This window comes from Vicugna pacos, chromosome 27 (genome assembly GCF_048564905.1).
Source record: "Vicugna pacos chromosome 27, VicPac4, whole genome shotgun sequence".
Taxonomy (NCBI): Eukaryota; Metazoa; Chordata; class Mammalia; order Artiodactyla; family Camelidae; genus Vicugna; species Vicugna pacos.
Genome location: NC_133013.1, coordinates 20,061,916 through 20,196,256, shown reverse-complemented (window position 1 = coordinate 20,196,256; position 134,341 = coordinate 20,061,916). Strand labels below are relative to the sequence as shown.

Here is a 134,341-nt window from a genome sequence, read left to right as displayed (position 1 = left end):
CTATTTTAATTTGTTTTTCCACTCATCCATTGCTGAACATTTGGATTTTTTTCCCACTTTTTGGCTATTTTGAATAATACTGCTATGAATATTCATGTACAATTTTTTGTGTAGACGTATGTTTTCAGTTCACTTGGGTATGTACCGAGGAGTGGAATTGTTGGGTCATATGGTAACTACATGTTTAACTTTCTGAGGAACTGCCAGACTGTTTTCTAAAGTCACTGATTCTCAAACATGGCTGCACATTAGAATCACCTGGGCATCTTTTTTTTTTAACGCTATTTTCATCTACTTTTTTATTTTTTATTGAAGTGTAGTTGATTTACAATGCTAGTTTCAGGTGTATAGCAAAGCAATTCAGTTATATATATATACATACATATATACATATATTCAGATTCTTTCCCATTATGGCTTATTACAAGAAATTGAATGTATTTCCCTGTGCTATACAGTAGTCCTTGTTGTTTATCTATTTTACATATAGCAATGTCTATCTAGTAATCCCAAACTCTTAATTTATCCCTATGCCCTTCCTTTCCCCTTTGGTAACCATAGTTTGTTTTCTATACCCATGAGTCTATTTCTGGTTTGTAAATAAAATTTGTACCTTTTTTTTAGATTCCACATATAAGTGATATCATGTGAGCTTTGTCCTCTCTCTGACTTAACTTCATATGATCCATCCATGTTGCTGCAAATGGCATTATTTCATTCTTTTTATGGCTGAGTAGTATTCCATTGTATAAATATACCACATCTTTATTCATCTGTCAATGGACATTGAGGTTGTTTCCATGTCCTGGCTATTGTAAATAGTGCTACTATGAACATTGGGGTGCATTGTCTTTTTGAATGAGAGTTTTCTCCAGATACGTGGGCATCTTTTCAAAGCACCACTTCCCAGGTCCTATCCTCTGAGGTTCTAATGTAATCCATCTGCTTTGTGGCCCTTGCGGGGAGAGTTTCAAAGCTCCCCAGATGATTCTCCTCAGCTGGGGTAGAGAACTTCTGGTATAGACGAAAGGGACTTGGAGATGACTTTGTTAATCAATAACTCCTGAACCTGCCCTCAGAAGTCAGTGTATTCAGACCTGCTTGATCATGAGAATTTTCTGAGGTACTTATTAAAAATACAGATTTATAGTCCCCTCCTCTGGAGATGGTTTCCTTAGTGGGCCTCGGGGAATCTGAAGTTTCAACATACACTTCAGGTCTACCTTATTACCTGGCAAGTTTTGGAAGCAATATCACAGATCCTTGCAATTCAAAGTGTGGGCCCTAGCCAGCCAACCAGCCGTGTCAGCATCACCTGGAGCTTGTAAGAAATGCAAATTCTCGTACCACTAAATCAGAATCTGCATTTTAACAGTTCTGCTGTGAGTGTAAGCACATTTATATCCTAGAAACATCGTCTTAGATGCCTAAATCTCAAGCATTATCGTCCCTGGGCAAGTGGTTCTCAAACTTGACATGCACTAGATCATCTGAAGGGCTCACTGAAGCGCAGGTTGCTCTTGGAGCCTGATTTAGCAGGTCTCAGGGATAGCCTGAGAATCTGCATTTGTAACAAGCCCCCAGGCGATGCTGATGCTCTTGGGCCAGGGACCACACTTTGAGAATCCCTGGTCTAAAGTCTAGACCGGGATTTCTCAATCTTGACACTCTTGGCATTTGGAGCCAGATAATCCTTTCTTATCAGGGGACGGGGAGGCTGCCCTGTGCATTGTAGGATGTTCAGCTGCTTCTCTGGCTCCTACCCTCAAAATTGTGACAGCTAAAAATGTCTCCAGGCATTGCCAAATATCCCCTGGTGGAGGTGGGTGACAAAATAGCCCCCAGTTCAGAACCACTGGTCTAGACCATTTCTAAAAGGGAGGGTCCTGCCACTCATCCCATTCCTGGGGAGAATAGACTTGGCCCCTGGCTCAGACAGCTCCTCTAAGCCTCTCCTCCCACCTCCTCAGATCCTGGAGGGCATCTGCAAAGGAGTCTGAGACGCCCTGGGGCAACACCTTTGAACCAGGACTTAATCATCTGGGGAAATGAACCCCTGGTCCCAGCTCCCTGGCAATGCTGGGGTACAAGAGAAATGTCTCTATCTCTGAACATCAACCGTATAGTCCTAAGCAGGTAGCCCAGCCCCTGTCACCCTCCCTTCTCACACGCAACTCCTTCTTTGCGAGCTATACTTTTGGCTATTTATTAAAACTATATTTTCCAAGAAACTTTAGAAGCGGCTTCAGGCAAACTGTATAAAGAACTGAATGCCTGATTGGTCACCTGAATCTTTTAAATCTACAACCTAGAAATCTGTGATTGATAAGTCTTAATTACTCTGCATTGCTTCATTTTCTTTATGTTCTTTGCAGAGGGCTGCGAATACTAAGCAAAATAAACGTTTTTTAAAGGAGCTTCTTGGCTTTCCAATCTTCTTTGATGGGCGGTTGCTTCTTAGCTTGTTGGTGAATAGTGCCCTCTGCTGGAATTCCTTGGTTACTGCAGTTGGCATTGTGTGCTACCTGAATCCTGATCAGACCTAGGAAATGTTTTTGGAAATTCGCCTCATGACCCATCCATGTCCTCCAATTCCAAGGCCAGCTGAAAAGAAGGCACGTTTCCTGAATGTTCTTAAGCTTGCTTCCTGGAGTTCAGCGCTCCCACCGAGGACACTGGTTCAGGGGAAGATGGCGCAGGCTCCCTCTGTCACTCCCCAGTTTGGCGCTTGCCTTCCTAGGATAGAACATGAAACCAGGGCCCCTCCAACTCTGCAACCAGCCCACACACGGAGGAACTCTGTGGTGGAATTGTAAATAAAATGTGTGTCTTTTTTTAAAATTCCACATATAAGTGATATCATGTGAGATTTTTCTTTCTCTCTCTGACTTACTTCACTTCATGTGGTCCATCCGTGTTGCTGCAAATGGCATTTCATTCTTTTTCCACCTTTGTACATCCCTAGTGGTGGGGCCTTTAACCATCTCTAACTCATTTCTCCATCTATAAAATGGTGGTTTCAGACTGTACTTCAAGTTGTTCTACGGAACTTCACAGGGGCCTCACGGGCCAGAGCAGGTATGAGGAGTAGCCAAGTGGGCCACTTCCACCCCCAGAGGAGTTCATTCCCCTTCTATCTGGTTTCATATATTAGGTTTTAATACTAATAGTATTAGTATTACTGCATGTTTAAAAAAAAAGACTTCAAATCATACAGTAGGTGATCTCTAACATCCTTCCAAATGCTCTGATTCCTGCCCTGAGTGTATTTGTGAGATGCGTCTGCATGTTAAGTCACTCCGTCCTGCCCCACCCTGCCCTGCTACTCAAGCCAGGTTAAGAGAACGGTAAGGGCCCAGGGTATCCTCTTTCTTCACCTCGAATGGCGCCCAGCTCAGAGTAGGTGCTCAGTGCACATGATGACAATCCCTCCAAAGTCAGTTTTATAGAGACAAGCTCAGTAACTCGTTGCAGACTCCAGAGTTACTTTACCTCCTCTAAGAAGACATTGTGTTTGGTCCAGCTCACTGGAATTGGTCGGTAAAGTCTGGTGACCAGAACCTCCTTAGGGAGGCTGGCCCACCCCCTTACACAAATGTTTTCCAAAGTTTCACATTTAAAATTTAAGCCTGACATAAGGGTTGACTCTGAGTATCAGACCCTGTGAAGTTTGGTTTGTACCTTTATATTTTAAGAAATATTTACTTTTGGCAAATAAAAATTATATATATTTAAAGTGCGCAATATGTTTTGATATATGAATACATTGTGAAATGATTAGCACAATCAAACTTAATAATATATCCATCACCTCCCATAATTACCTTTTGTGTGTATGGTGAGAACATACAATATCTACTCTCTTAGCAAATTTCAATTGTATAATACATTATTATTATTATTATTATTATTATTATTATTATTAACTATAGTCATCATGCTATACATTAGATCCCCAGAACTTATAACTGAAAGTTTTGTACCCTTTGATCAATATCTCCCTTTTTCCCCCAACTCCCACCTTCTATAGCCACCATTCTGCTCTTCATTACTATGAGTTCAACTATGAGGCGGAATAATATTTATAAATAATGATAATAATACATGAGTAAAAATATATACATCTTCTTTATCCATTCATCTGTCAACAGACACTTAGGTTATTCCCATATCTTGGCTACTGTGAATAATGCTACAACAAACATGGGAACACAGATATCTCTTTGAGATAGTGGTTGTATTTCTTTTGGACATGCACCCAGAAGAAGGATGTCTAGATCAAATGGTAATTCACTTTTTTATTTTTTTTAAAGCCTTCATACTGGTTTTGAAAGTGGCTGTACTAAGTTACAGTCCCACCAACAGCGCACAGGGTTCCCTTTTCTCCACATTCTTGCCAGCACATTATCTTTTGACTTTTTGATAATAGCCATCCTAACAGGTATGAGGCAATATCTCATTGTGATTTTGATTTGCAGTTCCCTGATAATTACTGATACTGAGCATCTTTTCATGTATCAGTTGGCCACTTGTATATCTTCTTTGGAAAAATATCTATTCAGGTCCTTTGCTCTTCTTTTCATCAGGATTTTTTTGAGGTCTATTTTGTTTTCTTTTCTTTTGTTGCTATTAAGTTGTATGTGTTCCTTATATTATATTTTTAGGGTATTAATCCCTTATCAGATATATGATTTGCAAATATTTTTTCATTCCACAGCTTGCCTTTTAATTTTGTTGATTGTTTCCTCTGCTGTACAGAGAGGTTTTTGTTTTTTTTTTTTACAGAGAGTTTTTAGTTTGATGTAGTCCCAGCTGTTTATTTTTGCTTTTGTCTTCTGTGCTTTTGGTATCAATTCCAAAGAATCATTGTCAAGACTAACAGCAAGGAGCTTCTCCCATATATTTTCTTCTAGGAGTTCAATGGTTTCGAGTCTCACATTTAAGTATTTAATCTGTTTTGATTTGGGGGAGAGGGGTTGTATAGTATAAGGGTCCAATTTTACTCCTCTGCATGTAGCTGTCCAGTTTTCCCATTTATTGAAGAGACTATCCTTTCCCTCATTGTGTATTCTTGGTGCTTTTGTCGAAAGTTAGTTGACTGTATATGTGTAGGCTTATTTCTGGGCTTCCTGTACCACTGGTCTGTGTGTCTGTTTTTAATGCCAGGACCATGTGGTTTTGGTTATTATAGCTTTGTAACATAGATTGAAGTAAAGAAGTGTGAAACCTCTAGTTTTGTTCTTGCTCAAGATTACTTTAGCTATTTGGTGTCTTTTGTGGTTCCATACAAATTTTAGGATTGTTTTTCTATTTCTATGAAAAATGTCCTTGTAATTTTTATAGGGATTATGTTGGATCTGTAGATCACTTTAGGTAGAATGAGCACTTTGACAATATTAATTCTCTCAGTCCTTTAACACAGACATCTGTCTCTCTGTTTCTAAGTCACATGCTCCTACTGCTATTGCTAAACCTTCCATTTTAAACATTATCTATTTTCTTCCTACTATGGAAAAGGAGAATTTAAGTATTTTGTGTTTATAAATAAATTACTTTTTTAAATCATCTCTATGCCTATTGAAATCCTTAACTGAGTCAATAGAAGCTGCTGGGGAAAATCCAATTGTCATAGTCATGAAAGACCCAAACCTCAATGTTAAAACCTGAGAGGCTCCCAGACAAAAAAAAACTCAGAGATAAACCAAGCCAACCCCACCGTTTCATTATTATTAATAAACTGTTTTGATTCATGTGTGTTTGGAAAGCACCGTATAGTTTACAAGAGCACATAACACAGTTTTTTACAATATCCCTACAAGGGCTGCAAGAGCAGCTCCATTTTCCAGGTGGAGAATTGCACAAAACTGTAGGGTCATGAAGGACACCGCTGAGACGATTCTCAGGCCCAGCTATCCCACATGACCTCTGGCCTCAGAGGAAGGACAAGGAGGTGAGAGCTCTCAGCCAACTGCTCCCTTTGCTTCTAGATCTAGTCCCTCCCATCCTCTCCTCCTTGCTCTCAGCTCTCCTTCTTCCTGACTTGAGCCAGTGAGACCAACACATTGAGGCTTGCCTGAGATTCTAGGGCAGCAGACTTCCATGGCCAGTGGTCACGGGAATTCAACCAGGCCAGGTACCCTTGCTCAGATCCACTCCTGTTGCCCACAGGTTAGATCCCCCTTGGCTCTTCCAGAGCATCTCAGGTGAGGGGTCTGCTGGCTGCTGACCAGGATGGCCTGAGGTCAGGATCCCAGGTGGGATGTGCCCACACACCTTCCTGAGGGACAGGGGAAGAAAACTTGTGCAATCCCTGGGTGAAACCCTAAGCACAGGACAGGATGGCTTTTGTTAAAGAAAGATGTAGTCTCTCTGACCTAAAATCCAAACAACCAGAGTAGAGACCTGAGGATATCATAAAGTGGTAGTTTCTCTTAAATAATGCATTTTTTTCCTAAATGCAAAAGTAATACAAACTCATGGAGGGGGCTGGGGGATATGAGTGAAAACACAGAAAAAGACCAAAGAAAAAAACCCCACCCTGCCAACATCTTTCCATCGTTTTTCTTTCTTTTGCTAAAAGAAAAATAGAGTTTGTTTAATCACTTACTTTTCATTTTTATCTAAGAATGCTTATTTTGGCTATTATATTATCTTGGCTTTTACATTTGTACATTTCTAAGAGTTCCTTATTCCAACAGAGTAATTCTTCTTGAGATGTATGGTTTTTAACCGCCTGTATACCTTCCCTCCTTTGCTCTGGCTGTTTCCATGCACATAACCCATGCAACTTTCTTTCTACTGGTTTTTAATCTTTGAATGGGGTGGTTAATTGCTGAAGAATAAAGTGGGGACCTGAGTGAGGCTGAGAGGAGGGAGGAAATGAAGAGAAATGGTCTATAATTTTAGTCTAGAAGGAGGTATCTTATAGCACTTAGGAATGCTTTGAAGCATACCACAGAAAATTCAAAAAACTAGTGTCAAATGGAATTTATTTCAAGTAACAAGAAGTCTAGGTATAAGTAACTGTTCGAATTCGTTTGTTTAGTGGCCCAGCCTGGCCAGGGCCAGCATCTCTGCAGTTCTCTTGACCTCTCCCTCATTGTCAAGAAACAGTGAGGCTGCTATGACTCCAGTCCTGCACTGAAGGTAGGAGAGGGTAGAGGAGTGGCACTGATTATGTTTTTCCGTATTATCAAGAAAAGCAGAAGTTTTCCCGGAAGTCCCCACCAGATCTCTGCTTATGTGTCACTGCAGAACCATATCACATGGCCATATTTAGCAGCAAAAGAAGCAGGGAAAGCAGAGATTATTTGCCTCTATAGTAGAGGTGGCAACAAAGAGTTTGGAACTGTCCATTGAGTTAACCAAATAACAGTGGTTTTCACAACTTTCCTTTGTCCTGGGAGTAAGTCTCGTTTCATATTCCATTTTTCAAGTGGGTGGTTGGCTCAGAGGCTGAGTCCCACATCCCTGTGCTATGGTCTGGAGATTACTGCTCCCTCTCAGGAGCCACGCTTAGCCACACAAACTAAGTCACAAGCAACAAATTTGGCCTTCCAGTCTCACTTTTCCTTCAGCTCCATCTCCCCTGCCTTTCCAATGTCCAACTGGTCTGTACAGGAACAGCCCCACTTCTTTCATGATTGACACCTGCTTCTGGCTCTCACTGCTCCCATCCAGAGTCTCCCAGTTGGAACTCTCACTCCCCAGGAGGTACTCGAGATAATCAAATGGGCTGCAGGAAAGAAATACGGCACTTCGGTTGATCTTATTTTTATCTTAACAAAAGAAAGAAGTCCATCATTACTGATGTTGAATACACAGTCCAACAAGGGCACCCTTGTTTGGCTCCTATGTCAGGTGGACATGCGGTGCATATGCAGAAGACTGGAAGCTACACACATAGAGGAGCTGACAGTGGCTCCCGCCCTCCCTCCTTCCTTCTCAGTGTATTGCAGAGATACACAGCTTACGTGTGCTTAGTTTAAAGGATTAGCCATCACGTTATCTAATTTTAAAACCTAGCCAGTGCAAAGTGAACAAGGAATTTACAGAAATTCCTGCCAAAACAAAAACAAAACAAAGCAAAACAAAAATCAAAAACACTGTGGAGTGAAAACAATGCTAAAGCAAGCACAGATGAAACAATAAGCCAAAAATGGCAGACATAACACCTCTTTTACTACTAGAAATGAACTTTTCATCAGCCATGTTACAAAGTAAAAATTACAACAATCTAATCAGATCTACTGGAGAAAAAAAAGTCATTTTTATCCAAAAAAGTATTTGAAGTATGGATTTTTATACCAGTAAAATAAAAAGTGTTCTGGCTTTACAGAAAAAAGAATAAAATAACACTATTTGCAGCAACATTGATGGACCTGGAGATTGTCATACTAAGCGAAGTAAGCCAGAAAGAGAAAGAAAAATATCATATGATATCATTTATATGTGGAATCTGAAAAAAAAAAAAAGACACACGTGAACTTACTTACAAAACAGAAACAGACTCATAGATATAAAAAACAAACTTATGGTTACTGGAGGGAAGCGGGGGGTGGGGAGTGGTGGAGGGATAAAGTGGGAGTTGAGGATTTGCAGATACAAACTACTTATACATAAAACAGATTTTTAAAAAGGTCCTACTGTATAGCACAGGGAACTAACTATATTCAACACATCAAAATGGCCTATAATGAAAAAGAATATGAAAAGAAATATATATATGTATGTACCTATAACTGAGTCACTGTGCTGTAAATAGTGATTAACACAACATTGTAAACTGACCAAATTTTAATTAAAAAAAAAAGTGATCTGGCTTTAAATATTGTTTAGTCCATTAAAATCTCATCAGTTTAAATGTTCCCCTTTAACCTGTTTTATCATTTATATAATTCTTGAACATACCAATATTTGGATGTAAATTATAGGGTAATAAATATATGCTGGGGTGTATCTATTTCATTCTGATAGTGGTTTGCCATCAAAAATGTTTGGAGAAGATTGTCCCCAGCAATGGATTTTTCAGGACTCTGACCTTCCTCGTATCAGTGAGGATTCTTGGTCATTTTCTACAAAACTCACTCCAGCTGCTATAACCAGAAAAGGAATTTATCAAAAAACATTAAGCGGCTCACAAGACCTTTAGGGGAGCCAGAGAGCAAATCAGTTTGGAGACTACATAGGCAGGAGCAATGTTTGCCTATCCACACAGCATGATTCACCAGGCAAAGACCTCTCTTCCACCACGGCAGACCGTACATCAGCCAGGAAGGGCCTCGGTCACTGGGTCTGGATGCCCTGAAAGTGCCACACTGCACCCAAGGACAGACCCCTCCCCAGCTAACCTTCCAGAAAATGGAATCCACAAAATGCCTGTTTCCTCCTTGTCTCTCTTTCAAATCAAAGGAAGTCATATGTCCAATGCAGAACATAGATCAATTCTTTTCGATGGTTGTTTTTGATGAGCTTTGACAGGAGGGAGTAGGAGGGGGAGAAAAAAAATGCCTTTACTTTGCCAATTTTAATAGTAATTGTCCAATTTGGCTAATTTAAACATGTGTTTTCTTTCTCCTTTCTTGATCAATCTGGACAGAAATCTGTGTTATTTTTTTCCTTCAATTTGTTTATCAATAATACTAGTTCATTCTACGTACTAATGTACTGCTCTTATCCTTATTAATTCCTTACTCCTGCTTTTATTGGGTTTATTTTCTGTTTTCATAAGTTGAATGCTCAATTCATTCATTCTCACTCAAGCGTAAGAATTTGGTGCTAAGAATTTAATTTAAATTAGGTTTTAAAGTATAATGCCATTATTATTATTATTATTTTCTGTGTAGTAAAATTTTAATTTTTATTTCCTCTTTGATCCAAGATATAATAAAATTGTTTTGTTTTCATTTCCAAGTTTTACAAGATTCTTTCTTTGTCTAACCTTGGGTTATTACTTTCCAATTTTATAATATCATGATAAGACGTAGTGTACATTTCAGCTTTGAGGAGTTAATTGAGGTTTTCTGTGTAGCCCAATATACAATCAGTTTTTGTAAGGTGTTCTATAAAGTTTGGAAAAATTAGACCTAATAGGAGATTTTTAAATTTCTAAATGGACCTTTAACAATATTTTGTTATTAATTTCTGTTTTATTCCATGTGATCAGAAAATGTTACTAGTAATTTTCTACTCTATGGGATTTAATAATATTTCCTTTATGACCTTATATATGATCAGTTTTTGCTAATGATCTGTGTGTGCTTGAGAAGGCATATTTCCTATAATCGAACTGTTAAAGTTTATTATTTGCATAAAATTTACATTATTAGTTATACTGTTTAAGTCTTTATTATTCCTACTTATTTGGACCATTTGATCTGTCTTGTCCTTGCAGTGGTATGTTAAGACTCCTACCATTAGTGTGTTTGTATCTGTGTCTCCTTGCATCTCCTGTACAGTTACAGGTGGTTGCTGCATTATTTGGTGCATAGCCATCCGTAATTATTATATCTGAATTGTCATTTGTGGTTTTAGTGTCTTTATTTGTTATGCTTAATGCTTTTTGACTTAAATACTGCTTTGTCTGATATTAGGATCACAACTCCAGCTTTCTGTTTCCATTTCACCTGGTATATTTTGCCTATTTCTTTATTTTTAGCCTTTCTGAATAATTTTTTTCAGTGTCTTTATATACACGTCAGCTTTATGAGCCAACTTGTAAATCCTTTTCTTTTATTAGATGAGTTCAGTGAACTCACTTTTATTGATATGACTTATATGTTTGACCTCAATTCTACCTTATTCTATGTTATAATTACTATATATGTATATTTATCATATTTCTTTCTCTATTTGATGTATTTTCTTTGTTCTAATTTTTAAATTTTCTTTTGGTATTTAGAGAGGTTTGCCAAGTCACAGAAAATTTGTTTAGTTGTTACCCTTTTAGTTAAAGCTTTTACAATAACCTTAGTTACATGTTTTTTATTCATTAGGTCAGTCAGTTATGAAAAGTATCCACTGACTCCCACCTATTGCCTATACAACAATCCATAAACTTATTCCATCATTCCCTTTACATATTAGTCTCCACCCTTGCCACTCCTTTTGTTTTAGTCTTAGAGCTACAATTACATGTCCTAAATGAATTTAAAGTTTATAGTATTCTCCGTCTTCTAGTATGCTAAAGTCACAGGTTAATGGTGGTATCATTTGTTTTTCTTGTTGATCTGTACAGTTTTTGGAGAAAGTATGGAAAAGTACAAATTAAGGTGGCCACCACCATCCAGGGATACTTGGAAGTTCTCTTGAATTTTGAGAACCCAAAACAAAATGCCTCCTGTTGGTGTGTGCTCTTCTGGCTTGTGAGAACTTGACTAGCCTCCTTTCAAGTCACAGAATAGTGCTTCTTTGTATGTGCATGTATTTATTCAGATTTGGCTGCTAAGAGTTCCATCCATGCCTTGTGCTTGCCCCCAACATTCTTCTTTGATCACTTCACGCATGACTCAGGTGCTGGTGGCATTCTCCCTTCATAACGGAAGGTAAAGAACTTGTTGCAGTTCAGCAATAGAGCCTCTCAGAGAGAACAGGGTGGAAGCCAGGGCAGTGGGCCAAGGTCTCTGCAGAGTTTCTTCTCTATGTCTGGTAGAGATTCTGTGCCATGAACCAGACCCTCAAATGTCACTGATATTTATAGACAAGAAGGTAATGAGTTGAGTGTTGCCTATCTGTCCTATAGCCCACTCTCAGTGTTCCCTCCCATTGTAAAAAAACAAAAAAACAAAACCCTAGGAACTCTACAAGAATCCGCAAGTTCAATTGCCTTCTTGGAAGGGGAATTAAAATTTATTCTTGGTATTCTTCTTGATCATGTTCCAGCTCACTGTGACTTCCAGAAATTAACTTTCTGCCATACGATGGTCCTCTTCTATAGAAGCAATAAAACATTTTCCAGTTTTTTTAATTCCCGAGTTCTTTTCTGTTGGGATTGAGATAGGAGTGGGTTGCCTTTACTCAAGTCACCATTTATATGAAGTCTTATATAAAGATATTACACTTCTACAGCACCCTGTAAATCCAATGTTAAGAAAAAGTGCATAGTGTCTTTCTTAACAGATGTTAACAGCTCATTACCTGCCCACCCTATGTGCTGGCCTCCAGAGATAAGACATGGGTCCTTGAGAAACTTGTAGTCTTATGCATCAGGAAAAGGATGAATATGTAAGATAAATAATAGGCAGTCACAAAATGCTGGTACCAAATGCTATAGTCTTTGAAAGGGGCCTACATAGTAGAGGGGGAGTTTTGATGCAGGAGATGAAAAGACTGGGGTCCCACAGGGACAGGGAGCCCTTAACCAAAGGGAAGTTGAGAAAGGGGGAAAATGAACACAGATGGTATCTGAGACATCTGGTGTGGTCTGTATGAGCGATAATGGTGCTTCCTTTTCATCATTAGCTGGTGCAAATTATCTTCTTTCTCTAATAGCTTGGAAGAAATTTTGGTCTTCCCAAAGCTGTGGGGACAGTTATTGATTCACTTCTAATTTTCTTTGACTGAATAAAATGCTGCATACCAGATTAGCCTTTATTAAAGAGTGTAGTCGTTTACCTCAGAAGATTTGGGCTTCTCTAAAGTATGGTTGGCTGATGAAATCCAACTTAACACATCTAATGATAATTTGCCCATTTCTGTTTACCCATTTTTTTCTCAATACCAACCATTCAGAAAATATTGGTATAGTACTATGATAGTTAATTTTGTTTCAACTTAGCTGGGCCACAGTGTCCAGATATTTAGTCAAACATTATTCTGGATGTTCCTGTGAAGGTGTATTTTGGATGACATTAACATTTAAATTGGTGGACTTGGAGTAAAGCAGATTACCACCCATAATGTGGGTGGGCCTCATTCAATCATTTGAAAGTCTTCTAGAACAAAGACTGACCTCCGCTGAGAAAGAGGAAATTCCGCCCACAGTCAGCCTTTGGACTCAAATTGTAACTCTTCCTTGAGTTTCCAGCCTGCCAGCCTACCCCATCAGACACATACACACACAAACACACAAACACACACACACACACTCTATTTGTTCTGCATCTCTGGAGAACCCTAACTACTGCAAGTACCTAGGTAACTTCTTCATGAAGGTGAATTTAAGGATAAGTGTAGTCACATCAATGCCTTTAGAAAGGCATTCACAACGAATAGACTGAGGCTACCAGAGAAATGATGACAGATCTTTAAGCAGGTGAAAAGTCTATTCTGTCAGAGGACGCATCCTAGAAAAAAGAAGGAAATACACAAGGAAATAAGTTATGTTGTGCCTTCAAATTTGGAGAACGTGAAATGTACGAAAGAGAAGATTAAATATGCGAAGACAACACAGTAGACTAAGGAAAATAATAGGGAGATTTCAGAGATAAGGAAAGAAATTGAGAACAAAAAGCAAAAAAGTCTCTATATAACCAATTTGTAAATAAAAATCAAGGAAGATAATGAATTCCACTCCCCCCCAAAAAAAATCTCACAGAAAGGAAAAGACAAAGAAATAAAAGCAATTAGAGATTTAAAAAATGGATATGGAAGACGTACACAGGTAAATGATACTCCTAAATAAAGAATAAACAAATGTAAAAAAGAAAAAGGGCCCAAAATTAGAATGGATGAAAATACCCCTGAAATGAAAAAATAATTACATCTTCAAATTTAGGCAGCTGAAAACAAAGTTGCAGAAGAAAAAATTATATAGCATTATCAAAACTGAGACGTATCCTGAAGTTTCTCAACTCTAAAGATTAAGAATACTGTTGACACATAGACAAGCTACCAATATTGGGGAATAAAATCAGGCAGGAGTCTGATAATGTCTAGAAGGACAATGCCAAAAAACAGGGATGTAAGATAAGAATAACAACTCCACGCTTCCACATAGCAGGATACAACCATCTTTTGTACAACAAAGCCATCACCCTCTGCCCAGACAAACAATATACAAAAACCTAACAGTTCCCATATCCATCTCTGGGTGAGGCTAACTTCTCATCTAGTTCAGTTGTATTCCATGTGAACCATTTGGAACACCAAGACTAACATTAAGCCTCATATAAAATTAACAAGGGAAAAATGGGGAGGAAGAAATAATGTATATACAGATACATATATCAAGCAAGGAAAAAGTTTACATGCTGTTGCATCCTTTTTTTGTAACTGGTACTCAAGCTGCAGCTGCTGTTTCCAGCTTCTTGTCTCACCATACATTTCAGTCCCCTTAACCCTCAGCCTGTATCTTAGCAGATCCAGATTCTTTGGTTGTAACCCAGCCCTTCATTCCTGAATGATCTGATCCCCAGTGGCCTTCATTTAGTTTATCATTAACTTTCTTTCTACTGGACATGGAAGTACTAATAGGTGCCTTAGAGAATCCACTGAGTTCCATTGTGTCTTAGCAACTCAGTTATCCAATATAACTGGCATCACCCCAGCCAATACAGTAACCCCCTTCTTTGCCTGTTAATTGAGTGGCATCTTAGTCCAAAATGGCCAATGATCATCTCAACTTGTAACTCAAGGATGTAAATCAATTATCTTCCCTAGTGGAACATTCCTCCCTTGGAAACCGAGACCTCTACAGAAATCTATCAGATTTGGAAGCAAAAACTTTGTGCGTGGATTATTAAGAACACTCCCAATTCTACCCCTTGATTCCAAGACCTGAGTATTCTGGTTGTGGGAAAAAATAGCACATATATTGATCACTGGTTCAGGAAGAAAAAAATTCATTGGGATATACCCCAACCTTTCAGAGTATTGTCTTCCAACTTATACTGTAACTGTCTTCAGTATATTCCACGATTCTCTCAGACCAGGTATTTCTGGTTGGAGTATGTGGTAAGACCAGCGAAATGACATGAGCATGAGCCCATTGTGATTCTTCTTTTGCTGTTAAATGAGTTGTTTGGTCAGAAGTGATATAGGAAATACTTCTATGGCACATAAAACATTCTGTAAGTCCAGAGAGGGTGGTACTATCAGAAGCATTGCAGACAGATGGAAAATCCATATCCATAATAATCCAAATAATTATTTCAATGAGAACAAATTACTACCCACTTCATACCATGGTATCATCATTGGCCTATGCTGTTGGCAGATTAGACATTCAATTGCATCATCCTTGGTGAGAGAGAAGTCTACGTGTTGAGCCCACCACTGCCATTATGGTCACTTTGAATATGGAACATTCAGCAAGCACTGAGGTGACTGGGAAAAGGGCTGGCTGACCTCCTCAGATCATGTCTTCTTGTCTAGTTAATTATTTTATGGTAGATGCCCTTTGATGAACACTTACATGGGCCACAAATATCCTTACACTCTGTGCTTTTTCAAAGAGTTTCATCTTCACATTTCTTCCCTAGATCTCCTTTTCATTGAGTTCCAATCTTATTCTTTCCAAGTCCCTGGTCAACTGGCCAACTCTTTAACCTCTGCCTATGGTTGAATATAGATTCTCACATCTAATTATTTCACATTGAATGAGTTGTCAACAAAACGGACCACATGAAGTTCTACTAGGTAAGAGAATTTTTCCTTAATAATGTCTTTCTTGAATATTTCTAATTAAGGTTATAGTGCTACAGTGGTTTGCTTCCTGTTGGTGCCACTGTCTTGTGAAGAATCATTAGATCTGAATTTTTCTTCCTCAGCTGATTGATAATAAGGAGTTCACCAACAAAGTATAGGCATAAATAGGAGGAGAAGAAGCAGTGAGGTAGGAATAGGCATCATATGAGTCTGAGCCAACTGCACACATGATTTATTTATGCCTTCAGGATTTGCTTAATTGTGATCTCTATTATACAATTTCTGTTTAATTATGAATTGCTGCTGTGTGTACTCAGCTTTATGGCTTAATGAGCCAGATCATTCCTAGTCTATGATGAGGACTCAGATTATATAGCCACTTGATGTCCCATGGTTAAGCATTCTAGCTCTACCAGAACCTGGGAGGAGCTGGGTCTCAACTGGAGAATGGGGTGTGACTTTGCTCCTAAGTCCTAGAGACATGTCCTGTTCTTCTCCTTTAGGGCTTTCCGGAGGCCCCATTCACTTTGTGCCGTAGACCTTTCAAATACATCTGGGTCATGGGACCCAAGCGCCAAAGCAGCCTGCACTGCAGCTTAGACCTGCCGCAGAGCTTTTTCTCATTGGAGGCCCCCTCAAAACTGACAGGGTACTCTATAAATGAGAGGGAACACACTCAGATGTAGCATGTATTTCCTTCAAGAGGTAAGCATTTTTGCTTCTTTTTTAATGGTAGGCATGCAAGATAGAGTAATGTGTCAATTCCTTTAGAAGGGATATCCCAACAGGGTTTAGATCCATGGAGGTCCAAAAACTTTTGTCTGGTTAACTCTTGAAATTTTGTAGCCATTGTCTCCCACCTTCTAGCACACATGTATCTTAATAAGGCATAGAAGCTACCTGCAACTTCCTGCTCATCAGAACCAGTTATCGTTATATCATCAATGTAGTGGGCTATTTTGATGTTCTGTCGGATGTCAAGACAACCAAGATTTCTGCTGATTAGATCATAGTGGAAAACAGGAGGGCTGACATGGCCCTGGGGCAAGTGAAGTGTACCATTATCTCTGCTAGACAAAAGCAAACTGCTTCAGGAGACCCTGTAAACTGACGTAGAGAAAAAAAATCATTTGCTACGTCTACAGCTGTGTACTAAGATTTGCTCCAGGAAAGACATTACATCTTCAAAAGTAACTGCAGTTGGCACCTTCACCTCATTAAGGATAATCAACTGTCGTTCTCCAGGCTCCAACCACCTTCTGTGCAGGCCAAACAGCAAAGGTAAATGGATATGCAATAGAATCAACATCCTTCACAGATATAGAAAACAGCTTATGGTTACCAGAAGGGAAAGGGGATGGGGAGGAATAAATTGGGATTTGCAGATACTAATTACTATATATAAAATAGATAAACAACAAAGTCCTACTGTATAGCACAGGGAACTATATTCAATATTTTCTAATGGCCTATAGTGAAAAAGAACATGAAAAGGAATATATATATATAAACTGAATCACTATGCTATATACACCAGAAATTAACACAACATTGTAAATCGACTATGCTTCAATGAGAAAAAAAAACAGAATCAACATCTTTGTATCTTTTAAGTCTTTGATGGTGGCACTGACCTCTGAAATTCCTCCAGGTATGCTTTTGGTTTGTATCCTGCTGGGGGAAGAAAGTTCAAAAGTCTTCTACTTGGCTCTTCCTATCGTAATAGTCCTCACTCAGTAGATCAGCGAAACAGTGTAGGGATTCTTGCAATTGCTAAATATGTCTATTTCCATTATACATTCAGGAACTATGGAAATAACCCAGTTTATTTTTCTAATCTCAGAATGTATTAATGAATAAAAACCCAACTCATGGATCTAAAATAAAATGACTCTGAAAGGCTGAAAGACAAACTATGAGCATAGCCATAGCAGGCAAATGAAAACATAAAAAATATAGCCCTTAGTACCTAGGACCTCATAATCCAGAAATACCTTTACCCACTAAAAAGAATCAGGGCTTCTTGGAGTAATGACTGATTCCATATCTGGGGCAAGAAAATTAAAATGTGAAGTTATGAAACAGGTGACTCTGAATGCTGATTATGATATTGGATGATATTAGGGAATTATTGTCAATTTTTAAAAGGATGATAATGGTATTGTAGTTCTTTTCAAAGAGTCTTTAACTTTTAGAAATATACATTGAAATGTTTACAGATAAAATGATAGAATATCAGGATTTGCCTCAAAATAGTCCAGATTTGGCGAAGTATTAAAAATACAAACAAGATTGGCCACTGGTTGATAATTGTTGGAATTGGATAATGGATATGATGGAGGTTCATTATACAATTTTTTTTAATACTTTTCACGTTTGAAAATTTCCATAATCAAAAACTTTGAAGATTTAGCAAAAACAATTATGCAAGGTAATAATTTAAAATTGAGTAAGGCTAAATTAAATGAAAGAGTATTTACAAAACAAAGAGAGAGACTTTATAATGTTAAAGGGAACAATCGACAATGAAGTTACAGCAGTCATGAATCTTCTTGCAATAAATAAAATTCATAAGACAAAAACTTCAGAAAATGATAAGAAGAAATTGGCAAAAATGTAATAGCAGTAAGAGACTATAATTTATTTCTCTGAGCACCTGACAGATACAATAGACAAAAAGTAAGTAGGCCTATAAAGGCTCTGAATTGTATAATCAATAAGGTTGAATTCTATACCTGAGCATAGTGAATACTCTTCTCAAGTACCAAAACAACATTTATAAAAATCAATCTTTTGTAAGGCCATAAAGAAAACCTACATAAATTCCAAAAAGCAGGATAAAAATCAGACCCCATTCTGTTTTAATAATGCAACAAAACTAGAAACTAATAACAAAATAGGATCCAAAACACTCTTGGGCATTGCCAGTGGGAATGTCAAGTAGTACAGTCCCTTTGCAGTATAGTTTGGCAGTTTCTTAATAAGTTAAGGATACATCTATCATATGGCCCAAACATATGACTCTTAGGTACCTACAAAAGAAAAAGAAAGCACATGTCTACATGAAGACTTGTGCACAAATATTCATAGCAGCTTTACTTGTACTAGCCAAGTCCTGGAAACCACCCTAAAGTCCTTCAGCCCCTGAACAGATAGATAAACAAGGTGTGGTCTATTCATATAATGTAGTGGCGCCCAACAATGAAAAAAAAACGAACTATGGGTACATGGAACCACATAGATAACTCTCAAAATAATTATGCTGAGTAAAAGAAGCCAGACCAAAAGAAAAAAAAAAGAGTACAGGTTGCTTGATTCCATTTTTATGAAATTCTAGGAAAAGCGAACTAATCTATAGTGACAGGAAGCAGATGAGTGGTCGCTTGGGGCAGAGATGATTACAAAGAGGCACCAAGTAACTTTGGGGGGGTTATGGATATAATCATCATCTTGACTGCATTGATGCTTTCATGATTATGTACATTTGTCAACACTTATCAAGTTGTACACTATAAAGACGTGCAGTTTATTGTGTATCGATTATACTTCAATTTTTTTTAAATACTAGGAATAAACTTAATAAGAAATATATAGAACCTAATGAAGAAAATCTTCAAAGTCTACCAGAAAACATAAAAAGATGTGAGCCAGTGGAAAGACAGACTTTACTCTTCCATAGGGAAGCTCAGTTTTATAAATTTGGTGCAATAAAAATACCAAGGGTTATTGATTCACTAAATTATTTGAATTTGAAAAATGATCCCAAAAATTATTCTAGAAAAGTGAAAGACAGGAAACTATGCAGGATATCCAGAAATAGAAGAGTAACACTGGCACAGGAGTAGACAAATCAATGGAAGAGGATGGAGAGTCCAGAAATAAACCCCAAAATAGACAGGCGTCTGGGATATGATAAGGATGGTATTTCAGATCAGTGGAGAGGATGATTTAATAACTGAAAGTGTATAATGACCTCACTATTGTGAAGTGGGGTTGTATTTCTCTCACTTTCTCTATCTCCACTGCCCTCCCCTCCCCAAATTCTACAATAATCAAAAGTCTTAATGTAAATGAAACCATCAAAATACTAAAACAAACATAGATAAATGTTTTTATAACTATGGAATGAGAAAAGCTTTTAGTATTTGAAGCAAAATATAAAAGACATAATGGGAAAGACTAGTCAATTAAAACCACAATAAAAATTTTAAACTTCTGTAATAAAAAAAATCAAAAGAGTAAATTATAAACTATGGAAAACATATGCAGTACATATGACCAACAAAGGCTGATTTTCTTGGTCAGCCATGTATATATCAGTAAGATAATGATAAACAACCCAATAAAAATAAATGAATACATGAACAATTCAAAGGAAAAAGAAAATAAGCAGCCATTATGCAGGTAAAAGGGTGCCATATCTTACTACGATTAAAGCAAATGTGAATTAAAGCATTGCTTGAGTTATCTATTGCTGTAGAACAAATCACCCTAAAGCTTATGACTCAAACAACAATCAAGATGAATCATCTCTGTAGTTTTTGTAGATGGGAATTCAGAAGTGACTAAGCTGGGTAGTTTTAGCTTGGGTTCTTTCATGAGGTTGCAGTCAAGATGTTCACTAGGGCAGCAGTCATCTGAAGGCGTGGATGCTGCCGGAGGATCCTTTTCCAAGGCAGCTTATTCACGTGACTGGAAAATTTGCGCTGACTTTTGGTCAAAGGTTGCCCTGGGGCTGTCCCCCCAAGATAGGCGTTTCCACAATGCTGTTTGAGTGTCCTCAAAACATGGTGACTGACTTCCACAAGGCAAGCAATCCAAGAGAGAAAAGCCGAAGTTACAGTGACTGTTAGGACCTGGTCTTGGCAGTCATACATATCACTTCCACCATACTCTGTTGGTCACACAGCGTCAGCTTGAAGGGCATGTAGTCTGTGCAGTCACACAGCACATACATTCAGAGGAGCCATGCACTTGGTTCAAAGCTCTGATGTTGCCATATTGATATTCTTAATAATTTTATTTTTGGACTTTTGTAAGTGAAATCAGTAGGAACCATGGAGTACACACGTGAGCAGGGAAGCTACATGCAGTATGTGTGTCCACAGCTATTCCTTACCACCCCTTCATACGCAGCATTATCAGTGCACAGAAAAGCTTCTCTGCATCACTTTCCCCGCATCCTCAAAACCAAAGGTGACTGTGTTAAAACACAATGAAAGTTTGTGGGTGGCTCTGCTGCCAGTGTGGATTATCAACACCAGCTGGGAGTCTGGAGAAGTTCTGAGTGGGAGAAGTGCTTAGGTAAGAGAAAAGAAAAATTAACATGTCAAATCCTTCTCTGATAGCTTGAGTACAATACATTTTTGCATAACAAAATATCTTCTCCCCCATAGGACTGAGTTTCTTTTTTTCCTTTCTTTGTATTCCAATTCTTCATTCTGGTGTGAATTAGAAAGGTTTCGGCCAACAGTTGAATAGGGTGGCTGAAGAATATGTTGCAATACTAAATTAAAACTAAACTAAAATTAATGCTAAATTAAAACTACATATATATATATATATATATAACACATATTTTTATGCACTATATGGTATTATGTAGCATATGGTATATCTAGATAAATGAGATAAACAATACTGACTCTTTACCTTGGTGTTAAGTGAACATTTTATACTTGAATAGCAAATGCTTTTATTTTCATGAAAAAATTTTGTAAAGTTTAAAGTTAAAATCTTGTAAAGTTAAAGTTAAAATTAAAACATTTTGGTTTTATATAAATTATATACATAATGTCAAAAATTGTCAAGAGCTATTTTTCCAAAGATATACAAATGGCCAACAGATACATGAAAAGTGATCAATATCACTAATCATCAGGGAAATGTATATCAAGTCACAATCAGCTATCACCTCACACCTGTTACAATGGCTATTATTAAAAAGACAAGAGGAAACAAGTACTAGTAACAATGTAGGGAAAAGGAAACCCTGTGCCCTGTTGGTGGGAATATAAATTGGTGCAGCCACTAGGGAAAACAGTATGACGGACCCTCAAAATAGTACTACCATATGATCCAGCAATCCCATTTCTGGGTATTATATCTAAAGGATTTAAAGTCACTCTCTTGAAGAGATATTGCCACTCATGTGTTCACTGTAGCATTATTCACAATACCCAAGATATGGAAACAACCTAAGTTTCTATCCATTAACAGATGAATGAATAAAGAATATGTGGTGTTGGCGGGGGCTGGGGGTGGGTGTGTGGTCGACTGAAAAAAAAATGTGCAATGTAAGTTGTGAGTTAAGTTTGCTGAGGACTATAGCCTGGGAGATCTGAAAAAGTGGGAGGAGGCTAGTTTGTATATGATTTGGGGCGAGGGGTGCTGGGGAATACATGGAGTCAAGTATGCATCTTTAAAAGATTGCCACTAGTCAGAAAGACCAAATTAATGATGATAATTCTTTTCTATGTATGGGAAGATGTGAAAAGCTAGGTTCGTTACAATTCTTCCTAAGATAATCTAACTATCTAAGGGTCCTGCTTGTCCAAAGCACTGAGCAGCCTGCTGTCGTCTTTAATTTCCTCTGTCTGAAGCACAGAGTGCTTCATTCTGTTGTCACCTTAATTTCTTCTGTCTGAAGCACAGAATGCACTGTCAGTTAGCAACTACAGTGGGTTAATCTTTGTAAAATTGGATGGTGGGCAAAACACTCTTTGTTCTTCTTTTGTTTTATATATATAAATATAATTCAGCCATTAAAAAAGAAGGAAATTGTGCCATTTGCAACAATATGGATGAAACTTGAGGGTATTATGCTAAGTGAAATAAGTCAGAGAAAAACAAATACAGTTGACCCTTGAGCAATATGGGTTTGAACTGCATGGGTCCACTTATACACAAGAGTTTTTCCAATAGTAACTATCATAGTACTACACAATTTGAGGTTGGTTTAATCCACAGGTTTGGAACTGTGGATAAGGAGGAACTGCATATGTGGAAGGCCAAATATAAGTTATATGCAGATTTTCAACTTTGGGAGAGTCAGCACCCCTAACTCCTGCTTTGTTCAAGGGTCAGCTGTACTGTATGATCTCATATACAGAAGCTAAAACAAACTGAACTTATAGAAACAGAGAGTAGATTGGTGGTTTCCAGGCATGGGGGGAATGGATGATGGTGGTCAAAGAGTACTAACTTCCAGTTATAATAAGATGGATAAATTCCAGGAATCTAACGCACAGCATGGTGACCATAGTTAATACTTCTGAATTACATACTTGAAAGTTGCCAAGAGAGTAAATCTTAAAAGTTCTTACCTTGCATACACAAAAATGGTGACTACATTAGGTTACAGTTAGGTGATGAATGTGTTAATTAACCTTATTGTGGTAATCTTTTCACTATATATATGTATGTCAAATAATCACATTATGCACCTAAACTTAAGCAATGTTATATCTCAGTAAAGCTGGAAAAAATTGCCAAGGGTACTGAGTTAAAAAGAAAAGGATGTATAAGCCAGAATTTTGGCCCCAGATCTAGAAGTGTTCTTTGTGCCATAGATGGTGTATTGTTTGAATTTGATATTAAAAGATATGGCTTCATCTGTTCTGATAAGAGACATTCTTGGAAACAGTTCAAAGGTTATACATGAAATTGTAGGAGATCAGAAGAGTAGAATATGCCACTTCATAATATGCCTCTTTGGCAAAGGATTATTTTGAGCTGAAGGCAATTAAGAAGCTGCAAATGAGGAAAACAATGTTCTTTCCCTAAAAGCAGAACATAAAGTTCCCTTTATGAAGATGTTCCTTCTCCCCTGTCCCATACCAGGAGGAAAACAATTCTTATTACTGGAGACAGAAAGTCAGCACCGCAACAGTTTCGCACAAACACATCTTACAAGAATAACCATTATCTTCCATTAGTTTCCCCCTACCTCCCCTAGAAGCCCGAACCCCTTTTCCTTTATCTCGTCATTTCTCAATATTGATCCCCCTTTGTTAAAATGGTATACAAGTTCCTAGTTCTAACTGCTTGTTTGAGGTCCTAATTGCTTTTCTATGAAGGCCTCCATGTATGTAAAAACTAAAATATTCCATCACATAAAATTTGTGTGCCTTTCTTCCTGTTAATCTGTCTTAGTTCAATTCTCAGGCTCCAGTCATAGAATTTATAGTTTATAGAATAGCTTTTTTCCCTCCCCTACAATTGTTCTAGGTCTTCCCAAAGATAGAACAGTATTGATGAAAATATATAAAATTTGACCTTATAATCATTCTAGGACACTAATTATAATAGAATTGAATGTTGTTAAGGCAGTTAGATTTAATTTAGACAAGATATGAAATATCCCAAAAGAGTTCAGTGAAACCACAGAAAATCCTCCTATGAAAAATGAATCATGGTATTTGTTAGAAAATTAAAATAATTTTGAATTTGCCTTATCCACAGTGACTTGATATAAACTGTTGCTTGCTACTAAAAATATTAGCAGAAGTCTATTTTTTAAAACTATTTCACTTTTTAAGGAATTAATTTTTGAATTTTAGAGAAAATCTTTTTCTAAATCTAAAGAAACTACATATGAAATATGCAACAAAGGTGATTGTCCAATAAAATATTAAGATATCAGAACATGAAAACAAAAGAATTTGCATGATTCTGAAGAAGATTTACTTACAAATGATCTAATACTGATTCTATGGAGACCACTTTCTGGTCAAATTCTATCAAGAGGTAGTCTCTTTTGAAGAGAAATTTGCACCAATCAAGCAAGATACGGACTGCATTTTTGGTTTTCTCTAGAATATCTCAATATTGAAACACATTTTAAAAGAACTGAAGAAATACTGTATATATCCAGATATTCCTTTAGGAGATGATAAAAACCATGATAAATGTTAACAATATATGATGTAATTAAAATATTTTATAGAATATTCTGTAATAATCATCATTTTATATAGGCAACCCTATTGTTGCATATCACAATGTACATTATACATAAAATGTGTAAATTTCTTGGTTTGTTTCCAAATCTAGGTATTACTTTGAGTATATAGGCAATTATAATTGTTATTGCCTCAGCAGAGGCAACATTTCTCCAAATTGAAATAATTTAAAATTTTTTTTAAATCATCCAAAAACTATTGGTATATTACAGATATTAGTAATGTCTAATTTGACACATTATCAATAAAATGCATGTTATGTAAATCTTGATTTTGCTGAAATGAAGGCTAGGAAGTAAATGTTATGGAATAAATATAAAAATAATTGATTAACTATGTATGCCTTTATTTTATTACTGACACAAACATCACTGGCCCATCAACAGAACAGCCAGACATGCATAGTAATAATTATATTCATCTTTGATTTTTGCCATCTTTCAATCACATAAAGACTATATAGCTTCTTACACATTTTTCAATTTTATCATTTTGAAAATACGTTTGCCAAAGTAAGTGGGCAGAACATATTTTATCTAACGGTATGATAGCTTGATTTATAACTTTTAAGTGTTTTCATATATGTGGCTTCTTCAATTTATACTGTTGACATGGGTCTCACAAATATTAGGAAACCTGAATGTGAATATCCTGAAAAACAGCATTCTGTGAAAACTAGTATTTGTTTGGGAAAAGTTGATGTGTAGACATTGGAGATCATAAGTACTATTTCTGATTCCCTTTCTACTTCACTTTGACTTACTGCCAACATCGTTTACTATTATTTTTCTTTCCGTCAAATCTTACTTCCTCCACAGTAATTAGTTTTACAGATTGATTGTTGACTTTTCTCTCATATCATCCATTATTAGCTTAAAAGCCTTTTGGTCCTATGGTGAGTTCCTGGGCAAACAATGCTCTTAAGTCAATGCTCTGCATCATCAGCCAAGATCCCATGGTCTGGTGTATGTAGTATGTACCACCATTTTGTGATTGGTACCCATGGCAGACACTGCTAGCTGATCGTAGAATCTTTTCCACTGATCCTGAATGCAGTTTCAAATACATTCTCCTACACCGTGTTTCCAGCCAGCCATTATTAATAGTTTGGAGCTGGCACAGTTAGTGAAATCTATTTGCATCCCTGGCCTAAAGCTGGGTCAGATCTTGTGATAGGTGCTGGGCATACAGAAGTGAACGAAATAGCCTCTCCCCTTGAGAAGTTCAAACTTTATTGGTAAGAGGTCTTTAATGATCTGGAAAAGATTCTGTATACCTTCTAAGAATTATCTCCCATTCCTGAAGTCACTTTGAAAGCCAGAAATCCCCTTCATCCTTTAGAGATTTGTTCAAAGAAAGCAAACATTAGACATAAAAGCTCATAAGTGGAGTTGCTTTCAGAATTTTTAAGCCATGGTCCAAAAACCTAACATTCATTTTTATTTTGAAATAAACATTATTCAAGTATAACAATTATAAAGATGTGAAAAAACAGGTACAGAGTAATTATCGTAAAGTGAACAAACCTGTGTAAACACCTCCAGATGGAAAAACAGACCATTACCAGCATCCAAAATTCTCCTGTACCCATTCCCAACTATTATCTCCATCTTCCTTCCTAAAGATAACTGCTATCCTGACTTCTAATACTATAGGTAACTTTTGAATTTTTGTAAATGGAATCTCGTAGTATTTATTCTTCCATATACCTCACTACTTCTGCTCAACATTATAAGATTAATTACATTATTATATATGATAGCAGTTATGGTATTTATGGGTATTGCAGCCCACAAATTTTTCTATTATATGACTATTCCACTATTTATCCATTCTAGTGTTGATGGCCATCTGGATTGATTCCAGGTTTTAACTGTTATGAATAATACTTCGAAGTAAACCCTTGTACATGACTTTTGTTGTATCTATATTCACATTTATATGCCTAAGTACTGAACCGCTTTATCTTAAACTTTAGTAAATATCTTCAGCTTTTAGTAAAATAATGATAAATTATTTTCCATATTGGTTATACCAATTTATACTTCTGCCACCAGTGTTTCAGAGTGTCAGTTACTGCACATTCTTGCCAACACATGGTATCATTAGTACTTTAAAATTTAGCCATTCTGGTAAGAGGGTAGTGTTATTTTATCACTATTCTAATTTGCATTGCCCTGATAGCTAATGATTTGAGAACCTTTTCATTCATTTTTTTCCATATGTCTAACATCTTTTGTGAAGTATCTGTTCAAGTTTCTTAATCATCTTTTTTTGGATTGTTGCTTTTTCTTACTGATTTGTAGGGGTTCTTTGTATTTTCTGAATATAAGCCCCTTGTTGATTACATGTCTGGCAAATATTTTCTCACACTCTGTTGTTTGTGTTTTTACTCACTTCCCTAGTATTGTCTTGGCTATTGTTGCCTCCTTGCATTTCATGTAAGTTTTAGAATTAGTTCATCAATTTCCACACCAAAAAAAAGAAGTTGTTGGGATTTCAATTTGGTTTAATTAGAATCCATACATCAGTTTGGGAAGGAATAACACATTTATGATATTGAGTCTTCCAATCTATGAAAATGGTATATCTCTCCATTTATTTAGTTCTTTAAATTCTCTAAATAATATTTTATAGTTTCTATGGAAAGTGCTAATAAATCTTTCCTAGATTTATTCCTAGGTAGCTAATGTTTTTTGATGCTTTTGCAAATGATAACCTTTCTAAAATTTCATTTTCTAATTGTTTATTGCTGGTGTATAGAAATACAATTGACTGTTTTTCAATATTGACTTTTTGTTTGGTGACACTGCTGAATTCACTTATTAATTCTAATAGTTTACCTATCGATTCTTTTAGACTTAATACACACATAATTATGTCATCTGCAAATAACAGTCTGTTTATTATTTTCCAGTCCTCATACTTTGGGTTTTTTTCTTTACCTTAATTGACAGGCTAAGAATCTAGTACAGTCTTGAATGGAAGAAGTTGTAGGAGATATCTTTGCCTTGTTCACAGTCCTAGGGAAATTCTTCAATATTTTACCATTAACTATGATATTTGTTATAGATTTTCGTATATATCTTTTATTCTATTATGAAAATTCCTATCTATTCCTAGTTTGCTGATTTTTTAAACTATATGCTGAATTTTATCACTTTTCCTGTATCTATGAAAAAGGATTATGTGATTTTTCTCCTTTAATATATTAATGTTTTGAATGACATTAATTTTCAAATATTAATCAACCTACATTCTGTATTAGATTCAAATTTGTCATGATATATTATTCTTTTTATGTATACAGGATTTGGTTGGCTGATATTTTGGCTGAGATTTTTTTATCTGTATTGTGAGAGAGATTGGTATATAGTTTTCCTTTCTTGTGCTACATTTGTCAGGTTTTGATACTGAGATTGTGCTGACCTCATAAAACAAGTTGGAAAGTCTTCTCTCTTCTTCTAGTCCCTGAAGGAGTTTGTGTGAATTGGCACTATTTCTCCCAAAATGTTTGGTATGATACACCAGTGAAGCCATCTGGGCCTGGATTTTCTTTGGGGGAAGATTTCACTCATAGATGAAATTTCTTCCTGTAATAGAATTAGGACTATTCACATTTCTCTGTCTTCTTGTGTGAATTTTGGTAAGATGTGTTTTCCTAGTATGTCATCAGTTTGATCTAAATTTGCAAATGCACAAAGTTGTCCACAATGCCTTTTTAAAATTATTTTAAATATCTGTAGAAGTAGAAATGATGTCCCACTTTCCACTTCTTATTTGTTATTTGTTCTTTTTCTGTTTCTTTTGATCAGTCTTGATAAAAGCTTATCCATTTTATTAGTCCTTTAAAAACCAACTTTATTTATCCTCTCTGTGATTTTTTTTATGGTTTATTAATTTCTGCTTTTTGTTCATTCCTTCCTTCTCCTTTTTTGGGTGTACCTTTATGTTGTTTCTCTAAGTTCTGAGGATAAATGCTTGAGATAATTGCTTTTCATCCCTTTCCCCCTAATATATGCATTTAAGACTCTCTAAACAGCTTTAGCTTCATCTCACACTTTTAGATGCAGTGTGTTTCCGGTATTATTCAGTTCAAAATATATTTTGATTTCCATTGTAATTTCTTGACTCTTGGGTTATTTAAAATTAGACAATAAAAATATTGTTTAATTTCCAAATATTTGGGAATTTCCTCGTTTTTCTTTTTGTTATTGACTTCACAGCTTAATTCCACTGTCATCAGAGAATAGACCATGCCTAATTTTAATCCTTTGGAAGCTGTCAGAATTAACTCTTGGAGCCAGCATATGGTCAATTTTGGTAAACGTTCCATGTATATTTGGAAATAATGTATATTCTATAGATATTTGATACTGTGTTCTAAATATATCAATAAAATTGTGCTTATTACTTATGTTATTTAAATCACCTATATTCTTATTTATTTTTTGCCCACTTAGTCTATCAGTTCCTAAGAGAAATGAGTTGGAATCTCCCACCATAATTGTGGAGTTGTCTCTTCTCCTTATCAACTTTTTGCCTTATATAATTGGGGGTAATGTTATTAGTGTATACAAGCTAAGCATTTGATTCCTTTCTAGTAAATTGACCTTTTTATTTTTATGTAATGTCTGCAGCAGCATTTCTCAACTGTGGTGCTATTGACATATTGGGCAGGATAATTCTTTATTGGGTAGGTGTAGGGGGTGCTGTCTTGTGCACTGTAGGATGTTTAGCAGTACCCTTGTTCCCTACCCACTAGATGCCAGTAGCATCCCCACCCCAGTCATGACAATCAAAAATCTGTCTAGACATTGCCAAATGTCCACTGGGGGGCAAAATTGCTCTTGGTTGAGAGCCACTCATCTATAGTAATGCTTTGGGCTGTAAAGTCTATTTTGTCTAATGTTAGTAAAGCCAGTTTCTATTGGTATTTGCAAGGTTTTCTTTTTGTTGTTGTGAGTCATTTTACTTTCAATCTTTCAATAACCTTACTTAAGTTATTGTAAGCATAAGATTGACTGTCTTTTTAATTCAGTCTGACAATCTATGAGTATTTGTTCCTCTTACCTTTAATGTGATCACTGATGTGTTTGGGTTAAAATCTGCCATATGACTATTTAATCCACTGTTTTATGTCCTTTTTCTCTCCTTTCTTACCTTTTTGGGTTCTGTATTATTTTACTATTTTGTTATTCCACCCATTAGTTGAGAATTCTTTTATTATTCTTTTAGTTCTTATCCTAGAGATCATGACATGAACCCTCAACTTATTAAAATGTAATATATTAGTGCTTTTGTCACTTTCTGTATTATCTTATGACCTAGGCTCCTTTTACTCCGTTTACCTTGTCTCACTTTTTGTGCATTTTAACTTCTCTCTCTCTCCCTATATATATATATATATATATATAACCCAAGTAATTCATCATTTTGGTATCCAAAATACTTTTTAATCCATGGCTTGTTCACTTTAATCAGTTTTAGAAAATTCTTGGCCATGTGGCTTCAAATATTGCTTCTATCCCATTCTCTTTCTTTCCTCAACATTTGAGACTTCATATTAGACTTCCTCAACATATCTTATAAAAAGAAAATACTTTACAAATATTAACTAGTAGAAAGCTAGTGTGACTATACTACATTCTTTTCAGTTTTTTCCCTTCCTTTTATCTCTCTGGGCTTAAGTCTGAATATTTTTCCCCTTGACCTATCTTCCAGATCACTAGCTCTCTTTAGCTGTATCTAATCTGCTATTATTTTTTAATTGAAGCATATTTAATTTACAATACTGTGTTAGTTTCTGGTATACAGAAAAGTGATTCAGTTTATAGATAGACAGATAGATAGATAGATTCTTTTTCAGATTCTTTTCCATTATCGTTTATTACAAGGCATTGAATATAGTTCCCTATGCTATGCAGTAGGACCTTATTGTTTATCTATTTTATATATAGTAGTATGTATCTGCTCATCCCAAATTCCTAATTTATCCCTCCGCCTCTTTCCTCTTTGGTAACCTGAAGTTTGTTTTCTATGTCTGTGAGTCTGTTTCTGTTTTGTAAATAAGTTCATTTGTATCATTTTTTTAGATTCCACATATAAGTGATAGGATGGGATATTTTCCTTTCTCTGTGTGACTTACTTCATCTAGTATGATAATCTCTAGGTCCACCCATGTTGCTGCAAATGGCATTATTTCATTCTTTTCCATGACTGAGTAATATTCATCTGTGTGTGTGTATGTGTGTGTGTGGGCACGCATGGGAATCTTCTTTATCCAGTCATCTGTTGATGGACATTGAGTTTGCTTCCATGTCTTAGCTATTGCAAATAGTGTTGCTATGAACATTTGGATCCATGTATCTTTCTGAATTAGAGTTTTCCCTGAATATATGCCCAGGAGTGGGATTGCTAGATCATATGGTAAGTCTACTTTTAGTTTTTTAAGCAACCTCCATACTATTCTTCACAGTAAATACACCAATTTACATTCCCACCAACAGTGTAGAAGCATTCCCTTTTCTCCACACCCTCTCCAGCATTTAATATTTGTAGACTTTTTAGTGATGATCAGTCTGATTGGTGTGAGGTGATACCTCATTGTAGTTTTGATTTGCATTTCTCTAATAATTAGCAATGTTGTGCATATTTTCATGTGCCTATTGGCCATCTGTGTGTCTTCTTTGGAGAAACGTCTATTTAGGTCTTCTGCCCATTTTTCGATTGGGTTGTTTGGGGGTTTTTTTGTTATTGAGCTGTATGAGCTGTTCGTATATTTTGGAAATTAAGCCCTTGTCGGTTACATCATCTGCAAATATTTTCTCCCAGTCTGTAGGTTATCTTTTCGTCTTGTTTATGGTTTCCTTTGCTGAGCAAAAGTTCATAAGTTTGATTAAATCCTATTTGTTTATTTTTGCTTTTATTTCTATTGCCTTTGGAGACTGAGCTAAGAAAACATTGCTACGATTTGTGTCAGAGAATTCTAATCTGCTATTAAACCCTGCTTCAGGTATCTGTTTCTATGTAACAACCCATCTCAAAATTTTGTGGCTTAAAACAATTGCCACCATTTACTTGCACGTGATTCTGCAATTTGAATGAGGCTCAGTAAGGATAGCTTGTGCCATGTTGGCTAAGGTAGCTTCACTGGGGTTGGAGGACCCAAAGTGACTTCCACATATCTGGCACCTCAACTATGGGGATCAGGAAAGTTGGGGACTGGCTGGGTGTCTCTCTCTCTCTCTGCAGTCTTTCATTCCCCAGGGCCTGTCTCTCTCCATGTGCCCCCTCCCCCTCATACCAGCAGGATATTTATAATTATTTACACAGGTGGGTCAGTACTCCCAGAGGGTGAAAACGGAAGCTGCTACGCCTCTTAATGCCTAGGCCTAGAACTAGCAAAGCATCATTTCTCCCACATCCTTCCCTAAACACAGCAGCCCTTCAGATGGTTGTAGTTTGATACCCTAGTCTCTTGGGACTCCTGCAACACTGCTTCATCTGACATGTTTGTGATTCTCTCACCATCCTCCTTGTTCTCCATGACTCCTAGACCTGGCACAGTGACTGGCACATGGCAGGACTCAACAAATATTTGTTTAATAAATCAATGAAGAAATGAAAGCTAACTGTTTATCCAATGCTCTCTTCAGCAGCATATACACAAATAATGAAACGGTACCAGCAAAACTGGTAGCTAAATTTGCTAATTCTTCAAGCCTTTAATACTTTCTACATCCCATACATAATTTGGGGAGGAGGAATGGATTTTAGGTAATTGAAGCATCATGGAATAGGTGAATTGGGGGACAGGATTTGAAGGAACTGTTAAGAGTTTTATCAGAAAGCTGAGCCAAGTTATAAAAGGGGAAGGTAAAAAAAGGACAGGGTCAACAAAATGTGTGGATGTGTGTGAGAAGAGGAGTGGTAAAAAACAGATTCGGTAGCCAATGGCAGAGAGATGTAGTAGCCCATTGGGATTTGAGGATGGTGAAATCAAAAGTGATCAGAGGAAGCTGATATTACCACCATTTGTGAATGGAGTTCTTTCCAAGTTTCAAGTAAAATTAATGTGTTCTATTTTGACATAGCAAATAGACCAGCTCTTGGAGCCATATTGACTAAAATAAAATACATCTGGCTCTTTTAATGGTCTTAGTGGTATCTCTAAAGAGTTACTTATTATCTGTTGAATATTTGAATAGAGCCTTGTTCTGGAATAGCCACAGAAACAATCCTTTGCTTAAATGCGGAGGAACCAGTCTGAAAACTCTGCCTGCAGTGAAAGCCACAGGGCAATGCTTCATCCTTGGCAAAACTGCGTTGACAAAGTGGTCTGCATTCAACCTGGCTGCAGAGGCAGATGCGCTCTCAGCCAAGTTCGTTAGGAGATTCCCAGTGACCAGTCAGAGGGAGCCTAAAGGAGGATCCCATGTGCATGTGTTATTAAGTCTGACTTGATAGAACATGAGAGGCAGGTAAAAAATATGTGCTGAGCAGTCAGACCAAGGCTCAATTAGAAACCAAAGCCTAGACTGGGAGAAGTCACCACATTATCAATATAACTAAATCCCATCAGTTGTCCCCTCTTTGAACTATGTCTTCAACCACTCTACTGGCTCCTTCTCCTCATAACAAACTCAGTTTTCTCCAATCTATAAAAACCAGCCAAACAATCATAACAGAACAACTCTCCCTCCATGCCTTCGTGCTACTGCTTCTTCACTGCTGGAAATTAGCTGTCTACACTTCCTGCCTCCATACTTTCACCTCTCACTCAGATCCCAAGCCACTGCTCTCTGGTTCCTTCTCATCACCATTTCAGTGACACAGTTCCCAACAAGGTCACCAAATACTTCTCAACCGCCAGATTAAATGGAGCCATCTCCTTCCTCATCTTACTTGACCTCCCAGTGGTGTGCATCTGGACATTTCCCTCCTGCTGGAAATTCTTTAATTCTTTGGTTCCAACAGGACCACACTCCTCGTTCTGCATGACCATTAAATGTTGGTGTTACCTGGCTCCATCCTTGCCACTGTTTTTCTTTCTACACAGTCTCCTAGGAATCTCCCTAGTGGTTTCAATCACCACTTAACTATTGATATCACTCAAATCTGTATGTTCTATCTCGACCACTTTCTTTAAGCTGTATATTCAGCTCTCCACTAAACCATCACCCTCTAGCTGTCCTATGAAGTCTCAACACACAAAACCACTCATGATCTCATCCCCAAACTGCTCATTCTTCATGGATTTCCTCATCTCAGTGAATGTCAAAACTAATCACCCCGTTGCTTGAGCCAGAAACCAGGGAATAGTTTCTGACTCCTCCATCTTCCTAGCTACTTACAACCTAATGAGTCAGCGAGCCCTATCTCAGCGCTTATCTTCTCTCTGTCGGTGAGAGCCACCCCTTCCTCAACTGAACTCCTCCCTCTGGACTCTCGCCCTCAAATCCACCTCCCACTGGCCACCAGAGTAATCTGTCTAAACCAAATTATGATCATGTCCCTGTTTAAAATCCTCCCATGGCTTCCAACTGACTGTCTTCTCACTCTCGTTTCTCTCCTCTCCCCTATTTCTAATCTATGCCCAAAGGGAAGCAGGACTCATATGGAAAGAGCAGTGAAACAGGTAGGGCTTTGGCAGCTGATCAGAGGGATCTGGGTTTGACATAAGATGATATAGGAACCACTCACAAGCAGGTTCATAAGCAGGACATGATGGCATGATGACAGGTACACATGGCAGTCCTAGAAGTGGGTGACACATTAGCATGCTGCTGTAGACTGAATGTTTGTGTCCTCCCAAATTTCATGTTAAATCCTAATGCCCAATGTATTTGGAAGTGGGATGGAGCCCTCATGAATGGAATTAGTGCCCTTATAAAAGAGATCTCAGAGTTCCCTCAATATCCTCCCCTTTACTCCATGTAAGAACACAACAAAAAGACTGTTTCTGTGAACCAAGAAGCAGGCCCTCACCAGAAAACTAAATTGCCTATGCCTTGATCTTGGAGCTCCCAGCCTCCAGAACTGTGAGAAATAAATTTCTGTTGTTCTACAGTATTCTGTTATAGCAGCCCAAAGGGACTCAGACATAGGCTATTGCAAAAGAGGCGAAAGAACCTAGACTAGCCTTCCACAGTGAGAAAAGAGGAGGTGAACCTGTAGTTCTGGTGAGGAAGAGTAAATATCTAAAAAGGCAAATTATCAGATTCAAGTCGTAAGGAAATGTATTAGTAGACAACGTCAAGCACAATTAAAGTAAACAATCCCCAGTAAGTCTAGAGAATTTAAAGCCCCATTATCAGAAGCCCAGCATAAAGGAACAAGAGCAGGGGTTAAACAAGCACAGTTCTACCGAGCAAGAGAGGGAGGCAGAGGATGGGACACACTGTAGCTTCTATAAAAGGGGGAGAGGGCAGGAAAGCCCAGAAGAGGGGATAGACACAAACAAGGAGACCAGATAAGGGCCAGAGAAAGTCCTGCACTCAAGAGCTGCTGACCTCTTAAAGGTGAGCTTCAGGATGATGAAAGAGGCCGCATTTATTCATTCATTGGGCCATTCAAAAAACTTTGTCCAAAATGTTGCCAGGATTGTAAACAAGTGACCTACCAGAGTAAGTCCCTTTCACAAACTACAGGCCTGTAAGACCCCAAACATGGAAAAGCATAACGGCTTGGACTTCGGAGTCGTGGAGATCTGTGTTCAAATCCCGACTGTGAGGCTTGGCAAATTAGAAAACATCTGGTGACTCCGGTTAAATAGCTTGCCCTGGGTGGGTCACACTGAATTGTCAAGGGCAGACCTGGGGTGAGACCCCAACAAGGTCACTGACTCCAGAGAGCTGGGTGCTCTTTCCAGCAGCCTGATGCTCTGAGCAGCGGGTCCCTGGCCTGGAGCGCCTTTGTGCCCCTCTCACCCGACAGCATCTGTAGAAGTGCCCCAGGGTGGGGAACCAGGCGGGAGCCCAGTCAGCGGGAGATGGGCGTGGGACTGGGGGCGCTGGTGGGAGCACCTCCAGTGTGGCGCGGACTGGAGGGGAGGGGGCGGCCAGGTGGTGATTGGCTGGGCTGCGGCTGGCAGCTCCGGGCCAAGAACAAAAGAGAGCGGGCGGCGGGCGGCCTCCGGAGTAGGCGCTCCCGCCCGCCCGGCTCGGGCTTCGGTGCTGGGGGAGGACGCACCCACCGCCCGCCCGCCCGCCGAGCAGCCGGGCTAGCGCGCTCGATTTCTCCGCGAAAGCCGGCCGTGTACCTAGGAATTAACCGGCCGGCGCGGAAGGGGAGGGGAGGGGAGCGGGAAGCGGGGCGGGGGGGATGCTGAGCGCGCGCGAGAACAATAATAAGATCGTGTTTGCGGTCGCTGCCCGAGGACGAATTCGGAGGAGGCGCGAGGCCCGGCGCTCGCGCCGCGCCCGGGAGCCCGGGAAGGAGGCCGGCGGCGGCGGCATGAGGCAGGCGACGCGGCGCCTGTGAGCAGCGCGCGCGGCGGCGGCGGGGACCTCGGCGCGGGCGAGAGCCGAGCGGCCGGGGACTCCCCTCCCCCGCTGCCGGGCGGTGATTTGCCGGGCCTGCTGCGCCCCCCGCCCACCCCTCGCCTCTGCCGCCGCCTCGCCGCTTCCCCTCGTCGGAGCGGCCGCTCGTCTGCCCGCTAGCCCGGCTCGAGGCCCGCGGGGAGCGCGGCGCAGTCCGTCGGCCCGCGGGGGGGCGGCCTCCCGGCATCTTCGCGGCGCCCAAGGACGACCAGGAAGGGGAGCGGCCGGGATGGCGCGTCCGCGGCCCCGCGAGTACAAGGCGGGCGACCTGGTCTTCGCCAAGATGAAGGGCTACCCGCACTGGCCGGCCCGGGTGAGTACGGCGGCCGCGCGCGGGCCCGCCCGCCCACCATTTTCCCCTTCATGATGGCGCGCCCGCCCCCTTTCCCCATCGCCTCAGCCCGGAGCTCGGAGCCCGCCGCGAGCGGCCGACCGAGGCCGGGGCTAAGGGCGCAGGCGGCGCTGAGCAGAGAGGACCGGGCCGCGCTGGAGGCGAGGGTTCCGGGCCGCACCCGCACTCCGCGAGGGCGGCCATCCTTCCGCCCACTTTCGAAGGCGGCTCTGGCCCCGGCAGGCCCGCCGCTGCCTTCCTCCCGGAAAGCGGGTGGTGACCCGGAGCCCGCGCCGCCGGGAAGCGGGCCTGGGGTGGAGGCACCGCTCTGGGCAGGGTCGTTGGTAGGCACCGCGGGTCCCGGGCGAACGTCGGGGCACGTAGGGGAGCGTAGTGCAAATGGCTGTCCGCGAGCCGGCGGGTGCCCGCGGCGGCAAATCCTGGAAAGGGGTAGTGGTCATTCGGAGCCAGCAGGAGCCTCTTGGCAGTCATTCATCCCTCTCTCGGTGCATCCTTCGCCATCCAGACTTGTTGAGTTTTCCCTGAGCGCGATTCTGGGTACTCTGCCTGCCCTATCATTGTCCTGGGGTACGTACATCCCTGGTGCCCTTGGTTCTTTTAAACCAGCACCAGATAAGCCGGGAGCTTGCAGCCTGGCACTGGCTGGTGGGTCCAGGAAGCTCCTCGTGCCTTTTCACCTCCATATTTGTTTTAGGTCGGATCCCAGACCTTATCCTTGGCCTCCCACAACAGTCCACAATAGCTCTCTTCTTCCTATGTAGCAAGGTTGTCGCTGGGTTCTTTCTCTAGAAAGCATCTGCGTGTAATACATAACATTTAAAATTTTTATTAGGCCCTTTGCTAGCATGTGTGCTTTGTGTTTTAGAATAAATTCCTTTTAATTTTGTAATAGTTGGCAGGTAATTGTTTGAAATAAAAAATACAGTGAAAAGGAGGGTCAGAGCATCTTGAAGACTATATTGGTATCCCTAAGAAATAGAACATGGGAAACAGTGGCATAAATATGAGTGCAAGCTCTAAAATGTTGTATTATGTGCAAGTGAAGATACCAAGACCCCCCTTCTCCCCACCTCAGAATACACCTATTCACAAAAGGAAGTGACATCATGGGTGGCCAGACTGAAATTTAGTGAAGTTGAAGTAATGGGTGGACATAATCACTTTTTTTTAGTTTGTCATGACTGTAAAATGGAAAGAACGCTGGGTCAGGAATTGGGGGACCTGGCATCTGGTCTGGGCTCTGTTATGGGCTAATCATCTCAGCTGCCTGAATACCCATTTCTGCAACTATGAAATGATCATTTCCCGATTCCTTCCAACACTAACAACCAACGATTTCAAGGGGTACAAGTCTTATTCAGATTCTATGAGGCTGTGCAAATAACTTTTCTCCACATCTGAACTGTAGGATGTTCTTAAATAAGGCAAAGTTTTCATGGTAGAATAACGGGTTATTTTTCATACTGTAGTGCCATACTGCTTAAAGGGACAAGATTTGTGACTTTAGGAGTCCTTTAGGGAATCCCTTGAATATACTTGTCAAGTAGGAAGTAAACAGCTATAGGGCACATATGTTTATACATAGTGGAAAGTGGTAACACAATGGCTTTCTTTAATCTTACCTTTGAAAAAATATCTCCTGAGAGTCAAAGAAAATAGACTTAAAATTTCATTACTGTGTTGCTTTCGTAGGTTGGCCACCTGTAGTAATTTTAAAACAAAAAAGTCCTTCAGGGGTGGGAAGGGATAAATTGGGAGTTCCGAGATTTGCAGATTCCAACTACTGTGTATAATAAAATAAACAGGCTTCTACTGTATAGCACAGGGAACTACATTCAATCTTATAGTAACTACATTCAATCTTATAGATCTTATAGTAATCTTACAGTAATGAAAAAGAATATATGTATCTATATGTATGACTGAAACATTATGCTGTACACCAGAAATTGACACAACATTGTAAACTGACTATATTTTAATTAAACATAAAAATAAATAAATAAATAAATTTGAGTTATTTTTTTTAAAAAGAGCTCAGAAGGGGTTCTACTTGTGCTTTTAATTGTATATAAAATTCCTAGAGATCATATTTCCAAACCAAGGCAAAATGGGGAAAAAATGAGGAAATAAAACCAGTTAGGTTGTTAGATAAGATACCATAAACTCAGGAAAGAAAATTCTATGTTCACATTTAACATGAGCTCCTCAAGGCAAGAACCTACATCTCTTAATTTTTTTTAAATATTTTACAGTGAGTCTCATGTTGCAATTTCCAAATAAAGATACAGGTTAGAAAAGGAAGGAAAAGATATTTCAGTCCCTACTCTTAGTTACAGTTGTATGCTTTAATGTTCTTGTTTTAGTTTTATCCCAATTCTATGAAACATCCCCATTTTATATCTAGCTATAAGTTTGTAGATGATGATGTTATAAAATACTTACTGGGAAAAAAATCCTACTTAACTCACCTTTCAAATACTGTTGCTTGATGTGAAGGGTGATCATGTTGGAATTCTACACAGCCACAAGGAATCAAACATAAGAGGAAAAACATGGGGGAGACAGATTTCTTCAGACTGTGGGGAGGAGCTTTCTACCAGTCAGAGCTGGTCCATGTGGAATGGAGAAGTGAATTCTCTGCTATAGAGGAGACATTTGTTTGTTCTTAGAAATCCCCTTGTGAGGAATGTGAGCCAAGAGGATTCAGACAGCTGGTAAATTTGGTCGGGTTGGTTTCAGTTTGGGGCTGGGCTTCACACTCTGTAACTTTGGGGATGTTCTGTAATCTTAAATTTCAGCTTACTAGTCTGCAAAATAGGGACAGTTCTCACTTCACAGATTTAGTGTATGTAAAAGCACTATGCAGTGATACTTGAATGTTCCTACCTTTTTTCCTTTTTGAATTTCTAACTTTTCTTCTGTATCACTACACTATTTAAAATTTTCAACTCTTCAGTAGATTTGTTATTTGTCCAATATTTTATCATGAAAAATTTCAAACATATAGAAAAATTAAAAGAATTGTACAGTGAACACTCATATCCATCTATCTACCACCTAGATTCTACACTTAACATTGAACTCTACTTGCTTTATCACCTGTTTGTTCATATATCCATCCCTCTGTCCATACAGCAGTCCATCTTAATTTAATGCATTTCAAAGTAAGTTGCAACCATCATAATTTACTCCTAGACACTTCAGCATGCGTATCATTAGCTAGAGGTCAACATTTTTTATAGATCTTTTTTTTCCCTTTTGAGGTAGAATTTACATAGACTGAAACACATCTTAATGTACCATTCAGTGAGTTTAACAAAAGTATACACTGGTATAATGCAAGCCCCTCCTGACTTACAGAAAAGTACCAATACCCAAGAAATTCCTTTATGCCTCTTCCCAGTTGATTCTTGTCCTCCTCCCTGTTCAGATATATTATTTTAACATTAAATAGCAGCTGGCCGTTTCTAATGGAGTATACTTGTTGTATAGACTTTAAAAATTAGAAGTTCATTTATACCTAAGGATTAACTAGCTTAGTACTAAAAAGTATTTATGCTAAAACAAGAGTCTCCTAAAGCCTTTTGATTGTGTACTCTGTTGGTAAAAAAAATTTGAGCATGCATCTCTAATATGTGTAAATTTACTTTTATATATACATGTACTTTGTGCTATTGTATACACTATAAACTAAATATAAAAAATTAAAAGGGAGGACAGATGATATAAATAATACTTTGTTATAAAAATCTAATTGGCAAAATATCATTAATAGTATTAAATTAAGTCTGTACTTTTAAAAGTACTAATTTTTGGAAATGTTTTTTGCCTCCTTCTTGTGAGATCTGACTAGATGGTCATAGTTTTTACCTTCTAAAGAGATTTTATAGAACTATCAGCTCGGCCATATCCTTGTTTGCTTATGTGCTTCTTTCATTATTAGTGTTACCTTGGTAGGATTCCATTAGCTACTTGTCCATTTATTGAGAGTTCATTTAGAAGTAGATGTTCCATAATTCTCAACCATGTAAACACAAGTGGCAGAAAATCAAAATATGCCTAAAGTGAATAAATACAACCATCTAAATAAGCACGTTAGTGTTAATTTATATATTAAATATTAGTAAAATTTACCCTTTAGGTGAAAGAATATGAAACTAGAATAGGTTGTACTGTTTTCTTCTCACACCCCGTGAAATCATCTTGTGTATCCCCTGAGGTTTGAACACTCTGCTTATGTTACCCCTGCTCTAAAAGATAGAAAGAGAAAAAGCAATACAAAAAAAACTCCCAGAAGTCTTAAAACTGTTGTGTTTCAGCTTAAGAGCTTTTTTACATTTTAAAAACTTTATAGAGGAGCTCTCAAACATTGTTAATAGGAGAGTAAATTGATACAGTTGCTTTAGAAAACTGGCCTGATCTACTGTAGTTAAACACATGCCTACCTTGTGACTTAGCAGTCTGTCTAGGCATATACCCAAGAGAAATGAGTGTTTATGTCCACCAAAGACTTGTACAGTAATGCTCATACATAGCAGCTTTACCCATAACAGCAGAAGACTGAATACCCAGATGTCCATCAACACGACACTGGATAAGCAGATTTGTAGTATATTTGTACAATGGAGTACTACTCATCAATAAAAAGAATCAGACTACTGATGCCCACAAAAATGTGGATGAATGTCAGAAATACAGGGTTGAGTGAAAAAAAGCCAGACACAAGAGAATACATTCTGTATGATTCCGTAATGTTCAAAAACAGGCAAACTGATCACTGATGATCAGTTTGTGATAGGTGGAGGTGGTGGTATGGTTACAGTCGGGGAGGAGGCACTGGAAATGTTCTGTATCTTGATCTGGGTTTGAACATATGTAAAAATTTGTCAAGCTGCACATGTAGGATTTGTGCACTATACTGTGTCTAATGCCTCAATTTAAAAAACACATGCTTTATATGAGGTGGGGAAAAAGAAGACTGATACTCCAAGCTTCTTCATGGTTTGAATTTCACCATTCTTAGCTTTCAGTGAGAAATTTTTTTCCTTTAAGACTTAATGTATTACAATTATAACTACTTCCTATTATAGGACATTTACCTTATTTCCAGTTTTATACTATAAAAGAATACTTTGAGAAACATTTTTTTGCCTAAATCATTAGTTATTTTCCTAGGACAAGTCTCTGGAAATTATATTTCTGAGTCAAGGGGCATGTGCATGTTTTAAAGCTTTGGATTTAGATATTGTTACATTATCCTTCAGAAAAGTTTTTACTATCTTACCCACTACCGGAATAAGAGAATACTTGTTTTCTCACATACTCACTAAAAGCAGATGATTCATATATTTAAAAAATCTTTGTCAATAAACAAATATTTAATTGAATTAATTTATTTGGTTACAGGTTAGGCAGAATGTATGTATCATATGTGACATATATCAAATCATATATCATATCTGTATCTTGATTACAAGTTAGGATAAATATATATGATAACACTACTGTGGGGTAGGTATCCCCATAAGAGAACCAAGACTTAGCTGAAAAATTCACCTAAAGTCACACATTTATTAAGTGTCTTAATCCTAGACTATGAAGAATGCCACAAGAACATAAGAAATGTGATATCAGATTAGATGAAGGACTGAAGAAGTTTTTGGCAGTATGTAAGAAGACTGTATATATGTATATGTGTAGAGCTCACAAGTCGCCGAGAAGCTGGCAATCTTAAGTCAGAGGACATTTATTATTATAACATTTATTATCTTTCTCTAGTCTGTATCTGTTTGAAAGCCCTTTGACACAAAGCAGTATAAAAATAAATAAGATAGTGTGCGTTTAGAGGAAGCAGAGATCCATTAAAATAAACAGTGAATGGGTAGCATTGTGTTGACTTCTCACAGGTTCCAGAGCCTTTATGTGTAAGGGAGCACATCTGCTTTGAACATCAGGTAGGGTAATGAGAGTTACTGGTTCAGTAGAGCCTAGAAGCTAAATCATAAGCACTACTACTAGCCAGTATAACTTCTTGCCAGTTTACTGCATTCCCAACCCCTAAAACAGCATTTTCCTGTGTACAGTTTTTCACTGCCATTTGTATATGTAATCTTTCAGCTGATTAAAACAGAGGTAGTAATTGAATTTTTCTATTATATTTTCTTACCTAGATAAGGATTTGCTGTAGTTAGGTAAGTACCATTTGTATGGTCACAGCCACATAGAGGTAAAAAGAATGAAATAATCTATTGATTAGTGAGTGGCAAGCCTTCAGAATGACATCCTCCAGATTTCTGAGCAGGATTTCCTGCCACGCAGGGAAAGACAACTAGACCAGGAGATAAAAGACAAGCACCTCATTCCACAACTGTCTTGGTTTGTTAGGTTTGGGCATCTTTTTTATTACAACCTCTTTGTAAAACAGGGAGGGTGATAACTCCTGTTCTCTCGCCTTTCTTTTTTCCTGGTACTTAAATGTGAAAATATACATGAAGGAAGTATTTGTTGAGTAAGTACCTAATAATTACCTCCTAGGAACACCAGACTAGGAACCTAGTGAAGTCTCAGTAAATACTATTGTAATTTGGCAAGTGTATCTTTCAGCAGTATCCTTGTGACTTTATAATAGTGAGTTGGGTCTAGGTTCTGGGAGTTGTGGGGACTTCCCATTGTTACCTCTTTCAGATTCCTGAGTGTGATGGGTCATCTCTAGAGGTTCCACATGGCTTCAGGATTTGGGGTCAAGTAAACTGGACTGTGTTGCTATACAAAAAGGGTCTATGAATAAACTACTCTTCCCACTTGATCACTGGGACTCAAGCTCTGAGTGGATTCTCTAAGCCTAATTATAGAGTCTTTAAGGTTTCCTGAAAGTGCAGGTACTTTTCAAAGTGTAGGAGAGTCAGTGGTAACATGTTTGTCTCCATGGAGACTGGAAAATTCTTAATAACAGTAGTAACTTCTCAGTTCCTATCAAAATATGTTTAAGATCAGAGTTGTTATAAGGTTCAGTTAGGTTCAGTAGTGGTTAGCAAATATAAAAATGACTTTCACAGAAGATTTAAAAAAATTTTATGTAAGGAAAAATGTCAAAAAATAAATGCATGGATTTAGATCTTTTTCCTTTTTTGTCACCAGAGTAGAACTTTTATACTAATGGCATCTTTAATTTTGGAGGAAATGCATACTCAGAGGGAGCAGTATTATAAATTTTTGGTTCATTTTTTCTAGAGTTAGCATATGTTGAATGGATTGAAAATTAATTCCCTCTGAACTTCTGTTTGACTTTCAAAATGAGACCAGTTATTTTCAAACAAGGTATAGCTGTTCTTATCTCCTTCACAGGACTGCTGCATGAGGACTAAGTCAATAATTTTGAAAAAGTATTTAGACCTTGGAAATGAGTCATTGTTGCTGATTAATTCTGATGCAGTCTAGTCTAGTGGCTTTCAGGCTTTTTTTGACTGTAACCAACAGTAAGAAATAAATATTAATTTTGTACACACATACTAGAAAAAAATTTTTTACCAAATCATACTGTATGTGATGCATCCTGATATTTTTATATTTCATTTTGTATAAAATTAGGTTGTAGCCCACAAAGTCAATATCATTACCTATAATTTGAAAAGCACTGGTCTAGTCTGTTAGGCCAAAGTATATGTGTTTATATAGAACAGTAGTTGGATTTTTGAGATGAGTTAATAGTCCTGAGCTTTATATTCTGCTGTAGCCACGGTCTTACATGAAGATCACATGAACATAAGAAATGAAAGTTATAGTAGGTCATTTAACCATCCAAGCCAGTATTTTCCTTGATCTCCAAAGGTATACGGATCAAATATTTCTACTCTCATCTTCCTTCTAATCTTTGAACTGCAGATATACCTACAACTTTCTTGAAGCTAATTATAATTTTATACATAATGGCTTCTTAAGGGTAATAAGCTCTGTTCATTTGCTAACTATCCAGTTTTATACGCTGTTTGACTACCTAGTATTCCCTGGCTAATAATATTGAGGATCTCAGGTTTTCCTGGGTTTGTGAGTCAGGACCATGGAGGTATCAGGCTATGATTGGGGTTGATGGGCTTTTGTTAAGTCCAGAAGCTTTACAGGTGGGGTGGGTTTGTGGTACCCTCTGAGGCGAATGGAAAGTCATAGGACTACACATTTCTAATGGTTCTGTATTTCCTTTTCAGTAACGTTTGTCCAATCAAAGAGATTTCCTTGCCATTATTAAATACAGCAATCTCAGAAGAGAGAACCTCATATTGATAGTAAGACAATCCTCAATTTCTGAAAAAGATGTATTTCTGAAAAGTTATAGTAAGCACAGGTTTATATTTCTCATCTGGCTGACTGACTCCCACAAAATAGGTACAATTCTATTGGAAAATAGCCCTACTGTACTAAATGGAAATATTTAGGAACCAAAGGGATAATACTAGGCTAATCTTTGTGTTATGCCAGGTATTCAAGAACTCTGGTGGTTCTGCCGCTCAGCCTTTTGTACCTGCTGTTGTTTACTGGCCCTATCTTGTGCTATGTGAGGTGGCAGGGAAAGGATAAAGCCTTTGATAGAGTTAGGAAATTTGATGGTCTCCATTGTTCATTTTTAATAAGCTCCTTGTCTAGGGCAAAGATTATTTAACTACAAGGGATCAGGTAACCCAGAACAAATGTGTCCCTTGTTTTTATGTTGTTATAAAAGTAAATTACAGAAATAGAGCAGCCAGCAAGAGTGGGCATTTGAAGTTTGTTGAAGTGAAATGGGGGTGATGGTGATTGAAGACTCCTTTGTGCCTCTGAAATTGCTTCTCATTCAGTATTATTGTAAACTCTAAAAAATAATCCCTTGACCTCTCCATTTTCTCTTGGTATCCAGCTACTTCCTGGCTTCACTTCTTACTTATCCAAATTAGACCCACATGATTCATTGAACTGCTCTCACCTGCTCCAGGATTAATTTCAGTTAGGTCCTCACTATTACTCATCACTCCTTTTACTTGCCCTGGGTAGCTCCTTGTCCATCCTCCTCAGATGTTAGTAGATACTCATACTGCCCTTTTGAAACTCATCTTCTTTCTGCTCATTATCGAGCAAGTCTTTTTCTTACTTCATACGTTCATTTTCAAGGTGCAGTGGAAGAGCAGGAGCTTTGTGGGTAGATGAAACCATATGTGCATACTGTCTCTGTCCCTCAGCAGATGAATGACCTTGGGTATCTAATCTCTTCACTTTGATGGAGTATAAAATGGAAACAATAATGCCTTCTTTTCCAGGTTATTTCAAGGATTTTGAACATAAAAACAGGCTGAAGTTTAATGGATGATCAGAAAATGTTTATTCCCTCTCCATCACCTCTTCCCCATCCTCCTTACTAATACCATCCCCTTCTTGCTTGACCTCACCCTTTTCCTCTCTCCATTCAACATTCTGCAGGTTTTGTTTGTTTGTTATGTCTCAGGTACCCTAATAGTTGCTAGGGGTAGAGAAGTGACCTAAACCAAGTTTTGTTCTCATAGTCTCTTCCCCTCTACTAACTCTCTTCAGATTAGAAAAAATCATCTCTCCTACATTTCAGGCACTGCTCTCTCACCTTTCCTTGGTAGCCAAGCCTCTTTAAATAACTGACCTTACTGTCTCTTTTTCAGCCCTCTCCCAGAAGTCAGCATGACCTGCCAATGAAAGACTCATTTCAATACTAATTGTTGCCTCTGTGGAAAGCAATACTGCTTTTAAAAAGTTCTCTTCCTTTGGCTTCCCCCATGTGTTGCTTTTCTTGAAAGATTCTTCTACTTCTCTGATCATACCTTCACAGGTTCTTCTTTGACTTCAAGCCGTCATTCTCTAGAGTACTATCTTCTGAATCTGTTTCAGGTCTAGACTCAATATTGCAAGCTTCAAATCCATACATCCATTTACCTGCTAAACAGCTCCATCTAGCTGTCCCTCAGGTACTACAAATTCATCATCAAAACCAATCTAGGCACCTTTCCCCACCGAAGTATTCCTGTTTTAGTTAAAGATTACTATTTCATCAAGTTAACCCAAAAAGCAAAGACCTCAGATTATCCTAGATGCTCCTTTTTCTTTTCCTCCAACATCGCATTTATTACTTAATGATGTCAAGATGGGCTATATAAATGGAGGCCTGGGGTAGTTCTGATAGAGAAAAATAGTGTGAAATTTTATTCATCATACAGCCCAGGGCAATGTAGGAGTGATAAATGCAAAAGAACCTGAGGCATATCCATGTTGTAAACAGTATGTAATTTCAGCAAAGCAATATGACATTAAATTTAATATTATTAATTTGGATTTTATTGATGTCATTTTATTTCTACAGATAATGGGGGACACTATATTTATCTTTATTTTTTGTTGAGATATAAGTCAGGCAACATAAAATTTACCCTTTTAAATTATACAATTCAGTGGTTTTTATTACATTCACAAGGTTGTACAACCATTACTGATTCTAAAACATCTTATCACCCCAAAAGGAAACCTGTATTTATTACTCAGTCAGTCCCTAACCACCCTTACCCCCAATTCATGGCAGTCACTAATCTACTTTGTCTCTATGAATTTGCTTATTCTGGATATTTAATGTAAAGGAATCATGGAATATATGGCCTATTACGTCTGGCTTCCTTAATTTAGCATAATGTTTTCAAAGCTCATCCATGTTGTAGCATATATCAGTACTATATTCCTTTTAATGATTGAATAACTTTCCGTAGGTGTTCCACATTTTGCTTAATCATTCATTAGTTGATGGATATCTGGGTCATTTCCACTTTGTGCCGTTTGTTATAAATAATGCTGCAATGAACATATGTGTACAATTTTTATGTGGATTTAATGTTTTCAGTCTCTTGGGTATATACTTAGGAATGTAACTGCTGAGTCATGTGATAACTCTTTGTTCAACCCACTGAGAAATTCCCAGACTCTTCTTCAAAGCTGCTCTGCCATTTTGCATTCCAAATAAATCCTAATGGCTGTGACTAGAACCTCCAGTACAATGTTGGATAGAAGTGGTCAGAGTGGACATCCCTCTTTTGTTCCTGATCTTTTACAGGAAACTGTCAGTCTTTCACCATTAAGTATGATGTTAGTGGTAGGTTTTTCATAGATGCCCTTTACCGGATTGAAGGTGTTTCCTTCTGTTCCTACTTTGTTGAATGTTTTTATCATAGAAGGATTATGGAAGGATGTTGGATTTTGTCAAATGTTTTTCTTGGATCTATTGAGATAATCATGTAGTATTAATATGGTGTATTATACTCATGTGTTAAACCAGCCTTGCATTCCTGGGAGAAAGCCTCTTGGTCATGGTGCATAATTCTTTTCACATGTTGCTAGATTCTGTTAGCTAGCACAAGTGGTCCTTGACATGCGATGGTTGAACTTACAATTTTTTAACTTTATAATGGCACAAAAGTGATACATGTTTAATAGAAACCATACTTTGAGTTTTGATCTTTCCCCGTGCTAGTGGTACGCAGTAAGATACTCTCTTGTGATGCTGCACAGCAGCAGCAGTGAGTCATGGCTCCCAGTCAGCCACACTGTCATGAGGGTGAACAACCAGTACACTTAGAACCATTCTGTACCCATTCAACCATTCTGCTTTTCACTTTCAGAATGGTATTCAGTAAATTACATGAGATGTTCAACAACTTGTTATAGGCTTTGTGTTAGATTACTGTACCTAACTATATGCTAGTAAGTGTTCTGAGCATGCTTGAGATAGGCTAGGCTAAGCTATGATGTTCAGTATGTTAGGTATATTAAATGCCTTTTTGACTTAACAGTAATTTAATTTCAGTTTATGATGGATTTATCAGTATGTAACCCCATCATAAGTTGAAGATCTATGTTTTGTTGAAGATACTGGCATCTATAGTCATCAGTGATAATGATCTATAGTTCTATTTTTTTGACATGTCAATTTCTGGTATCCTTGTATCAGAGTAATACTGGCCTCAAAAAATGAGTTGGGGAGTGTTCCCTCCTCATCTGTTTTTTGGAACAGTTTGTGAAGGATTGGTATTAAGTCTTCTTTAAATTCTTGGTAGGATTCACCAGTGAAGCCATCTGGTCCGGAGCTTTTCTTTGTGAGTAGTTTTTTTTAAACAGCTTTATTGAGATATAACTGACATAAAACATTGTGTAAATTTGAGATGTACAATGTGGTGATTTGATACACTTACATATTATAAACCGATAGGGTTAGTTAACACCTCAATCACCTCCCATAATTACCATTTCTTTTTGTAGTAAGAACATTTAAGATTTACTCAACAGCTTTCAAGTATATACAGTATTGTTTACTATAATTACCATGATGTACGTTAAATTGCCAAAATGTATTCATCTTGTACCTGGAAGCTTATATCCTTTGACCAACATCTCCCTATTTCCCCTACCCTTTAGCCTCTGGCAACCATCATTCTACTCTTGTTTCTATAAGTTTGGGTTTTGTAGATTCTTGTGGTAGTTTTTTTATTACTTCTGGTAATTTTTATTATTAATTCAGTCTCTTATTATAGCTATACTCAAATTTTCTGTTTCATCTTCAGTGGGTTTTAGTAGCTTGTGCCTTTCTAGGAATTTGTTCATTTTGTCCAGGTTATCTAATTTGTTTATATACAGTTGTCCATACTATTCCCTGATAGTCTTTTTTATTTCTGTAAGATTAGCAGTGGTGGTCTCTTCTTTTTGTTTCTGATTTTAGTCGTTTGACTCTTCTCTATTTTTCTTAGTGAGTCTTACTGAAGATTTGTCAATTTCATTGATCTTTTCAAAGAACAAACTTTTGGTTTAATTGATTTCCTATATTTTTCTATTCTTTTTTTTATTTCCACTCTGATCTTTTTTTTCCTTCTAGTTGCTTTGAGTTAGTTTGCAGTTCTTTTTCCAGTTTCTTAAGGTGGAAGTTTAGGTTATTGATTTGTGATCTTTTTTAATATAGATGTACACAGCTATGTATTTGTAAGCACTGTTTTCACTGCATCCCATAAGGTGTATTATGTTTTCATTCATCTACAAGTATTTTAAAATTTTCCTTGTGATTTCTTCTTTGCCAGTTGGTTATTTAAGAGCATGCTGTCTAATCTGTACATATTGGTGAATTCCCCAAATTTCCTAATAGTGATGGCTAATTTCATTACATTGTGATCAAACCTTAAAACCACTTCAGGCATGGAAAGTTTTTGAGTGTTTTTTTCAGGCATCTTTTAAATTAATTTCATGGTTATTGGTTTATTCATATGTTCTACACTTCTTGAATCAATTTGGGCCATTGTTATTTCCTTAGAAAAGTGTCTATTTCATGATATAGTAAACCTTCTAGTGTAGAGAGATATATATATACATATATATGTATCATTCTATTATAATTTTTAAGTCTCAGTCACTATAGTTATATTTCACTGCTAATTTTATATAGTTTAAAGAAGTTTTGCATGTAATTATATTTGCCAAAGATGCGTCAGCCTAATTGGTATTTTCTTACCAAAACTCTTACTCTTTTACATTCCCACCAACAGTGTAGGAGAGTTCCCTTTTCTACACACTCGCTCCAGCATGTATTCCTTGTAGACTTTTTGATGATGGCCATTCTGACTGGTATAAGATGATACCTCATTGTCATTTTGATTTACATTTCTCTAATAATTACCAGTATTGAGCATCTTTTCGTGTACCTGCTGGTCATGTGGATGTCTTCTTTGGAGAAATGTCTATTTAGGTCTTCTGCCCACTTTTTGATTGGATTATTTGGTTTTTTTGATATTAAGCTGTATGAACTGTTTATATATTTTAAGAATTAGTCCCTTGTTGGGTGCGTCATTTACAAGTATTTTCTCCCATTCTGTAGGTTGTCTTTTTGTTTGTTTATGCTTTCCTTTGCTGTGCAAAAGCTTTTAAGTTTAATTAGGTCCCATTTCTTTATTTTTGCTTTTATTTCCATTACTCTAGGAGCTGTTTGAAAAAAAAATTGCTACAATTTATGTCAAAGAGTGAGACATGACCTTACCTTTAGAGAACTTGAGGTAGGTTAAGGAACCAAAGCATAAATGCACAAAGAAAAAGAATAAAAGTGAGATGTATGTAGAAAGTGATGACAAAGTTTTCCTATCAACAAGGGAGCTAGACTAAATGAACAAAAAGTAACTAAAATTGTCCAACTCAGAAAGAACATGAAAAAGAGAATAGATGGAGACATTTTTTATGAGCATCTCATTTATTGGCATTTTCCTTGGCATTTCCATTTCCAGAAAGGCTGAGTTTCAGCCCTTTTTTGGTTGTAGGTCATTGAAATGTAGTTTTTAAAACTGTCTATTTGCTGTCTTATTATTTGTCATAGGATTTGTATAGTTTAACTCATTATTGAGAGATAACACAGCATCTTGAATGGACCTTCCTTTACGTATTGTGTTATTGCTTCTTCCTTCCCTGCAGACAATTTTGAAGTCTTTTTAATGAAAAGTACATCTGAGACATAAGATTTAAGACGACTTCCAGTGTTGTTGTTATTTGGGGGGGATTGATGAGAAGACTAAAATACTTTATTTAATAATCTTTTTGACAAAGTGACTTACTCAGAGTTAACAGAACAAGTTAGTAGAAAGAACTGCAGTACAATCCATTGCCCTCGTTAGTCACCTGCGTAGGATGAGAGGGAGAAGTGAACAAAAATACAGAATTCACTCTAACCATTTTGACAATTAGACAGAAACTCTTACTTAATTTAGAAAATTTAAGGCTCAGATAAGAAAAGGGTTTAAACTAGTCTTGGGATGAGCTAATTATGTACTGGCTGTAATTTTTTTTAATTGTGTTAGAATACGCATAACATAATTTACTGTTTTTAAGTGTACAATTCAGTGGTATTAAGTACATTCATACACATTGTTTTGCAACCATCACCATCATCCATCTTCAGAACTTTTTCATATTGCAGAACTGAAACTCTGTACCCATTTACGATAACTCAGGTTTCTCCTCTACTCCCAAACTTTGTCAAACACCTTACTTTCTATCTCTTAATGAATTTGACTTCTCTGGGTACCTCATATAAGTGGAATCATACAGCATATGTCTTTTTTATGACTGGATTATTTCACTTAGCATACTGTCCTCAGAGTTTAACCATATTGTATCATGTTTTCAAATTTCTTCCTTTTTAAGGCTGAATAATATTCTTTTGTATGTATATCCCACATTTTGTTTCTTCATCCACTGATGAAAACCTGGAGTGCTTCCATCGTTCAGCTGTTGTGAATAATACTGCTATAAACATGTGGGTACACCTATATCTTTGAGACCTTGCCTTTGATTCTTTTGGGTGTATACCCAGAAGTAGAATTGCTGGATCATATGACAAGTCTATTTTTTATTTTTTAGGAAACACCGTACTGTTTTCCATAGAGACTGCACCATTTTACATTCCCACCAACAGTGTACACGGGTTTCAGTTTCTCCATATCTTTGCCAGCACTTATTTTCTGGGGTTTTTTTTTTTTTTAATAGTAGTCATCCTAATGTATATGAAGTGATATCTCATTGTGGTTTTGATTTGCATTACTTGAGTGATTAGTCATGTTGAGAATGGTTTCATGTGCTTTGTTGACCATTTGTACATCTTCTTTGGAGAAATATATCTTCAACTTCTTTGTCCATTTTTTAATTGAGTTATTTGGGGGTTTTTGGTTATTGAGTTCTAAGAGTTCTTTTATCCTAAATATTAATAACTCCTTATCAGATACATGATTACAAATATTTTTCCTGTTGTGTGGACTGCCTTTTCACTCTATTGATTATTATGCATATTGTAATTTATTTAAAAATAAAGAACAAGACTCTGACAGATACTCCTGGGACAGTGAGTTTTAATGGACATCTATGTGCAGCATATGTGGGGAAGGCAAGAGCAGTGAAATATGAGGTGCTGGGGTCATTGTGATCTTATCAAATACATGGAATAGAACAAGGGAGGAAGTTACTGAAAGATGAAAAGGTAAGACTGAAGACATGTCACAAGTTTCCCAGGCCTAGCCTTATATGAGACAGTTGGGTACAGTTGAGAACAAGGAAAATGAGACAGTGTTCAGAAAATGCCTGTGAGTGGTTATTTAGATGTTTAAGTGAGTTTTTGCACAGATGAGGCAGACAAGATAGTTTGGCTAAGCTACCACCTTTATTTGTCAAAAACAGGCAGACTTCAAGACGAACTATGGCTTAATTTTGTTTTATACCTAGAATTATTCAAATTTTCATGTGATGAACTTCATCCCTAAGACGTAAACTGAAGGAGGGAATCTCTGAGAGAACTATCCTATGGAATTTTTGGTATTTTCTTCCTACTGTCTACTTTCTATTATTAAATATTTGTTTAGCAACCTTGTCAGGAACACATATTCATACAAAATTTTTGGTTTTGTTTTTTGCCTTTTTTTTTTTTTAGAATGGTGCTTTTGGCAGAAAGACAAAACTATTTTCACATCTTTATCCTTAGATAAATTACAACTGGATGCATTTAGCAGGTGGTTCCAAATTGTTAGAATATTATTAATGCTGCTAGAGGTTAAATTTTTGAGGCACTTAATGGATTATCATACTTTTACTTTGATTCTGTGACTTTGCCTTTTGTTTGATGTCAGCAGTTTATGGGGTCACTAGAGCCTTTCAGGGTAATTGTGACTATCCTAGATTTGCAAGTATGCAAAAAGTATTTCCTTTTTTTCAGCGTTTATGCTGTTTCTTCGCTCTCCTACTGGCTTTTTAAAAAAAGTCCTTTTATGCTATGCCTTATGATTGTCCAAGGCCCTCCTTTAAGGTACTGTATCACATCTGTGTTCTTCAGTTTTTTTTTCTCAGTGAAGAACATTAGGAAGTGAACAGTGAGTCTATTAAATAAGAATGGCCAGAGTAGAGAATATATAAACACTTCACATAACAAGTAGAACCAGTAAATTCGTCAAATAGAAAATAGACTTTGAAGAACGTATCTAGACAGCAAAAGTGCTTAGAGACATATGAAGGAAGAGATGATAATTAAGCATCAATTTCAGAGGGTCAGCTTGCTAATAACATGAACTCTGAAAGACAGGACAAATAGTTCAAAATTAATTCTCAGAAGTACAATAAAGGAAATATTCTGGACTTTAATTTTAGAAAGACCTAACATTGAAAATAGATAAGGCTCATCACATTTTGGATTCCAAGACGTATTTTGGTTAAAGCTTTATATCTTATATTAACTTTATAATTCTGTATGCTTCCAAGTGGAAGGAAGTAGGGAGCAAACAGTATATTAGCTTGTCAAGATTCACAATAACTATGTTGGGATTTTGATTGGATTTGAAGTATACCTATGGATTAATATGGGAAGAACTGACATCTTATGATATTCAGGTTTCTAGTCAATGCATGTGGTCTGTTTATTTATTTGGGCTTTTTAAAATGTTTAAAAATTGTTTTATAATCTGTACATCTATTAGATACATTCTTAGGTATCTTATACTTTTTGTTGCTATTATAAATGAGTGTATGCTTTTAAATTATGTTCTTTTTGTTGTTGTCCTTTAAAATGTATATGGAAGGGCAGATAACCAAGACAAGACATCTCTGAACAATAATATGATAGGACATGCCCTATCAGATATCAAAATGTAAAATTGTTCAAATAGTAATTGATAGTTAAGACAATGTTTGGCTCAGGGAGAGATATATTGACCAATAGAACAGAAAGTTTACTCAGAAACTGGTCCACAGATGTATGCAACCATGCTATGTGACAAGGATGACATTGCAGGTGGGGGAGGGGGAATACAGAGAGAGTATTTTTAAACAATGCCAGCATGATTAGTTATCCATATGAGTTAACTATATAGTATACATATGAAATTAGATCCCTATTTCACACTATATACAAAAATCATTGAACATACATGAAAGTTTGAAAAGTTTCAGGGCATATAAAGAGAATACATTATGTCCCTGGAATAGGGAAGAATTTCCTCTCAAGACACAGAAAGAACTAGCCATGGAAGGAAAGATTGATAAATTAAAATCAAGTGCTTCTGTTCAATAAAAAAGATTCTTTGGGGGAGGGTATAGCTCAAGTGACAGCATGCATGCTTAGCATGCACAAGGTCCTGAGTTCAATCCCCAGTACCTCCTCTAAAAATAAATAAATAAACCTAATTACCCACCCCAGATTAAAAAAAAAAATTCTTTAATGAACTTGAAAATGTAAGCCACAACCTGAAGGAAGATGCTTGCTACACAGAGAGCCAACAAAGCTTTAGTATGCAGAATGAATTGAGTAAAAGACTAACAGCTAGATAGAAAAATGGGCAAAAGGGCATGAACAGCATTTCATAGAAGAAATGCATTAGGCCTATAAATATAAAAAAAGTTGCTCAACCTGATTAGTAATTAGGGAAATACAAATTATAAGATCACAATGGGATTGCCAAAAATTAAGAGATTTTCCAATATCATATGCTGGAGAGGATATGGATCAACAGAAAATCTTATGTACCACTAAAAGAATATAAACTGGTCAACCACTTCGGAAAAAAATTTAGCTTTATATTGTGAAGTTGAATTTTGCACACTTTCTGACTCAACATCTCTAATCCTAGAGAAACTCACACGTGTACTAGAAGATGTGTACAAGATATTCACCCCAATGTGATTCATAATAGCAAAAAAACTAGAAATAACCCAGATGTCCTTTGACAAAGAATGGAAAATTTAAATTGTGGTATATTGACATAAAAATACTAAATTCATTAAATTAAAAATGAATGAACTACAGCTATATATTGACTGCCTTCAGTGTAATTAGGCTAGGCTAGCTTTGCAATGATCAGTATCAAAAAATAATAAAACAACATTTATTCATTTTTGAAAAAAAAATTATTGAATTCCTGCTATGTGCCAGGCACTGTTCTGAGTGCTAGGGATTTAGTAGCGAATGAGAATGGACCGTTTTTTTGTCCTCATAAGGCTTAAGTTTTAGTTTAAAGTGGGACAGATGAATAAGAAGCAAGCAAAGCAATCTGTGATTTGATATAACCATAAGAGCTGTGGAAAAGACGAAGAAAGGAAAGAGGATGGCATATGATGTGATGCTATGTGGGTGTGTGTTTCTACACAATCAAGGAAGGGTGTTCTGAAAATATGACGTTTGAGCAGAGTCACATGTTCTATGGGAGGGAGTCATACAATTCTTGGGTAAAAGTTGGAATGAGCTTGGCATATTCAAGGAAGAGCAAGAAGGCAAATGAGGCCAATAGAGAATGCACTGGAACTTAGGGTAAAGGGGCAGGAGATGAGTTCAGGGAGGTAGACAAAATTCAAATCATGTAGGGTCTTATAGTTTAAGCAATTAGTGTAGAATTTTTTTTAAATATGGTAAATCATTGGAAAATTTTGAGCAGAATAACATGATCTGACTTATGTTTAGGATTTGAAGAATTGATTGTTGATGGCAGAGGTGGGGAGTAGGGAGGTGCACACAAAGGGCCCGCTTAGGAGGTTTTTGTAGAAGTTTAAGCATTAGATGATGGTGGAGTAGACTGGAGGGGACAGCAGTGGATGTAAAAAGAAATGATGAGTTTGGTGATACATCTTGAGAGTATAATTGAAAGGATTTAATGTTCAATGAGATATAACTGCATGAGAGAGAAGTAAATCAATAATGACTTCCAAGTTTCTAATAGGAGCCACTGGTTGGATGGTGATGCCATTTACTCATATCAAGAATACTGAAAAGATAAACAGGTTGAGCCATAAGATAAGATGAGATAAGAGTTTGTTTTTAAACTTCTTAAATTTGAAATGCCTATGAGACTCTAAAGTATGTGAGTCTGACACTCAAAAGGGAGGTCTGAAGTTTGGGGGTAGAAATATGAGACTCATCAACATATCAATGGCATTCAAACCCTTGGAATTGGATGAAATCACCAAAGGAGTAAGTGTAGGTAGAGACTCAGAGGAGCTATGAAGAGATTGAAAAGAAGTGGATGGTGAAAAGGAAAAAAAAAAAAATCAGGAGAATGTAGTGTCCCGGAACTCAAGAAAGGAAAATGTTTCAGTGGACATATTATATAATAGAGAAATTACTTGAAATGGAAATTACAGATATTGGGTTAATATATTACAAATGAATAGTGAAAAGACCGAATCCTGTAGAGAAATGCAATAATATGAATAGGTAGTTCACGGAAGGGCATATCCTAATAGCCAATAAACCTATGAGGAGATGCTTAACCTTGCCATTAATCAGAGAAATGCAAATTTAAAAGAGCAGTAACACCTAATGTTGTCAAAGATTGGAAGGGAGGTCATTTTCATACCTTGGTGGAAATGTGAATTATTACAGCCTTTTTTGAAAGCAGCCTGACAGTATCTATTAAGATGAAAAATACCTCTAATCAATGATCCAACAGTCTCACCCCTGGAAATCAAAGCACCAGTGCAAAAAAAATCTTAAGTATGTTTACTGTAGCCTTTTTAAAGGGCAGAAACACTAAAAAATAAGGTAAATACCCATCCCTCAGGGAAAAGTTAAATAAATTATAATAAAACCTATAATAAATTTATAGGTTATCCAATCCCTGGATTATTATGCAGTCATTAAAAATAAATGATTTAAATCTGTGCCAGTGTTGACTTCAAGGACATTTAATAATGCAGAGAATCTGATGAAATATGGTTCATTTTATGTGCATGTGTACGAAATATTTGTATATGAACATGGAGAAGAGCATACTTTGGTATAAATAGTCATCCCTCAGTTTTCTCAGGAGGATTGGTTCCAGGACCCCTGCAGATCCCAAAATCTGTGGACTCCCATGTCTCTTATATATAACCTACACACATCCTTCTGTATACTTTAAATCTTCTCTAGCTTATTTATAATACGTAATACAATGTAAATGCTATATAAACAGATACCAGTATGTGGCAAATTGAAGTTTTGCCTTTTGGAATTTTCTGAAATTTTTTTTCTCAAGTATCTTTCATTCCACAGTTGGTTGAATCAGCAGGTGAGGAGCTGTGGATACAGAGGGCTGACTGTAATCATTACCTGTGGATAAGTAGGTCTGAGAGAAATTATAAAGGCAAACCTCCACTCACTCACCTCTCAATAAACTAACACATGTCCCCATTTAAAAGATAAAGGCTCACCATGATAAAACAGTTTTTGTGACATAATCCATCTATGTAAAATAGTACGTGCATATGTATAAAAGACATGAAAAGATAATCACCAAAATGATAATCTTAACTATAATAATGTTTTTAAAATAAAATGCTAAATTGGGATATACTTGTCACCGTTTTTTTCTCCTTTCAATACTGGTTCAGATGGAGAATCTTGATATTGATCAGATAAATTCAGTTTTCAAATAGAATGAAGATAGTTTTGAAATAAATTTAAATTTACAAGATTATTGTCATTTTGTGCTCCTCACTAGCTTCTATTTCAACATACATGTTCCTTTTGCTGTCTTAAACAACAGTTTGTTTTGGGTATAAACTAAATAATATGTGTAAGAATAAAAATTAGTACAGATTAGTGGTCAAATCCACAAGCAGCTGGCTGTGTTTAATTGAGTGATAAACCTAGCTGAATATCTGAATCATGAACACATTTATCTACTATTGCTACACGTACTTGCTTAGTAGGTATAAAAAGGCCCTCATTCTGTTCAGTTTTGGGGAGAAAGTACTGAAACTGTACTCATTGATTTTTTAAATTGAAATTGAAACAGATGTGTTGACAGTCACTAATAATGCAAACTTCTCAGAGCATTGTGGAGACCTGTGGGTTTGGAAACTACCATTTACAAAATGTTGGATCTAGCCTAGCGAATTTTCTTTTGTCTTCATGTATTACATGGTACTCATGTTGACCTGCCCCCCACTTCTGCTGTTCCTCCCTGTGCTTTAGCTGCTCTCACTACTTTCTTTCCTCAGTTTGCTTTTTTGAAGCTTTTATTTTGCCTCTACTCTCTGTTCAAACTCATTCTGTGATGCTAGCATTGCTCCTATCCCCTTGGATGAGGTCCTATAACTTTCCTGATCACTCTCTTAATGAGAAGTCCTCAAATCAGTTCTAATACAAAAGCAGACTAAGTTCAATTATTAGTGGGGTCAATTCTGTGTAATTATTTAAAACTTCAAAATTTATTTAAAGCCAAAATTTCTCCCTTCCAAAGAAACTTGTACCTCCTAAATGTTGACCTGCTACAGTGAGAAGGAGGGGTTAACTAATATTTCTGACCTAACCTGACATGTTAACTACTCATCCAGCAGTCTTCAGCCCTCTAGGGTTGAAATAGGGGAGAAGGTGGCAGGAAAGTTCATATTGGGTTAATAGCTGTTATGAGCTGTTTTATGCTGTCTGGACTGGGCAGTTGTTTAGAGCTGATTCTTTTGCTTATGAATTCGTGTGTGCTTTCTTCAGAGCTGCCCTATATTAATTATCTTTTGCTACACAACAAATTACTTCAAAACTTACTGGCTTAAAACAAACATTTATTATTTCACAATTTCTGTGGATCAGGAATCTAGGCATGGCTTGCCTGGACCCTCTGCCTCTATGTCTCTCACAAGATCACGGTCATCTTAAGGCTTGACTAAGGGATGGATTTGCTTCCAAGCTCCCTCCAGTAGTTGTTGGCAGAATTTCATTTCTCATGAGTTGTTGGCCTGAAGGCCTTAATTCTTCATAAGCTGTTGGCCACAGCTCTCCCTGGGTTTCTTGCTCTGTGGGCTTCTCCATAGAGCAACTCATGATATGGCAGCCAGCTTCTTCAGAGCAGGCAATCAAGAAGGCAGGAGTCAGCAAGATAGATGTGACATCCCATCACTTTTGCCATATTCCATTCATTAGAAGTAAATAACCAGATCCAGCCCACTCTTAAGAGGGGATTATACAAGGTCATGAATACCAGGAAATGAGGATTATTTGGAACCATTTTAGAAGCAGCCTACTACCCTACCACCACATATTCCTGAGATTATCTCATCTTTACTTCTCTTGATACAGACCAATGTATCCCTTCTGAATACTCACCTTGTCCAGTCCCTCACTGGATATGCCCTGATACTTCTTTCTGCTGTGGTCACCTCACCTCCAGATGGCCTTCGTGGATAGGATTTAAGACAGCCTTCATACTGTCTCTAGCTAATGCTCTGTGGAAGGTTTGCATTCTTTACCACAAGAAACTCTTGGAGTGCAAGCCAGTCCTAGTGCAGTGCAGTCATCACCCATTTCACTCTGCCATCAGAGGAACTAACCAAGAAGTCCTGTACTCTTTCTCAGGATTTCTCAGATGTGAGTCAAACACCAGTCTCCTGTGACTGTCAAGCTCTAGAAGACATATCTTAAGCTCTTCAAGTAGTCTTATTAAAACTTCTTTCCCTAGGTCAAGGTACTTAGGGAAAAGAAGCTTTTTTTCCAAAAATTCACTCATAATCTCCATCTCTTCTCTTACCTTCTCCAACCTTTCTTTGGTCTGTTTTGTTGTGCTAGAGCTAAAGTTTGCAGGGGGGTTTGATCACATTCGCTGTAAGTTACCTCATGTTGTCAGGCAAACGTGATAACCACTGCACTACGGAAACCACACTCATTTTGGAATGTATTATCTATTGTCTTGAATCTTCAGTTGAAACTCAGGCAGTTCCATATCAACATCTGTTTCATCTGCTGTTTGCTTTCTTCCTACTACTTCTTTGAAGGCATCTGTCCTAGGTAATTGCCTGCAGTCACACTGTAACAAGAAAAGTTATAACTAATTTATTAAACTGAACAGTAAAACATAATAAAGAGGGAGGAAAGATTAATAAAGAATGGGAAAGAGAAAAAGAGAAGGGAAAGTACTAAATACCTTCCTTTGTTTCAGATTAGAATAAGTAGATAAATATTGTCTTAATATTATTGTGTAAATAGTCTTAATATTATTGTGTAAATATTATTTTAATAGTGTTCTTGAAATACAAGAAATACTTACAGAATTAAAAATGAGGTATAAGATCTAACACAAAATAGTAGAAGGCAAAAATTAGCCCCAAATTAGAAAGATGTATTTATCATCTTGAATAAAGCAAGAAGTAGCAATCATTTATATCAGATAAAGTAGAATTTAGAGAGAAAAAGCAGATATTACATATCATTTTTTTGTTGACAACATAAAGCCCAATGAATTGACACTGAAAATAAAAGATGTGCCCAAACTGGCACAAATACTGTGAATTTAGATTCACAAGTTTCTGAATTTTTACATGATTGTATTTCTTTACATTTGTTTTGATGGGGAAGGCAGGGTTTGGAGGCTATGAGTAAAGCAGTGAATTCTCTCCCCATTAAAATGTACTGTATACAATTTTGCATAAAATTAAGGAAGTTTCACTGGAGGAAGACCAGCTAAGAATCTCTACTAGGAAAATGGGTAAGAGAAGGCTAACATTCTGCAAATAGTTTCGTAAAAATTCAAACCAGGTTTAGAGCTGTAGACTAACTCCAAACCTCCTTTGCAGTTGGAACAGGTCATCAAATAAGGTTCTCATTCGTTCATAGATGAGCTGACTGTTTAGAAGAAATGTCATCCTCAGCAGACATAGACATTGTGATCTGGAAGTTTAATTGTCCATTTGCTCTTTACCTAATAAAAACTCCATTCTTCCAATTTTTTTTTTAATCAGGCTTGCTGGGGCAGGCCCTAAGCATCTGTATTTTTATTGGTTTACTGTTATTATTATTAAAAATAGTGTTTTGTTTATTTTAAATTTCAGAAGAAATTAATTTTGTAGCACTACCATTCCTACTCCACTGAGGGAACTAGCACTGATAGTTTGGTGTGTGCCCTTCCTAATGTTTTCATATACTTATGTAAGCATTCGCATGCATGCATGGTTTTATGCCATGACCATTTTTTATTCTGCAGCTTGCTCTTTTCACTTGTCCTTGATTTACTGCTTGCTTTCCAAGTCAACACATAGATCTTGGCTAAGGATAGGCCATAGTGTGGCTGCATCACAGTTTACTTAACCATTCCTATATTGATGGTGTGTTAGTTGTTTCTTCTTTGGCAGGAGAGCTTCAGTGAACATACTGGTTTGTTTATCTTTACATACTCACGCTCTTATTTCTGTAGGATAGATTGTTCCTAGGAGTAGAATTGTTAGGCCATGTGGTACATATGTTTTAAATTTTATAATATATGCAGTCATATCAATTTCTTAAATGTTTGTAGCAATTTCTAGTCCTAGTAATTGTTTATGTGGGTGCTCTTTTCCCTATACTCACCATTAGGCACATTTTTAGCTTAAGAAAATAATTCATTGAAACCACAAAAGTAATACAAGGGAAAATATGGGAGAATTTTTTTGTACTCTTGGAATAGGAAAAACCTTTTAAGATACAAACTCATAAGTCACAAAAGAAAAGATTAATAGCTTTTAATGTATAAAAATTAAGAATTTCTGCTCCCTCCCCAAAAATGTTGCATATGAAGCCCAGACAAATGATAAATGGATAAAAAAACATGTAACATATGATAGAAAAAGGGCTGAGATGGATGATAGACAGACATACAAAATGCACTTTTACTGATCAGTAACAAGAGTAGACAACAGCCCAGTAGAAAAATGGGCATTGGGTGTGAAAGAGCAGTTTATGAAAAACATGATACAAATAACTTTTTAATGTATGAAAAGATGTTCAACATCATCTATAATTAAGAAAATGCAAATGTTTTTCACATAGCAAATTTAGAGAAGATAGATATCCATTATTAGTAAAGATGTAGGAATATAGGGACTCACATTATTAGTGGAAGTACAATCTCTAATTGACAATTTGGTGGTTTTAAAAAATTCATTTTTTGAATTCAGTTGTGTTTAAGCTAAAGAATTGTACATACGGTTTTAAAAACCAACCTCGGCTTATAATAAAGCACAGCAGTTTCCTTCTCATATTGATTTATTGACTGGAAGTATCTATTGACTTTCCATTTTAAGAGACATAGTTATAACCAACTTTTATACTACCTTCATCCTCTCTCCCCTCTCCTTCTATTTTTCACCAAAATATTATTATGAAATTTTTGAAACATACTAAAAGTTGAAATAAAGAGTGAACACCATACATCCATCACCTAGATTCTACAGTTAACATTTTGCTAGGTTTGTTTTATCACATTTCTATTCATTTAACAATTTCTGTTCATTTACCAATTCATCTTATTTTTTAATGTATTTTAAATTAACTTGCATGTATTATAATATTTCATTCCTAAACACTTTAGCATGCATGTAGTTAATGAGAATTTAACATTTATGTACATTTTGGGGGTAAAAGTCACATACAGTTAATGCATAAGTCTTAAACATTCCATTTGATGAGTTATGACAAATTTATATACCGGTATAACCCAAACTCGTATCAAGATATGAAACATTACCATCACCCCAGAAAATTCTCTCATGCCTCTTCCCAGTCAGTCACTACTCCTGCCTTCCCTCAGAGGTAATCACTGTTTAGATTTTTTCATCATAAATTAATTTTTTCTTTTGTAGAACTTCGTATAAATGGAATCATGCAGTATTTCATTTATACAATATTCCATTATTACTCTTACAGCTTCTGTCATTTAACATAATGTTTTTGAGAACCATCCATGTTATTGTATTCATTAGTACATCATTCTTTTTATTACAGAATAGTACTCCCATGTATGAATATACCACAGTTTGTTTAGCCATTCTCATGTTAAGAGACGCATGGGCTGTTTCCAGATTTTGGCTATTATGAATAAAGCTGCTATATACATCCTTGTACAAATCTTTGTGTGGACATATGCTTTCATCTCTCTTGGGTAAATGTATAGAGCATTGTGACAGTTTGGTATGTTAAAAGATATCCACAGTAGATACTACTGCACACCTATTAGAATGGCTAAAATTAAAAAGACTGGACATATCAAATGTTGCCTAGAATGTAGAGCAACTGAAACTGTCATATATTGCTCGAGGGAGTATAAAATAGTATAGCTACTTTGTAAAACAATGTGGAAGTTTCTTACAAAGTTAATCCTATATCTTCACTATCACCAAGTTATACTACTCCTAAGTATTTATCCAAGAAAAATGAAAGCATATATTCAAAAAAAGGTACAAGAATGTTTATAGCAGTTTCATTCACAATAGCCAAAACTGGAAATAATATAAATGCCCATTATTGCATCAAGAGGAGAAAGGATGCAGTAGAACACTACTTGGCAATATAAAAGAATGTTAGAATTGTATTACTAATATGCATTCATCTCAAAAACACATTGAGCAAAAGAAGCCAATGACCAAACACTTCTTACTATTTTTGTTTTTTAATTTTAAGTTCAAGAACAGGCAAAACTGACCTGTGATGATGGAAATCAGGGAAGTGGATGCCTGTGGTGGATGGGAAGTAACTGGTAGGGAGTATGAGGAAATGTTCTGAGATGACTTAAATGTTCTATACTTGATTAGGTGTTGGTTGTATGGGTATATACGTGTATCAGATTCTTGTTAAATGTACATTTAAATCAGTATCTTCCACTATATATTTGACCTCACTAAAAATTAAAACAAACTTTAGAGACAAGTGTCTTTTATACCTGTTCAAAATTAAATCTGTGTGGACAGTTGCTTAGAAGACTGAGGGAAAGTTGAGGGATTATGGAGATGAGGACATTGCAATTTAAAATGTGACTCCTGTTATTTAAAAAAAAAAAAGAGGGACCTGCAGATATAAATGAAGCTCTTAGATGAAGATCATAAACCAAATCCCTCACTTTTTACTGTTCAGCCTGTGTTCTTCCAGTTGTCAGATCGGCTCTCCTCAGGTGTACATGAGGTTGAGTCAATGCCCCACATCTGCTCCTCCTCCAGAATCAGCAGTGTAACATACTACTGAGGGACCTACCCCCTACATAGAGCCTACAGTAAGTTAAAAGCCCTGCAGTCTAAGTGCATTGTAGCCTCTCAAAATTACAATTTTTTTAAAGATGAAAATCGGAGTTTGTTCAATTTCATTGAGTGACAAACAAAATGTCTTTCAATATAATATTGTTCTATCAACTAACAGGTGATGGTTTTTATATTCTTAAAGATGATGAGGGACTGGTTTTCAGCATATATTTTTGAACATATTATTTTGGAAGTTATTTCATTATCATGTTTGGGGTCCTAACAAAGTGTTATTTTCAAATATTTAGTGGATTAATTAATTACCTGTTTATTAAGCCAAACATACTCCCATTTTAAAACTTCTTTCCCTTTTCTCTTGTGATTGTTTCCTTATTCCATCGTGTGCTTCCCTGATCATCCTCTACAGTAAATTTGTTGACTCATTTGTAGGCTTCTCTTTATCTGAATCAATTTTATAACATGATCACTAGCTTTTTTCCCCTTTGTAATTTATCCTCACCTCATAAGCTTTCATAGGTAAAATGGCCTTTTTCCCTCCACATTCTTAGTCAGCTAGCCCCTACATCCTTCTTATTGGCATATTCAAAGAGGAGTTTGCTAATCTTTCTTATTTTCTTAAGCATTGAGACTCCTTTACACTATAACCTCAGAACACTTTTTCATAGTTATCTGTTATTGAAAGTGTTCTTTGATGTACCTTTCTCTTCTTCATCACAGCCAGGGGCACTGATTCTCTCCATATGCAGGTGTAGGCTTCTTCAGACCCTGAGTCAGTAAGGAAACCTTGGTCCTCAAGGAATATTTATTATGCATCTGCAGTGTATCGGGGGCTGCTTTAGGCACTAGAGTTACTGTGGTGAACAAAACAAGTTTCCCTCTCAGAAAGCTTGTTTTCTAATGTTAAGAAACAAATAAATGCTTAATGTCTAGAATATGCTTAGAATAAAAATAAAGCAGAATAAAAGAACAGAGAATGACAGGATAAGAGGTGCTATTCTAAGTTGGATTGTAAGGGGAAGCCCTCTGATGTGGTGCTTTTTGAGCAGAAATTTGAACAAAGTAAGGGAATGAATGGACCATAAGCATTTTTGAGAGAAGAGATGTTGCCAAGGGAGAGACCTTGTTATCTTTGCCTAGCCCTCTGGCTCTTAGGACTTGTCATCCTCCACCCAACCCCACCCTCAACTACCACCTGGACTCCTACAATGCACGAAACCGCTAACCTACCACACAAATCACTTGAGCCACTGTGTGGAACCTCTTGCCTCCAGCATCTGTATTTTAATCACTTTCTATTCATCCTGTTGGTGAGACAGAGGATTCCTCAGAGGAAGAGGACACTGAATGTCATATAGGGCAACCTGGAAGGTTGCACTCAGAAACAGTGTGAACAACCGGGGCAGTGGGAGGCAGACTTTGTAGTATCAGAGAGTGGAGTTCCCACAGGAACATGTGATTTTCTTGTTTGAATAATTCCAAGGCTGTCAGGGAACGAAAACCTGCTACTCAGGAATAAAGAGAAACTGTACTTAGTCCCTTTGATGAGGAGGATTTTTTGACTAGGGGACTTTATCCACAGGAGCAAAGTGGGGAAGAGAACTTGCAGGTGGGCCATTCAGGACCATCCCAATTTTACCAAATGTTAAGGCTGCAAGTAATATTGAGTTTTTGGTCTTATACCACAGTCTGAACCAAATCATCTGTTTCATAATGAGTACTCTGAACTCACCAGCATCACAAGAGTTATCAGAGACTTCATTCTTGATTAAGAAACAAACTTAGGTATCTGAGAATAATGAATAACAACTTAAAGTAACAATATAATGTTTTAAATTAACATAGACGGTGGTAACTCAGTTTTTTTTAAAGAACTGTAACTTTTTAAAGGCATTTTTATTGTTTGTTTAAAAACAAATTTAAGGGTTGGGGGGTTACTGCTCAGTGGTAGAGTGCATGCCTAGCATGTACGAGGTGCTGGGTGCATTCCCCAGTACCACCATTAAAAACTAATTAATTAATTAATAAACCTAATTACCCCCCCCCAAAATTAAAGGATATGACAGAGTCAGAACAAAGTCCAAGATTCTAGTGAGGTATGACATCTCTGATATCTGTGCAGATTATTCAGAGAGTGAAGAATAACCTTTTTACCATATCTTGTTAAGAACAGACAATACTCCAAGACCAATTTGTTATTTTAACAGAAAACCAAATTCTGGTTTTGTATTAATAAATATTTGACATTAATGGATTTATAAGCTTTCCTTTTTTAATCTTATGAATAAATCCATCAAAACTGAGCCAGCTTTGGCAAACTTTTAATTTTTCATTGCATATTTTAGACTATTATTTGTAGTTATAATCCAAGGCAAATTAATTTCCCTTTCCACATACCTTCTAAAGCTTTCAATATTCATCCAGATTTGCCCTTCATTATCCTCTTTCACATTTTGGAACAACCTAGATACTTTACTTCAAGTACAAAATTAATCTTTTCCCATTAATAAACAAGAACACATGGCATTCATTACCTTGCATACATGGTTGTACGTCTGGGTCACTGTTTTTCTTAGTATAGTCTCCGTCTCCATATTAATTATTACTTAACCCAAGTAACTAACTTATGTTTCACAGAGACATTGAGAAATTTCTGTCATAGAAAGAAGTATTTTAGCAAACCAGCAAAGCTCATGGATACACATAATACACATATCCTTTCTGTTACATGACATATAAAATTAAATCATATATATGTTAGAACTGTATTTGGTGACCAAGTATTCTGTCTTACTCAGAAGTTATTCAAGTTTGCAAAGATTATCCTTTATCTCAATTTAATATTAGTCCAAGGTCTTAAAGTTAACTTTTGGAAATTATAACACACCACAGAACATAATTACTGTTGACATAGAAAAGTTTGTCAGAATTATAATTTAAGTTTACATTTTCCTTAATCTTAAACATTATACAGAAGTAATATTAGCTTATCAGGAGATTTCAGAAGTTCAGATGTAAACTAGTATCTTCATGAGAAACTCAAATTTTTTTTTTAAATTTGCTTGTATTACACTATAATGGTTAAAAGACATATAGTTGTTTTTAAACCAAAATTATCAACCAGTGTGAATTCTTCAAGAATTCACTTTGATTACTTAAATTTGGATTCTTAAATGAAAATGCTTCTGAGCTAACAGTTTCTGTGAGAAGTTTTTTCCTTAAAAGGCCACCCCATCTAATTTAGTGTAGTACTCCTTTGATAAAAAGAAAATTGGACATTTTATACATTTTTGAAAGTATTAGAAAAATAAACATGCACTGATGCAATTTTGCAATTGCAGTGCAAAACTCCTGCAGATTTAAGCAGACTTTCATTAATCACAAGAAACAAAGACAACTCAACCACAGGAACCACAGCTGGAAGATGGAATGTCATAACGTGTATTGAAAACAGCTGGATGCTTAAAACACTGATTCTAGGGCCTAACCCCCAAAGTGTCTGAATCTGTTTATCTGGGTTCTGGACTGAGAACTAGCATTTCTAGTGAGTCCCCACGTGACAGTGATGGTGAAGGTCCAGGGATAACACTCTGAGAACAAGTTTTCTAGGCTACCTCCCTCCAGGCCCCAAGTCCACGGGGCTGTAGAGTTGTAGACTCCAAGAGATAGTGAGCAAAGCAGTGAGCAAAGCAGACAAAGATCAATAGCAAAAAGGCCACCATATTTGAAGTATTCTACATTCACTTTAAACTTCCTGGGGATTCTTACGTCCATCCCTTTATATTAGATTTCTGTAAGTCTATTAGTATCTACAAATTAATTTTAAAAAGAGCTCTTTCATTTTAAGAAATTTATATCTAATTTGTTAATACCCTTCCCAGAAGTTGGAAAATGTTTCAAGCTCACACAGGGAAGGGTAAAGACTCTTTAAAATATATACACACTGAGAGCTTACGGCTTCAGGTCTACAACTTCAGCTACAAGTTAAAGGAAACACAAAATACGCTCACTGATCTAGATCTCAAAGGGCTTTTCTTCTCTCCAGTAGAAGCAAGACTTATTTTTCTACAAGCCAAAAAACTAATGTGCCTGATCCTTTGCGCTGTCATATCCGAAAAAGAATAGGTCTCCATCCTCCTATTGTGGGAAATAACACATTGACTGTGTGCAAACCAGAATCAGAACCAAACATAGCCAAGAACCAGAAAGAAAAGTGAAAATAAATTCAGGGAAACAGACACAGTAGAAAAACAGAAACTCCGAAGATCAAGTTCTGTTGCTGCTTGGTATTCACTCTAGATGCCAAAAGAAACAGTGCCTGGGAGGTGCACTCTTTAATTGGTTCAAGAAGTTGTATCCACTTGAACAATTGGTATAATTCCAAAATTGTCAAAGTAGAATTTTCAGAACAGTCAAAAACAAGACTCTTAATAAAATATAGTCAGTGCATGCCAACATTTATTTAACACCTTTATGAGGGAACCAGCATGATGGTAAGGTCACTGTTTTTGACAATATTTATCACAGGGGGAATGAACTCAAATATTTAGAGGGGCAAGGGAAGCAGGCGTTTACATCATAACCTAGAGAATGGTGGGGACTGTAACCAACTTGAGAGAACATACCTTATCTAAAGGTGGCAGCTGTTGATCATCTTCAGCTAATTGTTGCCTTCTGGGAATGCAGGCTTAGTGTTGCCTAGCGCTGTCTTCAGTATTTTTTTTTACAGAAACTATTAATCTGGATTTTAATTTGAATCTTCCAGTTTTAAAGTGTTGATAACTAATTCAGTTTTTAAAAAACACTGTGTGAGCCAAACAAAACATATCTTCAGGCCAGAAATGGCACAAGGACCATCAGTTTGCAACTTCTACAGTAGATGTTAGTTATATAACATAGCAAGGAAGAATTTAACCAAAAGTTGTGTTTGTTTTTTTTTAAGAAAAGTTTTAGAAGTTTTTTTAAAAAAAAAAACATTCACTTTCAGTTTTCCCACAAAAGTGAAAAAAAAAGGTGCGATAGTGTTTTGTCAACTAGCAATTCAGTGTCTCTCACATACATAGACATGCATTTCCATTTTAAGTTCTGTTTGTCCATTTACAATATAGTCATTCATTTTCTGGAGATCTGTTTCATAACTGAATATTCTTAACACTACTGAACTGTAAATTTTAAAATGGTTAAGATGGAAATTTTTATGTTAATGTATTTTTTACCACAGTAATATGTGTGTGTGTGTACATATGTAATTGAATATAAATTGAATTTTATTCAAAATGAAATTATTTGTTTAACATTGTCTTTGTAGGGTAGTGTATTGAATGTAACACATTCAAGGTTCACACGGAAATTGTATAGCAGGTAGCAGGGGAAAGCCTAGAGACAAGGAGATATTTTGAAAGGCTGCTATGATGGCCTTCTCAAAAGATCACAAGAACTTATTTTAGGGAACTAAATTTACTAATGGGAATGGTGATTAATTTGGAGACATTTCAGGAGCCAAATTGGCAGAATTCGGTGAAAAACAGAATATGGAGCTTGAAGAAATAATAAAAAGATTAAGGTTTCTTTCTTGGTAACAGAGTATCCCAGTACTTAAGCTAGGAAACAGAAGCAGATTCAGAGAAAATTCAGTTTTAGACAAGGCATGGAATTTCGGGACTTGAAGGAAACCTAAAGATTACTTAGTGCAACTATCTCACTTTACAGAAGTGAGTCATTAAGTGATACCTTTGATATCACAATTTAACTCAGAAGTAGGACTTAACTACAGATTTCTAGAGTCAAAGTCCATCTTTCTCAGGACGCCAGAGCATCTGCTGTGTGACACATGGTTCATTCAGTTCAGAGATGAACTTGTGATGGTGTAGTAATCCTCAGGCTACTGCCTTATGTTAGTTAGGAAGACCTGCAGATTTCTTCAAGACGCTGATACCAGAGCCTTTTCCTTCCCCTCTGAACTACATACGTACCTCTTCTATGTGTAGCCTTTTCTTTAGCTTAAGCTGCTTGTAGGACCTCCGAATGGAAATGGTTTATAGGCATTTGTAATTTCATGCCTGGGATTCAAAGGAAAGGTTGAAGATTTGAGAGTCTAGGGCCATTTCTTGATACATGCTAAGAAATTTGAACTTTATCCTATTAGAAGTTCTCAATCTCAGCTGTACATAAGAATTAGTAGGTCTGGGGAAGGACTGAAGATCTTTATTTTTTAAAAGCCCTAGAGGTTTCAGATGCACAGCTAGGAATGCTATAAGCAATGAGAAACTATTGCAGAATTTGACACAATCAAATATGCATTTTAAAAGATAATTACAGCTTCAGTGGGTAAGGAGAGACTTACAGTAGTCTAGGCAAGAGATATTTTTTAATGACTATATAATATTTTCAGTTAATTGTCCATAATTCTCCTATCTGGTAATGCTTATGTTTTGGGAGGAGGTTGTATATTTGGTTTTGTGTGTGTGTGTATATGTGTGTGTGTAAAAATTTGCTGTTATCCCCTCAAAGTGCATCTTTCTGTTTCTTTTTGTTGTTACTCTTTTGAATTATTTCACTAGGACAGATTCCCAAGAATAATTCTGTTGAGTCTAAGGAAATGAGTAGTTTGGGCTCCTGATTATGTATTACCATAATCATTATAATCAGTTTACAGTGTTACTCTCCATATGGTGTGCCAAATATGACCTTTACAATCAATTTTTAAGGGTCAAGAGAGGAAAACTATTGAGATTTTTATTAGAGTAACTTTATTTTGAAGTTGGCAATAAATTATCAAAATAATGTCTATATCATGTTTATGCTGTTTTACATGATTTTATCTTTAATAGATTGATGAACTCCCAGAGGGAGCTGTGAAGCCTCCAGCAAATAAGTATCCTATCTTCTTTTTTGGCACCCATGAAACGTAAGTCAACAAAACAGCTTAAGTTTCAACAGTTCTAATTTGATTCTGCTAGACTACATTATTTATAAATAATCTACAACATTTTATATGTTGTTAAAATGATTATAATCAATTACATAAAATTAACAAGATAATGTATGTTTCTTATTGTAAACACTTTTCCTTTATTTTGCTTTTGAATATCATTTCTGTTTCTACTTAAATATTGGGATATCACCCAGAAGTTTCTTTTAGGACACTTTTAAGTCCTAGGGTAGTCTCCATACCATTTCCAGTAATTTCTTTTATAGCTCTTGTATATTTCCCTTCTGGAGAAATTTCATCCATGCATATTTCACAGAATAAAGTTATGTTCTCTCAGGCTCTTTGAATTTGTTGGACTCTGAAGCAAACATAACACCTTTTTAAGGTTTTGTAATTGAATTGGTCAGAGTACAGGTAAAACTGTTTAATAAAGAAACCTGAAAATAGAATGTCTCAAATAATATAGGAATTTACTTCTTTTTGGAAAACAATCCAGAAATAGGCAGCTAGATCAAGGTGGGTAGTCTGCTCTGCTCTAAGGACCCAGGATCCTTCCATTATGTTGTCCCTGGGGGATTGCCCTTGTCTGCTTATTAGGAAAAACAAAAAAGCAGAAACTAGCTCAGTAGCACCTGTGCATCTTCCAGGTAGAGGGGAGGGAAAAAGAGAAGAGGTAAGGAAATGACACAGAAGTTGAATGTGTCACTTACATTTATTCCAGTAGCAAGAACTTGGTCATATGGCAACATCTAGCTGTAAGGGAAGCTGGGAAATAGTCTCTAGCTAGGCAGCTCTTTTGAGGGGGAAAAATGGGAGGAGTAATCCATTAAAAGAAAGAAGAAGTTAATGGATACTAGGGAACAGTAGGCAATTTGACCTGCTAAGAACGTATATGGTTATTTACAATAAGGACACAAATGGAATAGGAATGGCAAATGGCGGGGGGGAGCTGAAAACTGTGATGAAATCTTCTAAGCCTTCAAATTCAGAGTCATCCCTGTTCATTTGAATATTAGCAGAGTCAAGCATGAACTTTTTCTTAGCTTGCTGTCTCTACCACTCTGACATCTTCCTCATTCTGGTCTTGAAAGGGAGCTAGCCAGGAGAGGGTCCTTAAGACATATTTCTTTCTTATCTTCATGTGAGAAATAGCTGTGTTTCTTTTAAGAAGTTAGTTTTGTTTCTTTGTTTTGTTTTTATTTAATAGACATTTGTGGACTATGCAACTTAACATGTTTTTCTCCTTTAAGAAGTTGCTAGAAGTTTAGAAATATTTTACCTAGAGTAATAAGTGCATAGGGCTCTGTGATACTTATTTTTGTATTTGCCTCATTGCCACCTCCATTTTTTGTATATACCATTATTTTACTTTTTCTTCAGGACCTAATTCTAATATCTGATTGTATATCTGGAACAAGGCAGGATTTAATAAACAAGATTATCACATTTCCACTATATACACCAAAATCAACCATTTACTTATATTATGTAGTAACTTTCATTCACTTAGTAAACATTTTCTAGGTATTCATTAAGGCACTGAAAATAAAAAGGTACCTTAAAGAGCTCGCCACCTGATATATTGCTAGTAAATGTAACAGAATCATTCCAGTGAATAGTATGAAGGATTTTATAGAGCTGTTTCTTTAACGTCCTTAATAGAAGTCAATGGCATCATTCCAGGGCTCAATTCAGTAAAAGTAATTCTGCCAAGGAGCAGTGTGATACAGTCCGTGTGTGAGGTTTTTGCTGGTTTCATCATCCATAGGTAGATTTTAAAACATCTAGAAGAGAATGAACTTCAGAAAACCTGTCATAACATTGTTTCAGCCGATCATTTACTAGGTATTGGGTTTCCCTGAACCCGAGGTTATATGCCCTGGCAGGTACCTAATATTCAACCTCTCTGTGAAGGCAGAGACCATGTGGATGTTGCTAAGCCCTGTATACACAGTGCCTGGCCCATGGTAGGTGTTTAAAAAAATAGCTGTTGAATGAATTAAAATTAATTCAATGAAATAAATAAAAGAGGGGAAAGTATGTGAAAGGTGAGGAACTTAACAATAAAGTTGTGTCGGCCAAAGGAGCACCCCTAGGCAGGACCAGAATTTTCCTCAGAACATGTCTTTCAGTCAGTTCTAATGCTCAGACAGATAGGTTATTGGAGCCCCAAGTTCTTTTGCTCCATATTACTTAACCCCAGTAGTTTCTGCCTTTTAAAATTTTTTAAAATGTGCAGCAGAGTTAACCAGTTGAGAGGGAATTTGATTTGTGGAATTACGTATAATACAAGAAAAACCAAAATTGTCTATCAAAAGTAGGAACTTGTTTTAGAATAGTTCATTCAGCGTCCCTCTTTCTGGCAACAGCTAACATGGCCAGTTTAATCACTAACCTTATTAATGCTTAAGTATCCTTATAGACGAGCTCTGGTTAGCATCAGTAGCTGACGTGAACCTCAGACAGCTTAGCCCGCAATTAATTCCTATACAGACTCAAGGGCTAGAGAAGGGTCAAAAGCCACAGTCTAATTACTCATCTCAAATTTCTCTAAAAGTGAAATTACCATACTCGAGTCACATTTCCTTCTCATGCTCAGTTTGTCAGGCATTTGATTAAAATGTCCAGTAACCTAGTAAACTATTTCTGGATTCAATGAAATGCAATCATGCTGAACAGGTAAAGGTGAACAATCAAGGACGGTTTGGTGATTGGAGTCAGAAAGCTTCCTCAGGTGATTTTATCAACTTGAGTTTTCGATCAGCTGGGCAATGTAAGGGATCAATACTAAGATCCGTCAGAAAATGGAATTTACAGAGATCAACAGTAAATTGTTAACCTGTCATCTCAACGCTTTAAGTGATAATCTCTGCTAATAATTTCCAGATACATATTTCCAGCTCAGATCTTTCCCCTGAATTCCAGAATCACCTCCCCAGTTGCCTGCTTGACATCTTCACTTGGATGTCTAATTAAGTTTTCAAATTAACATCCAAAATTGAGCTTTCCACCTTCAAATTTTGTTCTCTCAAAAAATTTTCCATTTCAGTAAATATCAACTCCCTTCTAAGTCTTCAGTCTAAAACTTTGGAGATAGCCTCAACTCCACCCTCTCTGTCACAAGCCATATCCAGCCCATCAACAAATCACCTCATCTCTTTACTGAGAGTGAATTCAGAATCCAGGCACCTCTCACCAACTGCACTGCTTACACCCTGTCCAAGTCACCATCCTTACTTCTACCCTAGTGTCCAATGCCTCAACACAGCGCCAAAGTGATCCTGATAAAACAGAAATTGTCACTTTCTTTTCAGACCATTTAATGGCTTCCCATCTGACTCAAAGCCTTTATAGTGGCCTCCAAGGCCCAGCATAACCTGTGCTCCCAATCGTTACCTCTCTGACCTCATCTCACACAGCTCTTTCTTCACTCATCTCACTCTAGCCGCACTGGCCCCTTAGTCTCAGACACACGAGGCACTCTCACAGCTCGGTCTTCTGTACGTGCTCTCCCTTCAGTCTGCCCTGCTCTCCCCCAGATAACTGCATGGGTTCTTTCTTTCACCGCCTTTCAAGTCTTCCTTCTTGATCTGTATATCTAAAACTGTAAAATCTACCCCGAGTCCTTTCTCTGCTTTATTTATATATTTATTTTCAGTACACAGTACTATGTATTTTATTTATTTATTTATCTTTTCAATTGTCTAAACCCCTACCCCTGCTACTAGAATGCGTGCTCCACGAGGGCAGAGATGTTATCTCTTTGTTCCCTGGGGAATCCCCAGCACCTCTGAAATAGTGTCTGACACATTAGAGATGTTCAATAAAAATTGTGTAAATGATTAAATGAATCTCAGTTTGAAATGGGTCTCAGCCAGAATGTGGGCCTCCACCATCTCATTCACCAGGTTAATATCATAGATAATAATGCTGAGATGCTGGTTTGAATTCTTGGATCTATTAGCCAGCGACAGGATTTATTCTAACTCATTTTGTTTTGCAATTATGATTAATTTAGAATACAATTTAAACTGGATAAGATTCTATCTACTTTGCCATTTCTAATTTTTTGTGTGTAGTGCCTCATTAAACATTAATATAATTTCTTAATTTATAAAAATAGTGAATAAATATACTAATATGGCATATAGAGTTACAGCAATTTTTTAATACAGTGTTTATGTTTTTACTGTAAGTCTCACAAAACCCTTACCTGTGCAAGATTAGCATAGGTTGTCTTATATTAAGGTGATGATTTAAGTGGTCAAAGTAGACATCTTTAAAACTACTTACGTAACTAAAAATAAATTTCAAAACAATAAAGTAATTAGTAATTTAAAGGTAAAGTCAAAGTAACACAATTCAGGGTTGCTGGCTTGGGTAACCAACTATCCGTTTTTTTATGCCTTGAAGTATATGTGTAAAACATCTTGTGATATGTGCCTAATTCGGAGAGTTTATATATACTTTTAATTGATTTACTAAAATATTCTCTGACACCTGAGTTGATATTGATACTAAATATATCTTACATCTGAAGGTCAGAGTGTCAATTCTCTTTCTAATGTATCTCTGCAGTGCATTTCTAGGTCCCAAAGACCTTTTCCCTTATAAGGAATACAAAGACAAGTTTGGAAAGTCAAACAAACGGAAAGGATTTAATGAAGGATTATGGGAAATAGAAAATAACCCAGGAGTAAAGTTTACTGGATACCAGGTAATGTTTTACTTCATTGTCACTTGCTGTATCTCATTTTTCTGGTTTTAACTCCTTTTTGAATCTTTCTTATATGTACTTTGTAGTAATAATTACCCACCATCCATTTGAAGTCAGAATTCTTTCTGGTTCCAGTAGCATTTTGGATTAAATGTACAGGCATACCTTGCTTTATTGCACTTCACAGATACTGCATTTTTTACAAATTAAAGATTTGTGACAGTGCTACATTGAACAAGTCTGTCAGCCCCCCACCCTTTTTTAGCAGCATTTACTCACCTCATGCCTTAGTGTCACATTTTAGTAATTCTCACAATATTTCAAACTTTTTCATTATTCTTGTAGTTGTTATAGTGACCTGTGATCAGTGATCTTTGATGTTACTACTGTAATTGTTTTGTGGCACCACAAACCAGACCCACATAAGACAGTGAACTTAATTGATAAATGTGTGTGTTCTAACTGCTCCACTAATCAGCCACTTTCCTATCTTCCTCTCCTTGGGCCTCCCTTTTCCCTGAGACACAACAATATTGAAGTCAGGCCAGTTAATAACCCTACAGTGGCATCAAAGTGTTAAAGTAAAAAGAAGAATCCCACATCTCTCACTTCAAATCAAAAGCTAGAAATGACTAACCTTAGTGAGGAAGGCATGTCAAAAACTGGGATAGGCCAAAAGCTATAGGCCTCTTGGTGCCAAACGGTTATGCAAGTTGTGAGTGCAAAGGAAGAATTCCTGAAGGAAATTGAAAGTGCTACTTTGGTGAACACATGTGAATACTAAGAAAGCGAAACAGGCTTATCACTGATATGGAGAAAATTTGAGTGGTCTAAATAAGAAGGCAAGATACATTAAGGTATGTACGTTGCTGGTTTTTTTCTGACATAATGCTGTTGCACACTTAATAGACTACAGTAGAGTATAAACATAACTTTTATATGCGTTGAAAAGCCAAAAAATTTCTGTGACTTGCTTTATTGCAAAATTCTCTTCACTGTGGTGATCTAGAACCGAACTCGCACCGAGGTGTGCCTGTAATTCTTTACCCAAGAGGGTTCAAGTCAAGTGATCACTGGAAAATTGAGGTTGACAGCCCTTTATTTTGAAAATCTTGAGTAAGCTGAACTTTTTTAAAATTAAAATAGAATGGTTATTTTCACAGTCTGTGTTCTTTGCTGTTTTTCAAAAATGTAATTAGCTAATATTTTATTATTTCTTAGGCAATTCAGCAACAGAGCTCTTCAGAAACTGAGGGAGAAGGCGGGAATACTGCAGATGCAAGCAGTGAGGAAGAAGGTGATAGAGTAGAAGAAGATGGAAAAGGCAAAAGAAAGAATGAAAAAGCAGGCTCAAAACGGAAAAAGTCATATACTTCAAAGGTTACTGAGAAACTTTTCCCAGTGTTACTAAATGTTATATGCATAGTCGTTAAAAAGTTTTTAGATGATTTTTAATTCATTCATTGGGCGTGTAGAAATATATTAGCTCTGTGGAGCCTCTGCCTTTAGAGACAGTCATAAATCTGAGGGGAATTAGACAGGTAATCTTAGATGTGATGGTAATTGCTAGTGACTCATCAGGGCTATTTGGCCCTGAAAATACCACCTTCTCAGTTTAGGGGAGAATTATTCTTTAATCAAGTACATAAGAGTAGGTATTCCTCCTATAGTAACTCCCAGATGAGCTCTGAAGAGTTAAGGAATATAGGAGACTCAGTACAGTTTCAGGCTATGTCTAATACTATAGATATAAATATAAAGATACACTTTTTCTTGCTTTTTCTGCTTAAAAGAATGTGCTTTGTCTCTTTATTTGTTCAGTTCTCATATCTCCTGGTCACCTATTCTATGTCAGACACTTGTACTAGGTATACGGTGATGAGCAAATCCAGTTCCATCCCTACCCTATGTAACTTACAGTACAGTGGGTTGGGGATGGGGGTGGAAACAGAGTAAACAAACAGTAAATAAATAGAAACTCTGAAAGGCCCATGAAGGAAATGAATGGGACAGAGAATGACAGGGTATGTGTACCTGTTAAGGTAGAGTGGCCAAGCCTTCCTGAAAAGATAAAGCTTATGCTGACACCTAAAAGAAGAGTATGGGAGGAGGAGCCATGAGTGGCCGAGCAGCAAAGCTCCAAGGCAGGGAAGAGTCAGATACGTCCTGAACTGGAAGGAGGCTGGCGTGACTGGAGAATCATGATCAGGAGGGCGAGGCAGGCAGAGGCTAAATAACAGAGCCTGGTGTGCCATGTTTAGGGCTTTGGATTTTATCCCAAATGTATCAGTAATTTATTGGAGGTTTTAAACGGAAGCATGACATGATCCTCAATGTACAAATTGAAAATTTAAGTTTTTCATGTGGTAATTCAGAAATAACAGTTGAAAAACTATGAGACTGTGGAAGTTGTTAACTTTTTAGAAACCAAAAATGAGATAAATGGATCTTTAAAGATCAAAGATTGGTAGAAGTTTTACTATAATTGGTCTGTCACACAGTTATGAATACATGGATAAATTACTTTCATTTAGATTCTGGTATTTAGTGGCTGGATATACTCAAGAAACTCCTCAAAAACAAGAACCAAGAGTTTATTAGACTAGCAACACTTTATTTTACAGTCTATACAATCAACCCAGCTGGCATACAGGTAAAATTGTAGGAATGCATATTACTTTCTGTACACCTAACCAAAAACATGTCATTTGCCTTAAAAGCTGAGCTTCTATGTAATGTGTTGTAGCACCCTAAATTATTTAAGCTATCTAAGTAACCAAGATATGTAATAGTATGGATATGTGGCTCTTAAATGTCATTATTTCATTACTTGTTGTGAAAACCAGAAGTAATGGGGCTCATAACCTGGGGTAGATTTATAATTTAAAGCAGTGAAGACAGGGGGAAGTATAGCTCAAGTGGAAGAGCACATGCTTAGCATGCACGAGGTCCCAGGTTCAATCCCCAGTACTTCTTTTAAAAATAGTAAGTAAGTAAACCTAATTACCTCCCCCACCAAAAAAAAAAACCCAAAAACTAAAAAATACAACAAAATAAAATAAAAAAAGAAACAAATGCTAAAAATAAATAAAGCAGTGAAGAGGTAAAGACATACTTTACTTACTTACTAAGGCTTATCTATTTTAAATTAAAGAATCATTTCCTTTGCTTTCCTTCAAGATCACAACTTTCATGATCACTTGAGAACCATGATATATTTTTCATATCAACTGAGTAACCTAGCACAACAGTTCTCAAACTTTCACATGCATCAGAATCACCCAGAGGGCTTGTTAAAACACAAATTGCTGAGCGTCACCTCCCCCAGCTCAAAATTCTATTCAGTAGGTCTAGGGTAGAGTCCGAGAATTAAATATCCAGGTGAGGCTGATGTCCCCAATCTGGGAACGACATTTAAAGAACCGCTTACCTGGTATAATCTCACTGCTCTCTTTGGCTTCCCAAATGTTGCCTTTTTGTTGACTATGGTGTTCTTTTTCACATTTGTTTCTTAAAGTTGAATAATCTTCCTTTGCCACTAAAGACCAATGGTTCACAAACTTTTGACTGCATCCCAGAAAGGTCCCACATCCCCTCTACCTCAGCTAATTCTCTTTTTCTGTGAAAAAAAATTCAGTAATCATAATGAAAACCATAGTACAAACACATTTGAGGGAGGTGATGCTATCACTTTAGCAGTAAGTGTATGTATGACACATATTTGAACCATAACAGATACTAGAAAATTATAAGCAAAAAAATATTTTGCATGCAAGTTACTTACTGTATAAAGTAGGGCTAAGCACAGAGCTTCACAACAAACTAAACTGATAGTAGTCATTCTTTTTGGGGGGAGGGAAGGTAATTGGGTTTGTTCACTTATTTAATGGAGGTACTGGACATTGAACCGAGGACCTCGTGCATGGTAGGTACACACTCTACCACTGAGCTATACCCTCCCCCAGATGATGATAGTAAGCCACTAGTCATCTTAGTTAAAAACAGAGATGGAAACAGTTGGGCACACAACCAATTCAAGACCGCACAGATGAAGCCAATGAAGGGTCCTTCCCCCAAGTTACAGGAATTGCGATGATCTGAATATGCACAGTAAGAGCTTTGCAAGGTTACCAAATACAGCTTGGCAGCCAGATTTCTTAATAGAATTCTGAATGTGACTCATTAGCAAAACTATAGTAATGCCTAATTCTAGTTCATGTATACCAAATTATAATACTTATAACAAACTCATTTGTAAGGTTACTCATAAGTATCCTTTGTAAGCACTGTAAATTTTAGGGAGTTGTGTATTAGTATCTGTAGGAACTACAGATCAAAGACTTATTATTTGAGAGTTACTGTATGAAGCAGTTACTACATTTCAGTAATTATACTGTATTTACTAGGAGAGGAGAACAGAAGTATTTCACTTTTTTAATTTTATTTCATTTTATTTCTTAATGGAGGTACTGGTGGTTTGAACCCAGGACCTCATGCATGCTAAGCACGCACTCTACCACTGAGATATACCCTTCCCCCCATATTTCACTTTTTATATTGGCATACTTGATCTTAACTTTAACTTTAAGCACTCCACATTTGGACTATTAGTATTAAATTCCTGCTTTCCCTCCATGTAAAAAATAAAGATGACCTCATTTTAAACTGACATTTTGGGCTTGGTTGGTAGTTTCAGTTAAGTAAAAAAGCAATGTAATTATATATTGTATCACATAGCTAGAAGATATTTTCTTTTTGGAAGTTGCATTTTAAAGTATTGTCTGAGGAAGCTCCGATTTGCTAGTTCATTTCTGTAAGACCAAAAGTGATTTGGCTTAATCAGTTTTGCCTTAGCTGTTATTTGTGATATGCTTACAGACTCTTGAAATTTCTCAAAGAGGAAATATTAGTGAAATGCTACATTTTACTTTCTTATAGGTGCATAGTGGGGCCAGCTGTGGTCATTTTAATGCTGTTCTGCAAAGCATCTCTGGCAGTGAACTATAATTGTATTTTCATCTTCTGGAGTTCGTCCTGATTTCAAATGCAAGATGATAAGAAAAAGGGGGCTAGTTCACCAGTATGGCCTGGAGTTCTTAAATAACTCTCCATAACTTAAAACATTAAAGTTAATTTATATTACATGGTGTTACAAAAGTTTTGTTAAGATCATTCCACGTATACCATTAACCAAACAGCTTTGACAAGTATAGGCAAAATGAATCTCCATGTAGTATCTTGGATGGTTTACCTTGCTTCTTTAGAAGAACCTCGCTTCTGCTATGAAATGATGGGGAATGACAAGGTGACCTTTAGAGTGCCTTCTAGCTCTGTAGCCTTCCCAGAATGTTGTCCATCCAGCTATATTTATTCATTGACAGTGTTCTAGGGTTGTGAATCTTTATTTTCTACTTATACTGTCACACGGCTAGAAAGAGCTAAACGGTCATCTAGTCCACCTCTACTTCCTGTCTAGCTGGTTAAACTGAGGCCTAGGGAGGTGAAATGACTTGCGAGGTCACCTAGCATGGTCTTCACACACTGCATGTTGTATTGGTATATCCTGTATCAAGCCACAAAGACGGGATGTAGGTCAGCTACTTCTGCATTTCTTACTTACACTTGTCCATTTGGATTTCTGCTTTTGACTGTAATTTTTAACTTGTCTAAACATTTAGAAATCCTCTAAACAGTCCCGGAAATCTCCAGGAGATGAAGATGACAAGGACTGCAAAGAAGAAGAAAATAAAAGCAGCTCTGAGGGTGGAGATGCCGGCAATGACACAAGAAACACAACTTCAGACTTGCAAAAAACCAGTGAAGGGGTAAATATATACCTGTAATTTTTCTAATCTATTAACCTAGAAGACATTTTGCCTTAGAACAGGATTCATATCTCAGCATTAGTGAACGTTGCCTTAGTAAATGAATAAAAAAACATTCTCAGCTTGACATGTACGTTCATTCACAGCTCCTGAATAAGTGATTAGATGCTTAGAGTCTGAGGACAAAAGAGAGCCAGGTGGGAATTACACCTGCCTATCAGTTTGGAACTCTATGAACAGGTTTATTCCTTTTTTAAACCAACTTCAACAACTTGAGAGTTTTTTAAAGTAAGGTGTGAAGCATTAAAATTATGAAATGCCACCTCAAAATTTGACAGTTGCATTTATTTTATTATAAAATGAATAGCATGTTCAAAATAGGGCATTTTATACTGTCCTTCTTCCCTAGAGGCAGTGATTCATTTAATATACCCATGGAGATTTTAAATATTTAAATATGTGAATATTGATATTTAAAGTATCCAAAGGGAAAACTTGTTCACTTTGAATCTTGTTAACTTTTGTTAATTAACCTCTGTTAACTTCACAGTCACAGGCAAGTCCATCTTTGTAAAAGTTTTAGTAAAGGCAAATTTTGCCCCTGGTCATTTTCCATGAGTCTCCATAGAGACTCATATGAAGACTAATTGGACAGTGGCAAGTCATTTTAAAACAATGCCCATAGAATATACTGTTACTACTCTTTAAATTCTGGTTTCAGTTGAGTTCTTGCCCACCCTTGTCAATACTGTTTACCTCTCAACTGTCTCCTCCTGCATCCAGTACCAATAATTATTCTCAAGTTAATTTTGTTTCTGACTGTTCCCTTACTCCTCTCACCCAGCTCAGCTTTGCTTTGTCCTCTGCCTATCTTCCTTCTGTTGACCTCACTTCAGTAACTAGTCCTCTGTCACTGCCTTTGCCTGCAGCTCTCCCAGAGACAGAGGCCTGCTAACAGTCACTGAAGGTTTGAGTACCTGACTTGGATTTGATTTTCTTTTTATCTTGCCTGTACCTTCATCCTAGGTAGCTTCCATATGCACACAGCAATCCACAGCTTGTCTCCCCTTTACTGCCAGTCTTATTTCTAGCTGCTCTTTCTGTGACAGAGGAAGAGGCAGTCTACACTCTTACTACTCAGAGTGTGGTCTGCAGACAGGTAGCATCAGCACCCCCGGGGGCTTCTTAGAAATGCATAATCTTAGGCCCAACCCTAGACCTGCCAAATGAGAATCTGTGTTTTAACTAAACCCCCAAGCCATTCGTACGCACATTAAAGTTTGAGAAGCACTGATCTGCACCTTTCTGTTACCAGAGTCCAGAATATCACCCCCTCCTCCTTTCTCCAAGGCCACACCATCAGTTGTCCCCTTTCTCTCCTAGACCTTTGTTTGCTTTTCTCCTGGCTTCTTGCTCTCTGCCTGTAAATGGTATCAGATGTCCCTTAACCTTAAAGATACCTCCCTTCCACCATATAGCCTACTCTTTTCACATTTCTCTTCATCTCTGACTTCTTAAAACAGTTTTCTTTTCTCTCAGTGTCCATTTTCTCACCTCCTACTCATGCTTCAACCCATGGCACTCTTGTTTCTTCTTTGACCATTTCATTGAAACTGCTCTCATAAAGGTCCCTAGTGATCCTCTTGCCAAATCCAGCGTCTCCTCTAGTCTTTATTTCACTCTGCAACATTTAATACCATTAGCCACTTTCTCCTGACATTGCCTCCAGATCACCAGTCTCTTCTTCTCCCAGTTCCTTCTCAGTCTCTTTCTAGAGCACTTTTGTCTGTCTGTCGTGGCACACTTCTACTCTGAAACCTCCCTCTGTGTCCATCTTATGCACTCACAGTTTCAACTGTTACATACTACTGATGGCTTCCCACTCTGTGTCTCTTTCATTGTAGATTCATTTTTCTGTTAGTGAAACAATTTCTACTTTAATATCTTAAAGCACCTCGAGAATAGTTGCTACTAAAAGTGAGAAACAGCAAGAGAGGCAGAGTAGCAGTGGCTCACATTTTTACCGTGTGCCACACCCTGTGCTAAATATTGTGTGTGCATTTAATCCTTACATGAGTCCCAGGAGGTAGCTGGGAAACTGAGGCTGAAAGGATTGGCCCAGGGTCACACAGCTCATAGGAGCTGTAATTTGAAGCAAGAGCCTGAGCTCTTTTTATTTTTAGCCTATTTTTAATATATTTTTATACACAAAAGAAGTATCAAGGAATAAGCATAGTATTCTAAAGAATACCTACTACTTAACCCAAAAACTAGAACATAATGATAACTTGTATCTGTTCACATGTTCTTCCCTGGCCCCATCTTCTTCCTACCCAGAGATGACCACTAGTGTTATATTCATTATTTTCTTTCATTGTCAGAATTTTAACCCCTACCTAACGTATAGGTATATATTTAAATAATAATTGAATTTTGCTTATTTTTGAAAAAGCTTTTTTTTTAAATTATGACATCTACTCACTACTATGCTTCCAAGATTCCTTATGTGTAGAGTGGTTTGCTCATTTTTCATTGCTGTATAATACTCAATTTTACGAGTATACCGCACTTTCTTTATCCAGTCTCCTATTCATGGGCATTTTGGTTGTTCCTAGCTTTTTGCATTTATAACTGTGTTGCTGTGAGCATTCTCATATTTGTCTCCTAGTGCACATTTGCACAGGTTTCTTTAGGGTATGTAAAGTAGAACCGGATGTGCTGAGTCATGAATTTATGGTTTTTAACTTTACAAGATAATGCCAAATTATTTTTCTTGTAGTTGGACCAATTTATACTCCCACCATCAGTGTATGAGTTCCCTGTAACTAACTTGGCATTATCAGACTTCACAATTTTTGTCAATATAGTGGGTGTAAATTATAGTCTTAGTTTGTGATTCTTTGATCAATAATGAGGCTGAGCTTCTTTTCTTATGTTTATTGACCATCCATGTTCCCTCTTCTGTGCAGTGCTTGCTTTTGGTTTGCTGCCCATTTCCAATTGGATTTTTTTTTTCTTATTGAGTTGTAGAACTCCTTTATCTGTTCTGGATTCTAGCTAACATGGGTGGCCATATGCATTACAGATATCTTCTCCAAATTTGTGGCTTATCTGTTCAGTTTCTTTATGATACCTACTAGTGAACAGGCTTTTTTAATTTTATTGTAGTCAAACTTTTTAATGTCAGAAAGATAATGTCTCCTGTATTTCCTTTTAAGATTGTAGAGTTTTGTTGTTAACATTTTAATGTTTAGCCCATCTGGAATTTTATGTATGGTATGAGGTAGGATCCCACTGCATTTTTTCCCATACCATAGCTATTTAACCAGCACCATTTATTAAATAATCTCTCCTTTCCTTTCTGTCATATAGCCATGGGCCTCTCCCTGGGTTCTCTATTCTGTCCCTTTGGTCAGTACTACACTTTCTTAATTATGGTAACTTTATAAGGAATCCTGATATCTTGTAGGGCAAGTAGTCTAATTTTAAACTTCTTTTCAAATATTAAATAGTCATGATCCAGGATAAAAGATCCAAAGGGATTTTTTTTTCTTGATAGGAGAATTTACAGTACATATGCTAAGAGTGATCCAAATATGGAAAGATCACAAAATAATAATGTAAGAAAGAATTGCTGAAGCAGTGCCCTTCAGAAGGCATATAAGATCTAGTGCGCATCTGGACAGGTTACCTTAGCTCATCCACTTAGCAGGAGCGAATGCAGAGTGTTTGGGCACAGGTGCAGGTAAATGGGTACTTGGGGTGAGAGCTTGTAAAAGTTCTCATCTGGTTGCTTCTGTCTTCTTAGGAAGCAAAGTCAACACTTGAGTGAGAACAGGAAGAAGTGTTAGAAGTTTCAAGAGAGAGGAGAAGGAATGAAATAGTTAAAAGAATAGAAGAGTGATTGGACTTGGGAAATAAAGTTGAATTGTCAGACAGCAGTAAGGGCCCACTTGAGGTTAGTGGTCATGAATTTACAGTGAGAACAGTCAGATGGTTGTGTGTTTTCCTACAGGTATATTCAATTGTACAATCACAGAAAGGTGGAGAATTGAATTTAACTAGAATTGGGGTTTGCCCAGAAAGTAGAGTAAAGGAGGGCAGGGTGTACACAAGGAAGGGAGCAATTATAATGATGGGCCGTGGGATCCAAAATATGTTCAGAGGGAAATAAGGACATGAGGAAGGGATAGGATCAACAAATTTTGAGTGTCAGAGAAGTCTTGGAGTTAGAGTACTAAGTAAAGGGAGTGAGCTGGAAAGATAAGTAGTGATAGAAAAGGAAGATGCTTAGAGTTACGGAAAGATTGCAGTAGTTGCTGATAATAGTGCAGGTGCTTTTGATATTTAGAGTGGGATCCACATTACAGGACATTTAGTACCTTTGGCCTCTGCCCGTTAAATGCCATAGAACTTCCAAGTGCTTAAGACAACTTTAAATGGTCCTATAATCTTGCCCCCCAAAACAGTGACTTAAAACAGTGTTTGTAAATACTTTCAGTGGTTGAGAATCACTTTTGTATAACCATGGAAACGAGTGACTGAGGTAGGATGGAGGACAAGATCTTTGGAAAAGAAGAAGTTTAGGAACTAAGAGGCCAGAAAGTCCTGGAAAGACAATCTCTGTGCATTTTGACATCCCAGCAGTTATGACATTGAATGACAGTTCAAGGAGATGAGTAAAATATCTTGGGAATGTAGATTTGCTAATGTCTGACTGTAATTTCCAAGAGGCCCAGTAGAATAGATTAAAGAATTTGGGTTGAAGGCGGGAAGGTTTAAGAGAGACGGATATAAATGAACGTGTACAAAGCTGACTGGGGAGGAGAGTCCAGGAAGTGACAGATGCTCTGGAGCCCACCCTGTGGTAACCAAAGTAAGCAAGGGTATGAAAGGCATAAAGAAAAAGGGTTGATAGTCTCAAGGCAGATGGTAGCATTGAGGTTATGAATATTGGTAAAGGAAGGAGAGAAGAGGTTCTTACAAGGAACCCACGGAATTCTGAGGCTCCCTTTACTTTCAGAGGCTCTCTGCCTACATCCTCAGTCCTGCCGGTGGAAGCACGAGGCAGAAAGGGGCAAGCTCCAGAACACTTGGAGCTTCCCTTCTTGATTCATGTGGCTGCAGAGTGGCGGTGACTAATCTTGGTGGCCAGGACCCCATACAGATCATACATCCGCTGTATTATCTATTGCCATGCAACAAATTACCCCAAAACTCAGTGGCTTAAAATAGCACTTATTATCTAGCATTTTCTATGGATCAGGAATCCAGATAGGTGTAACTTGTTGAGACCTCTGTCTCTGGATCTCTCCGAAGCTGCAATTAAAGTATTAGCAGGGGCTCAAATCATTTTAACGCTCAGCTTGGGGTTGGTCCTCTTCCAAGCTCACTCAAATAGTTGTTGGCAGGATTCAGTTACTCACAGCTACTGGACTGAGGGCTTCGGTTCCTCACTGACTGTTGGCCAAAGCCTCCCTTGGTTCTTTGCCATGTGAGTTTCTCCATAAGGCAGCTCCAACATGGAAGCTGGCTTCATTAATGAAAGAGAGAATGCTAGCAACACAGAAGTCAGCCTTTTGTTATCTAATCTAAGAAGTGACATCCCATCACTTTTGCCTTATTCTGTTCATTAGAAGCAAGTCACAAGGTCCAGAGCACACTCAAGGGGAGGGGATTACACAAGACTATGAATACCAGGAGGCAGGCATCACTGAGGACCATGTCGGAAAGCTGCCCATCCCAGAACCAACTACTGATAACAAGGGAGTTGGAACTGGTTTAGGCCAGTCAGGTTCTACCCATTCCTGGAGCAGGAGTGAAGTCCCCAAATCACAAGGCTATCACATCATTGAGGGGAGAAGCAGAGAATAGAATAAATGTTGGGAGGACAGCCACAGAGTTCACTGTAACCACTAACCAGTGTTCATGCCTTTATTCTTCTTACCCTTGACCTATTGCTGCTTCCACAGTGTAGTGCTGCCTCCTTATGTCTTGCCACTGCCCTTCAGACCAAGCCCAAACTCCTTATTTCAGAATATAAGGATCTTCTTCTCTGACCCCAGTTTATCTTTTCAGCTTCATTTCTCACCATTTACTCTCATTTATTCTAAGCCAGTGGTCATCAAACTTTCTGGTCTCAGGACCCCTTTAATACTCTTAAAAGTTATTGAGGGCCCCAAAGAGTTTTTGTTATAGCTATTGATATTTACATAATTAGAAATAAAAACAAAATTTTAAGATATTTATTAATTTATTTAAAAATAATAATAAGCCCATTACTTAACATAACACATTTTTATGGAAAAAAAATTTTTTGAGAAAAATAACATTGTTTCACATTTTAAAAAATCTCTTTAATGTCTTCTTAAATAGAAGACATTGGGCAGGATTCTCATACCTGCTTCTGTATTCATTCTGTTGTAAAATGTAATTTTGGTTGAAGTATATGAAGAAAATGTGGCCTTACACAGACATGTAGTTGGAAAATGGAAATACAAATATTTTAATAGTCTTGTCAGATCATCGTGTATATTCTGTGATATACACCAGTCCTGTAAGTGGTGGGTTCTTAGAGGTTAGTTACAGAGTGGAATCTGAACCTTTTGTATTGTTTGGTTAAAATCTGTTGGACTGTCTGGTACTTAAAATAGCTTTTACACATTTGGAAAATATTTGTTCCTAGAATTTCCAAATATTTTCATGATGAAATCTTTTTAGTCACATTTATAAATATCACTACCTACCTTGTCAGAGAAATCTTTACGCATTGGGAAGCTGTTGATTGATGAAGATCTAAGTTTTCCAGAATTCTAATTTTCGCTTTTAAAGGCTCAGATTTTATCATTGGCAGCAAATGCTGCTAGTTGTTTTCCTTGAAGTGATAGGTTCACTTCATTATTTTTGACAAAGTGCAAAATGCCCAAGTCTGAAGCCAGAGTTTACCTGTCATCATTTTTTCAAGTAAAAATGGTGCTCCATGGAAAGATCCTAGGATTTCTGCTGCCTCATAACTTCTGCTTTCTGTGTGGGTGGCTTTCAGCTTCATTGCCACCCTGCAGCCTTGCAGTGTGCCTCATATTCAAATGCCTCAGGGGAGAATCTGATTGGATTAGCCAGCCAGCATCCAGTGTAGACGTGGCACAGGGCATGGTGACCAGCACGTTAAGGAACCACTTGTGGCTGCTTGCCCAGAGGAGGTGTCCAGTCTAGCAGACACTCAGCACACTATGTCCAAAACAGACACCATTAAGAATTACCAAGATATTTTTTTGATACACAAATGCAGGTAGACTGATTATGGTATGAGAAGTTAAAAAAATCAGATTTATAATTTGGTTTTCTAAGCACCCATTTGACAGCACCTTGTTTAAGGATACTCCCCTCCTCCCTCCACCCCCCGAAACCCCTAACTTGCCACCAGATTAAAAAAACCATGTCCTTAAGTTAGTCACATTCTGCTACCACCTTCACTTTGGGACGTGAATAATATTCTGAGGCTTCCATGGGACCATCTGGTCCAAAAATAATCTTCAACATGGATTGAGTGGTTGTTACTATGAATTTTCTACCCATGTAAACATAGAAGGTATTGCCTTTCACATTAATATTAATAAAAAGACATTAAAGTTCTTTTTTTCCTTTGAAAAATTAAGTTTTTCATTGTTTTAATGTGTGTCTTCCTCCTTCACAAAGGGGGGAAATCCTTCAAAGTCTGTGAGTATAATCTTATATCTAGTGTTTTCGTTTAAGAAATAATTAGGAGTCATCAGGCACTGCATCTTGCAAGTTCACAGATTTTAAATGTGATTTTTTTTTTTAAGATTGACTTTCTCATTTTGGTAGGAACAGAGAAGGCTAAGAAATGTATCTCTGTTATCCTGAAAGGATGGTAGGTTTAGTAACTTTTCCTATTTGAAGGTTCTGGAGTTATTTATACATGGTATTGTGTGCCGTACAGGATAGGTTTTGGCTACATAACTGAGAACAGACCAATGAGTGAGCACATGTATGCTTACAAACAAGTTCATTCACTTAGTGAAGAGCTGAAGCAGGCTGCTTTTAGAGCAAATCTTTGGGGCCTGAGTTTCCTCCTTCATCCTTCCCATGGGAACATTATTAGGGGGGTTAATGCATTTGGGTTATTGATGAAGAAAACAAAAATAACATCCCTGTGGGGAAGTGTAACCTGACACAATTTAAAGTGGGGCCCAAATTGAAACAATTCTTTCAGGAAACGGAAATATTTTCTTTGTCACATGGATGTAATCTAAGCTTTAAAAGAAATCTAGGCCTTCTTTCTTTTTGTACATCTTGATTTTGTTAACTCATATCTCTTTGAGCCATGTGTCACAAGTAATTAAGTTGTAGATATTATATAGAATAATTTGCGCATTCTGCAAATGCTTTTAAAATTTTAAGCAATTTACCTTTCTGACACCAGAGTCCTCACAAAGATGAATTACCTCAATTTTTCCATTGACTTTATGTATCCCAGCAATACGCCGCCCTAGAATTATAGAGTGCACACTGCTGTACTCTGTGCCCTGCCAGACAATAGACAAAGTTTATTGTTTTTCCCTTTTTTTTAATGGAATACTAAAAATGCCTTAGTTGTTCCTTCATTAGCTTTTTGCACTGATGGGTATAAAGCAAATCCTCAGAGGTTGTTCTTGCTAAATATTGTTAATGCTGCAGTGCAGATTAGAATCTTAGGAAATCCAGTTATATACTGTATAGGTGTGGATAGCTTTTATTGTTTAGTATCCAGTATCATCTAAAGGCTTGTTTTCTTTCTTTTCTTACAGACCTAACTACCATAATGAATGCTGCATATAAAGAAAACCACAAGAAGGTTATACGTTTGGTTGTCTAATATTCTTGGATTTGATATGAACCAACACATAGTCCTTGTTGTCATTGACAGAACCCCAGTTTGTATGTACATTATTCACATTCCTCTCTGTTGTGTTTGGGGGAAAGAAAGACATTTTAGCCTTTTTTAAAGGTTATTGATTTAATTTCATGTTATTTGGTTGCATGAAGTTGCCCTTAACCACTAAGGATTATCAAGATTTTTGCACAAGCTTATACATGTCTAGGATTCTTTATCAAGGCAGTTACATTCATCACTCCTGCCTTTATTCCGCCATCACCAAACACTCAGTTATAATACAAATTAGCATTTTTTTGAAACGACCACTCAACATAATGCTTAAGGGATTTCTTCTCTGTGACAGAACCCAGGAACCAATTCCTAGATATATAACGTTGGCATATTGAAGATAAACTTAAAATTGTCCTTCAGTTTTGAGGCCATGTGTAAAGTTTAATCATACTGTAAAATATCTATTCTGTATTAGAAATAGCTAGTTGACAGCTGATACTTCTCAAAACTCATGTTGTTACGTACACAGACTCAGTTTCTATATGTGAATTAGTGAGTCATTTTGTGTTACTCCAAAATAAAGGCAATGATTTATTTTTTTCCCAATGCCAAGACAATTTGAGCTAAAAACTCAAGGTGGATACTTTACATTTTAAAGCTGGAATCAGCAGTAGCCCTATGGGAAATCAGACAGAGCGTTGACTTTTAAAATAGACTTTTAAAATGAACAGTTTTCTTTTGGAACTAGAATTAGAATAGTTAATATTCATCCACAAACCATTATTATGTGTACATTATTGTTGCTATTGTGATAATAGAGAATTTTATTTATTTTTATGCCAGCTTATATTGTGAGAACACATTTAGTCAGTTTGGGTTTTATCAATCCTGTTATGCTTGTCCTTGGATCATCTTTCGCGTATTCGAGGTTTGTAGTTGAAAAGTTTACTGTAAAAAAAAAAATCAAAAACAAAAAAATGTATTGTTTTTACAGAATAAATTTATTGGAATGTGTACTGGGAGTAAGATTTGAGGCTGTAAACAACTAAGTTAGTGTAATTTGGCTTCATATATGTAATGTGAGGTATTAATGTAATTCATATATTAAAGCAAAAAATTGCTAACAGCAAGTTGACAATAGAATCAAGCGCAGGTGAGGGTTTTCTTTTTCTCTTTTTAAAACTCTATGGGTTTTAGGTTTTTTTATAAACACTGTGTGGGAGGGAAGAATTGGCTACGTGATTGCTTGCACATCTGAGATACTTACCAGCTCAGTGGACCCTAAATTCACACACTTGACATTATCCATGCATTGATTTGGACCCCGTTTTCGTTTGGATTTCTTATTTTGGTGAAGAGCTAGTAAATAACATGAAGAAAAAATGTGAGAAGCTCTAAAGACTTAGGGCCATTTATGATGATGATGGTGATGGTGATGACAGCAGCTGAGGGTATTAAAAGCACCAATCCACTTACCACTCCAGGGCACTGAGGCAGCAGCTGTGTTTTTGGTTTGTTTCTCCCATTTAGCAAATACCAATTTTTCTCTATTGTACTCACTCACACTTCCGAATATGAAAAGTTCATTAAAAGACAGCAGGGATGCCAGTCCAGTTCTTTGTCCTTAAAAGGTAGGTACTTTTTAATTTTGAACATTTTAATTTAAAATGAATGAAATTTAATTAATTCATCCAAAGTCCTCTTCATTGCTCCCACTAAAACATAAGGAGAATGTAGATGACATTTGAATTGGAACATACAACTTGACAGATTTTTAAAATAAAAAGCCTAAAGCCTAGAGAACTTTTTCTGAAAAAAAGAGTATTTCAAACTTAATAAGATTTGTCTTCATAAAAAGCCAAAAATAATTTTATTAAGGATATACACAGAAATACAATAGAAATCTTTCCAGTCACAAATAAAATAAGCATTAAGGGTAATGATAAACTTATAGATTCCCTCCCTAGCTATTTAGTCTCACCAAAAAAATTTAAATAAAAGCAATTTTTAAAACAGCAGTAAATAATATACTTTCCTTGGGAAAACATTTTTCAAACAACATTTTAAAATTTTGATGATTTATTTGCCTTTTATATTGAGGTTGATAATAAAGCATATTTATCTTATATGCAAAAAAATTTCTCCAATCTGTATTTGCTATTTTGAAATTTTTAATATGCACAGACCATATTCACTTTGGAATAGTTTCCTTTTCATGCTCACTCTTGTAGGAGCTCTACTGGAATTTTTCACACTCATTTAATATGCGCAAACAAAGTATTAAGATAGATGGCCAAGTTTATTCACAGATAACTCTGAATATATTTCTTTAAACAAACTTTCTGAACAACTTCAATTTTCCTTCAAAAAAAATCTACCCACACAATACCTATGATAGCTCACACATACAGTGCAGAGCAAGAATTTATTCTAAAATGTTCCTGTATGGGAAGAGAGTGAAATGGGACAAGATACCGACACCAGGATAACAGAAGTCAGTAATCTGGAAAGGAAGAACATAAAATAATGTTTTTATTCAACTTTTTCATCTGTCTTTGTTTTTATGAAGAACTCTGGTTTGTAGATACAGCGATAGGCCAAGAGCTGAGGAAGGACTCCATATGCTATGTTTAATGCTAAAAAAAGGATTTTCGCTTCTTCTGGGACTCTGTAGACATAAGCAGTTCTAGCATGAAGAGAAGCACCGATGTGAGAAAACTGAGCCTGTTGCATTAAAAAAAAAAAAAAGGGTAAGCATGAATTTTGTGTTCAGTTGGATGCACCTTGAGTTCTGAATGATTCATTCGGACCATGTTCCTGTGCCCTCAAAATCAGTACTTTCAAACAGTCCAGTCTTCAATATTTCACTGAATTTCGAGCCAGGCATGATATAACAGTTCAAATAAAATAAACCTTCTTTAGCATGTCTCTGTCATGCTAGCTGTTTTTTAACCCATCTAGTGCCCCCTACCAAACATTAGCGGCTCAATTTAACAGAAAAATCTGAATAAAATCTGTTTTTTCTGATTTGCATTCTGGAGATATCCTATATAAGGACTCAGTTGCGGCTCACAAAATGTGTTCCAGTAAAAATGAAGCAAATAGAGTTTAGACAGCTAAAATATTTTTAGCATAACTATTTAAAGAGAAGCACTGATGACCTCAGCTTCGTTTATCAATCTTTCACCTACTCCTTGGAGCAAAAACTCAAAGCCCTTCCTTATGTATTTTGTTTATTTGTTCATGTACTTGTTTTTTTATGCAACTTAAAAAAATATTAAGGGTTGTTTTGTAAGGTAAGATAGGTAGGAATTTGGTTGTTCTTTATAAAATGGCAAATGTACACGCAGACAGCTTTTTCAAATCAAATGATTATCTGTTTAGAAGTACGGCTCGTCAGCATAATCTGAGTTTACAAACAAAAAGGCAAGAGCTTCCCATTTGTACTTAAATATTTGTTCAGAACATACATTTGGAATGTGCTGGTTGGTCTTTTTTGATACTTTTCTTAAGCACAGGGGGAAATCTGTATTAGAAAAGGCTTCTGTGAAAGTATTTCCTCAGGATCCTTGTATCATTACAAAATGCAACCCTGGAGTCTGCATTTCTTATCTTACTGAAATTCAAGATATACATGAATAAAGGACTGGGAATCTAAGTGCAGTAAGTGGTGACTTCTTAGTTCATCAAGATTAAAGAAAGTAAAGAGACAAAAGATAACACTAATCTAAAGAAGGCACAGAAGTGACAAGAATGAAAAACTAAATAATTTGCTTTAAATACATAAAAGTTATCTTAAATTTCCTTCCATATAAATCAGTTTATTCTGCTAAGTGGTTAACAGATAAAAGTGTTACTTAGCACTTGACTTTACTATGGTAAGAAAAGGACAAGTTTTCATAAGCAGCGCGTGTATGGATTCTATCAGTGACAGACATTTCAACAAGTTACATTTTTCCGATTACTGATTCATTCTGTGGAGGTCTGGTAGTTTTGCTGCTCTCTGGAGATAGAAATCAAATTAGCGTGGTGTGTTGCCAAGGACCAACGCCAACGCAGGAACTGTCTGCATTGCGATCTGCGAGGCGCTGAGAGGGCTCTGCCCTCGAACACACCTCCCCCTGGGCAGATGCTCAGACAGAACCCAGCAGATGTTAAGCATTTCATCTCTGGGCTATGAAGACAAAACAGCTTGAGAGTAAAGGGCATTTGAGAGACTGCCCTGAGGAGCTGCTCTTGCTGACATTCTGGGAACGCTAGACAGGAACTTGGCCCTGTCACTGTTTTTCCCTAAGGCCTGTTTTGAATAAATATAAAACCAAACTTTTCCTTGACTAGAGGCCAGATTTGAACCCTGATCTTCAGAAATGTGCATTTGGTGCCTCTATCTTCATAGACACTTGTACATATCTCAAAAATCACCAAATTGGGGGAAATGCCAACCATAGTTTGAGGGAATAATATGAGCAACCATGCCTACTTGCATAAGGAAACCTGCTTAAAAAGTCTGATATCATAGGCTTTTTTCCTGCACTAATCAGTGCAGTTAATACCTCATTTTCACAAACAGCAAACTCATGGCAACATTAAAAAATGATCATGTCCTTAGATTAGATTGTAAGCCCACTGGGCAGGTACTGTGTCTGATGTGTTGTGTGGCACCTATCGCATTGTTAGAGCTCAATAAACATTCAACAGTAATGGTCTTGTGACTGTCACAATACAAAAAGGCTTCTACAAAGCATTTCTCTATTTTTATACCTATTTTAGTAGGCCTTTTTCTTCAGAATTATTTAACAAGGGGCAAAGATGATTACATTTCTAATCAAAAGAGGTACGTAATTGAGAGAAAAGGCCTGAGGCCAGTTTTCTGCATTTTCCAGTACTGCTCATAGTTCTAGTGGGTGCATTTATAGTGGCCTCACCTCCAGCTGAGTGAGCATCCAACCATAGCTTCCTCCCAGGGGCATATGATGTCCAGTTTTCAGGGTTCTGAAGTTTCAGAAAAGCCTCAGCCTCACTTGAGGAGGGTTCCCCTCCCAAGCACATAGCTGATAAGGGGCCAAACTATGTCTCCTGAGTGATGTCCCTACCAGTACATGAGGCCTCCTTATGACTGGGCTTGGAGAGCTCAGTGATGTGAAGTTGAACCCCTAATCATTTTTCTTCTATTTCACTCTAAATCATTTTGTCACCTTAAATTTAAATTAAGAAATTACTTTGATTTTTTCTTTTTTAAGAATGGATGATTGGGATGGAAAATGAGGCAATAAAAGCAAAGAAAAAGGTTAAATTTTAATAGCTCTGTTTTCTTCTAGAGACAATCTGGAAAGGATGACAAAAAAGCACAATCCTGGTTCCAGAAAGGAGAACTGAAAGTTTTATGTGTCCACATAAATACTATAGGCAGAAACTAATATGGAACTAATATTGGGACGGTAGCCAGACTATTTGGCTGATATGGTATAAATAGCTAACCAGAACCATGTTACCATTTCTTAGGGTTTTCTGAGCACCATAGTCTTGTGGTTAAGAACACTGAATCTGGAACCAGATCGACAGCATCAAATCCCGAAAACCAACAGTATGGCCTTGTGTTAGGTATGTAACCTCTTTGGCTTCCTCATCTGTAAAAGCAGGATAAAAACGGAGCCCACCTCATAGGATCGTTACACGGGTTCAGTGAGTTGATCTTTGTGACGTGCTTAGGACGATGCCAAGCACATGGGACTCTTTCTACAGATACAAAACCAGCTGAAATACTTGTTCATGATCTGACACTTTACTTGATTGAAAACCTGGGCCCTTTGTTTTTAGATTGTCTTGCTGACCTTTTGACAATTTCAAGACTGTCTCTACCAAATGTAAACTAAAGACTTTAAACCCAAACTCTAGTTTTAATACTAAATAAAGATGTTTAGTGATGAATCACACCAGAAGCAAATGACTAAAATGGGGTTTGCATTAGTATCCCAATTATCTGTGTTCTTCCTAAACCTTCATTTTCAGATATTTTTTAAATATCTTAAAAACAACTTTTAAAATGTGCTTCCCAGTAGAGTCAACTCTTTACAACCACAGTATCCACAGGTAAGCCTCCAGACCCTTTTGTGAGAAATTACATGGCACCTGCATGGTCAGGGAGGGGGAGAGGCGAGGCAGCACGTGGGCGGGGGCACTGCCCCTGCTCCCAGGGCTGCGGGGTGTTAATCGGGTGGCGTGGCAGGCTCTTGGCCGCACCTCTGTGAATCTGTCCCAGTGCTGTCTCCCAGTGTCTCTGCTTTCTAGGTGATTATACACAGTACGCCTGGCTACAGATTAGTGACTCTGAGCAGCATAAGGCATTTCTCCTCCAGACTCTTACTGGGAATCTTCTCACAACAACAACAGTAATAGCAACAAAGAGGCCCACAGCTGACTGTGTGCCAGGCACTGCTGTAACCCTTTATTTCTGTTACCTCATGTAATCCTCACAGCAGCTCTACAAGAAAGGTGTGTTACTCGTTCTTTACAGAAGAGGAAACTGAGGGTCAAAGAGGTGAAGTAACCGCGGTCACTGAACTAATCAGTGACAGGCTGAGATTTGAACCAGTCTGCCTCCAGAGCTCAGGGTCTTAACCATATTGACTGTATCCTTTAATTTTCAGTAACATTTTAGCAGACAGAAATTCATTTGATAGAAAATGCTAATGAGACCTAAACAGCTTGTAGTGTTTCTTCAAATTAGAGCCTTAGAGTGTTTCTTCAAATTGCAGCCTTAATCCTGTATTAAGGATTTTAAATGAAAAGACACTTGGGTTATGAAAAAGTCCCCAGTGGAACTTTTTGGTATAAAATGTATCCTGCTTTTATTGTATTTTATTTTTTGATTGATCTTTTGATTTCTGAAGGCAGCAGGTTTGGCAGATTCCTACATGGTCTGAAATCAGGGACCTAATAACTACTTAACGTGTTTTCCATTGACTTGTATGGCTCTAGAAGTTTTTCTTCTTATTAAATCAGGTTCTTGGGGGTTCACTAAATCTTCCAATAAAAGCAGATTTGATAAAGTTAGTGGGATCATGACTTCATAAAGCTTCTATATTAGGAATGGCAGTTTTAGCAAGCGAGGGGTGCTAGTCAAGGTTAGAGAGAGTGCTTTCTGTGATGAACGTGTCAGATATCCTCCCAAGATGAGAATTCATTTCATAAACAAGCATGCACTAAGCAGAAAGCAAATCACACAACTGGAACTCAATATTCTCATCGTACGCACTGTTTTGCTGCAGTATGATTGGGAACTTTTCCTTAGGCTAAACACTCTGAATAGGTAGATATTAAAGCCCAGCCAAGAACTATGAGACTGTCAGACACATAATTCTCAGATTACACCATTCTTCTGTTGGGTTGGAGAAACATCCTTCAGACATTTACAAGGTCTAGTCCATAGCCTCCGGCTAGCCTGTCAGATTGGGCAGTGATGGATAAGACCAAAGATTTCTGCAAGGCCTTGGCCTAGGTCTTCCTGCCTAGTTCTCCAGCTGTCTCCTGAGACTTGACCAGGTCCAATGCTTGGCCTCACTCTTACCAGCCTCCTAGCTGAGGACACTCAGTGTTCCTGCACCAGGGCCTGGCGCAGGGCAGACCACAGAACATGGCACGCAGAGGAAGCCAGGCTGTGCAGGCAACACGCACAGGTAGTGAGTACAAACGCTGAACAATCTAATCAAGGGACTGGTAAGAGTGGGGTAAGTGGGTGGCCCTCTGTTCTGGAGGACAAAGACTAAAGCAGGGGAACCAAGCCAAGAAAACAAAAGCCAAAGTTTACTCTACCCTCTGACCTGCTGCACACCAACATTTAAACGCTTCCTCCATCTTAAAATTTGTCTGGCCCACAAAGCCCTCAGCTCAGATGTCACTGTCTCCCACCCCAGTGACATGCCACATACAAAGTCTTATTCTGTGCTGTAGGACTCTATGCCACAGCTAATGTTTGCCTGAGGAGAGGGAAAGTACAATGGAGAATATGAGCTCTGGGGTCAGATGGGATTTTATATCCCTGTTCTGCCATTTAGTAACTTTGTGACCTTAGGGAAGTAACAACAGCCTTGAGCCTCAGTCTTCTTATCTTTTAAGTGAGGCTTTTAAGAAACTTGCAGAGATGATGCTATGTGTTCATCACAGTTTCTTCTGAGGTACCCAGGAAGACCACATTTATTAGCCTCCCTTGCAGTTGGGTTGGTACCAGGCCTGGCTCTTGAAAATATCCCACAGAATCTTTGCACAAGCAAGAAATGAAACTTTACTATGTTTAACTACTGAGTATTTGCTATTCCAGCAGAGCACATAGCCTATCCTTACACAAATAGGTAAGTAAAACATTTAGCATGATTTATCTTGCATGAAGTAAGGTGATGAGAGACTAATGTAATGGCAGTGGAGCTATAAAAAGAAAAGTGGTATAAAAAAAAAGTGGTGAATTTGAGAATTACTCTGAAGAGAGGACTACCCAGACCTAGTGATGGGCTGCATGTAGAGGGTAAGGGATTGGAAGGTATAATTACCCCCAGTTTTTGACCTGAACTGCTGGATGCCAGGAAGGGCCAGTTACAGAGATGGGAGAAATGGAAGAGAAGTTGTGGGGAGAACAAGAATCCTATTTTGGACATTAAATCTGAGATGCTGGTGAGACAATCCAAGTAAAAAGACTGAGTTTGGAATTACATATAGGAGTCTGGGAACAGTTTGAGTTAAAGAGAGAAAACTGGAAGTCATCAGTGTATAGTTGGTATTGAAAGATATGGAAATAAAGACCTAAAACCAAGGCCTAAGAAATAAGGTATTCAGAGGGTAATACCTGCAAAGAGGGTAAATACTAGTTCTCTTCCTTCCAATGTCCTTCAAGGAAAGGACAGAAACCATTACTTCTGGATACTGCATCAATTTTTTTTGTATTAATATTCTAATTCTGTAATTAAAAAGTACCTTAGCCTGGAAAGATTTAGCCCAGTGTACTAACGCTTAAGTACTGTAACTGTTTTTTCAACACTGTAAATTCCAGTGTCTTTTTGCCATCATCATTATTATACCATCAGTATAATTAACTGTATATGCCTAGAGTTTCTGGATGAACAGCATTTCTTATGCCTGTTTGGAAAGAGCAAGACAAAAATAATGATTTTAAAAGAGTTCATTTGTTTTTTATTTATAGTAAGAAAAAAAGCAAATTAATAATTGTCTTTTTTGTTTGTACGATCAATTTGTTTTGATAGTTATCTTCTAAAAATATACTTTGTATGATAATTTCATAGATAAATTCATTTCCAGTTCAATGAAGTAAGTACTCACTGAACACCTACTCTAGGCCAGAGGCTTGGCTAAGTAGCAGAGGGGAGGAATGAGATGACGGGCCCTGCTTCCCAGGAGCAGAACTTTTTAAAAACTAATTTCCCTGATTCTGTGTAGCATAATATGATGGAATTCTGAAGTCTTGAGTTTAGACAGACTAAAGGTAACAGTTCTTATTTCTCTTTTAGTAGCTGCAGTGTTCAGAGACTGGGAAATAGCACAGTAAAACAGCAGTGCCAGTTGCTGGGTATGTGACTGTGAAAAAAATCATTTAATCTTCCTGGGCCTCAGTTTCCTCATCTGTATAATTGGATGGCACACCGAACCAGGTAGTAATTGTGAGATTTAAATAATGCAGAAATGTCTTCTAAAGAACCATGAAGCAAAGGGGACAACATATCTAATAATGATTTCCTACCCTAAAACAGAGCAGAAATATTTTTCAGACACTCAACAGGGAAAGCCAAGTCCCCAGTAAACCTTCTTAACAGAGCATATTCTTAGTACCTGAGCTAGACCTCCAGCATGTATCAGTGTCATGTCAGGCATCCAGGAGCATCCAGGAACCACTAAGCCATAAAGTGCAATCACATAATAAGGGACCGAATAGAACAGATATGCCAGCATCTGTTTTGAACAGAGAAATAACATCATCAGCAAATTAATGGTTAACCTGGCCTGATGAAAAGCATGAGAAAAAAATCAACGTCTTCCTCAATTAACATTTTCACTTTTTAAAATATTAACTCCTGTTTCCTTTATGGTATCACATTTTCCCATTCCTAAAAAAAAGAGAAAATTAATTTTAGAAGGATCTTAGGCTTCATAACTACTTGACCTGTATTTTAGGATAAGCAGCAGGATCCTTTAGGTAGGGCTCTTGAAATTGCGTATATAATCGGCAGAGCTCAGCTGGGCAATCCAAAGCAATCTAAGAACAAAAATGAATTCATTATAAAGATAACAGTCACATCTGGTTCTTACGTTTGCTGATAAGGCTCAATGTGCCAGGTTTAGTCACAAGCTGCTTTGCTATTTACCAAAAACTATTTTAGAAGCTCATCAGTAAAAGAGAAAGAAAATTAAATATTCTACAGATTTACTCTAAAGAGATTAAGCAGAGGTTAAGAGTGGAGCAGGAAATGCAAACCAACGCTCTATTCTTGGGTACCTGCCGAGCACTCGGTTTCACCGTCTAGGTCTGGCTAACCAAAGCACAGCTTGCTTTAGATTACCAGTTTCACTTTTCCTGGGAATAACTAGCCAACTAGTCCCTGCAGGAAGAAAAGTACGTTTCTATACCAAATTCATCTTACTATGCTTTGCAAGACTCAAAAATAGCACCCTCTTCTCTCCAGGGCCTCACAGAGTATATGGCCTTTGGGGTAGTAAAGGCTAACGATCTGAAAGTGGGGTTGGGTCCTCTTGTCTGAAGCCACTTCCTGTGTCCACTTTGAAAGAGAGAAGAGCAGATTTAGTCACGGCAGCGTAGACTCTAGGCCACATAACAGAGTGTCTCCTTGGCACATCAGTGGGTCCCCTCTGAGTCACCTCCCTCAGATACCATTCCTCATGTCCTTAAATGTTGTCCCACCTAAATAGCATATATGAACCCATGTCAGGGGCAGAGTTGGTAAAAAATGGGCCCCAACCTAAAAGTCCCACCTACCAAGTGTGCACGCTCACTCATGCATGCATTTTTCTCACGTGCACGGGGCAGTGGAGATGGCTATGTGGGTATACAGTTGGGGCTCATTTTCATTGTTGCTGGGTTTTGTTCTTTTAACTCTGGGCATTACACCATACTAACCGAAAAACAGTTTCAGTGCTCTGTGGTCTGAGCAAAGCCTATGGCCCTGCTTTCTCCTTTACCTCCCTTCTCTGTGCCACGCCTATTGGCCAACTCTGCTCCAGGAGGTTACTGACAGTCCACAGAGACAGCTCTTCAGACAGCTGCTCGCCCTGCCTTGGCCTGCTACACAGGTCCCTTATAGCTGAAGGACCCCAAAATAATGAATCAGCTACATCAGCTTACACTTTCCACTCTGCCCTCCAACTACTGTGCAATGCCAGCAGCCTTAGAACAGTTAGTAATTGTCATTGAAGCCAAATATAATTAACCACGTAATTCTAGCTGCTCAAATTTAGTGCTACTGAGAATGAGTCATGAAACAGGCATTATGAAGGATTCTCGATCAATAAAGATCATAAGAGCAATCATTTATTGAGCACTTACTATGTGTAAGACCCTCTGCAAGTGTTTGATGCACCTTATCTTACTTAATCTTCAAACAATACTGTAAGGTAGGCACTATTATTGTACAGAGGAAGAAACTGAGGATCAAAGAGGTTAGGTGATTTTTGCAAGGCCACACAGCTAGTAGTTGGCCAGGAGTCTAACACCTTACTCTGGTAGCCTTTCCTCAATCCCATCTCCCTACTCCTGAGAACACCTGGATGCTCTATGCCATAGTTTGACTGGACTCTTAAGCTATCACTCTTACCAAAGATTTATTTAAATTTCAATCAGAAACATCAAAGGAACCAAAAAAAAAAAATGAGACTCTAATAGCTGATTTTTTAGGTGCCTTAAAATAAAGATAATTCTGGGTAGAGCTTGGTCTAAGGACCTGAAGAGGGCGGTATGAAGCGGCCCAGAAGGGACCACCCCTTTGGGAGGAGAGGTTTGAGGTGAGGGTAAAAGAGCATCAGGAAGCAGGTCCAGGCCACGAGGCTCTAATGGGAGGTATATTTTGTTAGTGTACTCGGAAGTCTGATTAAAATATATATATTCTTTTTTATGTTATTTTGATCTCTTAATCTTACCAAGCCTCTAAACAGGCAAAATCCAGTTGCCAGAAGGAGACACACAACCAACATTAAATCAAAGGGTCTTCTCAGCAGGTCCTTCGCTTGGACTTCTTGAATGACCTAAAATAAAAGTTGGTAACTAATGAGCAGACCCAAGGTATCAAAGAAGAATCTGGGATGCACTGAAACATAAGTACCATGGTGACGGATGGTAGGGAAATTTTGAAGATTCAAAACCACTAGTCATGTAACTTTAGGAAAATCACTTCTCCCCTCAAGTTTCAGTGTTTCCTCATTTCTGAGGTGAGGAGATTGGGGCAGGTGATCTTGAAGGCCCTTCTGGCTCTAAGGCCATATTTTTTGGGGAATAGCATTCTTATGATTATAAATGTAAAATACACTCATTTTAAAGCCATTAACCCATCATACCACTATTAATAGTTATTTCATTTTTCCAGTCATATATAGCTATATAGTTGAATATATATGTTATTATGTATGTATATATGATGTATAATCAACATTTATTTTTCACAAAATTAGGACTTAATGTATGAACAATTTTGCATTTGTTCTTCTGGCACCCAGTATCTACTGTTATAAGTACTTTCCCGTGTTATTAAAAATTCTCCTAAAACTTAGTATCATATGGAAGTGCTGTATCTTCCATTGCTGGACATTTCGGCTTCCTCACTGTTATACTTGATGTGATGATGAGCAACTTTATACATAAGTCTTTGACAGCATCTCCGATGATTTTCTTAGGACAGGGCCCTAGAAGTGGAATTATTAGGTTAAAGAGTTAAATTTGTTAAGGTTGATAACATTGCCAAATGGCTTTGCAGAGCAATTCTGAATATATGTTCCTATCCGCACTGTATGACAATGCCTATTTCTCCCCAGCCATCACTGTGTTTTAACATTAAAAAAATAATAATGATAAACAGCTCTGTGTGTCTTACAACATGAACAGTATTGACACACTGACATGGAGCCATCAAAATCAGTAGAGCGAGGACCAAGGCTATGGTGACTGTTTGCTTATTTTTTAACAACCACCTCATTCCTCAAAAGGATGTAAGGGAGTACCAGATGTCAATGTGCCAACCTGAGTTTACATAGCACGTGTCTAAATGTTTACAGATGAAGTGTTTGTAAATTAAAATGTATTTTAATGAATTCTATTGTAAGTCTTTTTATAAAACGAATAATTGTGTTCTGATTATCTCTAGTAACTCATTTTCATATGTCAGTTTTGCTTAAAGGATCTTGCTTAAGGATCTAATACCTATGAAAAGAAGAGAAACTTAGAAAGATGTCACTAGCTTAGAAACGAAGACTTAACAGAGTACCTGCCCAGCCAGCACTGTTTCACCTTGACCACCTTGGCTGTGAGTGGAAGGGAGGTATCTCAGAAGATGTTCTGTAGCCAGTCTCCCTGTGCCTGGATCTCTTGGTAATCAGACCCTGTGGCTGTGTGCGCTACCTGAAACAGCAGTATCTCTCCAGCCTCCCTCTGGTGCAGTGACACATTGATATTTCTGAAAGAGGTGCCCAAGTGTTCCAAACTCCAAGCCATTCATAGCCCCACACAAGCCTCACTCCACACACTAATGTGGAATCTGATGGGAAGAGCCAGTGTAACCTCTGACACAAGAAGTTCCAAAAAGTATGGCCTGGCCAATCCAAGCAGATCTGTTCACACAGAAACAGACCACTGTGGCCACCATAACTAAGGTGTGAACCAGCGCTGCAGAATCAACACAGTCACACTGACTGAATGCCCCAGATGCTCCAATCCCTGGAGGCATGGTTCAATTCAGTAGCCAGTGGGTGTGAGTGAGCCCTGTGAATTTGAGAACAGTTTACATTTAACTTAATAAAATCACCTTTGAGGGATAATTATAATTTTCTGATGGCTGATTATAGATTCTGAAACCAGCCCACACAGGAAGACAGGTATATGGTATGCTCAAGAAAAAAGCAGGGCAAATGCGTGTTCCATACTTCCCTATTTTAAAAGAGAGAAAGAGAAAGTCAAACAGTTATCAAAAATATATCCAAACACAAGTAACATTTAGGATACCTCCCCATCTCAAGTCATCTAAAATTTTGATATGGGTCAGACTATTTTTAATAAGACCAAAAACGTAGGTCAGTTTAAAATTATAAGGCATCTATTAACAGGTATACCCTATCTGCGGTACTTTAAAAGTAAGACTTAATAAAATACCCTGATTTCTTGCATGCATAAATAACCTCCTTCACATTAACTTTCTAGGATTTTAATTTTCAAGTACATTTATTGAGTTCCCATAGTGTGTCAAGAGTTATACACATACAGAGTTGTAAGAAATATTTGCACACTGAATGTAGCCACAAACCTACAATACTTACCCCACTAGATCCTTCTAAAAGTCAGGAATCACTGATATTAGATAGTCTAATTGTTAACTTCTGAAAATTGCTCCAGAGCATTTCTTAAAAGGTGAAATTAAGGAGGGGAAAAGGAGTAATTCTGCACAACAGCTTTTTGGTAAACTTGGAATTTCTTGGTTCTATCACAACCAAAATAGCTTCCCTATTTAAAGACAATTCCCATTGTTTCAGAAAAGGATAGTGAATTTTAAGATAAAGTTTCTTACCTACAATGTTTCCTGGCACAAAAACAACAATGCTCATAATAATAGATCCGACCCAATATAGGCCAATGGTTCTGTAACTTTCCCTGTAACAAAAAAAAAATCCTGACTTAGTGCACTTGTCATAGAATACTATTAGTAAAAAAATTAAATTTAAAAAGAATACTATTAGTGTAAGATGCTTCACAATATTATCTTTGTTCTAACTAGTAAAATACGTGTAAATCCACCTAGTAAATGAAAACATACTGAATTGAAAGTAATGAGTCAAATACAAGGAACCCTGGTGTTCAAGCTTCGTCTCCATACGTGATATGCTATAGAACCCTTTTTGTGTCCTTTTGAACAGGAAATTACACTTGCTACGCTGATCTGTTAAACCACAACATGGGCATCGCTGTCAGAGGAGTCCTGCATTTCACTATCATGTGTGAAACTCAGCATGAAAGAAAAAAGAAGGTTCAAAGAAGAAAGGAAATTGGATCCATATTTTAAATCACTGTAAGTATGAGTAGTAGGATGTTAAGTGGGCTTTCCCTGGGGCCACAGAATTTTAGCCAAAGCCCCAAAGATAATTAGAATAAGGGACCTATACCTCACCTTCTGGAAGAGCTGCTAGACACACCCCCCTAGTCTTAATAGGTAATGTTGACAAGTTCTTCCAACCCTGACACCCCACATCCCTAAGGGGCTATGAGAAACTCAAAAAGAGATTCTCAGAAGAGAAACAGAAGTAGAGAATACTGTGTGCTTCCTACCCTGCCCTACCCCCCAAACCAAATGCAGCAGGTCCCAAGAGGCTCGTTCACAGCAACCGGGATTGTCAGCAGGAGGACAGACCAGAATCTTCCTCCCAGCTGGATGCTAACTGAACCAGAGAAATGCTGGCCCAGTCCTGGCAGCAAGCCAAGCCCAAGCATTCTCGGGAATGCCTTATGTGTCCCCTGAAGCTTGGGAACATTCACTAAGACATGCACTGGTGTCATAGAGAAGCCCAGAAATTAGCTGGAACTGTCCTCGAGTGTGTGACTGGGGGCAGGGGAGGGGCACAGGATAGCTGAATTTCAACCTTGTGCAGGGCAGGAATGCATGACTTTCTCTTAACATGGAGCCAAGGGGAGGCCTGGGAAGGTAGCTGAGCTTGAGCCGTCTTTAAAGCATCCCACCCCAAAGGGTATGCCTTCTGGGTTACAGGGGCCCACCACCGTGCCATGTACCACCACGGGCAGGGGAGTCACACGATCTCAGCCTGAGAGCACTGCTCACTTCAGGGATCACTGCAATGCAGAGGTTCCTGTGGTAGGGGTCTCCAGAGACCCACACATGTGACCCACAAGACAGGGCCAGCATATCATAACAGAGGCTACCAGTACCTAGGAAAAGCAATTGTCTTGTAAGACTCTGCCCTTCCTTTAACCCCACGTCCATACACAAGTGTTCCCAGGGGAGCAGCTGCAGCATGAGCTGAGTGAAAGGATAGCTGATGTACCCCATCCTCAGTGCATGCCACTCAGCCTCAGGGCTATGCCCGAACTGGGGAGAAAGAGGGAGCTTTAAACTGAAAGGAGATTGAAGTTTTGAATGATAATGTGCTGGGCTTTAATTTCTAAAAATGAGACAGGCTGCTTTTATAAGAGAACATAATCAGAAAGTTAAGGGGTCTGCCTGAGTTGTCCATCATAGCAGAGGAGAAATTCAAACGGACATGTCAAAGGCAGTGATGCATGGAAGACAGAGCCATGTCCAACTTGTCTCCATACAGCTTATTCTCTTGTCCATGTGTACCTGTCTGCGTATTTGCCTCTATACATCCATTTTCCTTACACACCCGCCTCTCGATTGCCAAAGGGACAAAGGGACACCCACCAGGCAAAATGACTTACTCCCATGCTATGGCTGCCACCATCACCAGATACATCAGATAATGAGCAGAGCCATCCCAGTAGCAGATCATGTGCCCATATGCAGTGTTCAGATATGGTTCACCCTAAGGAAAGCATTAAAAAGAAGTCCACTTTAAATATGACTCAAACATTTCAACACAGAACACCTGACCTGTATTGCAAGTGAAATAAAACAGCAGAACTCACATGTTCGTCTGCTAAAATAAAACTATTCTTAATCCTTCACAATGACAAAATTGGTAGGAACAATGAAAATACTGGAGCTGCCAAAACTAGGATCTGCCTCAGGGTGGGATTAGAGAATGCCTGGCCTGGGCTAGGTCAACACAGGTGTGTACAGCAATGCAAAACAGAAGGCATTACAGGCAATCCTGGCTGTCTCACCGAGGCCAAGGCAGATCTGTGACTAAAGGTGTCTGGCTCTGGCCAGAGTAGGTGGTCAGGCAGACCCTGCTGATCAGAGCCACTGGCCGACCTTCAAAATTCATGCTGACCCCGTGGCTCACTGGGATGAGTGTAAGAAAGGTCCTACTTCCCCATCCCAGCCGTACCTCTTCCCCTGCCCCAGCACAACCCCTCATGCAGCCTTCCGGCAACACTATGGGAGGGTCACAACTGACTCCATTTCACAGATGAGGAAACAGAGGTTCTAAGAAGTTACCTGACCTGTCTAAGGTCACACAGATAATACCGAGCAGAAACTGTACTACCAAGAAGAGCTACACTTCTGAGAAATTTTTAATTTTATAAACACAGATTATATGATGAACTACATTTCCGTTTTCCAGGTGTTTACATTCCCAGGTGGCTACTAGAAAATCACTATCAAATTTGCCTGGGTTTTTAGTGTCAGTCTGGCTCCACCTCACTTTCCTGTCCTCTTTCTCCCACATTCGTGCTCTCCTGCCTTGTTTCAGATGTCTTCCTAAGATGCCTTAAGTCCTTTCTACAACAAGGAACAGATCAACCAGCCTGTCAATCAACCAGCCAAGCAGGGGATTCTCTGAAGCTTCGTGCTCCCCTGGGGCAAGGACTGCTCTGTCATCTTGCCTCATAAATCAAATCAAGTGCAAATCACAGAGGAGAGGGAAACAATACAGGGGTTGTACTTCAGTACTGATGCCTGGCCCACATCTTTTCTCTCAGACATGCTTTGATTGGATAAGATCATCCAAGTTCATGGCTTTAATCATTCATGCCTACACACTTGGCTTTTGAAGCCAGTGCTGGCCGCTCCTGATGGCTTGAGGTACATCTTCAACTAGATGCCCCTCACCTCCTTTAACTCATCTGCTTCTCCCCTCAACCGAGCCCCACCTGGCCTCTTCATTTTCATGGTGACACCGCTCAACTTACCCAGGTCAAAACCACAAGGCTGTTGTTCACTCCATTCTCTTTTGCAGTCTGTTGACAAGTCCTATCAACTTTTTCTCTATAACGTCAGCCCAGGCCACCCTCCCTCTTCGTCACAGCCTAGTTCAAGCCCTCCGTGCCCCTCACTGGACCACTGGGAAATGGTCTTCCTACCTCCCTCCTCTTCTTCAACTCACCACACTCCTGTCCTGGCCCTGACATGTCATTCTTCTGCTCAGAAACCTCTCAAAGCTGGTGGCAGCCTGCAAGACCAAGCTCCACCTCTTCTCTGACAGTCGGGTCCCCAGAGCCTGGTCCTACAGACCTTCCCACAGTTACACACCAGTCCCCCTCCTCACACCCTGTCTGCCCCACTGCTCACCACCCACCAGCTCAGCAACCTCCAGGCCTTCTCGGCAGCTGCTTCCTAAAACCTCCCCACTCTGGACTTGGTGGCCCTGCACATTCCGGGTTTTCCTTCTAACTGCCTGCCCCCTCACAGTCCACTTCAGAGCCTCCTTACCTTCTGGCCAAGGTCTCCAAAGATCCCCCCTTGGCCTTCTTCTCTCTGCCCTCTCCTCTCAGAACATCAGATACCAACTGTATCTGGTTAGTCCCCACATCTCTCTCCCCTGAGCTCAACACCTGGAAAGCCCTGCCAGCTAGGACACCTGCCAGGATGTCCCTTTCAGTCCCACCTGAAACTCCACATGTCCCCAGATGAACTCAGCATCATCCCTGCAAACCCGCACCCCAGGCTGGCAGTGGGGAGACACATGCTGTTTCTCATCTCTAAGCCTGTGCTGTCCCCTCTCCTTGGAATGCCCTCCACTGCCTAGTCTATCTGGAAAACGTTTATCATTCACTGATACTGCCATCTTTAAAAAAGGCTAAGGCAGTGTCACCATCTCGCTGAGGCCTCCTCTGAGTGCTCCCAGAGTCATTTCTTCCTCAGTGTACTCTGCCTGGTGTGAGTCTCCGTCCCTGCACCTCGGACAGTGCCATCTCCCTGCCATGTGAGACAGTGAGCTCCTGGAGGCAGAAAGCAGGACTTGTGACCCCACAGTCTGCTTTGCCAAATGTCTGTGAAACTGAATTTCTCCTGTTGTCCCTCTCTGATTTGATAACACCAGCACTGTGCCAAAAATAGGAATCAGGATGTCCTCTTGGACTTTACACCCCATTCACCCCCGCTCCCAACTCGTGCCGAGTCCTGCCCATTCCAGCCACTCAGATTCTCTGAAGTTCGTCCCTCCTGTCAACATCCCATGCTGGGCCTCCTTCCAGGCCATCTTCATGCCTTTGCTGGCCCTGCAAAAGCCTCCTCACTGGTGTCCCAGCTCATGGCACTGACCCCTCCCTTCAAGCCCGTCCTTCCCAGTGCTGACTGCATTGTTCCCCGACTTAAAATCCTCCCTCACACGCGGGACAAAATGCACACTCCCTTAGCTTGCACAGTAACTCCCCCGTTATCTGCAACACAGATGAAGGCTACACTTTCAGCTCTGCTCCTTATTTCCTGTGTGACCTTGAGTAAGTTACTTAACTTCTCTGGGGCTGGATTTATCACATCACAAAAGAAGGAAGAAGGACTAACTCTGTCAGGTTCCAAGTAGATCTATAATGCTGTGACGGGGGCAGGGGTAAGGGTTCATCATCACAATCAAATGGCTTTATTAACTGCCTCAGTGTTTGGCACTTCACACATTTAAGACTGACTTGGGCTTTCTTAGAGAGTAATGTCTTTATAACGACAGACACACAAATACTAAATTCATTTAAAGTTCCCCATTTATATTAAATACAAGGAAAGGAGAAAGGTGGTGGTTGAGGTGTGAGGAAGGCGTTCACTGTAAGACGGAATGTGGAAGAGAACTGCCTGCCATGGTCTGAGCTAACTTTCTGCTTCACTTCCGTGTGAGTGAGTACGTGGGCTGCGTCTTTGGCAGTGAATGAAACACTGCGTGTCATACCTGCTTACACTAACCGAAAGGGCTCCCATCTCTGAGCACTGCTGTCTGGGTGGCCAGCCCTTTGGTTTAAGGCTCATCATGGCTAAGCCATCTCGTACCTCTCGCAAGTAGTGGGTCATGAACCCGTCGATGATCCCATCCTGCTCCAGTCCTATGATGAGGTTCACCACGCTGGTAAATCCAAAAACTGCGTACACTAGGGCGAAGAAAGCAGTCGTTCAGATAGCTGCAGTGCAGATGCCTAAGAGCTTGGCGTTCACCAGTAACGACTTCTTTTAATGTTTTCCACAGAAGACGCTGTGGACGAGTCAACGTGTCAACGCGGAGTGACAGGATGTAGCTCCTGTGCACACGGCTGGATCTCTGCCTGTGTCAGGGTCTCCCCATCACTGCCGAGGGGACACTGGAAAGGGGTGCAAATGATGAAGTCACCCACTAACGCCCCCCCCAGAGGATTCTACCAGGCTGCCCCACCTGTCCTCCACTCCCTACAAGTGGCCCCCAGGGCCACACTTGCATCCCACCTTGGGGGCAGGAACAAAACCATTAACAAGTGACCAAGGAAGCACAGAGGTGACCACCAGTTTTAAAATAATGACTCAGGAGAGATCACTCATCTCGGTGATTACCAAGCAGTCTGACTCACAGCATGTCCACTGCGCTTGTCCTGTGCCACACTGGGGAGCCTAAAGACAGACAGACAGTAGCTGATGTGCAAGTGGCAATGGCTTTGAGAAGAAAGGCCAGTAATTTAAAAAGTGGATACAAGATGGTATAATTGAATATTAAAGAAGGAAAGCCATAGCATCTTAAAAAATCTCACTAAAGTTGTGAGACTAAATGGGCTTAAAACTACAGCAACAAACAGCTAAGGACTAACACTTTCTAAACAGTGAATGATCAAATTTAGTGCATGGCAGTTTGTCAATAAAGCTGCATCTTCAAGTTGTAATAAATTGGTGTCAAATGATGTGGTGGGCATGGACAGTAGAAAAATCTGATGGTGAATAAAGATATGAAAAAAGAAACAGAGTGGGGAAGGTTACTTCACAGAGAAGAGAAGCTGGCCGTGCCCAGAGTCTACAGCCAGGAGTGCAGCATTTGCACTTTCCCCAGAGGGAGCAAAAGGCCCAGGCATACCCTGCCCTGCAGACCTCCTCCCTGTGCCTCCTCTGTGCAGGCCCTTGGTCCAGATCTCATCAACAGTGATCAGACATCAGGTGTCTCCCAGAAGAGGAAGCATTCAGCACACGATCATTTAACCGTTATACCAACGATGGCTGATGCCGACAGGAGTGTCAAACCCTGGGTCAGAGATGACTGGGACAGTCTCTGCCATCCAGTGGGCCGGAGTCTGGCCTGGAGCCTGGCCCTGAGGCTGCAGTGACAGAGATGAGGACAGAGGGCTGAGGGCGCAGGAGCAAGGGTCCTCAAGCCTGACGAATTGGGAGAGACATGAGCAGAGCTAAGCGTGGGCTCCATGGAATGGGGAGGGAGAGGAGGGAAGACAGCAGAGGAGACCAGTCTGCAAAGGTGGGCTGGAGTGGGGCCAGAAGAAGGACATGGGCCTTGAACTCAGACAGGCCCAGCTCATCTACCGAACGGCTGTCAAGTCTTAGGTAAGTTACATCATTTCTCTAAGCTTCAGAGTTTTTTTTTACATGCAAATTGGGAGAAATCAGTTCCTTGCAATTCTTCTCCCCTCCTCTACCTTTGCCAAAATCCACCATGGGCAGAGAATTTTCCCGGAGACGCTGACAATGGGCTCGGTGAAATGACTTGCTTTGGCCAGTGGAATGTGTGTGGAGCCACAGTGGCCAGCTCCAAGTTAACGCCTTAAGTGGCATGGCTCTTTTCCCACTAGTCCCTCTTGTGCCTCTGTATCTGCCATGAAAAAGGCATGCTCTGGGAAGCTGCTGGTCCAGGAACAGGAGACACATGGAACAGCTCTAAGTCAGATCCACAGCCTAAAGTGGAGCAGCCCCAGCCCACCTGCAGACCCTTGAGCAAGGAGAATAAATTGCTTATAGCCAATTCATGGAAGCAACCTAAGTGTCCAACAACAGATGACTGGATAAAGAGGATGTGGTATGTTACACAATGGAATACTACTCAGCCATGAAAAAGAAGGAAATCCTGCCATTTGCAACATGGATGAACCTTAAGGGCATTACACTAAGTAAGTCAGAGATAGACAAATACTGTATGCTCTCACTTATACAGGAAATCTAAAAAAGCTGAATTCATAGAAACAGAGTAGATTGGTAGTTGCCAGGAGCTGGAGGAGTAGGGGAAATGGGGAGATTATTGGTACATTTGGTATAACAAACGTCTGGTTATAAGATGAAATTTGGGGGATCTAATGTACATCAGGGTGACTACAGTTAACAAATACTTGTGTACTGAAAAGTTGCTAAGAGAGCAGATCTAAAATGTTCTCACCACACACACACAAAATGGTAATTCTGTGAGGCAAAAGACCTTAAGGTGAATAACCTTATTGTAATCATTTCACAATATATAGCAAATCATCACTTATACACCTTAAACTTACACTCAATTATATCTTAGTAAAGCTGGGGAAAGAAAGAAAAATAAATGTTTGTTCCTGTAGGACACTGAATGTGGGGGGTGGCGCTGTTTGCAGAAACTAGAGGAATAAAACATCCAGCTAAGTTCCTGGCAGGGGAAAATCTCGAAGGGGAAAATCTGCTCTGCCTGAAGCAGTATGGTACAAGCAAGAGCTTGGGTTCGGGGTCACTGCCGTCTCGCTACTGTGTGATCTTGACCACGTTTCTTAGTGCCTCCGAGCCAGATTCTTCATCTGTACAGGGAAGATGTTTGTTGTGAGAATTAAATAAGATGATACTGCTAACATGCTCGGAGTCATATAAGGCACATCCTAGGTGCTCCATCAGTGGTGTTTTTATTTATTTAAGGTACAAGTGTATTTGCCAGTCAAGGTCCTAAGTATTTTACAAATAGTATCTTATTTAATGTTTGTACCAACCCTCCATGGTTAAGTACTGTTATTTTCCTCATTATACAAATGTGCAGGCTGAGGCACGTCCAGCTAAGTTCCACACTACGTGGAGGGGGCTGTAAGCAGCAGATTGAAGCCAGGAAGGGGCTCACACAAGAGTCGAGGTCAGAAGTCTGAGCATGGCTGGGTGTGGGGGCCAGGAACGGAGGGGCATCCTGCCTGGCCCTGGCAGTGACCTTCCTTCCACCAGGATCCTGGCTGGGAGAGGGTGGGGGCCACCGCCTGGGAGAGACATGGGCTTGGAGGCAAACGGAAATAGTCCTACCCTTCCTGCCACTTTACCAGTGTGCTCAGAGTATTCACCACCGCAGAGGAAAAGATACGGAGGCCCAGTGTCGTGCGGCTTCCCTCCCACAGAGACGTACCATAGAATAGAGGGTCCCGGGGCGGCTTTCTTTTGACGAGGGCACGAGCCAGCAGGGCTACCAGGAGCAGGATGAGGGCAGCAGCCCCTACAACTGTCCAGGAACTGCAACGACCAGAACAGGGAGGTGGTCACTTATCAAAATAAACACATTGGTGCATGGAATTTCCTGGCTACTGAACACACTCTCTCCCAGCTCTGCCTCTGCCTTATGCCTCAAGCTGTGGAGTTAATGACGTTTGTCTGCAGCACTTGGGCCCCTCTGGGCCACCCCTGTGACTTTCAGGGACCAGAGCTACCAGGTCCTCGCTCTCCCGTCATCCTGCTCGCCTGTGAGAACGAGGTATCTGAGCACCCTCTGCCGCTGTCCTCCCACATCTGCCCATCCGCTTCTCCAAGGCCTGTTCACCGTGGCCAACAGGCCTAACCACTGAATCTGCCTCCTCCCTCAGGGCAGCTGGAAACCCTCAGACGGAGCTCCAGGGAACACACAGGAGTCACAATTACACACACCTTCCAGGAGGACAAGGAAGAAAGGCCAAAGGCCGGTGTATACTCAAAGGGGCCAGAAGATGAGGCCAATCCAAGGAGGGAAGAGTCTGAACCAGGCCAGACCAGAGGCCAGAATGCAGCCAGCCCCCCACACCCAGGAAGCCAGGCCAGCATCCAACCCCACACCCAGGAAGCCAAGGTGAGGCTAGGTTGAACACAGTTCCTGGACTGTCTCCTGGGAAGGGGCATGGCACCAAGGAGACCAGGGGACCCAAGTCCCTCCTCAGTGGGACCCAAGTCCATCCTCAGTGGGACAGCACTAGGGCCCAAGGCTTGGTGGAGTCAGCAGTCAAGAGACTGGATTCTAGTACCTACTCTGCCACTGCACAACTGAGTGACCTTAGGAAATTCATGTCACTTCATCATCTGTTTCTTAATTTTAAAAAATATTGAGGAAAAATGTATCACAGCCCCCTATGTGTCAGTCACTATGGATGAAAAAGAGGGGTCCCTGTCTACATAGAGGAACCCATCTCAATGGACTCAGATGTCGCACCCGGCAGGGGAGGTCACCTCCAGTCCTACAGAGACATTCTCTCTCTTAGTCCTCCACACCAACAGGGCATCCAGTTCCAGACAAAGCACCACCTGGCCCACTCCCATGGCCTGCTACACTAGGCCATGCTACACTGTCAACAGGCCTTGACAGCTGCCACAAGCCCACCTCCTCAGCCAAGACCCCTCCATACCACCACAGCCACACATGAGGACTTTTGGATAACCTTTGCCATGTGCCCCTGGGACTTCAGGAAAGTACCCTTCTCGGTCACAGATTTCTCAGCCCACCAACACCTACCCATAGCTGAAGGACAGACTCATGCTGAAGTTCACTCCACACACTTACAGCTGGAGCAGATGCTAAGCGTCGGTCAGAAATCTGCCCGCAATGTCAGATCAGGTCAGTCAGGAAGTGATCCATCCAACCTGTAGGTAGTGGGGCCCCAAGGGGACTGGCCACAGGCCCTCTCCCCAGCACCTGGCCCCAGCCCCCACTCAGGGTTAGGGCGGGGCTCTAGGCACCACCAGCAGCTAGATTGCCAAGTGCCACCCTAGACCTACAGAAGCAGAATACTTCAAGGGTGGGGCATGGGACTCTGCAAATTTTTCATGATACCTGGGTGAGTATGACACAGAAAGTCTGCCTGGGGACTAAGGTGTACAAGAATTGATGGAAGAATGAGGGAGGAAAGGAAAGGGAGACGAAAGGGAGGAGAAATGGATGGGTGGATGATGAATGATGGATGAATGGATAGATGGTGGATGAAAGGATGACAAATGATGGATGATGGTGGATGGATGGATGGATGGACAGATGGATGGGTGGACGGCATAGTTCTGTGATAAGAATGAGGATGACCAGTGTCCAGGTAGACTGGACTGAAATAGGTTTCTACTGGTGCACACCAGTGGATGCTCTAGCCTCCTCCTATAGAGATGAGCCAAGGGAGGAGACGATGGAAGAGAAAGCTGATGTGAGTCAGGAACGCGATGCTGGGCTGAAGCATCCTGTGAAGAGGGAAAAGGTTAGGTGTGCCATGTAAGCTGACAGGCATTTTAATCACAGCTTGAGGCAGGAAGGGGCCAGGAGACAACCCCTATGCCTGCTCCTACCAAGGAGCAGGACCATTACACAGCTGGCACTCTTCTGGGCTATGAGAAAGCAGTGTAAATTGGTTCACAGTGTCCTCTCACACTCTCCACCTCTAGGGGAGGAGCAAAGAATGAAGAGAAACTGGGGCAGCAGATCATCTGTGTCCTTCGGTGACATCCAACTGCAGGAATTGCTCGGAACAGGAAGAAATGGATCCAGCAGGGACTCAGGGGTGACGAGGAGGGGTAAGTGCTGCAACTAACTCAAGAGTGGAAAAGTTGTTAGTCTTGGAACGTGTGTGTGTTGGGATAACTAATGCCCTTCCATGTACAGACAGCTACTGGCAGGGGTCGGGTATATGAGCAGTGTGTGTGTGTGTGTGTAACAGAGATCCCAACCCTTTCCTGATTCCTCAACTTAATTTGCTTTTTCTGTGTTTCAGGCTTTTGTAAAAGGTCTGGTGGTGGGAAAAAGCTTCAACTAAGTCAAACTTAATTGGATGCCTACTATCTACAAGGCCCTGTGCTGGGCAGGACAATACCAAGGTGAGCTATGGCCTAGGAAGTAGGTCCTGACCACAGGGAAGTAACTCTTGTGGGAAAAGCACAACCCAAGAGGGCTCAGAGGGGAGAGAGATCACATCTGTTTGGAGGGAGGGTCTGGAAAAGAAAAAGGTGGCATTTTACTCTGGGCCAGAAAGTTCAGGCACGGCATCAACAGTCAGAGACAGGGAGGAAGGTGTATCCTAGTCAGAGGGAATAGTGTGAACAACGGCAAGGAGGCAGGGAAGTTGAGGAGTGTCCAAGGGGCACAGAACAGTGCAATGCGCCTATAGCACCAGCATGGTGGGCTGGGCTTGAGGGCGGAGGCAGGAATGTGCAGGACACTGGGACAAGGGAACTCCCACGGAGACTTTGGTCTGGGTCAGAGAGGGTCAGTGCCAATGAGAACAGGAAAGAGGAAACAGATGCTAGCCCAGCCCTGGACTTACAGGAAAGGGGACAGTGGGAGGATGGGAGGGAAGGAGTGGAGAAAGAAGGAGTCAAAGGTTACTGGGATTTTAACCTGCAGGACAGGAAGAATGGTTGGAACTAATTTTTCAAAACTCTGTAGGGCTTAGCAATGTGCTCCGTAATACACAGCAGTACATAATTGCGTGTGTATTCGGTAAATGCCATCACCATCCTTCCAGTGGCTGAGGCCAAAATCCCAGAGTCATCCTCAAATCCTCTTCATGCCATGCAATCCTTCAGTAAGCTTTGCTGCCCTCCCTCCCAAATATCCCTGCACTCAGCCACATTTTTCTCCCTGGACTGCTCCCTGTTCCCCAACCTGGAAAGCTCTGTCCTCAGATCTTCCTGTGGCTACCTCCTACAGCTCATGGCACTTCCTCCAAGAAGCTTCCTTGACCACCAGTACCTCTTCCCAGTCACTCACGTTGCCCCATTTTATTTTTAATGTCTATCTCAACATATGCCTCCCCAGTCTCTTCTGGCTTATTCATAGCTATTTCCCCAACACTTGGAACAGTGCCACGCAGAGAGTGTGTACTCGATAAATATTTGTCGAACTGCCCATAATGCCAAGAGGACAGGGTCCTCCGTGCACTACATTCACATACACATGACATCTGCTGCCCAGAGGTGCTTCTTCCGGAAGTTTTGCCCTGAGACTGGGTCAGACAAAAGGCAGTCACTGCCTGTGCCTAGGGAGCACTCAGTATGGATGGGTGCTGTCTGGATAAGGCTGTTAGCAAGTGGTGGCCCCAGCAGCGAGAGAGAAGGAAGTCACCACCCGGTGGGCAGACACTTCTCTGCTGCCTGAGGGTCTGGAGAGGTTTTGCGGCGTACAAACTGATGCAATTTCCTTAGCACCAACTGCTGTGGGTAACATAACAGGTTACTTCCTCCTCCCTGCAGACAGCAAGGAACACCAGCAGGCACGGAGTCCTGGCACCCTTCCCACTGCCCGAGCAGGCCTGCCATTGCTTGGCCAGGGATCCCTCACAGAGGAGAGGCAGAGCTTTGAACCAAACCCATATGCGTCCTCCTTCAGCCCCACCCATTTCCTTAGCATGGAACTGCCCCTGCTTCTCTGCCCTGCTCCCCATCCTACGCTACACTGCGCCCTTCATGGTCTTTTTGGATCCTGACAATAGGACGCAAATAGAGGCCATTTGACAGGCCAGAAAACTGAGGCCAGTCCCTACGGTTAGTGCCAAAGCCAGGCCTAGAACTCAGGTCTTTGCCTGTTGGTTCTGGGCTATTTCTGCTAGTCATTCACAACAGTTTCTAAAATTAATAAGAAATGACAAGTATGTGTGTGTCCATACATGGAAACGTTCCTGCGAAATGTGAAACGAACAAGGCTCGGCCCCAGATAATGTGGCCGGGCTCCTAGCTGTCGGTGTGTGCACCGTCCCCACCCCTGCCCCTGGGCCCTTCAAGGGCAGGGGCATTGCTTTATTGACCTCTGTAACCCCAGATACCTGGCAAGGTGCTGGGGCGGAGAGGGTGCCTGGCACTTGGCCCCAGAATTGAGCCAAATGTCAAGGATGGCAGTCTGAGCCAGGACCCTGGCCCGCGCGACTCCGAGCGCCTCCCCTCCTCCTGCCGGCGGGCGAACCTCTGCCCGGCAGTTTTCGGCTCAGCCCCATCAGAAAAGTTGCTGGGGCTCCTGCCGCGCTGACCCCCGCCGCGAGCGCCCACTCACTCGTGCTGGGCCGCCAGGTGGTTGAAGACGTAGGTGACCGGGATGGCAGAGAGAGACAGCACGAAGACCCCGGTGGCCGCCGAGGCACTCATCGCCGCCGCCGCGCCGCGCCTCTTGCCCTTCACGCATCCCGCGCGGGCGCCCCGCCCCAGCTTCCGGCAGCGCCCGCGCCCCTCAGTCGTGCCCTTCGAGGCGCCCCGCGCCGCGCCGCGCCGCGCCCCGCCCCGCGCGTCCCCCGCGCCCTCCGCGCCGCGCCCTCAGCAGCGCCCCCTCGGCGCGTCAGCCCGCCGCCGCCGCCGCTGCCGCCGCCGCCGGGTGCGCAGGGCCGCGGCGCAGTCCCGGGAGGCGCCCTCGCGATCCTCCCGCCCAGGGGCGCTGGGGCTCCGCTGCGAGCGCGGGGCGGCGCCGAGGAGCGGCGACAGCCCGCTGCCCAGGGACAGGTGTCTCCGGAGATGCGCACTCTGCGGGAAGACGGCGGCCCGGGGGCAGGCGCGGAGCACCGGCACTGGGCGCAGCCGGGAGCTTGTCATCGACGACCTGGAGAGGCGCTGGGCCGACCTGCGGGTCAGCAGAGGGTGGAGCCAGACCCGGGGTGTCAGAGCGGGAAGGGCCCGCGAGATCATCCACGTGGGAAACCCTCGGCCTGGGGACGGGAAGGAATAAATGATCTTGAAGCCTTGGAAGCTCTCCGCTGGAGCAGCCAACAGCCGGCAGCAAGCAGGGCTCCTGCGCTGAATCCAAATCCCACTTCAAACCCCTCTGCTCACTCCCAGCTGTTGACCTTGGTCAAGTTACTTAACCTCTGTTTTTTCCCTTCTCTACCAAATGGGGATAGCCCATGTTAGTGTGATTGCGGGATTTAATAAGTTAATAGGCACGAAGTGCTTCCCTGCACTGTTCAGCACACTGTTACAGCCGGCAATTCCCATTTTTAAATTGGAACTGGCCCTTGGAGGAGTACAATGATTTAAGAGACTAGAACGGCATTTATTTCTATTCCAGGGAGCGTTCCTGGAAGCCAGCTTACCACCAGCCAGCCTGCTCTAGGCTGTACAGGGTACAAGGACCGGAAGATGACGGCTCTGCTCTCACACTACTGTCAGACAGATGCCCACTGGTTACAGGGAATAATGTGTGCCAGGCTTGCCCTGGCTTCTTGACTGTGTTGGGGAGCGGCCCCAGTAAGCCCCCTGGGACAGAGCCAGGATTCCTCTTATTGGCTGGGAAAGGGAAGGGAAGTGAGTGTCAGACAGTGAACAGCTCAAGGCACATGTACTTAGCGTCCTTATAACGAGAGAGTTGAAGAGACCATTCTGCTCATTTTAGAGATGAGGAAAAAGTGGCAAAGAGGCTCTGAACTTCCCCAGGGCCACCCAACTTTTCCAAAACCAGCTCTCCCAGTCCCTGGCCCTGGCCCTTCTTAGTGGCTTCTCCAATTCTAAGAAAGTAATGATAAAGCCTTGGCCCAAACCGTGACATATCCAAAGCTTCCCCACAAGATGTCCTTACCTGTGACCTGGACATCACCCTCTTCCACAACTACTCCTAACCTTTACCAGCTCCTTAAACTCCTTTCTCCTCCCCAACAACAAACACCACTCCGAGACCCCTTCTCTCCTGCTAGCCAGTCTCCAAGGCCAGCCCAACCCCTCCATCACCACCCAAACCTTGCTGCATCAATCTTGCCTTCTCTCTTATACCTTGAACTCCTCTAGCTACCCTCAATCCTTCCCCTCAGCCTAGACACATGCTCATGTATTATCCAGTTTAGAAATGTGCTCCCTGGACCTGAGCTTTCTCACCATTTGCCATCTTCTCTCTTTCCTTTCCCATCCACGTTCAGTTTTAATGCTGACAGATCCCGAATTATTATTCCTAGCACTAATGTCTCCCCTCAGTGCTGCTACCTGGGATTCCACAGGCGCCTCACACTTAACATGGCCAAAACAGAACTCCTCATTAGCTTCACGACCACTCCAGCTTTTTCTTACCTGGTGGCACCACCCACCGTTTGCCTGGCCATCCAAGCCAGAAACCTGGGTGTCCACATCGGTTCTGCCCATCAAGTCTGTTTGCTCCTCCCTGTCTGCCCATCACTGTCTCAGTTCAGGTCTCTACTATCTTCCATGTCCCAGCCTCCTCCCTCATCTTCCTGCTCCTGACCTCACCTGTTCTAGAAGACCTGGCTGCCCTCCTGTACCTCGTCTACCCTCTCTATCAAGAACCTCGCTTTGCTTTTTTCATAGTACTTTTCTTTTACTGTCCAAAATTATCTTGCTTACACATCTGCTTCCTGTTCTGTGTGTCTTTCTCTTAATTACAATGTAAGCTCCCCGAGGTCAGGAAAGTTATCCGTCTGTTTACTATTCTGTTCCCATCACTTAGATTAGTCTCTGTGTGGAGCAGCTGTTCAAGAAATATTTGTTCAGTGAATGAATGCTCTAGATCATCGTCGGACAGAAATATAACGCAAGCCACAAATGTGAACCACGTGTGTAGTTTTAAATTTTCTACTAGCTACATTTAGAAGGGTAAAAAGACAGAGGTGAAATTATTTTTAATATTTTATTTAACACAATATGTCCAAAAGATTATCTTTTTTTCTAATGGTCAGCAATGTCAAAGATATTAATGAGATACTTTACATTCTTTTTTAGGACTAAGTCTTTCAAAGTTTGTGTGTGTTTCACTTTTACAGTATCTCATTTCAGACTAGTCACATTTCAAGTGCTCAGTAGTCACATGTGGCCAGTGGCTTCTGTTTTGGACTTCACAGCTCTAGACTTATGCCTCCTATCATATTGACCTGGCTTCAGTTATGCCCTCTGCTACTATAAGAATGTGTATGATAATCAAGTCACTAATACTTACTCAAACATCCCCAGAGACTCTACCATGTTTCCAGCATTGTTCTAAGAAGGGGGTCACACAAAGATGAATAACAGACATATCTTGCCCAAGAAGCCTACAGTCTAGTGTGAGAAAAACATATGTAAATGATTAGCATGCAAGGCGATAAAAGATCTTTGTACAAAGTGCTGTAGGAACCACCAATTCTGTCTGGAGGAGTGAAGAAAAGTTTCAGAGAGGAGGTGAGGCTTTAGACCAGCCTTGCAGAACAAGTAGAAGCCGACAAAGCAGGCAAGGAATAGTGGGGGTTTTCCAGGAAATGGAAACAACCCATATTGAAGGCAGACATGTATGAGAGAACATGTCACTTGATGAACTTCCAAGTTATTTGCTCTGGTTGGAAATACTAGGCTGAATTCAATGTCCCACGAAGAGGGTAGAGTTGAAGAGAATGGTAACAGAGGCCACTGAGACGGGTTGGTGAGCATTGCCACCAGCAGAGCAGCCCAAGGGCATCGAACTCGATGACAGAAACATCCAACATCCCAACCCTGTGAGCGGCTCCCTAGGAGTCTGCAAGGGATCCAAGGGCCATGGCAAAGCTTTGGGGTACTGTGATTTGCATATCGGAGATTATATGATTTTGTTGACAACAATTTGTCTTAATGCTGAAAATATGAGTGATCCAACTGCTTGTAGTCGAGAAGATGGTTTGATAGGACCCCACCCGAGGTTTCCGGAGAGGGCACAAACCAGTGAATGTAATCTCATTCTCCTGCACTGGAGTACTCTGTAGATTATAAAGGAATTCCATCAACATCCTCTCCTTTAGTCTTCACAAGAGCTCTCTGAAGAATGTGGAGCCACCTATAGATGAAGAAACAGGGGCTCAAAAAGGTGGGACAGCTTGCCCAAGGTCAAAGGGCTAAGAGAGGGTGAACCTGAATTCAAGTTTTCTGACGTAAGTCACTATACCCGTGATGCCACAGCCAACCAGCAGCAAAGCACCACACTGAGCACCTCAGAAATGGTGGGTAGACACCCTACAGATTCGGCTAGTTTACTGATTGCTTAGGAGGCTAAGTCTGGAGTTCTGTTCCATACAAATCAATTATTATTAAGTTCCCATGCTTTTAGAAGAGGGTTGGATATGAGTTAAAATTAAAGGCATTCAGACAATAAAGTTGTTGTTTGGTTTTTGATTTTCGGTTTTTGGCTTTTTTTAGGACCATCCATCTTGCAAGTCATGAAGGCTAATACTGCAGCTGTGAAATTTGACTCCAAGCTTCCGGGAAGCAAAAATAGGCACATGGAGGTCTGTACACTGCCCATTCCCTCATGAGAAAGACGCAGTTTTTTGTGTGTTGACTCAAAAGATTTAACTTATTAGGAATTAAACTGAAGGACCCCTTACCATGCCTGCTTCTGCCATGGAAGGGAAATGAAAACAAAACATCAGGGAACTTGGTCTCATTGGAGGTAGGAACTAAGGAAGAATGCTGCTGGGCAGGGACTGAGGGAGCACAGACAGGCTCTTCAGGAAGAGCAAAGGAGATGTCAGCCAGCTGTGCTGTCTTTAGCCCCCCGCCCCAGTGCTCTCACACTCTTCCCTGTCACATGCTTCTGTTTTCCTCTGTCTTTCTGTTTTTTTCTCTTTTTTTCTTATTGAAGTATAGTTGATTTACAGTCCTGTGTGTGTTTCAGGTGTACAGCGTAGTGATTCAGTAATTGTTGCTGATACTCCATTATAGGTTATTACAAGATACTGGGTATAATTCCCTGTGCTGTACAATATATCCTTGTTGCGTATCCATTTTATATATAGTAATTTATATCCGTTAATCCCATATCTCTAATTTGCCCTTCCTCTTCCTCCTCCCCTTTTTTCCTTTTTTTTTTATTCTTCTGATAAAAGTTGTGTTCATGTTCTCATGAAAAGCTGGATGCTCTAGATGAATGTGGTAGGGACAATCAAATAGATTGATATGTGGGGTGCACAGAGACAGAAAACATGACCTGAGAGTGACCCGGGCAAGGGTGGTGTACCTTAGTGGGTAGATTACTAGAATCCTGCCCAGAGAAGGGACCAGATAGTGACCAGTCCACTCAAAGAAATATTAAGTTACCTTAAACAATATTACATTAAACACTGGGCTTGTCTTCTTTGGCCAGGAGTGCCCAGACAAGGGCTACAATGATTAACATGGATATTTTGGGCAGGCTAAGCATAGAGCAGATGCTCAATAAATGCTAACTGAAGGGAGAGCAAATGTTTGTCAAAAAGTCTTCCGCAGTTGCTAGATGAGGTCTGCACCATAGCCCTGGGTTTCCTAGCAACCAAAGCAAGGAAGGGAACATAATGTTAGAACATTCACGATGTCCATAAGATAAAAACAGATCAGTTGCCCAGAAGAGCTTTCTCATGGCTCCTCTTAGAGGGAACACTGTGTCATATAGTATGTCCTCAGCAACAGTCCTACAATAAAAATAGAATCTAATTCTGAACAGTTGACTCTCAGTACATTTTCGGTGCAGGTAGTTGGCATATTGCCAAGAGCCACTCAGTGCAAAGGAGCCAAAAGAATTCCGCAAAGATAAGCAGTTCTCTGAAGATTTGGCTTGGTTCAGTGATAAATTTTACAATATCCGGGGGCAGGAGTGGAAATACCTTCCTGGCAAGCACTCCATCACTCCCAGTCCAAGCCCAGGGCAGACATCAGCAATGACCACTGAAACTCTCTCCCGTGGAGACTGGACGTCACCTCATAGACCTTCCCACGCCAATAGGCTTCTTCTCACTTGCCAACTGAAATCAATCTGCCAGCTCTGATCAAAGGGTATTTATGAATATCCTTCAGGCAATGTTCTGTGAATATTATTTCATATAATATTTTAATACAGATGAGGCATTAGAGTTTGAAATTATAGTGGCTGGCAAGAGAGAAGAAATATTCTAGGTTGATAAGTAAGGACAGAGCACTATGGTTTGGCAGGCAAACAGATGCAGAGTAATCTGATGTTCTTACATGAAAAGAATGAGCGTGGGACCACCAGACCAGAGGCTGCTGCATCATTCAGACTGCTCTTGAGGTATAACAAAAAGATCTCGCATGTCAGGGTTTGGGCTAGACAGAACTGATTGAGGGGAGAGTGAGGGACTTCTCTGACGTTTACTTTTCCTCCTTAGATATCTTTTCAACCTCTGATTCAAGAATTAACATAAAACTAGTTAGCATAAGAATAGTTAACATAATTAACTGGCCAATAAACACATTTTAAAAAATAAACAATATAGTGCTTAAAACCAGAAAAGGTACTTTTAGTAGACCAGAGATTTGAAGGATACATAGAAGACCCTGGGAGCTGTTACTTGGGAGGCCCCCTGAACCACATTCTCAGTGTTCATGCCCTTTGTAGTCCCCTACCACAGGAACTGTGGACTTGGCATGTGGCCAGCTTGTGTTGGCCAATGGGACATTAGAAAGCATCCTTTAAACAAAAGCTTATAAGAGCTTGCCCATTAGAGTTTCCCCTCATATGGTGCCCTTCCTTGAACCCAGCTACTTTGCTGTGAGGAGGCCCATGCATATTATTTACAACTTGTCCCCCCTGCTAAACTGTCAGCGGCAGGAGGGCAGGAATCTTTGCCTGAGTTGTGCATTGTCCAGCGAAGCCCAGCACCTCGAACAGTGCCTGGCATTTAGCGAGGTTGAACTGAATTAAAATCTGGATAGACACATCCTGGGAAAATTTCATAATTTTAAACATAAACAAGAAATCCTAGGATCTTTGGGATTTCCTACAAAAGAACAAGAGACAGAACTGTCATCTAACATTAACAATGTTTGAATCCTGGAAAACATACATACAAAATAGTTAGCAAGGAAACAGATCTTGGACCTAGAATTCTAAACCCTGCCACACTGCCAGTAAATTGTAAAGGCAATAAGACATTTTCAGATATGCAAGAACTCAGAACATTTACCCATGCGTCCCAGATGATTGATTATTCCAATATATTTTCCAGCAAATTTTTTTTTAAAGTTCAAGGAAGGACAGCATGAAATTCAAGAAACTGAAACTCCAAAGAAGAAAAAAAAATAGCGAGAAATTAAGAGAACATTTTCACCATTAGAGCATTCTATTGTATGACCATACCACAATTTACTTTTCATTCCTCCACTAATAGATCTCAGAGTTATTTTTAATTTCTCACCTCTGCAAACAATACTGAAATGAACGTCCTTATAATTCTCTCCTATGTGCTCACCAGGAGTTCCTCCAGGATGGCAATGCCTAAACACAAAATGATCAGCTCGAGGTGTGTGCATGTTGTTTGGAGCTTCTTTACACTTGCTCAGTCCATGGCCAGCCTCCTGCCAGTTTCTTCACTGACCTGATGAGCTTTGAAAACAAAAGGGCCTTCCCAAGAGTCACTTAGCTTGACTATGCTCAGGAAGTCCTCAAGACTGTCTCCAGTCTACACTCTGAGAAACACTGTCCTGATCCATGGCTAGAGACAGATAACACCTTCAAACCTGGATCGGGTGTCAGGAAAAGGTGCAACTGATCATCAGAAGAATCAGATGGGAAAGGTCAATAATGTCCTTCTGGTAGCAGGAATTCAGATCTCAAACAATGGTATAGGATGGCTTCAGTTTTACAAGTGAGAGTTCCCCCCTACTCTGAGTCAGGCCATGACATATGAGCTTCATTTTTATCTTCTTGTGTGGTGGGAAATTTGTTGCTTGTTCACCCTTTCATCACAGGTGCATGTTTCCTTTAAAGGTCCCAGCTCTCTGCAGGGATGTCAGTTTCAATGTTCTGCAGCCAGTGAACTCCAAGCCAGGTCTCCTAGCCTAGTGTAGACAGGAAAACCAAGTTTCCGGGTTAGTTAGATGACGACCTCCCTAGAGCTGTAAGCATTGCATTGCTCACAGACTCTAGGCCCCAGAGTTTAGTTTCAGCCTCTGAGGATTTCATTTACATTTTTGCAGTCTCAGCTCTGTGCCTATGAAATCTGTTATGCTATAGCCAGCATTTTTAGGTGTTTTTTAGTGGGAGAGTTTTCCGATGATCTAGTCCAGATAGCTCAGGACTTTAACTCGAAAAAATTAAACTATTAAGTGAGAGGGGGAAAAAAAGGCATTTTCAGAAAACCAAGGTCTCAAAAAAGTCTACCTCCCTTGAGCGTTTTCTCAGAAAGCTGTTGGAGAGCATGTGCCACCAAAACAAGGGAGTATACAATGCGGAGGAAGATGTGGGATTCAGGAAACAGGAGCTCCAGGCCATGAACAGGGGTGAGGGATCCCCCGAGCATGATGGGGTGACAGCCGTGCAGCAGCAGGCCTGGGGGACAAGCAGCCTCCAGCTTAGGGCAGGAGGAAGGCAGCTCTAGGAGAACTGTCTCTAGACAAAGATGAAATTGTTACGTTACCTAGCATGTTTGAAGGTAATAAGAGATGAAAAACTCCAGAGAGTTTGAGGCTGAAGTAGTAAGAAGAAAAAGAAAACTAAGGAAGCAGCCTCATCTTCCATAGAAGAAACTCGATAGACAACATCCAAACCTGGAAAAATAGAGAAATTCCAATGCCAATATGTTATTTAGTAATTGGGGGCAAAAGCAGGCATTAGAGGGTGTTGTCTTCAGGGGCAGAAATCAGGGGTGGGGAAAAGAAGGATAAAGTATTACTGTTTTCATTTCAAGCTCTGTAAATCTATTTTTATTAAATACATGTATAACTTTGATAAAAATAAATATGATGGCATAATACACAACATTCATTTCATGTTTGAGCTTTGCCACAAGATTCGACAGATGCCTTTGCATAGTATTCAAGCGGTTAGTCAATTTTCCAAAAGGAGTCTTAATCCTTTGATGTTCACATCACCTTCTTTGAAGCACTTATCACATCTTTATTCTTGTCGCTTTGTTCTTCGTTTGTTAACTGGTTTTATATCAGTCAAATTTTCACTTTCCACGGCAGAGGTAAACTTTGCAGCTAATCCAGGAAAACTGATTTCATAATTGACTGGTGTGTTAGTGAATATGTCAGAGGGTTGTTGACTTTTGCTGCATTACATAAACTCAAACTGTGGGGTCTTGTTTAATGAATACTCAGGCAGTAAGAATTCTGTTTATGATAAAACTGACTGTCCCCAGCTGTCACATGCGCTAGTCAGTCACTGGTTCACCACCCGCTTGGCATCCAGCGTGGAAAGGAAATGGCATAAAGGCAGGAAGCAGAAAGGAGAAGTGGGAAGGAGATAGAGGATGAGGACTCAATAAGCTGCACATCTTATAACCAGCCTCCAAGTACTGCAGAGCTAACAGAATCCCTAGCCAAACAATCAAATTTAAAACTCATTCATTCGATACACAAATGTGCTACAAACTATACTAGGCAGTGTGGTTATAAAAAACGAAATTGTAAGCAAGTGACCCATCCATTCACAGTCTGTGGAGGACTCACACCTGTAAACAGACCATCACAGTCACCATTGTACTTAAGAAGGACAGTAATAAAACGGATCAAAGGTGCCCAGGGGAGGGAATGATCAATTCAGCCTGGGCTCCTCAGAGGAAGTGACCCTGTAGGATCAAGGCAGAGAGGGCATTTCAGAAAGAAGTTACCTACAACATACAGAATGGAGAGGAGGCAAAAATACCGCAGCACAGTCTAGGAGCTGCCAGCCAACCCCCCAGGGATAGAGGAACTAGTGAAAATTTGACGATGGAGAGGGACGTGTTCAGGTTGGCCATTTTAGAAGCTTATTCTAGTAAGTGTGCAGAGTGTGAGGTGAAGGTGAATAAAACGGGAGGCGAAGGGGCGAGAGGAGCAGTAATCTAAGCAAGAAGAACAAAGGCATCTTGAACCAGGGCAGCTTCAGTGAGAGTAGAAAGGAGAGGCTAGTTAGGAACAGAATCTACAGAGCTTAATGATTAATTGGATGTGAGAGGCAAGAACCAGAAATGAATTTAGGAGTGGCAGCATGCTCGAGAGAAGGAAAAGGACAAGGAACTAAGGGGACTAAGATACACTGAAATATACCGAAACTTATTGTGGGTTTTCTCTGAGGCCTGGAGACAGGGTCCTCCTTCCTTGTGCTTTTTGCTGCCCAAATAAAATCAAATTTTACAAACTAGGAGAGAAAGAGCACAATTGTGTTGTATTCTCTATGCCGTGATCTGTCGAAACCAAAGGCTAAAATCAGCCAGACAGCTAGACATTCTTTCCACTTGACTGCTAGGGTTTCAACTGGATTTTTTTTTTCAAGGTAGCAGCAATTTACTTCATAAGGTGTTGAAGGAGTTTCCAGGAAAGGAGATGTCACTCCGTCTGATGTGTTTGTGGGACTCCAGTAGGAGATTTCCAGGAGACATTTGGATATCTAAAACAAGTATTATGCTAAGAAGGATGATTGGGGTGAAGATACAGATTTGGGAATCACCAGCATTAACTGAAATCATGGGAAAGGAAGAGATTGTGCAGAAGGTGTGTTTGGAGGGGAAAAAAAGAAGGGAGCCAAGCATAGGATCTTGAGTAAACCAATGGTTAAGGGTGGGGACAGATGAGGAGCTCGTCATGTAGAAAACTGAAAAGGAAAGGTTAGAGAGGTGGAAAAATGACAAAACTGTATCACACACCCAGGCAAGGAGAGTGTCCAAGAGTAAGAAGTCAGCCATCATGCCCAGTGAGGTCAAATAAAATGACAGGAAGCGGCTCACTGGCTCGGCAGTTAGGAGACCTCCAGCAGCCTTAGAGGTGCTCAGGGGAGTGGTGGCCAAAGCCACCTCATCGTTGCTTGAGGAGTGGCAGGAGATGAGGAACTAGAGTAAGTACTGTGCTAGGCAAGAGGGAGAAAGGGAACACTCAGAGGCTGCCACAGGGTTGAGGACCTCTTTCCTGTTGGAAGAAATAGTTACATATTTGTGGGTACCGGGAAAAGGTGCCAGTAGAAATGGAGAGTTTAAAGTCGCCAGAAAGGAAAGGGAGAAACAGCAGCAGGATAGTAAGGGAATGAACTGAAGGGCAAAGGCGGAACACTTAGCCTTGGAAAGAAGGGAAATTCCTGAGTGGATGGGAAAAGCATAAGCAGACCTACTTATAACTGGGTTGATCTCGTTTCGGTTGAAACTGAAATGGGAAAGGACTAGAGATGGGCAAAGTTAAATGCAATGTGTTCATATAATCAGCCTGGTCTATATTTACTTTCCTGTAACCAGAGAGGCAGCATATTCTAGTGAAGTGAACTCTGAAACCCAACCGGCTGCTTTGAGTTTCACTTCTGGCCATGACACGCTTTTTCGTGGAAGGTCATATTTATATCACGGCAGCAGAATCACAGCAACTGGGCTTCGTCTCCATGGCTTATTTCAAAGATTTAAAACATGTGGGACAGATAATTCGAGCTCTTCAGTGTCCTTGGAGCCCTAATAGTATTTTTATAAACGTGACAACAGCCTTGATAATGTGGTATAAACCAGACTAATTTTAGTTATTTAGCTTGTACTTGATGCATCAAAGTAGTATGTGAGACAGCTAGTAATAAAGTACAAGTGGACAGTTAAAATAGATTAAAAAGGGAAGAAGCACAACTGTGACAAAAATTTGAAAACTGTTCAGCCTCTACAGTAATTACAGAAATGTAAACTTGAAAAATGAGGCATCATCTATTAAATAATCAAAAAAAGCAAAGTCAAATGATTAAATCTATGTGTGATAGACTTTAGGAAATTAGAAATTGCCAGTGAACATTTAAATTGGTTCAGTTCTTTGAATCATTTACTCCACCTCAGGCACTTTTTTTTTTTTAATTGAAGTATAGTGGGTTTACAATGTTGTGTTAATTTCTGGGGTACAGCATAGGGATTCAGTCATATATATATATATATATATATATATATATATATATATATATATACACGTATATATATATATATACATATATATATATTCCTTTTCATATTCTTTTTCATTATAGGTTATTATAAGATATTGAGTATAGTTTCCTGTGCTATATAGGAGGACCCTGCTGTTTATCTATTTTGTATACAGTGGTTAGTATTTACAAATCCTGAACTCCCAATTTATCCCTCCACCCCTTTTTCCCCCCAGTAACCACAAGTTTGTTTTCTACGTCAGTGAGTTTGTTTCTGTTTTGTAAATAAGTTAACTTGTGTCATTTTTTTAGATTCCACATGTAAGTGATATATGGTATTTTTCTTTCTCTTTCTGGCTTACTTCACTTAGAATGACAATCTCCAGGTTCAGGCACTGTTTTAACGTGTAATCATCTAATCTTCATTTATCCCTCTGAGGTAGATAGTGTTACTATTATCCTCTCCATTTTCCAAATAAGGAAACTGGGGCAGAGAATGGTTAAATAAACCATCCAAACAGTTCGTGAAGCAAGTAAACGGCCAGGCTCTGATTCAAACCACACAGACTGATTCCAAAGCCCTCGCTCCTAGCTAGTACTCTACACCAGCAGGACCCCTTTACATTCTTAAATTTTTTTGAGCCCTTCATAATAAAAACACTCAACAAACCCACAGCTAATATACTCAATAATGAAAGACCAAAGATTTTTTTCCCCTAAGATTAGGAACAAGACATGGATGTCTATTTTCTCATCTACGTCCACTGAAAAGAACAGGAAATAATAACAAACCCAGAAGAAATGAGCTTCCTTAGAGGCCAGATTCTGGTTTCTAAATATATTTCCCACTAAAGGGAACCGAGGCTCCTTAGAGAAATGACTGATTCCAGGTCTAGGGCAGCAGACGTTCAACTTGACATACTACAAAGCAAGGAAGCTCTTAAAGATTATTGTCATAGTGTCATAAGACTCAGAAACCTGGTACTTTCAACAATACCTGGCAATTCATATGCCTAGACACCAAAAATGAAAACAAGCCTATGTGGCTATGTGGTGAGGCGAAGATGGAACAGTGTTTGTTATCTGCTTACCCTCTGTGTTCAAAACTTGATAGCAAGGACTGTCATTCATCTCCTAGCTTAATACCTGGCACGTGGCTCCAAAAAATGGTTACTGTTTGGGTGGGTAGATAGATGGTTGGACGATGAATACAGTGGAAAAGTAAGACAAATTGTAAAGTAGTTTTACTAATAAATAAAGGGATGGTTGTGGAGAGTAGCAATGCCAGGAACTTTCTCCTCAAATTCTATTCAAATATCTAGAAAACTTCCTAACTGAATTATTTTCAGCAACAAAATTTACAAGTTGATAAAATCAAGAAGAAATAAACAAAAGAGAGAAAAAGGGCTGCAACTTTAGTTGCACTGTCCTCAGAAGTGCCAAAGAAATGTGGCTCCTTTATTTCTCTTTAAGCAATCTGATCTTACTGGGTCTCCATGATTAGGTGACATGGAAACATGTATTTTAGTTCATTCTAGTACAATTAGTCCAAGTCGGGAATGTGACCAATCCCTTTAGAGGGAAAATGATTCAGTTTGTCAGGTTTCACCCTCCTCTTCCAGCTCATCTCTAAGGTAGCATATGGGTACAGGGAAGGGGTCATGTGACTTCTTAGATATTATGGCCTTATGCCATCCCTTTGCTATGTGGGGGCTAGTCACCACTGAGGCACAACTGGCTTTGATCTTGGCTTCTAGTATCCATAGCTGATCCCTACAGTTGCTCTAACCTGCCACCTAGTTTTATTTATTATGGTCAGAGCCTGAGGGCTGCTTTCCAGCTGGCTTGACCTCACCTTAGCTTTCACTGACCTATGGGCTCCACTGAATCGCTACCACATTGCCCATCTGGCCCCTGACCAGGCAGTCCAGGCAGTGGGGTCACCTCACTCCCACCCAGCAGATCCATGGCAGGGCTGCTCTCAATTCTGCATTCCCAGGGGCTAAAAGAGGCTCAGGAATGAACATGGCATCTTTCCCCCAGCCACCCTAATTTTAGAACAATCACTTTGATAAGGAGGCCAAATGTTCAGTCTTTCCTGCTCTGGGAAGATAAGCCTGTCTTAGAGAGGGAAGGCTGAAAGGGAACATTATTTAAGAGGGAAATAAAATACTGTGTGCAAAATTATTATCCCCAATACTTAAGCAAGCAAAAACGAATCTAAGGACAATGACAGTAGACAGCAGTAAGAGCCTAAAGAAAACTTCTTGACTAAATCATCCAGAAGAAATGCAAGAATCTAAGAACAAGTCTTCAATATTTTTCTGGAAACTCTAATAAGGTCTAACACTCACACCAAAAGGTGCACAAATCCTGAGAGTACAGTTCATTGAACTTTCAAAAATGGGTCTAGACTCCTATGATACCCAGATCTAGACACAGAACATTAACAGCTTCCAGAAGCCCACCTCATATCATTTCTATATCTTAACTTCTAACACCACAGTTTAATTTCTTGGTTTTGAACTTTACATATACAGAATTACACAGTACATACTCTTTGCGGGTCTGGCTCCTTTCATTCATTATTGTGTTTGTAGGATTCATCTATGCTGTTGTATCAATTCATTCTGTGTAGATTTCCATTGTGTTAATATGGCACAATTTACATTTCTGTCTACTCAAGCTTATCAATTGTCTCTTCTCTAGTTTTTGTTTATTACAAACTGTACTCCTATGAACATTCTTGGGCATGTCTTTAGGTGAACAAATATACATGTTTCTGTTGGAAATATCCCTAGGAGTGGAATCTCTGGGCCATAGATTGTGTAGATGTTGATCTTTAGGGGATAATGCCAAATAATTTTTCAGATTGGCTGTATTAGTTTACACTCCTATCAGGAGAATATGAGTATGAATGTTCTGATTGTTCTGTATCCTTGTTACCACTTGTTATTGTCAGCCATTTAATTTTTAGCCATTGTGGTCCCATGTAGTCGTACCTCATTCTCGTGTTAGTTTGCGTTTTCTTGATGGTGACGATGTTGAACATCTTCTTGCGTGCTTCTTAGCCTTTTGCAAAACCTCCTTAATAAATGGCCATTCAGATCTCTTGCCCATTTTCTGTTCAGTTGGTTTCCTTTCTCTTATCAATTTACACACTTTGGATGAGAGTCTTTTGTCAGATATACATATTGAAAATATCTTTTCCAAATCTATAGCTTGCCTTTTCATTCTCTTAATTTGTATCTTTCGATAAACAGAGGTTCTTAATTTTAATATAGTCCAATTTATTAATTTCCTTTGATGGATAGTGTGATTTATATTTCCCTATTAAGACATCTTTGCCTGCTTTAATATGTCCTCCTATATTTTCTGCTATAAGAATTTGAGGGGCCTTTTACATTTAGATCTGGAATTGATTTTTTGTGTGTCATGTGAGATCCACAAGTTGTAAAAGAGATGGAAGAGGACATATATCCAAGAACAATAGGCCAAGTTTTTTTTAATTATTATAAAAATTAATAA

The 134,341-nt window shown here is 39.3% G+C and overlaps 2 protein-coding genes across 6 annotated transcripts; one reads left to right on the top strand and one right to left on the bottom strand.

The window, feature by feature from the left end:
* Positions 1–35,740: 35,740 nt before the first annotated feature.
* Positions 35,741–91,951, top strand: HDGFL3 (HDGF like 3). The gene is made up of 6 exons (XM_072950885.1): positions 35,741–36,404; positions 71,279–71,355; positions 75,958–76,096; positions 77,318–77,476; positions 81,775–81,921; positions 90,729–91,951. Exons 1-6 carry the CDS (start codon positions 36,321–36,323, stop codon positions 90,732–90,734), a joined length of 612 nt encoding a protein of 203 aa, XP_072806986.1. The 5' UTR covers positions 35,741–36,320; the 3' UTR covers positions 90,735–91,951.
* A 474-nt stretch (positions 91,952–92,425) lies between these two features.
* Positions 92,426–119,603, bottom strand: TM6SF1 (transmembrane 6 superfamily member 1). Of its 5 annotated transcripts, XM_006198404.4 has the most exons (10): positions 119,081–119,595; positions 114,227–114,330; positions 110,917–111,014; positions 107,472–107,575; positions 105,592–105,674; positions 104,836–104,957; positions 102,962–103,066; positions 100,974–101,066; positions 100,643–100,762; positions 92,426–93,532 (listed from the first exon to the last, which is right to left on the bottom strand). In XM_006198404.4, exons 1-10 carry the CDS (start codon positions 119,170–119,172, stop codon positions 93,341–93,343), a joined length of 1,113 nt encoding a protein of 370 aa, XP_006198466.3. In that variant the 5' UTR covers positions 119,173–119,595; the 3' UTR covers positions 92,426–93,340. The 5 variants fall into 5 exon arrangements, with proteins under 5 accessions (XP_006198466.3, XP_072806983.1, XP_031547657.2 ...); XM_072950882.1 differs by lacking the exon at positions 100,974–101,066 and having other exon boundaries at positions 93,092–93,532; positions 119,081–119,598; XM_031691797.2 differs by lacking the exon at positions 114,227–114,330 and having other exon boundaries at positions 93,092–93,532; positions 119,081–119,596.
* Between the last annotated feature and the right edge of the window lie 14,738 nt (positions 119,604–134,341).

What these genes read in the sequence shown, in the direction of transcription:
- HDGFL3 (XM_072950885.1), top strand. Translation starts at nt 36,321, where the DNA reads ATGGCGCGTCCGCGGCCCCGCGAGTACAAGGCGGGCGACCTGGTCTTC. An exon ending in TTTTTTGGCACCCATGAAAC is followed by an intron (nt 71,356 to 75,957) that starts GTAAGTCAACAA and finishes GTATCTCTGCAG; the next exon opens with TGCATTTCTAGGTCCCAAAG. An exon ending in AAAAGTCATATACTTCAAAG is followed by an intron (nt 77,477 to 81,774) that starts GTTACTGAGAAA and finishes CTAAACATTTAG; the next exon opens with AAATCCTCTAAACAGTCCCG.
- TM6SF1 (XM_006198404.4), bottom strand. Translation starts at nt 119,172, where the DNA reads ATGAGTGCCTCGGCGGCCACCGGGGTCTTCGTGCTGTCTCTCTCTGCC. An exon ending in CACCTGGCGGCCCAGCACGA is followed by an intron (nt 114,331 to 119,080) that starts GTGAGTGGGCGC and finishes TGGTCGTTGCAG; the next exon opens with TTCCTGGACAGTTGTAGGGG. An exon ending in TTTGCCTGTTTAGAGGCTTG is followed by an intron (nt 101,067 to 102,961) that starts GTAAGATTAAGA and finishes TTTTGTTCTTAG; the next exon opens with ATTGCTTTGGATTGCCCAGC.